General features: G+C 43.8%; 4 protein-coding genes across 5 annotated transcripts in view; 1 reads left to right on the top strand and 3 right to left on the bottom strand.

The window, feature by feature from the left end:
• Nucleotides 1–3,420: 3,420 nt before the first annotated feature.
• Nucleotides 3,421–70,167, bottom strand: FOXO1 (forkhead box O1). The gene is made up of 3 exons (XM_055702974.1): nucleotides 69,326–70,167; nucleotides 7,415–8,771; nucleotides 3,421–7,026 (listed from the first exon to the last, which is right to left on the bottom strand). The coding sequence occupies exons 1-2, from the start codon at nucleotides 69,929–69,931 to the stop codon at nucleotides 7,428–7,430; spliced, it is 1,950 nt and encodes a 649-aa protein (XP_055558949.1). The 5' UTR covers nucleotides 69,932–70,167; the 3' UTR covers nucleotides 3,421–7,026; nucleotides 7,415–7,427.
• A 27,677-nt stretch (nucleotides 70,168–97,844) lies between these two features.
• On the bottom strand, nucleotides 97,845–119,522 carry MRPS31 (mitochondrial ribosomal protein S31). Its single transcript, XM_055702975.1, has 7 exons — nucleotides 119,341–119,522; nucleotides 116,962–117,252; nucleotides 116,135–116,293; nucleotides 111,123–111,269; nucleotides 108,023–108,096; nucleotides 103,586–103,729; nucleotides 97,845–98,548 (listed from the first exon to the last, which is right to left on the bottom strand). Exons 1-7 carry the CDS (start codon nucleotides 119,466–119,468, stop codon nucleotides 98,337–98,339), a joined length of 1,155 nt encoding a protein of 384 aa, XP_055558950.1. The 5' UTR covers nucleotides 119,469–119,522; the 3' UTR covers nucleotides 97,845–98,336.
• A 4,077-nt stretch (nucleotides 119,523–123,599) lies between these two features.
• On the top strand, nucleotides 123,600–140,427 carry SLC25A15 (solute carrier family 25 member 15). 2 transcript variants are annotated; one of them, XM_055702663.1, is made up of 8 exons: nucleotides 123,600–123,765; nucleotides 124,411–124,517; nucleotides 126,326–126,453; nucleotides 130,329–130,587; nucleotides 135,362–135,499; nucleotides 135,838–136,007; nucleotides 137,056–137,214; nucleotides 138,093–140,427. In XM_055702663.1, exons 3-8 carry the CDS (start codon nucleotides 126,399–126,401, stop codon nucleotides 138,215–138,217), a joined length of 906 nt encoding a protein of 301 aa, XP_055558638.1. In that variant the 5' UTR covers nucleotides 123,600–123,765; nucleotides 124,411–124,517; nucleotides 126,326–126,398; the 3' UTR covers nucleotides 138,218–140,427. The 2 variants fall into 2 exon arrangements, with proteins under 2 accessions (XP_055558638.1, XP_055558639.1); XM_055702664.1 differs by lacking the exons at nucleotides 123,600–123,765; nucleotides 124,411–124,517 and adding an exon at nucleotides 127,668–127,861 and having other exon boundaries at nucleotides 126,350–126,453.
• Nucleotides 140,428–142,979: 2,552 nt separating this feature from the next.
• Nucleotides 142,980–144,179, bottom strand: part of LOC102054182 (phosphatidylinositol 3,4,5-trisphosphate 3-phosphatase TPTE2) — a 20,995-nt gene continuing 19,795 nt past the window's right edge. The window contains exon 19 of the mRNA XM_055703025.1: nucleotides 142,980–143,251. Within this exon, the coding sequence (XP_055559000.1) occupies nucleotides 143,149–143,251 (103 nt within the window). The 3' untranslated portion in view covers nucleotides 142,980–143,148. The remainder of the gene's footprint in view (nucleotides 143,252–144,179) is intronic.

Here is a 144,179-nt window from a genome sequence, read left to right on the forward strand (position 1 = left end):
TACACCAGCAGAGTTTTCCTGTAGCAGAATGAGAAATCTGGCCTGCAGAAACCCTGCTCAGAAAACCCTGTGAAAGCCTTGCCTTGCAGACCAACAAGGCTCAGTGCGAGGGTTAAAGGACACCAGGGCAGGGTGGGAGAGGGCGAGTGGTGGAGCAGCTGCATGGCTCCAAGACAAACCTCTTTCCCAGGACTTCACCTGCCACCCCCAGGCTATTTTCAGTTTAGAATCCCCCTAGCAGGAGAGCCACAGGCTGATGAAACTTCCCACCTCAAAGGGCTCCTGGAGTCATCTCCTGGAGTGAATCACCTTTGGCTTTCAGGCTCATTTGGGTGTTAATTTGAGAGGCCCGTTGTATGGGCTAAGGGAGGAGGAGGCAAAAAACTTAACTTGGCACAGCTCAGAGGAGGCAAAGAGCTAACTTAGCACAGCTCAGCCACCAATGTTGGGGCTGAAAGGACACAGAGCCTTGCCTAGCCCGACTGCTCTGAGCAGGGTGGACAGATTTAAAAAAACAACCCCAACAGTAATGCTCCTGTCAAGTGCTGTATATCGATAGGGTGAAGGGGAAAGAAAGGGAGGAGCAGGAAGTGGTAACTTATTTGGGCTCCTGAGATGAAACTCCAGTTGCCACAAGGTTTCACAGCTCATCACTTGTTTTCACCTGGTCAGAAAGTCCCAAGCAACAGATCAGGCCAGGATACTGTGCTGTCTTAGCTGCTACTGGACACAACTTCAAAATCCAGCAGTAAATCTTTTTTTGCTACATTGAGCCCTTACCCCAGAGAAATCCAGCCTCCTTTACCCCTCAAAACAACGACTTGCCCTGCTTCATCATCGCAGAAATCAGCTTGTTATACCTGCAGAATTTCTCATCCCCCCCTCCCTTTCCAATGCATATACATGCACTTCTATAATGGCCTTTTCCATTAACGCCTGACTTCAGCAAAATTCAGGTCGACTGAATATTTCAGAAACTATTTAGACATTCTTGCCACAGTTCCCCACGTCCCTGGAGACCCAGCAAAGCTCTTGTGCAAGTTGTCTGCTCAGGTGGTATCATCATAGGGCACTGAAGAGGAAATGTAACCACTTAGAAAGGCCTCTTCATTTAAAGATGGCATGAGCAACTATAGATGAGTACCTATCAAGGATATAAAATGTTGAGGCTCTAAGTTATGAATGAGTTCTTTGTCCAGTTCTCCACTCCAAAGCCCTATTATACCCACCAGAAGTTTCCTGCAGTGCTCCTCCAGTTGTAGTGCATGAAGACCTCATCCCTTTTCCCACCAACTCAGTGATAAACACCCACGCAAGAAGTTTACTTGCAAAAAATACATGCAAAATGTCTGATTGCCCGAGGGTCCGACGGCAAGCAGGAAAACATAAAATAAAATAAGATGGGGCGCTGTCCCTGCCTCCTCATTTTGGCTATCATTTTGGCACATGCCAGAACATTACCCCAAGGAAAACAACACCAGGTAATGAACAGGGATTTGCATACAGTTCCAGCAGCGGGCATGACCACAGGCACTGATCAGTGCAAGTTATTCCTTCTCAGGATCTTCACAAAACCCATCTTTGCACACCAGCTGCACAATAAATGGTCGCAACATCTAACACTATTTGTATTTTTAATTGGATTATCAACTGACATGACATAATACCTGATGCTATTTCTGCACAAAAACATGTTTATTACATCGATGCAGAACTGAGTCAGAGCACAAGGATGCTTTGAGGTTTCTGTGCTTGATCAGCAGATTCAAATCCCTTGTTGCCAGATTGGCATAAATTGCTAGCCGGCCCCTTCCCAAGAGACAAGCTTTGACTACCTCTCCTGACAGCAGTAACTAGCCATGTACCAGTTTGATGTACAACCTTTCCAACAATGGCTTCGCGAACACCCAAAAGGAGTATCTTTTGATCTTACAACCCTCCCATTCCAGAAGTCAGGCTTTTCAAAATGCCAGTGAAGATATCCTCAGCTTCCCCTAATGTGCAAAACCCCTTCCAAAATGTACACTGTAGAGAAAAGGGTAAAGCTAAAATAAAGATGCAACTGCAAAGGACAAGGGGAAATTAATTTTTAAATATCTGTAAATGTTTCTGGGTTTATGTGCAACGCGTTCTTCCATGCTCTTTAGTTCTACCTCTGATCACTTTAAAATCAAACTGGCAATTTTGCCAGCAATTCATTTAAAGCCTGCACTCTGCCACCCCCCTCCCTCCCCACCTGCAGGCAAGCAGGGATCCGGGCCTCACAAACTACTGTGGCGTGGGTGTTATTGGCTGTCTGCTTTGGCAGCCTCTCCTTCTTTCTTCCAGCTCTGTTTTGAAACACAATCTAAATTTAAAAAGAAACAACCCTTAAGACATTCCGGCTCTCTCTACTCCCATCAGCACTCCTGCCGCCACGGTGCAAAGCACGGCTGCGAGAGGAGCAGCACCATGCAGGTTGGCCTATAGCACCTAAACGTTGGGCAACGAAAAAACTCTTACCCTGAGGAAAAAGTATGTACTTCAGGAAGGCAGGAGGGGCAGAGGCAGGCAAGAGGCAAAAATGAAGGTAAAAAGGGCCAAGAGGACTTTGTCATTTCGACAGGGGGAGTGGAAGGAAGAGAAAAATGTCCTTCCAGAGCCGGCTCTCTCCCACATTTAATAGCATTAGGAGCTAACATGTAATTTGGACTAAAAGACTAATTCTTTCCTGCGGTTTGATGGATGTTAACGTCCTTTTTTTTTTTTCCTTCTTTAACAATGCATTACATAACATTCTGATACACTAATTACCATCTCATGTCATAGCAATTTTATTAAGAGCTTATACTTACAAATCCCCATTCTGAATGGATTTCAGGACTTTTTTTTTTGTAATTTTCTCTGAACTAGGCTTGTTTGAAGCACTGGCAACACGGTCCGATGCTGCCTAATGCAGCTTCCAGTAACAAAGCGTCTCTACACAAAGATCTCTCATGAGCCCTAAGAGTCAGGCATGGATTCTTCTTGCGTTTAGTCCCAAAGACTTGTAAACAAGTTACTTTTAGCACACACTGTTGTGACAAAACACTGGTAACACAGCCCTATTAGGTTCCTGTACCTGCCACAGTTCCAATTCCAGAAGCAATGCCAAGAGAGAGAAATCCCTTTATACCCAGTAATGGAAAATTTGTTGAGTATTCTGCAGTTAGTGTTTGCTCATTCATATGGTATCATCTTGCCAGGCAAGACTTGGTACCATGAGGTATTTTTCTGTATAAAATTGCTAATGCCATCAGGATTGTCCAAATGGGATCATCATCATTAAAAAGATTACGCGGTAAGGAAAGTGATTACGACAACGTCTGAGTAGAAGGATTACTAATCACAAGTAGAATCCTGGTACAAATCTCATTTTCTGTATACAAGAAAGGACACAAAACCTTTTAAACATTATTTATATACATTTATGGCTTTATACAACAAACTGTCAGGGATTGTTCTCGTGTGTCTGTAGAAGTACATCAGGCACTTTTTCTGAAAATATCCACGTATGAATTTTAATTCTGCAATGTGACTAAGTCAGAGCAGTGAAGCGTTGAAGAGCTGTCACACCACTCGCAAATAGAACTAGCAGTATGTACATGCCAATCTCTCACGATATTGCTGGTTTGTGGAACACTCTCAAAAAGGAGGCCAGTTTTAATGCAGAGTAATTTGCTTTTTGCTTGCATAAACCATGATGCATTTTACATTATGATTACCAAAATAATAATGAGAATACCTTATTTAAAATCAGTCATAAATTAAGGATCCTAGCAATTTCATAATGAAAATAGGAATTTCAAATCAGTAAAAAAATAAAAAAGTACTAACATATATCCAGTGGTTTAACAAGTGCAAATTTTAGACTGTTTTATAATTGGTCCAATTTTAACTTCTCTTCTTAGGGATGCTCTGTTGACTTAAGCCAATAATAAGCAATATGACTTTTGCTTATAGGTGTAGGCAAATTGTCAGTTTATCAAAGCAGAGCTTTCCAATTAATGCATCTACTACCTAAACATATATCATATAGCTATATTATGGAAACAATACATCTTTATATTTAAAATATCTGAACAGCTCTATAATACAATAAACTTTTAATAACAGTACAAACCAGAGAAAGGTCAAAAACAAGGCTGCATAGGTAAGATCATCTGCACAATTCACAAACCAATCATTTACAACAATTCTGACAAACTAAGTTACTCCAGAAACTTGGTACTTTTACTGAAAAAGGATTTATTACTAGAGGTCACATAATGTTTGCTTTCAAGGCAGACAGCATTCCCCTTCACCGGACTTCACAGTATTCCAGAATTACAATTTCAAAATATTAGAATGGCACCACAAAAACAAAAACAAAAAAAAAAAAACCAAAAAAAGAAGAAAATGAATGTGACCACACAGCCCAAACCTCTGATTATCTACAACTGCCTTCTCATAATAATTATAAGGGGCTTCCTACAGACTGTTGTAATTAAGGAACGGCTACATTTATGTCATTCATAGTTATAAAAGGAAATGAAGAAAATATCTGTATACCGGAAGTTATACAGTAGCAGTAAATAATAAACAGGAGGTATATTATTAAATGTAGCATGTTCAGCTGCAACCCCGTGGAGTATAGCATTAAGTACTGTTTTCTTTGCATGCAGAGGTGAATTTTACAACTGCTTTGGTCTATGCATATAAGTGCTTGTTTGGGAGCAAACATTTTTGCACATGCAACAGAAAGAAAAAAAACCTGTATGTGAGCCCTCCACTTGCTCCACTGCCAGGATTTACCATCACGTTCCAGAGACTATGAATTTGATGGTAAAGATGCTACTAGAGAGATTTGCCTGTAAAAGCAGGTGGCTTCACTGAGATTTCAGCACTAAGAACATTTCATTTTACTCAACAGAATTTCAAAGACTGATTTTACGCTGGAGGAGATTCCATATCACAGGATAGCTTAACATCAGCCTCTGGAACTGCTGACAACCATAACAGGACAAAAGTAGGACCAGCTGCAATTAGTAGTGATTTAAGCCCAACAGGGAGCTACATGCTAGCACACCAATAAATATGTTGCAGAGCCTTAAGAAAGTCACAACAGGATCATTAAATATATGGCTTGTTACTAAACTTCGTTTTCTTGGCACATCCCATTTCTTTCTCCACCACATGCCATCACTACAGGGAAGATAATTTTCAATTAGAACGTTTTCCAGTTGTGGGCTATGTAGACAAAAGAAAATTCAGTGGAAAAATACTTATTTCTCCCCTTCTTCACAACACCAGCCCTAGCACAAAAGCTGTTCATCCTGTCAGTGCATAAAAGAGCTCCACGGATTTCTATAGCACAAATGATGTGTGAAAGTGAAAAGACAGGTGGGACCTGTTATCCATACATCCATGAAAACTGCATCGTGCGATTATGAAAAATCAGAAATCATTTATCCAAGACCCAATCTGAAAATGCTCAGTCATGGCATTAGTTGTCAGTGTACTTACTCCAACAACAGCAAGTTTTTCCACAGGAACAAGCCCTCTGTTGATAATGTTCTCCCCTACTGTAAAGCTGATGTATTTGTATAACTTTGTCACTTACTTTATCTTTCTTAATTAAAAAAAAAAAAGTAATGTTTTGTCCTGCAATAAGGTGTCACAGAAGTTTTAGCCACCCACCCTAGAAGAAGCACTTCTGCCTCGTCAAACGTACTGCGTTACAAAAGAAACACTGACAAACCCCAGAACTAGTGCTACTTAGGACAAATGGCAATTTTTTCATTAATTTTAGTAAGATTATCAACATCCTCCAAAGGTCTTGCTCTTGAGTGCACAAACATTATGAGACCTCCATGAAATAAATATAAATGTGAAGCATTGTACAAGCATCTAACAATGAATACTTAACACTTTGTGGTAGTCAGAGTTAAAATGATAGTAGAAGCAGATGACATTTCTAAAAATGCATATATAAAACTGATTAAATATTTCCTAAACATAAAGTTGTCTATATTTATACATCACACAACAAAAAAAGGGACAGAAATGTTTTGTATTCAAGATCCTTATTAAGCTTTTTCTTTATTAGCACTCCCAAGTGCTAGGGAAATTTATAAAAACATGTACTTAATCCAGTTAAAATACTGTACAAAATGAAGAGTTTATGAATGCTGCCAGATCTCAGATATTTTTTTTTTTTTAAAGTTGACTATGTAACAAAAGTAGACTTTAATTATAAGAAAAATAGCTTGGAAAGTATTCCAAAAATTTTCTTAAGTCCAACAATAAAGTCATTAGTCTGACAATGAAATCCAGATATATTCTTGCATAAATTTACAGGAATACAGGTAACTTATCAAATGACATTTAATCTACTGTTTGCTTTGAATAGTCAGTGAGTTTAGTAGGATCGTATTTAACAGGCTATTCTGTTCCCATATGAAATGTGTGGCAATTTTGAGTAAAATAATGCAGTTCGTACTGCTGCAAGGCAAGTCCACAGTTATCTCAATTCATCAAAACACAGGTAACATCAACAAAGGTTAAACTTACTTAGGGCATGAGATCATCACAGTATTCTTACAAAAGTTTATAAACTTTTCTTGGACCAAAACAGATAGTCTTAAAAAACAATTATTCTTCTACAGATCATACTGTACAAAACCAAAAGCACAATATGATGTAAGTAAGAGTCTTTGCTGTGATTATATGGTGTAGTGAATTTGGCACTTCAGAGTAATGAAATTTCCAATGGCACAGTTCTTATCTACAGCAGCACATAACCTGCAAACCTTGGGCAAACATCCTGTACAGGAAAATACTCTGTCTGCTGCCAACTCTGACGAAAGGAAGAAAAAAGAAAAAAAAAAAAAAAAAAAAAAGACCCAAAAAAAAGCTAGTGCATGCGCATAGCTTTGTCAAGAAAATTAAAAAGGAAGGTGAAGGACATCTTTGTACTGCTTTTCTCAGTTCCTGCTGTCAGACAAGTCTGGAGAATATAACCGTAGCCTAGGAAGGGAAGAAAAAACAACAAAAAGAACAAATTAACATTCACACCAAAAGATTAAACCTATTAAAATATGCTCAAACTAGCTTTAAGATACCTTAAATGAGGAAAAAAAATGTATTCATTAATTGCTAGTTACCAGCAAGTTTTTTGTTTAAAATAACAATGGCAAAACATCAGTGCTCCACATGAAGTAACAGAAGTTGGTACGTGGCAATCCTAATGCACTGGTGCAAACCTGATTTTCAGACTAACTAAGGACTGGAAAGTGACTGAGTGTAATAGAGGCACTTCACATGCCAACACAGAAGACCACCCAGATTTTAAGCATCTCGACATCTCTTTTCCATTTAGCTGTTTCTCAGATTTATCATAAAAAGCACAGCTTACCTCCTACTACATCCTAGCCTGACACCCAACTGTGTGTGGTTGTCTTTACGCTGTGCTGAAAACTTTGGTTAGGTAATACACTGTCAAAGTTAAAATCTAATGTTTCTCCATCCATAAGGTCATTACGGATAATCGACTCCATGTCACAGTCCAACCGTTCAATTAACATGTCATCTAAGTCACTTGGAAGCTTCTCCTGGTGGAGGGAAACAATTCCCACCCTTCCGTAGCCATTGCAACTGTTAACAGGGCCGTACGGATTCATAGCATTCATCTGCATCGGGTGACTCATAGGCACTTGTAAAGAAGTCTTCACTGTCGACAAGCGATTTAGACCTGATGTATGTGACATGGTGTTCACTGTGTGTGACAAGGCACGACCATTAACTGCAGGTGTTGGCTGGTTATGTCCTTGGTGAGAGCGGGTGTTAGGGTTCATCATTTTGTTGTGGGACGGTTGACTGCCATAAGTTGGCATCACCGAGTTAGCAACCATCAGCACACTTTGGCCCAGTGCCCTGCCACCAGCCTGGGAAACACCACCGTCTACTGATGCCAAGATGTCATTGTGCGGCGGAGAATCAGAAGTCAGTAATTCCTTCAGAAGTCCTGCAGGACAGTTATATTGGCTCATCGATCCATAGCTTGATTTATTGTCTTGAAGAGTCTGCATAGGAATCTGTGGCAAAGAGTTCATGCTAGCCTGAGCATACGTAAATTTCCTGTAGTCTGGACTTGGTGAACCTATACTTGTGGTCGAGGATGCGAACGAGTAACCTGGTGTTTGCTGCATCAGGGTAGCAGATGAAGACTGGGTTGACACAGTCATTGACGTATTAGGTGACAAGAGATTAAGGTTATCCAAAAGATTTTCCATGTTCTCAGAATTACTCATCTCTGAAAGGCTAGGTAGAGTAGACGTCATTTTGGTGGCTGATGATGGGTATACCATGGAGTGCACGTCCCCATCTCCAAGATCATCTTGCTCTGGCAAAATAGGAGAAAGTCTTCCGCTAATTGTACTAGCATTAGAGCTAGTTCTAGGTCGAAATGTACTCCAGTTATCAAAGTCATCATTACTGTGAGAGCTGGGGCTTGCAGGCCACTTCGAGAACTGCGAACCGGGGCTGTCACCATTTCCCTCTTGACCAGACTGAAGGGATGCTTTTTTCTTGGCAGCTCTGCCTCTGCTTTTAGCAAACTTGCTGTTGTTATCCATGGATGCTGCTCGCCTCCTAGGAGATTTGCCACTCTTTCCTCCTTCAGGATTGAGCATCCACCAGGAACTCTTCCCTGTTCCCTCATTCTGCACTCTGATGAACTTGCTGTGCAGAGACAGGTTGTGACGGATTGAATTCTGAAAAACAAAATAAGGTGTAAGAAATGGAGAAAACACGCCATCTTTTATGGCATACTAATATTTGTGTTTCCAAACACACTCTCCTTTTGTTACAAAACATAAAGGTAATCATGATATGGGAAAACATGCCAGCATGGAAACATCTTTTATCAGCTCACCGCTCAAAATTGGCTGAAATGAGCTTACAAGGAGCTGCCACGTCAATTTGTCTGTCATGTGGCCCAATCACATCTGACTTAAAAAGTTAAATAGAATACCGAAGGAGCTGTTCCAAAATACAAATCCCTCATAAAGGAGACAAAATATACTAGAAGACCAAGAAGATGACTGAAGATCTCATTATCAGCTTCACTCTAATGAGTTGAACCTGATTACATGCAGGGTTTTTTTATTCTTATTATTTTATGCAAACTTCAGGAATACTAGATCCTGTTCGATGGTCCTTGTAATGGTTTCTCATCCTGCACATCCCTAAACCCCGCAAACATGCCAACCTGTGAGTATTGCCACTGAGCATCAGTGAGGTTTGTATTACTTGTTATCTGAGAAAACACATATGGAAAACCAGTTGAGGATTAAGTTCTAATTTTTATAAGTAAACATCACAAATTGCCTAAGAAATCATAAGGGAGAAAGTAATGCAAACAGCACAGACAAAATTGCATTTAAAACCTCAGTCATAAAACCATCTTTCTCTTTCAAAATCAACATTTTAATATGCAAAAATGAGTCTTCTAATACCCGAGGGCACAAGATAACTTGTGCCAAGACTGACCAGAGGTACTGAAGCTTTTCATTATCTCCTCAGCCACTCAGTTCTTAACTACAAAAAATAAAAAAGAAGAAGAAAAAAAATTCCAAAAATCCAAAATCCAAGCCCACAGGCTGACCTGTTCACAAGAGACTACCCTTTGCATTACGAAGCTGTAGATAAACGTTTTTTTCCTCATGTAATTTTCTGCTGAGCACATGTAAAGAACTTTGTATCAACAGAAGAGCTGTCCTATATTTTGACGTAATTGCTAACAAAAGGCCACAAGTTCAAAGAACACTGAAATTGGCAGCCATAGGTGGTAGTAGGAGAGTGGGACAGTAGCACAGTCTACATGGGGACCCACGGTCTGTGCTAGGACAGCAATTCATGCAGAACGAGTGGGAGGGAACCCCAAAGCAACACATGAAATGGGTAAACCAGAAATTAGACCTCAGTAACAGAGAAACCAGCAAACCAGTAGCTGCCTTCCATTCCTAGTTGTTTTTAGCAAGTTGTTTTTCTAAAAAACAAAAAATCGGGGGAGCAAAAATGGAAAGACTGTTTCCAGAAAGCAGTAGGTAAGGCTGATCTTGACCAGCAGGTCAGTACGCCAATTATCTCAAAACACTAAATGGCTGCCAGACCTACAAAAACCCTGTCTGTCTTTCCTGTCTTCCTACCTTTTCCCCTAATCTACCTTGAGTTTTTAACCTGACACCCAAGACCCACTACAGCACCAAACCATGAGGATGATACAGGTTGTGGAGCTTCGCTTGCCTTGCGAGGCAAACCACAGGACGAGGGACACAGCCACTGCTCTGGTCTCTGGCTGCTTTTGCTGTATTTCCTAACCTAGGGTGCTGCCTGTGACAGCAACATCTCCAGAAATGTCTTCCTTCACTCCTCTACCCTACCCATCCTCCTGCGCAGACCGGCTTTCTCAAAGATGCACGTCTTTCCCCACTGCCTATACATTCAGCTGACGGAAGAAAAGGAGCCAAGACCATAAGGAGGGCCTGTCAGGTGAAAACAGTCATCTCACAGGGCCTGACTCAAACCTGAGACAATGGTCTCAAATTCCGTGCAAGGGCCATGACACGTTGTGGACCACAGCAAGCCAACCAGCCAAAGCAGGCCCAGCCACCGGCAGAGCTCAACAGGGATAGCTATTCTGGGGCTGCAGAGACCTCCAGCAGATGAGGGCAGCAAGGAGGTGTGACAGGACTGTAACAACTCACAGGCAGCAGCGTCCTGAGACTACCCCCACGGGGGTCCAGCTTCAGCAGCAGAAGATGGCAGGACATGGCCTCACAGCAGCTCGCTGCTCAGGCAGCACAGCGAGGAGCCAAACCATGTGCCTCACCTCAGAAGCCTTTCCAACCTCTCCTTCCCCTCCAAAGAACCATCTAACAAATTATCCCAGTTAAACAAAACACCAGCAACAACTTGAGCATTTCCTTACTCAATTTTGAAAGAAAGCCATTCTCATACTAACTCAGTAACGCAGGACTGTATCTCTTCACTGCAGGTAACCCTGCAAACAAAATCTCAGCCTCTATCTATAGGGTGCTGGGGAAGGCCCTGACATTTTATTTTCACCGGGTGCAGGCAGCATGACAGACGGGCAAGCCTGGGATCCACCTCCGGAGTGGCCCACAGCCACTGGGGCTGGCTGAGAAGTCCCACCAGGCTGGCTGGGCCCAGCCCCCTGTTGTCACCCCGGGGCCACCACTGGACGCCCCGGCTGACACAAGTCCAGCTCCAGAAATGTCGCAAGAAAATCATTCTGCGCCTCTGTTGATTAGAAAACCTCCTGCGCCAGTCCATTTCTTTACTGTATTTTGTAAACATACCCAGCTGGCTCGGGCTTACTGCTTACTATCAAAATAGGCATATCAGACACACAAAAACATCAGGCAAGGAAAATATCGTGCTAAGGCTCAGTTCCCTCTTCTCTGCAACAGAAGTGTTAAATATTTAAGAAAATGCTGCTATTCCTTAGTCATCAAAAATGTTATAATCTGGTATTTTTGTACTGAGGACATCTGAGGTCGCTCTTTGAGTAACAGAGCTGTCTCCTAACTCTGCCAGTAATGAAAAAAAAATTTTCCTAACAGGAAAAGGTTTGTGGCCCAGAGCTTGTTACATAAATTCCTGTTTTTCACGCAGCCAGCAGGACATTAAAGAAGCTATGATTTACTAACTTGGAAAAAGTGTTGAAGAGGTAAATCTTGTGAAAATATGCACTGCTGTTAATGATGTTGTGTCTACAAATCTTTGCCAGACGCAAACATGACCTGATAAAAAAGTATAGTTTCAGCAGTGGATCTTGGCAGCCGGAGGAGCAGCGCGGCTGTCAGCGGCCGGAGTGCTCAGTGGCACCGCCGGCACCGGCACGCTGCAAGACACCGTTGGCCGCAGCTTTCAGCAAGACTTCAAAGCAAAGCTTCCCAAAACCTGGCCCGAATGATGTGAAAAGCGAGCGTCTGACTTTTGAGGCAAGTTTCCATGCAGCGGCGACGCATGCCAGATCGCTCTGGAATTTTATCAAAACCTGGCCAGGACGGCAGCAGGGCTGCTGCCACCTGTGGGGTGTTTCCTGGGATTGAGTTTCCGCCTTTGAGATAAAGTGCTGGGAGCCTCCGCTCCTGTTGGTCTGCAAGCCGACTTCATGTCATACTTCGGTGTGTGGACCAGGACCTGTGGATATGCTTATCGCTGCTTGCTGATTTAAGAGCCAAAATACGCAAACTCAGTGTCTCCTAAGCACAACATGATGAACACATACCAGCTAATAAAACCCGTGAAGCCAAGAAAATTATTCCTGTCAATCTACACGTTTATATCATTCAGCTGCATTTCCAACATTTCCTACAGCCGAATCACACTGCTGCGACAGCACCCTGCTTGCTGCTCTTCTAAGCAACAAAAAAAACCCTCAAACTGCTTTATGTTTTAAAACAATTACAGAAATAAATGGCTCAGCCATTTAATCCCTGGGTGTGAGTAGCTCTGCTAATATCTAATACTGCACTTAAAGCCCAGACATTCATACTAAAACATGCAACTTAATTTTAACCTCATAGCTGAAAAAACTCATGCCCCTATTACAATTAAAGTTGAGGTATATAATTATTTTTTCAGTACATTTTTTTGGTGTTTTACTGAAGAAAAGCACCCAAAACCACAGTTGATTCGTCAAACTTGAGAACGTTGTAGGCCTGTACTTCCTGAAGCAAGACCATGCAGCTGGCCACCCTTCCTCCCCCCCAGTGCCTTGGTGTATGCAAGGGAGAGGGAAGCAGAGCAGAGCTCCTATTGCAGAGCTCCTGTTTAACTCCGCAGCAAACCTCCTCAAGCAGGATTTAACTGTGAATCTGTGAGTATCTGGGGAGCTGCAAGACCAAAACTTTGTAAAAGCACCTGTGAGTGCCCACGATATCTCCCACCCTTCATACCCTCACAGGCAGGCACAGGCAGCACCCATTCAGCCACAGTGCTGTGTTAGCCACTGAAAGGGAGAGCAAGGAATGGATGCAACAGCTGATACATTTTATAAAAATGTGTGGATTTGCTATCAAGGTGCACACACAGAGTGTACTGCAATACAAGACACCATGGCACCTTGGGAAAGAAATTCACCAGTAACTAGTAACAAAGGCAGAAGGAGTTGGCCCCTAGAGGCAGATGCAGCTGTAACAATGTGGGAGGCCCTAAGAGCAAGACTGCTTCCATAATACACAGATCAAGCATTTCTCTTAACAGCTTAATGACTGCCCATCAATTTTTCATTCAGAAGACATCTCAGCAGTCCACTGCTTCCTACACCTAATTCAACCGCATGGGCTGCACGTGGCTATTCAGCTTGCACTACCATCAGCTGAAATGGCTGCAAACACAGATTGGGGCACAGTATCTGACTGTAGTTCTCAGGTCTCTCCAAACAGTATCTGAAACTGATTTGGAAGCTGGAGAGAAACCTTCAGGGAATACAACACTCAAGACTTCTTCTGCCGTAACCCTCTAAGATAATCACAACTCAAACAAAGAAAATAATTTAAAAAAAAAAAAAAGAGAGAGAGAGAAAGGGGGCTGATTGCTTATTTATTTATTTGGACTCATAGTTGGAGAATATTGCAATAGGAACGTGCTTGGCAAAAAAGTCAGGGTTGAGGGCTCATAGGAGAGAAGTTCATCTGCTAACATCATCGCTGTTGAGAGGTGTCTGCTGTGATCAGTGGTGGCTGGCACACAAGCCAGCTGTGTTAGCATGTCCTGTTACTGACAGATTACAGCAGGATTCAGAACCAGCGCAGTCCCTCTGTGGAGACACCACCAAAGAAAAAGCTTTGCAGCAGAGAAAGGAAGACCCCAGGATTTCCATATGTTGTTACAGAGGACATCAGACCTGTCTCTCAGGGTCTATGTAGGGGGACTCTACAGCAGGTTCAGATGTTCAAATCACCCTTCTCTTGGAGCCTCCGTGGCAAGCACCACTTTAAAAAGAAGTCATTAAAAACACTCCTAGGGAAGTATGCAAAGGCCAGGAAGTTCACCCGCACAGTTGCTCAGGGCTCCTTCAGCATTAACAGCCAGACAGCAGCAGCATGGGCTAACCATGGCAAGGGACACCACATAGCACCTATCCAAGACCAAGCAGACCATACTTTGTGAAACAGGCAGGTCTCCTTGGAATACTCACACTGCCTGCACCAGCTTTGCTGTGGTTTCCAACCATCCTGCCAAGTTGGCAGAGGCAGGGTGAGGAGGCTAAGGAGGAAAGAGAACATTGTTAACTCCAGATGTACCAAAATTGCCATTGGTACAACAGTCTGGTGTAAGGCAGTCCTGTTTGTCTCATCTAATGACTATGAGATACAGGAAGTTCAGATGCAGATGCTGCACATGGAGCTTGGGTTTGCCTCAGAACTACTGTTGGACACTCAAAAGTATTTGATTAGCAGATAGCATGCTTGTTCATAAAACAGCCTTAGCTGCATTCAAAAGCATGTGGTTCCTGATACCACAAATGTTCACCAATACAACCACACATCTATCTGCAGTGTCAGAAGGTCCAAATGCTAATGAAATAGCTATTTTTGTGACCCAGTTGTAGCATTCTTTGGTTACAGCTCAGAAACCTTCTCCATTGTCGGATAAGAGCATGGACAGAAAGTATGTCATTTAGCCTCAGGTCGAAGAGTTGTATTTAGAAGATGCTGGCAATTTGCCACCAGCAGCTGCATGAAGGTGGAAGGGCAGGATTTCCTCCCTCATGCTTTTTTGGGTTCTTTGTTCTTGGGGGGGGGTGCTCTTTTTTGACTTCGTTTTTGTCCTGCACTGTTATACGGTTAAGAAGTTTGGCTGGGAGAAGTGCAGAAACAATTCAGTCTTACTAGAGGGACCCTGCACTGTTTCGCTGTGCTTTTCATTACAGATGGTGGCATAACAAGAGTCTATCCCGGAGCACCACCCATGAAACACCATCTCTAAACATGGAGATTCTTTCATAGGCTGTTCCATTTGATAAAATTTGAGCAAATGTACAAGAATGGGACAGACCGTATATTATCACAATACAACACTGTACACGTCTCTCCTGCACAGAGGGGGGTCTACTGTGACCACATGTCAGTGGTATTAATTTAAGTCCTGCACATTCTGCAGTTAAGTCCGCAGATTTATACTTTCCTACGCTTCCTTCTCATAGCTGTAGAAGACTAAAAAAACTTTGGACACCAAAGGGGCTTGGCCATCCTCCAGGTTGCATCCTGCTGCCACACATGGCACTAGGGACTGGATGGAATTTCACAACCACTGGAGCTTTCTCCTCTGGAACATGGTATGTAGTAACCGAAAACACACGCACAGCTCCAGACATTGATATTTAAGGGACTTGGCTACGCATACTTACATGTCAGAACTGGCAACTCTACTGGCACGTATCTGAGTAATTCCCAATCACTATCCCCAGATACCCTCCTCTTTATTCTAGGTGGAGTCCTTTGAAGTACTTTTCCTTAATGACAGTTTGGACATTTCTAATGAGATGGTAACACCTGCCTACTATCCCTACACAGGCATTTAGAAAGAATGAGTGTAAAAACCATCAACAAGGTAAAGCATAGTATGAGAAGTATACACACAGGGCAAGCACACACCTGGATATTGTTCCACACATGGTAACTCCAACCAAAGCTTCTTATGACCACCCTTACACTTTCTGTACCTCCAAAAGAGAGGCAGAGCCACAACCATGTTAACAATCACCTGCATCAGTGCCAATATTCTGTTTTACAACCACACTTATTCCTATAACCACAATACAGGCATGATAGAATATCAACACAGCATACACCAAATATATAAACATTTGCTAGCGTTTCAAAGCCAAGGAAACTAAGTGACACTGATTAGGAAAAACAACAGACGAAGATGCATATGAAAACTGTGAGATTTTTAAAAGGGATTTGTAAAATGGAACTTCATCCCTCCCCGGTAAAATCATCTGGAAAGCCAAGACAGCCAACAGGTTTGTCTAAAATCTATTAGTTTTCAGAAGTGAAAGAAAGAAAACAACAAGAACTAAAGAAAAAATTAAAAAAGCAGCAAATAGCCATCAGGATAGAACAGAAGTTGTGGAGTGTAGAAAATAAGGGACTAAATAAACATCAGGTGGAAAAAAAATCAAAGCTAGCAGGGATTACTATGTATTTGGTGATCCAGACAATCCTAATACTGCTTTTACAAAACTGATGCTGTAAGCTTTCTATTCCAGCATATGGAAAACAAGTGTTTGACAAGTATAATGGCTCCTTATTTGTAAATAAGCATTTTTTTTCCACACTATCGAACATATATATATGTGTGTGTATATATATGTGTGCATATGTACATATATCGCTTATGATGAAGAAGCATTTCCCAAGACCACTACCGACACAGGAGGCCAATACTAAGGCCTCACTGAAGAGGAACATTTCAACAAGATCCAGTTATAAGTGGGGCCCCTTCTCACCCTTTAAGTGCTCTCAGACCTCTGGCCTTCACACACAGCCTGTGCTGCAATTACATCAGTAACCAGAAACAGCAAAGCAGGAGGACGCATGCATAACCTGGGTGCCCTGACATCAGTCCCAGGTGCTAGCATACAAAAGCTGGTAAAAGATTCAATTAATAAACAAACAGATGTCAGTGATGCAATTAATGTCTTTCAAAACAGTCCCGCAGAATATAGGCCATCACACGTACATATCTTTTGTTCAAGAAAGGTAAGTGAGAGAACACTTGCAGATACTCCCATGCCACACTGAATGACAGCACAGCCAAGATCAGCACCACTGCTAATATGCGCTCATCACACGGATCAAAACCACTAAAGTTATCTGCAGGGCAGTAAGCTGTGGGGAAGGTTGCTGCGATTTGTGACAGGCAGGCAGCCCTCTTAGAACATTCACCGCAGGCTCTAACACAGCAACCAGGAATGCAACTGAATAGGGGACGCAGGCACCGCAGCAGAGGTGACAGCTGAATGCAGAGGACAAGCAGGTTATTGCAAAGGAAACAAGAATTACAATTATAAGCAAAGTTTCTTAAAATAAATAAATACAGTTTTGGAGTAATCAAGTAGCAGTTCATCCATACAATGCCAGAATGACTAATAGTTTAAAGTTTTATTCTGCAGCTAAAGAGAGACTCAGGGGTGTTTATTTTTTTTCAGCCAGTGGGAATAATTATGATCAGTAAGACAAAAAATGTTAATCACTCGTTTCCTGTTTAACAGACAGCCTATTTCACCTCTGCCACTCTCCACGGTTACACCCAATTCATCACAAAGAGTACAGCACTGTTTATAGAAAGCTTCCCCCTTTTTTTCTTTCCAAAACTAAGCTGCCCTTTATTGACATTTGTGAGATCTAATGAAGAGGTACAAATGTGTATGCATGCTAAATATATCAATACTAATTAGACCAGCAGATCTTCTTAAAAGGAGCACTAGAAACACTTTCTCACCAATAAGCAGCAGTAAGGTGAGAAATAGGCCAAAGCCTCTGTGTAAACCACAGGGGTGAGAAACATCACAGTCCAAAAATAGGTCTCATTTTTTTTTCCATTGGCCTTTGTGGACATGCACAGAACTTCCAAGAATGTATTTAAAAAAAAAAAAAAAGCGGGGGGGGCACAAACAGATATGATTACTCCAAAAGCTTTAACAGGATAAGTGAAACAACTGGAAAGATCCCTGCCTGAGAAGTCAACGTAAGTGTTAAATGCTAAAAGCCCTGCATTATGACCGAAGCAGAAGGCACAAGCAGAACTAACCCTAAATGTTTGGTTTCAGATGGATCCTTTACTAGGGAGCCACACCTCTTCATCCTCATGTATCAAGACTCTTGGCTTTCACAAAATCACTGATAACCCAAAGGGTTGGAAAGATTGTCAGGACCCAATGGGCTACCCTCAACAGTGGAAAATAAACAATGGTGGAAACTAAGTTAAAACTGAGGCTGGTGAAGCAAAACAGGATGCACTGGACACTTGCCCCATTTGCTGTGCTGCCCATGGGCTAGCTGTGGCTGGAGAGGCTTGAGGACTTATTTAACCTGCAACAGTGTCCATTGGCTGACCACAGACCTATCCCTGGGGACACGGAGAAGGAGCAGCTGTCAGTTTGTACCCATGGATCTACAGATGGAGCCAAGCATACCTGCAGCACTGCACCTACGATGCACAAACTGATGTGACGAGGACAGCAGAGAGATGTTTGCTTGTTTGCAGGAAAGGCACCAAGCCGGTCTGTATTTCTTACTTTGGGAACCAACATACCAAGTGGGGTATACAGATGCAATAATAGAAAAAAGTTGGGTTGGCTGAGTCTTTGTCTAGATTGGGGGGGGGGGGGGGGGGGGGGGGGGGGCGGGAATAATAATAATAATAAAAAATACATCTCCTTATTACACTTGTACTAGCATAGCAAAGGGAGTCTTTTCCTTTAGCAAGCAAAGGACTCAAATTCTCCGGACATGGGTGTCACTGAATACTAGTTTTTCAGAAACAAAGAGTCAATGAAAGCAGCAAGCTTCCTTTGCAGCAGGGTTAGCTGTGCCCCACAGGAAATCCCTGGCTGAAGGAAACAGCAAGTCTTGTAAAAAGAAGGGCAAAGCCTTCCATTTACAGGCTGAATGATATCTTATGCTACATCTCACTATGCATTTGATCCTTATTTTGACTACAGCAAGTGCAAGGATAGGCTAGCAAAATTTTAGTATAGTACCCAAAGCTACACAAAGGAAAATAAAGCAGAGTTGAGCCAAATTTTGTTGTTTAGTGCATCTTTGGAGACTCTTTACTGCATCTAGTGATAAAGATGCTGAAGGTTTCACGTTTTTAAGGGAGCAGTGTCAGCTTAAAAAGTAACAACCACCCTCTGGATTTCACCTAATGTTGTAAACATCTGGTGCTGCTGTAGTAACCAAGAGAAACTGAGGAAAGAAGACAGGGACATCTCTCTTTGCGTTAGGTTTTTTTGTATGTGAGTATTCTCCAGTGTATAAAGCCACTGGTTTTACTATTTCTTTTTCCTCTAGCCAATTCTCCCTTTAGCTGTCTCATATATTAAAAGAAAATAAAATACAATTTTCTTGTTAACAAAATATTAGCAGAAAAAATAGACTTCCTCAGTTTTTATTAAAATACTTTGAATGGGATCAGATTTAAGTTCTCTTCAAACTACTGCATCATCTGCAAATATGTAGATGAAGGATACTGCCTTATGCAGTTCAGTATTTGTTCGTTTTTTCTTTGTGTCCTGTTTTTCATTCTTGTTCTTTACCTCAAATTTTGCAGAAGCAAGCAGTGATTTCCAGTTACTCCTCTTCGTACATCCTAAAGAGGCAGTACACTAGGTATTGTGTTTCTACTCAGCTTCTCTGAACACAGTTTGCCTTGGTACTTTTTTCCCCCACCACAGAAGCATGGCAGACCACCAGCATACTCTCTTTGGGAGAGCTCTTTCCAACTCAAGCTTGCTCCCACAGCCTAGTAGATTTTATATAACATGATTTAGTACTACAATGCCCAGAAAAAAAAAAAAATCCTCCAAACTTCATTGTACCCTTGAGCTATATTCCAGTATGCAATGCCCCTCTCAACTGTCCGGCCAGTTGCAACCAGCCTCTTTCATATAAGGTGGCATTTGTACTTAAAGGGTTTTTAGTTGATTTTCTCACAAGAGGGTCTCAGGACCTGGAGGACTCCTAACGGGTGGTTGCACTGTTGATGCCAGCATCTCCCTCTTGAACACTGCTTTCCGTGACATTCTCCAGGCTGCAGTTTCAAGAAATGCTGGTGCTCATCGCTGGTTTTTATAACATCTGTTCAGCATTATAAAGCCACAGTCACCCAATCTTGCAAAACGTTTAGCACCAGCTCTGAACCAAGTTACCCCCAGACATTGCTTACAACTTTCAGTAGGCTACGAGAGGCAGAGTCCTACTTCTCAGAGCAAGCTGGGCACACAGAGGAGGGAAACTAAAGGGTAATTTCTTCCCTCACACCCATTTTGGAAGCATTCCTATTCCCTCACCACTGTAGGCTGTACTCTGCACTTAACAGACCCTTATTAAATCAAAGGACTATTTACAATCTACATACTGGCAAGTCCACATTCCCATAGAATATCATCTGGCAACAGTGACTTAAACCGTCAGCCTTTTATTTACTTGCTTTCTTCCTCCCCAAACAAGAAAAGTAAAAAGGACAAGAAAAAGTCATGATTTTAATGACAAGAATGGAATTAACGGAGTAAAATGCCAGAGCTCCAGTGCATCAGCATTCATCACAATACCCAAACATCCGTTTTTTTTAAAAAACAGTAAAATATTACAATGAGGACAATAAAAAGGAAGATAAACCACACCATTGTGGCTTAAGACCTTTTACATACACACCTGCTGCTAAACAGGTACAGGACCACACTGGACAAAAACGAAGACAGCTCCCAGACTGGGATGCTGTTATGCAAAAATGAGCTTTGCTAGGCATTTTTGATATTATTTTTCTCCTGCTAACTAGTCCTGATTAATCTTTCCCCATTCCTATTTCTCTCCATTTGCTATAAGCAAGGAGGCTGGCCTCACTGTAGCTGCTCAGAGAAGACCTCGCTCATTCTCCCATTCCCCTGGACAAAGCCTCACACAAGGAGGCTCTGGGCACACTGGGGACTGCCAGGTGCAACAGGAGGTGTCCCAGGAGGGACACTGCCATCACCCTTATCAGTTCAGAGAAGAAAACACTGTTTCTGAAAAGTCTAAAGTCTTCCACTCCCCTTCACTAATCCCACAAACTCAAAAAGCTCTTATCAACTTTCCAGTTAGGCTCCCTTCTCCTGGAGGTCACAATCTTCACTTGGTGCAAACTTCACCGTCATTGCTCCCACTCCCCTGCAATGAGAAGCCCATGGGTACCCAGGCAGCCTAAGCCTGCCTGGCTAATTATTTAGATTTAAGGACTGCAACATCCAACCTCGCAATCACAAGGGCTGCCATGAGCCTCCCATCCCTCCCATGCCTTTGCCCAAAGATGAAGGAGGAGGAGGAGCTCTCCTCCAGCTTTCCCCAGAGGTCCACTAAAGTGCTATGGCAAAAGCACAGCTGGGACAGGGAGCTAAAATGCCCTAATCAATTCAAAGGGCTGCAACAAGGAAGTCTTAAGACACTCTACAGGGACTTGCTCAGTATTTGTCTCCTCCTGACAGCTTTTGCTTCTTTTAAGTACCGCAGTTTAGTTTTCCCTCTTGCAGATGTTCAGAGAGAAACAACACAGCTCCCTGTGCAACTCCGAAGATGCACAAGCTCTTTTCCTGAGTGAACTGGCTTGCTAGGTCAGAATGCTCATTTCAAAAAATAATTTTAAAAAATAATTTACAGGACACAAACTTACAGCAGACTAAAACCAGCAGTAATGTCAGCAGTAGGGGTTGTCATTTGCAATAGCTGTCAAGACACAAGAAGTTATTTATTCTGTGGATCACATAAGGGTCTCTAAAAACAAGGATGAAACAGAAAAAAGCAAGTGTGTTTACTGAGGTATGTTTTCCAATATTATTTACCTAGCCAAGTTTGTTTATGAAGTTTTATAATAATTGTCATTGATACATCTATGGGTTTACGTCCACAGATTCATTAAACTGCTGACAAACTCCAGCAGACACCGTAGCCCTTGCTACTCTTGTTTAATTTTTTTATTATTTTCAGTTTTGAAGATATTACAGGGAATGTTTTCACATTTTCATTTTGTTGTAAAAAGAAACTGAAGTATTCTCCTGGAAAGTCAGGTGTTTTCAAGTATTTTCTTTGTTGATTATTCATGTAGTCATAAATTACGCAGAGTATTTGGCAGGCCATGCCTTTCCCTGTTAAACCATTTGTTTTTACTTTTTCAGTTATTGTTTAGATCCTGGTCATAACATGCTTCAGCTTGTTTTGAACAGCAAAGAGGAAATAAGCGATATTTTAACTTATATCACACTGTAACAACATTAAGTGCCTACGCAGCAATATGCTGCCTAGTCAGTATTTCCAACTTTCTTCCTGTCCGCTGCTGACTTACAACAGCAAGAAGATAATTCATCATTTTACACAGCCTTGCAACCTGTAAACACAGCTATGGTTTGGCTCACAAGCATGCTCAGAACAAAACACAAACAAAAAGTAGCAAGAAACAGGACACGAAAAAAAAAAAGAGCAGAACATAAAGTAACCATATTTGCTGAAGGTTTGTTTTGAAATCATAGGAAAACCAAAGCAGCTCTTCTGGAGTCAGCTCACATGCACCCAGGTACTGCAGGTAACACAGCTGGAAGAGGCAGAGCCCCAGTAAGGCACTGTTAGCCTACGCTCACCCTGACACTAAGGCAGAGAGTTAACAAAGAGCCTTTGAACTATATGCCATCCCTGCTGCTGATCAGGATCACGATCTGCTGTGGACATGATTACTAACCCATTGTGACTCCTAAGAGTATGCCCTGTGGATTAGACAAAACAGAGACATCGTTCCAAAAGTCACACAATTCATACAAAACTGTCTACGTGCCAAAGCAGAAATTACAGAACTACATTTCAGGAATTTCTCAAGGATGTTTTCTATAGGGTTAAAGTTGGACATTATCTTTCAAGCACCCAATTCTCTTGCAGCAGGATTTCCGCCTTTCCTCTGTTAGAGAAGTCTTAGGAATCCCAATAAATAAGAGGGAAGAAACATGACTGTTCAACTACGTGTTTCCTTTGGCCACCTTTGTGAAAAATACTTCTTCAAAATCTAAAAGTTTGAGCTTTGACATAACGTCATATTCATGCCTCAAGTCCTCCAAGCACACAGGCTCCAAAAAACAACTCAAAAAAGGCAAAAGATAGAATGAATGACCACAGCTGAAGAAGTCTTATTTTGGATCCCCCTAAAATGAACTTTGAAAGATCTCATTTTCTAGGAAAATACAGACTCCTGACCCAAAAATAAAGTTATCTTGCTTGGCAAGGTAACTCTCTCTCCCCACAGACATCTACAGTCTACCCAAGCAAACCTCAGTGTGCTACAGCCATCCAAAAATAACCTTCTTTTGGAGGCAGAACACATTTACCAACTTACCTGCAGAACGTTTCTGGCAAAACAGCAACAACAGAACTCCCTCCCCCATCCCCAAATTTCAAGTGTGTAACTAAATAGAAGTACAAGGAGACATGCATGAAAGAGAAGATCATCTGTAAATCAGAAGAGCTCATGGAACTTTTCAAGCTGTAAACTTCCCAAGTTGCTATGTCAGCCCCTAAAACATAACAACTGGGGATTGGGCTAAGCCAAATTATTGGCAACTGGGCAATAATAGTTTGGGGAAAAAACAGTTTTCCTAAAGATAAGACTGTGTGCATTAATGCTTCTTCCCTTTATCTCCCACCACCAGTTGTATGTATGCCAGGCTTGACACAGTCATCACCATTATCTACTTTATTTTAAATCAAAGTATGCCAGCTTGACAAAGCAACAAAGGACCCTCTCCAACAGAGCAATATTGTAATGGAGCCTCTGTCTGATAAAGTTGGTATCTGAAGCTTGAAGAAAGCAGTGGTAGAAGTTGAGAGTAAACATAAATAATTCCAGTTTATCTGCTTTTACACTGAAGCCTATTGAATATATCTACTTCACAGTGCTTGGCCTTAAATAAAAATAGGAAAGCTTACCTACCCTACCCTTTCTCCATCCTTTCCTCTTCCCTTACTCCCTATTTCCCCCCATAATAAAAGTAATAAAATTAGAGAAGATAACAACACAATAATTATCTGCTCAGAGGGCAGAGTCTTGACCTCAACATTTACAAGCTAGTTGTTGTTTGCCGCAAGATCAAGTCTGTATCTCTTAAAAGGACTACAATTAACAACTGCTCTGATTTAACTACATCTTTCTCATTTACCTAGGAAAGAGCTGAAGGAAAGAAGAACATTTCTTCCAAGACTGGCTTTGTAAAAAAGGTACTTCCAAAACTCAGCTTTGAAGCAATGACTGAAGGATCTGGACCTCATACCTTGAAGGTATCTAGGCACCAATTACTGTTTTAACAAAGTCTAGTACGCCCTTAGACACACCTTTTAATGAAATTCTCAAGGTATCAGCTGAGTTCAGGACCTACCACTTAACACATTGCACACATCAGGATCAAATAATGGAAACTGGCAAAACTACCATGGGCTCAATCCTCCTTCTTCCTCTTCCGTCAATTATTCAAGGACCCCTCATTCACTCCTCCACTGCTGCCTACTTCCTTCAACACCAGCCATCTCTAGGGCATCTGATAAGGAAGCTCAAAATTATCTTGCTCATTTGCCTAAGAACAGCAGCCATCCCCCACACACATATACATCCAACACATTTGACTGACTTTCCAGGGAGAGTAGCAGCTGAGCAATTTTGACAACAAAAATACAAATCGCTATGCTCTACAGCTCTTAAAAATAAATTAATTGGTATTTTAAACAGGAAAAAGATTTTTTTAGCAATTCTCACCTATTTCCATCTATGTTTCTGTTAAGTATTCAAATGTGAAAACATTCAAGACTGAGTGTGACCAATCAAAGCATTAAGATACACACTGGAGAACCATAGAGGAGTCTGTGATTTGTACAATCCCACAGCTGCAGTGATTTCTACGCAGTATAGCTGGCTAATAAAAGCCACAGAAACACATTTAAAGCAGGCTTAAAGGCCTTTTACCCTAAGAAAGAACTTGCCAGACAGCAGCAGTGACAAGGCAATTGTTTCCTGGCACAGCTAAGGGCCCGCTGCAACTTTTGCAGCAGCTTGCACGACTCCTCTACATTGCCGCAGAGGCTGCCCACTTCTCAAATAGCCTTAACCACATAGATTTTTATTTTTTTTAATCAAGTCTATTCGCAAGTTAAGATCCTTTCTACTGTAGCTCTTCTCAGCTTAAAGCCCATAAACTCTTGGGGCCTTAAAAATACTTTTAAAATCCTTCAGAAGGCAGCTAGGGAAGGTAGTGGCAGTCAAATGTCCTCCCTCTGATTGCACAGGCTTTCCTGTAATCCTGGCTTAAATACACCTGCATCACAAGAAGAAAATAGACAGTTTTAAGTTGCTGACTCTAGAAAAAGAGCAAGAACCACCTAAGATTAAACCCAGCCCCCAGACTTTGTTAAAAGGCTGATTTAAAGGATAAGGCCAAAGGAGATTAACTCAAGTACGATGTCAAAGTACACTCAAACAGCAACAGCTTCTTGACAAACACCGCAGGGCCATAAAGCCAAGAACATTTGAGACACCGATACTGCAGAGGAGAATTCATAACCCTGCAGTCTGTGCATGAAGGAAAGCTCTCCCAGACCAGGTTCTGGCACCTGGTAGACTCCAGCAAATAGCTTTGGTTGTAGTGATGCAGCACAACTCCCTGAGCCCGCAACCAGAAATGCAGACAACCCAGATGACTTCAGAGTAAGAAAAGCCTCCAAGAGACATACTGTCCAATGGAGAAGACAACATTGCCATTCTTCCATGCATTTGGGGACCTGGTGGTTCTCCTTTCAGATGCCAGAAGCCAGGGAGAGATGCAGTAGCGAAGTGCACAGTTTCAAAGGGGACATCCACAAAACATCAGCAATGTTAGCAAGGGACAGGGAAAGAGGTGGACTTGTCAGCTGCCTCCTCTCATTCCTGCTATGAGGGGCAAGAGGCTTTTGAGATCATCCTTACAGAAAGACTGGTCAGCCCCTCACATGAAGGGAACAAAGAAAAGCAAAGTCCAGGTTAGGAAGCTCTGCCAGTTTGTGGTCATCTTCCCACAAGAGTGAAAAGACATGGGGGAATAACCCCCACTAACAGTATTAACAGAGAAAGATTTAAAGACCATGGCTCATACTGTACAGCAGTTTCATCATAGCTGCTTGATAAGCCACAGTAGATACCAGTCACTCGGCGACACTGAGGGAAGGAATGTCAGCCACTAAACCAGGCAACGCTTCCCTGAACATTTTGGGTTTTCTGGCTCCTCGGAGGGAGTCGTGGGCTTACAGGGTGGTAGCAGCAGAGGCTGCCACTCAAGCAGTTTCTGCTTCAAATGAATTCAGGAACCTGCAGCCTCAGCAGCAGCTTCAAAATAGAAAGGCTGCTTCTTCAAATAGACACCCAGAGAGCATCCCTACGAGAGCTTCAGCTGAATACAATCCTGATTTCCAAGCACTGCTCATTAAGAAATGTGGCCAATGCCAGAGTTTCCCCATAGAGAAGCTACTCTTCCACACCACAGCTGCCATCCCCTGAATCTGCATGTAACTGGACTCGTGCTCATTGCTGACAAAATTTTCCTCCTCCTCTTTCTCCTCCTGCCCACACCAAGTTTACTTCTTCTGGAATGATGACATCCCCAACACCGGGACTGAACACTGGCACTTTCCCCAATGAAGAAACCAATTCACCCACACCAATTCCCAGCAGCAAAAGCTGCCAGTAAGCAGGTTACAAGAATTCAATACATGGATAAAACTTAGGCTACTCAGGTCAACAGAAACTTATCACTTCTCTGTCAAACACTCATTTTCTATGGAGGGCATCAAAATACTACAATTAACTTTGCTACTTCTGCTGTATGAAGACCTGGTGCTATTTTTCCTTTGCCTGCATTTTGATACAATATGCTTGAATCTTTTTGGGGTTTTTTTGGGTTTTGGGGTTTTTTTTTGAAGATTAATTTATTATCCATCCTATGAGCCCCAAGATAAGAGAAAAGATAGTAAAGGACATATAAAGAGCACTTGTGAAGATTAAAGACCATAATGATGATCACAGGTCAAACACAGAGAAGGCTGACACCCTCACCGGTATTTTGGTTGTTGACCAAAAGGTTTGGTCAACAAAGTGGTTGTTAAGCACTTTGCGGAAATCTAGCAGAGAAAAAACAAATAGCTGCAAAGAGTTAACTTTCTCTCCCAGATGCTGCTCTCCCCAGTGAGTCAAGACATAAAGACCTGCAACAGGCAGTAAGCTGCCCTGCCTTATCTACAGCACTACTGCCAACAGGCGCTCCCGCCAGCCCCTGTGCCTACTGGCACATGGAAAGACAGAGGAGAAGAGAAGGGAGAGGAAAAGGTGCCTGGCACCTTTGTCAGACACTCAGAAAACACCATTTTCTCTAGCGCACAGAAGGAAGCAAACAGCAAGTGTTGCAAGTGCCATCCCTCAGCCGTGGCAGCACGCACGCACATGCACACGCATTTCCTCCGGCTTCGTGAAAACAATGAAGTGTGGGGAGGCCGGCTCTTATATAAAGTACATACCAGCTATATATAAAATTAGGAAAGCAGCTGCTTCAAAAGCTCAGTCACCCTTTTATCATCAACAGGGCTTTAATTAGCACCCATCTGCTTCCTGTTTTATACTACAGAACTAACTTTCACCTGTTTCAGCAAAACACCCCTTCCCCCAAATGCAAGTGTGTGCATACACATGAACACACACAAAAAGTTAAACACCATTACGCTAAAGTAATTAACATCAGAAATCTTTGTTCTGAGTATCTGGAATATTTATCTGTTTGGTTTTTTTAAATAAGCTTTACCAGATTTATCAAATTTCACAGCCTACACCTTTAAATCATGCACATCATATGCTTCACCATTAATACTAACTCACTGGCACTCAGGGACCCCAAAAAAGGACTGGAGCCCTGCTGTACTGGCACCGTACTACACAGAGCCTGCCCAGAGGGCTCATAATGGAAGTGTGGGTTTTTCCTGAGGTCCGTCACACACATGAAAGGATTTATGAATAAACAATGGCAAGGCTGATGGTCAAGAATGGATTAAACTCACCCCATTGTTTGAAGAGAAGAAACAACACACAGAAGAAAAATATTACTGAGGGAGGAAATAGCTTCACCTTTGAATTTCCTGACATTTTTCCTCCCACGCTTTTCCCCTTCACGCGTCAATTATTTATTTATTTTGCAGGGAGAAGACAAGTGAAAGTTAAGTACGCCAGCAAAGCTACGTGCTGTCAGACCTGCCCACCTCTCTCGCACAGAGGAGCTACCAGCGCTTGAAAGCTTGCCAGGCGCATGGTATCCAGAGAGCAAAACAAGCATTAGTGAAGCACCAAGAGAAAGAACTGCCTGGCAGTGGCCAAGGAAAGAGCACTGCTTGCCTGCTCCTAGGCCCAGCTATAGGAACGGGAAGAGGGGCAAGTGCAAAACGAGCAGTATTCGTAAGGACCTTACGTGAATTTTGTGAGTACGCGAAGCTTCCTCAAACTCAAAGCCACTCACTGCAGAAAGGAGCTTTTCTTAGCACACCTTGAGCATCAGCTACCACCTCCAATGCTGCTTCTGCCAAAATAAACCTGGCAACCACTCGACTCATGCTCCAGTTTTGGAGTTCTCTTTACGGTTAGAAACCTCATCTGTAACAGCTTTCCCAAACACATAAAGCTGACCTAACTCTTAATTAAGTTTTCTTCCATAGCGTCTTGGAGCTGCTTCCTGAGGTTTTGGACCTTTCTGTCTGCAGGTTCCATGAGATTCACCTCCAGGAGGCTATTTTGGAAGACTGAGAATTTTTTTCCATTCATTTGAAATCTTAAGCCATTTGCTAGGTTGGGCAATTAACTTTTCAGAGACTGCCAATTAAATAGGAGAGCCACGAGAACAGGTAAACATATACACTCCAGTATCAACCATGGCAAGTGCATTTATTCCCCTTTCCCACTTGGTGACAAAAAACAGTTTTCCTGACATCTTCCTTATCAGCGGACTTTTTCATTTTATTCTTTGGGGCTGGAAGAAAAAGACAAGGATAATACAAACACCTGAAGATTGAGAAGTTTTTTTCAAAAAAAAATAATCATCCCAGTAAACAGAATTTCAGCAGTTACCCCTTGCTACTCACAGTGTTATCATGAGCAACCACCCTACAGCATCTTCCTGTGCCCCTTAAGTGATCACACAACAGAAGGTAACACTGTTGGCAACACTGGAAAGGCCAACACTAACAACCCAACACTGTTGGTTGTAAGACTCTGAGTATTCAGTATTTCCCTAATAAATTTATTTGTAGCATACTGCCATTTGTTATTAAAACAACACACTGAACTACCATCCGTCTCTGTACGCACACATACAGGGGAAACAAAGATTTGTCGAGCATCACACAAGTCTGATAAAGAGTAAGAATTGTCATTCAGAAGTAAAGATTGAGCCTTGTTTTCAAACCTCCAACTTCTAAAAGCTCTCAGCAACTCTTCTGCTATATCACTGTCTAGCAAAGGCAGGATTTTGTACGTACACCAAGGGAGGTACTAGTGAAAAGAATGACCTGTCTCCAGAGGAAAAAAAATAAAATTGAAACAAATGGGCTTCCAGGCACAACGAATGCTCTGAGCATGTGAAATTGGTGAGAAAGGATGGAGCAAAATGAGCACCAAATGTGAGAAGTCCACAATATTCCTTGGAAAAGAAAAGGTGGCTGACTTTTAACCCAACTGATGCAATCAGATATGGAAGGAATAGGCGCACTAGAATCTTGGGGTTTTCTATAAAATATTTTATAGGTTTTGTTCATTGATAAAACCAAGTAATTTTCTATTTAAAAAAATATGTATAACCTTGTGTTTTCACCTAGATTACACCACCACTTAGATATTTTGCATGATGTCTCAAGCAACATACTACAGAACTTCATCCAGGACTGAAACAACAGATTGTCTCAAGAGCAAATGACAAAATATTTGTAGCAGAAATCCTGGCAACGTTGCATGCAGATGGGTTTCTGAAAAACGGGGTTCCAAGAATGAGTCACCCATGGTTCCAAAAATAAGAGGTAAATTCAAACAAAACCTGGATGCTCACTTAGCAGGGCACTGCAGTCCTTCCCCAGGGTCCCACCCTCGCCACACATGAGACACTTGCTAACCACAAGCCTCTGAAGTCTAAGCTTCAGCTAAATACACAAGACTGGGGAAACACACCAAGTCCAACGTCCTGGCCGTGTAACCCAGAAAATGGCACACTGCAGAGTGACCAGCCATTTTACTGCCAATGGACTCAAACCTGAGCATCAGCGCACCCCCAAAACTGCATGGCCACTATCTACAGGGACTCTGAGCTGCAGCAAGAGAGGGACCATCCTATCAAGCAGGGCCAGGGACATCTCTGCCTGTCGTTGGGGATGTGGGGATGCTGGTCAGGTCTCTCAGCCTGCCGAGGCACAACTGGGACAACCTCAAAGACACTCACCCTCCCCAAAGCACCGGGGCAGGTGTCACGCGAACTGAGGCACAGGGACATGTCACGCTTTAGCAGGGGGAGCACCGGAGCATGACTGCACCATGGCAGAAACAGATGTCTGAGACTTATAAACAGGGATGGAGAAATTTAAAACCTACTGGCTATTTCTCTTCCTCCCCCTTTTTAAGGGAAATCAGAAGCAAAGTTCATTGGACAGTACTGACCTTGTTCTTAATTCCTGGGGTTTCGGATGCACTAATTTCACAGCTCTGTTTGGTTTTGAGAATCTTACTCAGCCAGACAACCATGTTTACTGTGTTACTTTGTTTTTACTGTCAACAGCTACTGACCTGATAGGGAATTCCAGGATATTTTGAAACAAGTTTGAAACAAAACAATGTTTTAAAAGACATATTTAGTCAATATGTTTCCAATCCCTAAAATCTAGAGCCTTCAACAACACTTTCACTGTTAGCTTGCCTTCCTTGGCAATGGACAGCTTGACACATATATATATATATATATATTTAAATACTGTTCACAAAGGCTATGCAAAGCTAGTGATGTTTGGTAGGAGACAGGCACTCATTAACAGTTCTAGCCTGAGATGAAAAAGCTAATACACATTTTTTGAAATTCAGCACTCAACCGAGACCAAACTTTTCCGTTGAGATGATTAAATAACTGGCTTGACATATTTTGCATAAAAGACTTAAAAATGTAATATGGATATTACATAGGAAGGAGAAGTGAAACAAGAATGGGATAATGACATTTAATGGTCAGAGAGCATTACAGTCTGGTGCACGTAAGCAAACAGTGCCCCCCCTTTCCTTTCTTTCCCTCCACTTTTCCCTCTATATATGAAGTTAATAAATTATTTAATTTTTTTAAGCTTAAGAGAGGACATAAAAATCAGGGCTCAAACTAAAAGCTTGGTCATAATAGAGTCCAAAGGAATGTGAAAAGAGGAACAGACAACAAACTCGACACCTTGTAACAGCAGAAGATACAGTACACACCTGTATTTTTTGTTATAATAATTACAAAGCCACACTGAAGTTTATTCATTCTCTGGCATAGTGTAAACTTCCAGCTTACGATCCTGAGTTTTCAAGAAAACACAAAGCTGTTGATGTTACCACAGTAGTCATCTAGAGTATACACTATTCTCAACATATAATTAATATAAATAGCAATTAGACAAAAACTTAGTTTCTGCCCCCCAGTCAACAATAATGCATCAAGCTGATGACTCCAGTAACTCAATCACTTTCCAGCACTTTACTGGTTCTCCATCATATTCATCTTATTTTGACCAAATACATCTATTCACCTTGGATAGTCATGTGCAATTTTTTGTTGCTTCAACACATATAAGTAAATTTCTCTCAAAAAAATACACACACACACACACATACACAAAGGCATGAATTAACGTTCATCCAATGTAACTTTGTTTTGAGCAGGTCAAATCACCAGACAGAATCTGCAGATGACCGTACAAATTACTGGCTCTTTGCCACAAATACTTACTGTATCTTAAGTGTTCATTGGATCTACTACATCACCTGCTTACTCACAACAAGGTGTATTATATGTCAATTCAAAGTTTTTTCAAACACATTTTTTCTATCACAGTTAAAAAAATATTTTTTCTTTGAAGATCTCTTTTCTTTCTTGAAAACTTAGGCTAAATGAGAAAAACAAAACCTGCAGCTTTGCACAGTTCAAATAAGGAATAAGGGAACTACCTACATGAGCACAAGAAAACTCGCAGGGACTCAAAGGCAAGTGATGAACAAACAGCTCAACTCCACCCAATATTTTTTTCTTCAGAAGACAAGCATGGGAAGGGCCATTCAGTGACAAACTAATATGAAATTTCAAGTCTGCAGTCCTGCTGGACCCCATAGAAACGCAAACTCTGTTTCAGAAGCTCTGGGTTTCAAGTGAAGTGGGAATAAGGTTCCCTGCTAAACAGGAGAGATGGGAACATGATCAGGTAAGACCTTACTGCATACTGCTCCCTTTCCTATCTCCACTGGGGCCAAAGTTCAGCAAAACTGGATGAGGTTAAAAACTGGTAAACTGAAGATGACTTTATTTGGGACAGGGACAGAGGACAGATCCCTGAAACATGCACGTGCATGCAACTACCACCTGCAGGAGCACACCAGCAGCTTCATGCTCATCCTGAAACCCCCTGTCCATGGAGCAGCTAAAAACGAGCAAGTGAGCTCCTGCATATCTAACTTGTAAGAACAAAAGAATCACCTTCTACCAAGTTTCTTAATTTTGCATCTGGGCGCTGCAATAAGAACAAAAAATAACAAGAACAAATATATTTCTCAGAAATTCCAACCTTTTATTAATACTAAGTACATTAAAATTAGCATTTTAGAGCCACCAGTGTAACACTACACTTAATGATAAAGCACAAAGTTACTTCGTAATGCAGAGCAATCCTTAAAAAGAACTCAGATATTCAAAGCCAACACGTAAGTGTTGCTCTGTGTGTATGACTACTAACATATCCCAAAGTCTGATTTACTGCGATGAGACATCTTTTTGCATCCAACTATAAAGGTGACCTTACTTTTAAATTGATTCTCTTGACTTCAGTGTCATTTACTTCTGTAGTACCTCAATCACAGCAAGAACAAAGTTCTGCTTTAGGCCACAGATAGATGGCACGTTACAAGAACAAAGAAAGAAAATTTTCTTTTTTTATATTAATGCAACAAGATCACTCACTTTATATGGTGATGTTACCTATATTACACCTCTTGAAAGGGGGAGAAGTATCTTCTAGAAACTTTATTACAGCAGTCACTGGACTCACAGCCACCTAATCTTGCCAAGTGGTGGGTGCTTTGCATTACAAACACAACCACAGACAAGACAGGGTACACCAATGGTCCCCAAATTCAGCTGGTCATGACACCAAGGCCAACAGCACTGCATCAACCCATCAGCAACTTCATTACTCTTCCCTGCCTCCAGCCCAACCACAGGCAACTCTATGCCACCACAAGCACAAGGATGATTTGGGCAGCATACTGCCCAAAAGCCAGGGACAGAGTACGCTGGAGTACAGACACGTGGAGTTACTTTAAAAATCCCAGCAACCAGCCTTGCTCTATTTTATTTTCTGTGGCCTTCACCCAGCTGATCTCCCTCAATAATCCTGCCCAAACTGATGCAGACCAGCTTTGCAGAGACCACATCACCTCACAGCTGTTCCCCTCCTACCCAAACCAAGGTCAGGCTGTAGCATTTTTAAGAGTTCAGACCTCTTCATCTAACAGAGGTCACCTTACAAGACTTCTTAACATTTTCCCATTGTCCCCTTTTACATGTTTTCACTTTAATTCTTAAACCTGGTTGTACCCTTTGGACCACAGGGCTTTCTACACAAGGGAGCTGTTCATGCAGGTCCACCTGGGTAACACATCAGGTCTCTACCTCATAGAGACCTACCATCATTTTCTTGTGTTATGTATTATCCCGTCAACACAGGGATTGCATCCCATTCCACAGGGCCTTCTGCAGAGGGGGAAAAAACAGTGGCTTCTCAGGCAGGGGGTTACCACCTCAGGTTGGAGAATACAGCAAGGCAACCAGTGATACAGGAGCAGCATAACACTGAATCGATGAGGGAACATACATCTGCAAGGGAGGAGCAGGAGCAAACCAGAAGCCCAGCCTACTAGCAAGGTCTTTAAAACACTACAAAGACTTGAAACAGGCTTTAGAATGAGGATAATGAAGCGGTTTTGTGGAAGGTTTCTCTCCAACAAGAGCCCACCAAAACAGGTTTTGTACAGATGCATTAAGTAGGCCGTAGAGACAGATAATGCAGGCAAACTAGAAGCTGGCGTGAACATCACAGGAGTGAGTAAAAGTGGAAAGGAAAAAAACAGTAGGTTAAATGAGGCCCTGAAAGTGAAGACGAGACATTCAGATCTGATGAGATAGAGAGGGGACGGGGGCGGAGGTGGTTAGGCAGGATGCGGCATGGCCCAGTAAGGGATATGAGGTGACATCTTTGCAACCACACTGTGAATGGACATGAGCATGGTGTTGTCCCCATGATTAGAGCTGCCGTGCAAACACAGAGCAGCTTCTGGCTTCTCAACAATGATCTCAAATCTGTTTGAAATGTATTTCAGATCCTTTAGCAAAATTGAAAGCAGTCATTTGCTTTCATAATACCATCTCATCAGGTCCCTGGCACTATCTACCCTTTTCCCTAGTAGATCACTATTTCCCTGTTTTAAGAAAAAACACCTTAGACGTCTTGGTTTCAGCTGAGACAGAGTTATTTTTCTTCCTAGTAGCTGGTACAGTGCTGTGCCTTGGATTTAGGATGAGAATAATTTTAATAATGCACTAGATGTTTTAGTTAGTACAAACACTACTTAGCAACAAGTCAAAGACTTTTCAGCTTCTCACCTCACCCCACCCCACCAGCAAGTAAGCTGGGGGGCACAAGAAGCTGGGAGGGGACACAGCCAGGACAGCTGGCCCCAGCTGACCCCAGGGCTATTCCATACCATACGGTGCCATGCTCAGCATATAAACCAGGGGCAGAGCTGGCCGGGGGCTGCTGCTCGGGAACTGGCTGGGCATCGGTCAGCAAGTGGTGAGCAATTGCATTGCACATTGCTTGTTTTGTACCTTCTAATTCCTTCATTATTATCATCATCATCACCATCATCATTTTCACTTCCGTTTGCGTCCTACTAAAACTGCCTTTACTCAACCTATGAATTTTACTTTTTCTTTCCCAATACTCTTCCCATCCCACTGAGGGAGGAGAGCCAGTGACCAGCTGTGTGGTGTTTAGCTGCCTGCTGGGTTAAACCACAACACTGTGACAGTGGTCAAACAGCGGCAGAAGTTGCCCAGGCAGGCTGTGGAGTCTGTGCCCTTGGAGATACTCAAAACCCAACTGGACCTGCTCCCGAGCACAGCCCTAGCAGATCCAGCTGTGAGCAAGGGGCTGGACTAGACAATCTCCCAGAGGTACCTCCCTGCCGCAACTGCCCTGTGATTCTGTGATCGCTCCCTTAGCCTGTCTCCACTGATGGTGTTCTTGGACACCCTGCAGACTCTAGCACTGCCATGGGAGGGATGGCCACATATCCCGTCTTAAACAGCACTTTGATCCATGCTGCCTCTGTGCTCTTTTGACAGCTTGGCCCATGGCAATTCCAAAGGAATCGGACTCTCTGTATTTTATGAAAAGCCTAAAGTCTTTCAGATACTTAAATGGAAAATTACAAAGGGCCTCATGTTCCCAAACCATCTTGGACACTGACTCATCACTGTTTGAGCCTTTCAAAACTATGTCACTGCAACTCCAATGTACTCTATCCACCCCTTGAAACAGAGCTGGCCCAGCACAGCTTTGGTTTACGCTGCTCCGGAGCAGGTTTCGGGGAGACCATGGACTTTCCCTGTAGAATACAGTTACCAAACAACTACTTCTCCATAAAGCACAGGATGAATTGACAAGCAGATGGGTTGAGGAGATGTTACCATCTCTCTACTTCAGAAAACAGCATTCAGACACAGTCACTGCAAGCTGTATTTCAGCTAGTGCATGGATAAAGTTTAGATCACCCTTAACAGGCCCAGACAGCTATGGGCATGTGTCTGAGAAGTTCTGCTCCAAACAGCAGCAAGCCTCTCCTTGCTCCCTCTATGTCCTAAGGGACACCCATCAGCCACAAGGCTCCTCTGAGAGGAGAGTTGCATTGCCGGTGGGGGTGTCCAGCTCTTCTAGCTTCAGCTTGCAAGGAAGGTGTTAGCAGGCATCTGGGGGCTGGGGGACATTGTTCCTGGTACTTTGGAGCTGCAGGACAGCTTTATGTCACGGGCTCTCATCCCAGCAAAAGAACGACTGCAGAGACAGTAACACACAGGTCAAAAAGATAATGTAGACACTGGCAAAGCAATAGTGCTTTGAGTAAGGGAAGTTCACCTAAAACAGCATGAAAGATTGCAAGTATTAATGTTCTTGATGTTTATACTTACAAAAGGGGGGGGGGGGGGGGGGTTGCATGTGAACTTCTCTCTCCCAAAGAAATGACACAGGTAGAAAAAGTAGAATTATTACAAAGTAATATCCATCAATAAAGACAGATCAGCAACTACCTTCAAATTAATTTGCAGTAAGCATTCTGAAAGCATTTCTGTTTCTGAAGAAAATGTTCAGTATAAATTGTAATTCATTTTCAGTTTATTATCTCCCAGTGTATTTAAATGCCACCAATAAATAAAGACAAGAAAGAAGGAATATCATCTCCATCTTCTCTCTTCACCATTACGGAAGTTTGGTGCAGTCTATCCTTGGGGAGAAAAAAAAAAAAAGAAAGAAAAAAAAAAAAAAGGGGAAGGGGAATCAAATCCCACAAGCTGTAGCAGGTCCCCAGAATAGAATAAATTTCTTAATGAAAGGAACGCAAATTGCTGTCATAGTAGATAGCTTCCACAAGGACTAATTTATTAATTTATTTTTAAAGCAAGACCATAGGAGAGAAAACAAAAATCAACACTTAAATGAATAAATATATCATTTTGATTAACCATAGCTAAGACTGCGCAGTATTACTACAGATTTCTGAAAGAAAATTCCAAGCATTTTCACAAAAATCAGACTATTTTGATTTTTTGCCAGACAGGCTACCTTCCAAGAACAAAAGTGTGGGAAAAAATGCTAGTACAGTGACAGAACAACATCCCCACTTCTCACTCCTAAAAAAAGAGACAAAGTGAAGATAGAATGAAAGAGCTGACAATTATTTGGTGGATTTTAAAGCTCATGTATTCCAAGAACCAAGGTGTGATAATAAGTGATGTCATCTGGCGAGAGCAGACAAAAAGGGAACAGTGTCTAAAAAGGCACCAGGATTTTCCTGAGCATTTATCAATGGCAAGTACAAGAACTAATGACATTTATAGATGAAGGTTTCTTCTGTTAATTACTCTGAAAGAAAAAATACTATTAAACTTCAAACCATACTTACATTGCCAAGGGTGGTGGTTTTTTTTGTGGGGAGGTTCTGATAAACCTACTTCTCCTATTTCTTTTTCATGGGCAATGCAGAGACATCTTTAATACACAAACTATGTAAGTTCCACCAACCTACAATTAACATTTTAAGTGTAATCAAATTAACATTGTCTCAAGCGTATCAAGCCCATAAATTTTTAATCTGCTATAAAGCAAGAGTCACTTAATGCAACTTTTTGTTTGTAAGGAACCGGGCAGTACTCAATGGTGTAAACACGGCCACCTGTCTCTCTCCAAGTCTTCATGTATTGCACAAGAGCCAGCGTGAACATTTGTTCGCCTAAAATGCTCGGCATATGGTTGAACTGACAATTTAATAATATCTCGATAAGGATGTTGCCAGATTTTTGGCGGGAGATAAGCATGTTTTATCATTAAATATTTGTACTGCAGTAGCACCCAGAGACCTTGAGCAGAAAGGGCCTCACTGTGCCAGGCACAGAAGCTCACCAAGTCAGTGACCCAAAGAGCTACCAGCCCAGGCTACAAAAAGAGACTGAGGAGGGTACGTAACACATGTACTACACTGGGAACCAGTCTTCCTCCCAAATACACTTACACCTACCTACCCATTAAGCCTTTTCCTACAAGCCATAATTGGTCTGGAGACAGAAATTGGATCTACTCTGCACCAACTGCCCACCGTGCAGAGAAAGAATTGTGACTTTCATGGAGGACTGGTTTATCTTCAAGATGTTTTCCTCTTTATGCATCAGAAAACCACAATTCAAAGGCAAAAATCAAAGTGGGCATTCATTTTCTGGACGTAACAGCTAGCAGCTTCATTAGCAGCACCACACACTGAAGCTTTGTTTCCTACAGTTTTCTTAAAACACTGCATGTGAACATTGCTCTGGCACTGCAGGTAGTTCTACTTCCAAAACTTACAGTGTACCCCTATTTACAGCCCATGATCCAGTGAAAATCCCTCTTCCTCCCTACAATTCCATGAATATGATTTTTTTTTTTTGTTTCCAGAATATCTTATATCCTTAACAACCAAGTGAAAAGTGAATAGAGGAAATGGATTAAGCATGAAATCGGGTCTTGGGATATCTTTGTTCCATCCACACTGCTAAAGCCAAGTTAGTTACGTAGGCATTACTCAAAGCAGATCTCCCAGGCTGTGCATTAAATCTAGGAGCAGAAAACAACCCCTGTACAGCACAGCTAAGTCTTTCCCTTCAAAGGGGCAGGCTCAGGTAACTTACTTTCATTTAAGGTTCACACCAACACACAAATTCTAGAATATTTTTGCCTGACACGTGTTTTCAATTGCTTTTTGTGTATCACATTTGTTGCAGCTTTGTCTTTAACTGAAGTTTTAACTTAAGTAACCCACAGTATTTTAATTTGCCTTTACAAGCCCTGTTCACAGCTGATGAGTGAACTCTGTCCTCGCTGCTATTTGCAGACATGTCTGCACATGCAAGTCAGCCTTGTTCTGCCTTCTTGCTTCTAGGACTTGGGGTAGTATATACAAGCCATCATTTCTAAGAAAAATATAATGGTCCTAATGAAAGTTACTTTAAAAGACTGGAGACCTTTACTGCTTTTTTTTTTTTTAAGATAGCCAATGGGATTAACTTTTTTATTCAGTATTTTCATCATTTCTTCTTCTTAACAAGAAATATGACTGAAAGCTTCAACAGCAGCAAGTGCCTTCTTGATAAAGACTCTCAGCTTGTAAAATTTAACAAGTACTTTATGCACAATGACAGTAATACTACATCATACTTTAGGAGCCCAATATGACACCGTCAGCATTATTTGCTACTCACTTAACCTAACAGGACAAACTAAGAAAATCAAAACATAGTATGTATAAAGATACGTTTAACTTGAAAATTCAGTGTTCCAGCTTTCCATCTACTTTAAATTACAATTACATGCTTTCCACAAAATAAATTCAAAGCCTTTGCTTGAATGTGAAGGTGTTTCACAGGACAGATACATGCCTTGATCTGGAACTCCAAATACAACAGGTCCCAGGCAGAGAAAAGACTCGAGCAGAAGGATCTTAGGCCTAATCCACCAAAGGTCACGTTTATATTCTGAAATTCACTTTTAAAACATCATTTGGCAATGGCCTGGTAGCAAACAGAGCCTGCAGGCAGGCAGTGATAAGTGCACACCCAGATGAATTGGTTTTAAATCTGACATGAGACCTGATGGGTCAAATGTCTCCAGGTCTCACCAGCTTCACCTCACAGATGCCCCGCCATGGGGTACCGCCTGCCTCCTCCCCCTACATCAGTCCTTCCCCAGGGGGTGAGAACGCCAGGCACAGCTTTCCCCAGACAGACAGCAATACTCGGGGGGAGAAATCCTTTTACAACCGGAGCTCCTCCCCACTCCTTCCTCCTTGTGTTCGCTATCATTGTGCTGTAAAACAAACTGGAGGGGAGATGTCGGGATAACAATTGCAGGAAGAGAGCTTCTGACAGCCTGGCCACAGAGTTATGGTGCCCCGAGATGGGAGGGCAGAGGTTCACGCAGGAAACCATGCTGAGACCAGAACCCTGCCCTGGCTGGCAATCAGCCTCTCGGGGCTACAAGTTTCAGGAGGCAGGGGGAAGAGTTGGAAGAAGTGTATTTTGCTCTTCACCACTTCAAAGGAATCAAAGTACACGGTGACGTAAAGCTGCTGTACAGCACGGGCTGCAGGACATTTGCATTTACAAAAGATCTCAAGGATTCGCACTCAGAGAAGTCCACTCCGCTGGGCGCTGCGCTGCTGCAGAGCTCACAGCAGGCTCTGCTCTGCTGCGTTTTAGCACCATGCAAGGAATTAGAGTGTCTCTCTCGCTGGAGTCAGGAAAAATTTCAGCACCACCTCCTCCTGCAGAGGAAGGACTTCTCTGGCTCCCAAGATTATTTCCAACAGTGGCAACAAGTTAGTCCTTTAAAGAAAAGCATCTGCCAAGTCAAAACACAGATGTGCAGCTTCCAAGGGACCAGGGTGCATTTGAGAGCTGCTGCAGTCTCCAACCATTAAACACCGACTACAACTGAAATCGTGCAATAAGTAATGAACTAAAAAGGATCTTTGAAAAATAAATACTTTTATTTTAGATGATTCAGAGTACTCTGTGCTCTAAAATAAAAACATCCTTGTGAAAGGATTTCAGATTGTGCTAAAGCAAGTTATGCTCACTCCTTTCTGGTGACCGCGCTCTCTCCCCCCTTACCTTCTGCTGGAGGAGAAACAACAACATCACACACTGTGCTGTGTGGGACAGGATAGATGTTTATAAACACTTGGTCATGTGTCTATCCTGTTTTCCACATTTCTAACTTCATGCCATTTATTTATACATTTTGAAATTCCAAGATAAACATGAGTTTAAAACCCTCTAAAAGCTGTCATGCTGGCCATAGCAGAGTTTCTGATTTGTTTTACCTATATATAATCGAATAAAAATACAAGTTTCACTTCTGTTTCTCTACCCATTTCAGTGGAAACTCCCACTTGCCCAGGCCATTCACAGCAGAAACACTGGGCTTTGGCCATGCATGTTCTCATACTTCTGCTAACAGCTTCCCTTATATTTTACAGCCCCTCTAGCATGTTACTGCAGCCAGTGACTCCAAGCGTGGTTTTGAACTTGGCCTCCTCACATAAATGCCTCTTTGAGAAGCTCTAGCCTGGCACCACTTTCATGCTGATGCATGTGATAGAGGGCAAAGTCTCAAAGCCTTAAAACCCGGCAAGTTCAATCACCCGCAGGAGCAGGAGTCACAGCATTCTGCCCACACACTGCTGTAGAAAAAAGCATACCCAGACTTCCTGATCCGATTAGCAGTTCTGGCATCAAAGACAAAGTACGTGTGACTGATACTTGCCTAGGACCAGCTTAAGGTTTCTCAACAACGCAGGCAAAATTGAATCTGGTGGCATTACCAGGTTGGTAAGTGGGAAGCTGAAAACAGCCCCGACAAGGTGTTTTCCATTCCCTGCAGCATGACATCCTCCATCCAGCTACCTCATACACATTCCAACCACAGCTTGCCCATCCTCTATCTTCTCAAACCCAGACTCAACTAACCACACCTGTCCAAGCCTCATTCCTTCTACAAAAGCTATTGATCCTCCACCTTTTCCTGCTGTGATCCTTAATCATGGTCAGGCAGCTTTCAGGCTACTGTGGCAGCGAAGGAAGCGCCATGCTGGGATTCCCTTGCCTTGGGGAAAGGAGGCAGTGGGATGAGGCAAAAGCACTAGGAGAGCAGGGCTTTCTCCTTTTACTGCAGTCTTACAAAGCTGGAGTGATGACTGATGCTGCTGAAGAGGGCTTTCCTCCCACGAAAATGCAGGCTGCTCCTCCCAATGCGGCAGAGGGCTGTATGGAGGAGAAGCAAAATAAGCCCTCTGGGCACCAGGTCAGTCCTCACAGCCTCTGGTTCAAACAACGCTCGCAGCCATCGCAGCTTCACCCATGCCACAGCATGCCCCTATGTCCCCACATGACTTGCACAAAGGCCAGTGTTCAAGGCCACAGGGAGGTGTTTTCACCCCAGCTCTGTAGAAAACATCATTAGAAGGTCCACTTCTCGATATATGTAAAGAAAAAGCCACTAGCTGCAATGCAGAACCTCCTTCTGGGAGCAACTTTTGCAGGGTGTGTATTATATAACAGAGGGAAGGTAACAGGAATGCTGTAGCAAGTAAGAACAAAACATTTTTAAGATTAAAATCAAAAAAGGGGATGGAGCACAGTTGCACAAAGCAACTATGTTCTCCATCCCAAGAAAAGAACCGTGTGCAGGTGATACACTTTAAAAAAAGGATTTTTTTCCATGCCCCAGAAAGAAAGAAGACTCAAAACCACACCTAAATACTTCCTACGGTACAACTGCTTAAGACTTGTTTCCTGCCTTCTCTGCTTTTCCATGGATATCACCTTGCAGGGCAGAGGCTTCTTAGCTGGATATATTTAGTGGTGGGTTCACAGAGCAAGCAATGGCTCAAAGGAATGAGGTGAGTGGTGACCCAGGGGCAATAAAGATCACACTATCATTACTGACACATTATAGTTTGGGTTTCCTCTGCACTATGAGCTCTGTGCTCTCACTCTAGTCTTTTTAATGTAATAATATGCTTCTTAGAAAGACCCTTCCTATTAAATATTTGGAATGACTACCATAATTAGACTCTACCAAAATACTGCTCACAGAACTTTTTCAGTCTCCCTGTAGGACAAATCCAGAAGTGGTCCAATTATATATACTTGTTCTTAAGAGAAAAAATTCAAATTTTTATTAATGAATGCTCCCAAGTTTTCCCCAGAAATGTATGGTAAAATACAGAATCACAGAATCATTTAGGCTGGCAAGCACCTTTAAGATCATATCAAGTCCAACTGATAACCTAGCACTGCCAAGTCCACCACATATACTCAGCTACAGTTTCTCAACAAAAATTCTTATCATAAAGCAAATGGCTTGAGAAAGGCCCACATACTTGAGCTTAATACAGATTTAGCTTGACAAATTGAGTGAATATGAGGCTGGTAGAATTTAATTCATTCCTAGCCTTAAACCAGTCTTTCGTAGTAAGTCTAAAGCTAATAATATGAAATAACTGTAGTAGAAAGATGCTTAGCACATGTAGAGTTACATCGTCAGCACATTCCTGCTTTATGATTATTAATCTGCTCATTATCCAGCACTGTGCATCTAAGGGAATATGTAACCCCTACACATTTCTTTACTAACCTGGATTTAAGTACCTAGAGTTTAGTCCTGCAACTCTCATTTTTGTCACAACACTTTTTCTCCCAAAACATGTACAGTAACATCTTTGCTATTGCATAAATAATTATTTGCATCAGTCTTTTGAAGTTTAAAGGAACGTATCAAGCAGAATATTCTCTTAGCTGGATAGGTGGCTTGCCTAGGAAGGGATTTGTGGTGACAAGCCAGCAATGCAGTCCTACAGCTTAACTAGCAACAGCAGATAAAATCCAAAGTATTTGACAACACAACCACCTTACTAAAAAGCCACTTTGTTAACTCCCAAGGAACACCTACTTATACATTCTTTGTTAATACACACACAAGGATAATTTCTTACTCTAAATTTAAATCAGACAGCTCTTCCTACTTACACATCCACATGACCCCAAAGAAAGCACCTACTAACTACAACTCTAGCTCCAAATCTGCTACCAGAAGCTCACTCTGGTTCTGCAAGCACCACAAAGTCCATTCAAAACCTGTGCCTTCCAGTTTTCCCTTCAAGACATGTTCAGGTAATAAATAAATAAATGAACAAATGATTCAATCATTAAAGTAAACGTCAGATTACCAGCAAGATTCATATGATAAATAATAAAGGGTTCATAACAGAAATTCTCACTTGTGCCCACACTGCCTTTCAACTTGCATATTTTGTACAATCTCTTCCTATACTGAGATTTTTCAGATTAGATATGGTTTTTAGCCTAGAATCCAGTATCTCCCCTTCATCTTGGAAGATCCATAGCACTGGGAGCTGACAAGCCTACAGAAAACCAGGTAAAATTTTGGACCTTTGGACAATTTAAGGAGAACTACACTGGTTACATACTTTAGTTTCTCCTACGTGCAAACATGCAGAAATTATGCATTACGAAGAAGCATCTTAAAAGACAGACTTCATACACCGAGCTGCCCTGCCTCCAAAAAGAAGAAAAAAAAAAAAAAAAAAAGCAAGGCAACCAGTAACTTTGTCTGCCTCTTAACATACCAGTTATGAAACCTGACATTAACATTTACTTATTAAGAAAACTGCATGTTCACCATTAGATTTTTTTTTTCTCAGAAAGTCAGCTGTCACACACCCTTAACACACACCAGAGCTTCAACAGAGCTAGTGAAAGTTCCTGGGCTGCTATGATGAACCTTCAAGTTTGCCATTTCCAAACAGCCTGAAGCTATCAGACCCTTCCTGCTTAAGTTTTAATCCATATACCTTCTTGCATCCAGATTTTGACAACATATTCACTACCACATACTCCCTAAAGATGATTTAAAAACAAAACACCAAGCAGAACTCACTATGGAAACCTACCAAGCAGTCTTTTCGGTGCTCAAATTTTGATGCACAGTGAAGTGGGCAATCTGCATTGGTTAAGCAACGAATTATTTTGACTCCCATCAAATCCAAGAGTGCCTATATCCAATATTGCGAGATGACAGAAATGCTGCAACACTAGTGTACTTTCTGAGCACCCAGGGAGGGAAGAGACAAAACAGTAAAGTATGTATTGAATATAGGATTTGATGATTAACTACAGAACACTGTTAAGTATCAGTCTTCGAGAAGACATGAGTAGTCTCCTCATCAAGAAGAGACAGGATGAAGCAATTAAAGGGCAGTTTAAGAAAAGAATATACAAAGCCTAACTTCTTCAGGAGAATAAATGACAAAAAGGTAGCTCTTAAATGCATAGAAAATCTCACTGAATCTTGATTTAGTATTTGCACTCAAACACGTACTCCGTATCTGGCAAGCAAAAGATTACACAGTCTCCATCGGATGAACTCAACAGCAAATCACAGCATAAGCCTAACTCTGGGGTTAACTTCTCCATCTTCCTCTTAAGAAAGCAATTCAAGTTTCTGTGCGTGTGAGCCCACACACAAAATCAAGCAACTAAGATCTTCAGCCATGTCAACCAGTTCTTCCATGCACAGTTTGTCTCTTGCAAGTAACTTTTGCATGTGTTAAATGTGTAAGGGCACATATGAATCACACTCCATTTGTCACACACTGACAAAAATCAAGTTGACACGAGAGTCTTTCAGCTGTGCAGCTCAGGGAACACATCAGCCAGATACCAGATTAAACCAACTGACAAGCAAAGAACAACTGTCCTGGTTTCAGCTGGGATAGAGTTAATTTTCTTCCTAGTAGCTGGTACAGTGCTGTGTTTTGGATATAGTATGAAAATAATGTTGATAACAAACTGATGTTTTAGTTGTTGCTAAGTAGCGCTTACCCTAAATGAAGGACTTTTCAGTTTCCCATGCTCTGCCCATGAGCAGGTGCACAGGAGCCGGGAGGGAGCAGGGCCAGGACAGCTGACCCGAACTAGCCAAAGGGACAGTCCATACCATAGAACAGCATGCCCAGTATATAACCTGGGGGAGTTGACCGGGGGCTGCCGATCACTGCTCGGGGACTGGCTGGGCATCGGTCAACAGGTGGTGAGCAACGCTGTTGTGCATCACTTGAGTTTTTTCTTTGGGTTTTATTCCTCTCTCCTCCTCATTACATCGTCATCATCGTTGTTGTTGTTATTATTATAACATTCATTTTTATGTCAATTATTATTTTTTTCTTATCTCAACCCACAAGTATTACCTTTTTTCCTAATTCTCCACCCCAACCCACTGGGGCAGGGGTGGGGGTGAGCAAGCGGCTGTGTGGTACTTAATTTGCTGGCTGGGGTTAAACCACAACACCAATCTCTTGAATCACCAGCCACCCCCTCTCTCAGAGACATCAAGTCTCTGCTGTTAGAGGAAAAAGCAATAAAATACTGGCAGAGCCCCCATACGTGGAAGGAGGTACAGTACCCATCCACATGCAGGACTGGTCCCTCCCATCGAGCAAGCCAGCCTTCCTCCCACCGTGGTGGAATGGGGCTGTCTGAACACCATGGCCCAGAGCAGAGCACTGGCTACACTCTTTATTTTTGAAGACACTCTCAAAGTAGACGTAACTTTCTGACATACCTTCCTACTTCTCTGATTCACTACATATGTAGAGCTGTGGGTTCGAGTAGACTAGAGACATCCAGTTACAGGTTGCCCACTGTGATGCTTATCAAAGAGTAAGACATCACCTACTATGCTTAAATAGCTACGTGGAAAGAGTCTAAGCTCATTCACTAATAAGGATCTCTGTATTCCTTTCCCAGCCGTCTTCCAACATTATCTATCAATAGGCCATGAATTTCAAAGATGCCCTTATATATCAGTAAATGTGATAGTATCCACAGGCTGTTACTGAAAAAGTAGAATGCAAGATGATATCACACATGTCATAGTAAAAGGAGCATTTTAGGAGTTGGCTTAGCCAGTCAAACACTCAAATTCTGGTTATTTTTATTCCCGGGCCATATATTTTAAAGCTATTTATACAAGCACCAAACATGATGGGACAGATGCTTTCACGAATGCAAAGAATGAAAGCCAGGACTTAGCCAAAAATCCACCAGAGCATTTCTCGGGCTACACACAAGTGCGAGGGTGAAGTCACCCACCTGACATCAAAGCACAGTTACCTCCAAGGTGTGATGAAGCAGCCACTCCACTTGAACACTACGGGATTGTTTATAAGAAGGAAAACGAAGCTCAACTGCTCCAGCTGAAGCTGCTGAGGAATTCGAGGCAGGCAGAAAGTAATTATTCAGCTGGAGTTTGGCCAGGACACTGGAGTTAGAGCTGCTGTTCTTGCAGACTGTGTCAGGGGACTGTACAATGACCACCAGCGCTGTCTACTGAGTCATCAGCGCCGCTTCCTGCAGAACCCCAGGTTCTCCTCGGAAATCTCCCATTTCTGGATGGAGCCAGCCCAGCCCCGATCGGTTTGGGAACAACGTAAGACAAAAGAGGAAGGGCAAGAAGTATAACTATTAGTGTCACTTTCAAGAGCAGTAAAATTTACATGGATTAAAGGGATTAAATCTTTATATATAGTAAAAACAGTAATTATAATGAAGGCATCTGTCTAGCTGGCACCACCTACAGCAAAACCTGCAAGCAGTAATTGTACAATAACAACATGGTGTTTGGTGTGAGGTTTAGGACATTCTGCCAGAAAACCTAAAGCATCTAGGTTGTAAAACACTGTAATAAGTAGGTAATCCCCAGCCTGGCGTCCAAGTTACTGCCCTAACCTGTTCCTTATGATTATAAAAATGTCTCAGTGTCAGCAGGTTCACTGTGAGTCAGAGCTGAAATAATAAATGGCTTATTTTCCATCCTGATGGAGGAAATACATCACGGCTCATTGTGGCTCACTTACTGAGGCTTTTTTTTTTTTTTAAACAGGAAAATGTAAAAATAACCAAGTCATTCTGCCTTAGTGCACTTATTTTTGATTAACAAAGCCCTTATTACAATCAAATTAGAAAAGAAAAAGAAGCATGTTTTCAATATGGTCTGCAAAAACAATACCTTAGGAAAAAATACAGAAGAAAAAATACTGCAGAAACTGCCAAAGAATATGAAATTTGTGACAAATAGCCTCTTTGCCAAAGTGATTCCACCACTCTGCTCCTGTAAACAACGGGTTGCCTGAGCTGAGGTAAAGGTCTAGGCTCTCACCTCCCCTGCACTTTTGCTCCCCAGGAGCTGTCTTTAACCAGGTTCCAGTGCTCACAACATGCTCACAACCGCTCAGTCGTGCGTTTGCACACTCGGGACCTCTGGCTGTGAACTCTAGAGTAAAGGTGCTATCTCTTGCTTTGTGCATTGCACTAAGAAAACAGTGACCTACTTCTGGCAGGCCTACCCAAACGCTACATACAAACCACACAAGATGTCCCACCGAAAAGTATTAGGAGACAGATGAAACCCCAGCATCCCCAAAATACTCATCCTTTACCTAACACAGAAATACATAATAGCAGGAGCATTGCAAGCAAGGTGCAATCAGTCCTTACACAATTTGCAAGCTAAAAGAACTGTAACAAGTAGAAGAAAATAAGCACCATTATTTTACGGACTTAGAATAAAAGCACAGACCAATTAAGATGGCTATTTCAAGCTCAGATTTGGAGCGCATATATTTTTATAAGCACACACTGAGTGGCCTACATACCTAGAACACTTAAAACAACAGAATAATAAAGCAAAAAAGTAGAATAGAAAAACGCATAAGAAAATTTTATATAAAAGTCCTAAGTAGCATATATTTTTTAAAAAGAAATAAAAATACCTGAAATAGCAGAAAACACAAATAGACTGTATTTGACCAAACTGCAAAAGGAAAAATCTGGGGTGAACATCACAAAGACAGCCCTGAGTGTTTCCAGGGGAAGTATCTGTCTGAAAGAATTGCAAGCTCCATGACTCCGCATATTTGACACATACAGTAATTGACATAGACATACAAAGAATGCAGAATTATTTGAATTAAAATAACACGTACTGAGAATAGGAAATTTCTCCAATATTTCGCTGTAGTAAAAAACCCAGACATTTTTCTGCATTGTATGTAGAATAACAAACTGTAAACTAGTACTTTAGACTGGAGTATGAAAAGCAAATGCTAATTCCCAGGGTTCTACTCCTAATAAACCGGCAATCAATAACTACCAAGTCATTTGTGACCAAAAGTCTAATACTGTACCAAACATGCAGATAAAAGTACTAAGTTGCGTTTTAAAGTGGTGTCTCTTGACTGCAAGCTTTTTAAACCCACAGTTTAAATGTACAAATGAACAATTTCTATTTCTTGCATATCCTTTCTGCAGCTTCTTACGCACGCTTTGGTAACTCATATTCATCATGACCTTTAAAGCCTCAAGATCCTTTCGGTAACAGTGGCCAGGACTCAAAAGCTACAATTGCAGCCAGCCAGATTTTTTCTTCCCGTGCATGTTTGACGGTGCCAAAGTTTGCCTGTGAAACACACTGCAGTGTTGGTTTCCACCCCATGCTGCTTTCTAGCTGAAAAACCCCAAATAATTTGAGTTCTGTTCTGGTGCTATCCATCAGCCCTAATTCTTGGCAGCTACTTAAAAGGACTAATGGTCTTGCAATGGAGTCATGGGACTTTGACTCATGGTCCCAGATTCAGCTCCAGGTTCCACCACCAGCCCCCACGCAGCGCCAGTCCTCTCCTTTGCCCCATGCTCCTTCTCAGCTGTCCCACCACCGCCAGCGAGGACACTGAAACCCTGCTCCTCTGGGGCCGCCCTAGGCTATAGGCTGGAACTAGGCTATAGAAGGAACCACCTTCTGTGGAGTTTCCTGATACAGTCAGGGTTGCCTTTACTTGCAGTTGCTCCTGTCAGCTGTCCTCAATAAAAATACATGTCAAAATAAGTGAAAATACTGGCACGTGGAAGGTTGACACACTAAAGCTATGCAAGCACAACAAGCCTTGCCATGGCTTCCTGCAGATTTACCCACCCCACACCTGCTGTGTCCCACACAGCTTCCCATTGGCATAACCCCAACGCCATGATCTGCACCCCCTTTTCAACTTAGCTACCTTCAGTCCTTTGTATTTCGCAGCCCCCAAATACTGCAAGCCCCCAGTACACAGCCCCCAAACTCCACAGCACCCTTCAGCCCCTCCTAAGCAACGTCCTTCAGGGAGACCACCAGGTCCGCAACAGACCTTAGACCTGTCAGCAAGTTGCTACCCACCAGGAGCAAAACAGGAGATCCCAAGCAGGGCTACTTAACTCTTGAACTAAACCTTCTCTTTTTTTTTTTTCTTTTTTTTCTTTTTTTTTTTGTGTTGTTTTACGACAGTTAGCCATAATAATGAATATTACAGTGATGAGCACAGAAGCTGGATTCATTACTGCCTTGTGACTCATTAAAGGTTTTTTCTAAACTGAGTAAAGTTTCCATAATTTGGGGGCCACATTTCACATCAGGGCTACACTTCAAAAAGCATTACAAATCAAAACAATTTTGATGACAACACTACAGGGAAGCACAAGCACCCAGCATTTGGAATGGTAAAAAAATGGGATTTATAAATATCCCACAGAAACATTCAGAATTTTTTAATCCCTTTCACACTCTGGATTTCAACCCTTAAAAATGCAGGAAGAATAGTTCATTTTAAGCTTCTGGATTGTTATTTTAAGCTTATGGATTGTTTTTTTAATTATTATTTATTTCCATTTTGGCTTGTGATGCAAACAGATCTGCTCAATGACATTGCACAACACTGCTTCAGAAAGCAAAAGTCTGCTCTTTCCTGTCATATACCAGTAAGAGCAAAAAAAGCTCTTCCCTCTGACCCAAAGATCATGGAAAATCATACATGTGTCTGAAGACAAGACTTGCAGACAGACATTATACCTCATACTGGACAACAAATTTGGAAAAAGCACACAAGCTTTGAATTGCACAAGGCCTTCTTTTAAATCTCTTTATTATTTTAATTTTCTGCATGGGAATAGCCATTTTCTTAAATACAATTCATAGCAAGTTACCTTCCTTATTAATTGCAGCTTGTTTACAACACTCATTTAATTCTGTATCTTTTTCTTTAATTCTCACCCGTATTAACAATGCTGTTGAAGAGTTCATGCTTCCAGGTGAAGACTTTTTTTAAATAGGAAAAACCTATACAGTCTTACTTTTGCAGGTTTTCTCCATAACAAATCCTTCCGTTACATAGCAGATTACATACCTTTAAGACATTCCTTCTCTTTTATGACACAATTTATCTTCTCTTTAGAAAGTAAAACTTTCCTTACTAAGCCTCAGCAAGAGAAAGCAGTAATTTACAAAGCAAAAACAGAGAAAAACACAACTCATGGCACTCACAATTTAACTCACATTTCAAAGTCTTCTCATTTCCTCTCTCACCTTTTCTTATAAACACCACAACCAAAACACATTTGTTTGCTTTGATTTTCAAAACCCTACTGCTCCCAGATATGAGGAAATTTCTCTGCAACCCGCTGAGGTTACCGGCATGTTATAGCCTTTGTCCCTGTATCTAAATCATCCAGCCTTTGCAGACTTTCTAGGAAGCACAAAACAACTTGCAATTCAGATATTTCTTAGGTCTGTCCTGAGAGTGGGCAAGCCTGAGGACTGACGGGCGTCACAGCCACCTCTGGCTCCAAGACCATATTTCATCATACGCAAGCAGGACGCGCAGCATACTGCCCTGTGTCCCTGCTCCTGCTTACAAAATGGAAAAGGGAGAGAACCCTCTCCGACTGCATATGGATGGAAGTTACACTATTTGACTGAAAAAAACCACCTATACTATGCATGAATTGTGTGGTTCTGCTCAGACTTTCAAGAGACCAGAGTTAAGAATTCCCAGTCAGGCACTGGTTAAACCCCATGTTAGGACCGTCACCCTTCCACCTCCTTGGAGGAACAGACTGTTGCTACTGCGTGTGACGCCTGTGACTTCTCTACAGACTAGGAGATTCTTTCTTTTTTTAGCCTTCTTAGAGAACCTTCTTCCTAGTCCTTCAGTGGCCACTGTGGTATGGACAAGAAGATGCCCAGAGCCTGGTTTCCAAATCAGTTTGCCAAAATACAGCCAATACAGAGAAAAACCTGGAAGTTCCTGAACTCTCAAGATCAGCACAACAGGGTAAATCCGGCCAGTTCCCCAAGGAGCCAAAATACACAGTCTTCACTTGAGCTGGAAACAACGTGGTCTGAGATACCATCTTAGCCTCACACACTCAGCACTACAACCTTGAATTTGATGAGGTTATTTTGTCAACATTTGAAACAGTCCCTTGGCCTTTTCCCTAAACTGATGGGTGCACCAATTTGAGCCAAAAAAAAGACCTCTGGGGATGTTCACAAGGGCTGCCTCCTTTCTAGGGAGTCATTCACCATGCTTGATGAAGTTTCTGCTTGCAAACAGTTAGGGCAGGAACCTACTGTCCTTTACTGACTACCAATCCCAAACAGACCAGCCTCCCAAGCTAAAAGTGGACTACGTAACTCTCTTCATATCTAGCAGTCTTCTTTCCCTTCTCCTGTTACCCAAGGGCTTTCCTTGCAACACCAAGAGGCACTTTGAATCACAAAAGTCAAAGCACAGAGAGGAACGAACCACTAGGCTTAACTAAAGGCAACTATTAGGCTTTCTAACTTCAGGCAACTGTCATACAGAGTTCAGAAGAGGACTGTGGTCTACACACCAGCTAATTGGTCAGGGACAAAGAAGAAACCTCTATTTCCTTCTTTGAAGCTTCGACGCTACAGAGGAACCTCAGAACCTCACTGGGACCGGTTCCCATCAGCAGTTAAACACATGATCTTTAGGTTGCCAGCACAAGATGAAAACTCCAATTTTAAATGGTAATCAAGGTCAACTTTTCTTACTGGTGCTACCTATGTGAACATTAACCCAAGATTTACACTGCAGAGGGAAAAAGGTGTTAATGGGGAGAGGGAATATGCAGGGCAGTACTGATAGGTTTTGCTGCTCTATCTCTATTCCTCATGCAATAAAACTCGGTGTTAAGCGGTACTTTAGCAAATCAGCAGCACAAGCAGGAAACCCAGTCTGAAGCTTCTGACAATAAAAGCGTATTCTGCCCTCTGATTATCTTTTTCCCTTAAATTTGGAAGGGAAATTCATATTTCAGTATAATTCAGACTGTGTTAAAGATGTTTCTAGGAAAAGGCACATTTCCTACAGCAAAGCTCATTTAACAGTCACTTAACAGCAACAAACTTAAAGCCTTGGTTGGCAATTTCAATTTCTCCTCCGCATGATTCATTTATCCCTGGGATAGGCCTGAGCAAGGGATTCTCCCAGCAAAAGACAGACTAATCAAATTATTTCAAGTCAGTCAGGTATTTGCTTTTTGCCATCCGGCCCCAATGGCAAAATCTCTTGTAATAGCACATCTCCCAGCGTTAAAAGAAAAAAAAAGTTCATGGCCTAAACACTGGCTTAATCAGAGCCAAGAGGCAAAGCTCCTACACTCAGAAAGACATAAATGTTATAGCTGTCTCATTCTCGTTCTTCATCTTTCACGCTGTGTTAGAAAGCAGCTTATATCCATATATATGCACCTCCATTTCAGACACACACTTGACAGCACAAAATTAACCCCACATGCAAGGCAGCATTGCATCCCAGCGGCTGGCATGGAGAGGGCAGATATTCGAAAGATGCTGAAAGGTCCCAGCACAGTGGTCAGAACTGAGCAACAAACCTGCAAAGGCTTGAGGCTCTCCACCCCTCTTTCTGAGCAGGTGGGACATCCACACGTATCCAAACATACACAGGCCGGAAGAGCAAAATTCTGATTCCCAGTTTCCTTGACCTCCAGCGAGGAAAAGAGACAGTTAGTCATCCCAAAAGTTTAGAGGACAGCACAGCAAAGCCCGCATCCCCAGCCTTGCACACTGCTATCGGGCAGGGACATCGGCTGCTGGGCCACCGCAGCAATGCCGCCCCGAGAACTGGCTCGCGAAAATGAAACGCCTCCCTGAGCCACAGCTGCACATTCAGCTGGTGTGTTACTAAACCCTGTTGTTCAGCAGAACAACTGGAGCAGCTTGGAAACTTCTACCTCAGAAGAAATCTCCACAGCCACAGCACTCCCTTGGGTCACAGATGGGCTAACATAAAAAGCTTGAAGACCTTGGTGTGAGCAGTATTTTGTGCATGCATCATTTGCTCCTACCTTTGCACAATGTGCCTCACTAAAGACACCTAACCTGGCAAGTGATTTTTGGCGCAAACATTTCTTATCTCTGTCTCAACTTGGATTGTAACTTGAAAATTAAGGTATTTGGTGCATTTTTGCTTTAGCCTGGTTTCCAAAGGACAGGCTGCAGCACCAGTTTGTCTCTTGGGTATCTGTGCTGCGTGGTGCAGCAGTTGGCTGGCAGTGAAAAAAACAGCAAATACCAGCTCTCGCCCCAGGAGCAGATAGGAAACACGGGGAAAAGATCAAGCAATGATGCCAAAAACTATGGTGGATTATTCTTTTCCTCCCCTCCCACTGACCTCTCCAGCTCCAACAGCTTCCATCTCCCTCTCACTTGGGAGAGCTACTCAGCCCTCCACCTCCCCTGGTGCCCATTCTCTACACCCGCCAATGATGCTCTTGCATTCAAAAAAGATTGAAAGGGGAAGCCATTATAGAGATGGAAAGAGCAAAATTTAATTTCCATCCCCAACTAGATGACTTAGCAAGACACTGCTGTTAGATTTAGATTCTTGGGGGTTTTTTACCTCAGATTTCACATAGGAATGCTAAATGGAAAGGAGTGCAGAAGTGACCACAGACCTATATTACAGGCAGTGAGTTCTAACACAAAGCTACTTGGTAATACCACCCGCCGAGGGAGCCAGCCCCAGCCCCCCAGCTCACTCACAGGTCCACGGAGGACACAGATAGCCAGTAGATACTTCTTTAAAAGTTCTTCTTTAAAAGATTCTTTAAAATTTAAAAATCTTCTTTAAAAGTTCAAGTATTTCTTCTCAGCTATATAGTTTTGAAGTTGACAGCTTTGATTTCACACACAAAGAACCTCCTGCTTGCCAGCCTTCCCCCCACAGTACCCTTGGCTCTAAGAAAGCACTGCCTCCTTTAAGAGCATCATGACGCCACTGATGCCACCACTGTTTCCTACATCCTCAAATCCAACGCAGAGGGCAATCACATGCTCGTGGTTATACATCCCATAATACAAGGCCCTTATTTATCAATAAATGCCTTGAGGTGCAGAGCAAAGCCCAAGCTAATAAATATCCACTAGGATTACCCCGCTGGTGCTTCACATCAGCAACGGCAGCAGCCAGCAAAAAGTGAAGAGAAATGAAGATGCAGCAGATGGAGCCCAAAGAGTAAACAGCAAAAAGAAGGGGCTGCGACAGGTATTTGAAGAGTTGGGGAATGAAAAGGGAGGAGAAGGCAGCAACGAAGGAAGAGGCGCAAGTCTGGGTTTTTTCCTCCTTTTCTTTTAGCTTCTAAACTCCAATCCAAAGCATTAAAGAATGACTTATACACAGACAGACAAATGCTATGTATTACTCAGTAAATAACTAACCATTGGAACCCATGGCTGCAGGATAACTACTGGAAAATAACTTGCAGTGATTAAAAAGGGATTAAATGGGGTTTATAAACAACAGTATCTGTTGTTAAACATGCTAAAATAAAATTACAACAGTTAATAACCCATTTGCTTCAGGGCATAAACTAACCCTCGTCTAAGGGTAGCAGAAATCTGCCTGCATGTCAGCTCGATATCTGGTGCAACAACTCCTCTCCATAGGCAAGCAATCTTTGTTTTTAATTCCTGGCATTTAAAAATCATTTGTCTTGTGTGAAAAAGAGAGCATGCTATTGCTCAGGCCTTCAACTGACCTCATGTAATTCTGGAGTTTACCAAATATATCATTCCCTTGAGGGGCGCGGGTGAAATGCACGCACAGGGAGGCAAACACTTTCATTGCTCCGCACTTCAATATTCTGCTCTCAATTTCTTCAAATATGATTTGTCAGGGCACTAAAACCAAGCACGTGAGATAAAATTCTTGTAAAAAGCTTAAAGACATGAACAAAGCACAAAATCTATTAGTACTTTCTCGTACAACAGTTCACCAGCCAAATCAGTTTATAAGAAAATTAGATCCTTTGGACAGGCAGCAAGGGAAGATTTTTAATATATTAGAACAGAAGAATTCACTCTGCCTGGTAATAATTAAAGCACTATCTAATATCATAGCCTGTTCTCAAAGATGGGATAGGGTTGAAGTACAAACTCCTTGAAATTATGATTCCAGCCCTCTCCAAACCCATGAACCTTACTAACAGATTGGCTGGCCTCCCAAATAATTGCTTCTGGACAAAACACAAGATGGGAAACGACACATCCAACGCTCCACTGTGATTATGCATTTTTGGTTTCAAATGCCAGTTTGCTCTTTCCCATACGTAAGACAGCTGGAGGACACTCCTCCCCTGGCTCAGGAAAGCTCCTGGAAGAGCAAGTCTTGAACATCAGCCCTACAGAACCCATTCCACAAGTGACCTTTCCCTCTATACTGCCAGACTGCCTGCTCCAGTTTCATTTGTCTACAACTTTTTAATTACTTTTTTATATATATTTTTAGGGGGGGTGTGGGTGCAAATAACAGCTGGCTCAGTTTGGCAGTCCCAAAGGTCAACTTTGAACTGTGTTTTCAAAAAAGGACTTTGCAGTGGTCCGCTTCCACTCACTAGCGGGCCAGATCAAGCATGCCCTGTGCCTTGTGAGTCTCTGCAAAGTTTGGCACTGATCATCCAACGGAGCAGTATCAGTGCTGGAGCCGCATGTTAAACTAATAACCAAAGCAAGAAACATAAAATGCTTGCTGGGGAGGGGGAGGCAGCAGCTCTGAAACTTAAATTAGTATTACAGTGAATGCAAACATACTGTTTCAGACCACTGTATGTATATATATTCCCTCTCCTCCCCTACTGCTGAAACAGCAAAGCACGCATGGCAGATGGCATGATTCATCTGAAAATTACTCTAGCAGCACTCTATTAGCCTCTAAGGAGAAGACTAGGATAAAAATATTCTGAACGTTAACTTAAACGAGGCAGTTGTCATGAGGAGTTGTCAGGTCAGTCTACTTGCTTAGTTTGCAGAATCCTTCTTTCAATCGGCAGTAAGCATTATGTGTGAAGGTACCATAGTTTCTTTGTTCTACCTACCAGGAATTAATACAGAAGCAAGAAGGGAAGCAACTGAGGGACAAAAAGGTTTATTTTCCCACACAGAAGTGAAAAAGTACCAGCCAAAGCCAGGCCAAGAGCCGCAGCACATCACACTAACACCGCCACCTGCCATTTCTGGCAAGATGGGATAGAGTCAAGTTTCTAGACACTGCACATCTTAGCTGGGAGAACAACTTCCCACAAGGCCAGTAGCTGAATGTGAATCCGCTGAGTTGAAGACACAGAAGGGACCTCAGGAAGCCTATTCTCTGCCCCAAGGCATCAGCAATTACCTCCAAGACATCTGCAAGAAGCTACTTGCTACCGCCCACTATGGGAGCCAACCCCAGCCCCAGCTGCAGCCCCACAGCTCCCTCACAGCTCCACGGAGGACACAGGTAGCCAGCAGACACCCCTGAGGGGGTGAATGAATGTGGTGAGGGGTATCCCACCTCTGCTCAGCTGCGGTCCTGCTCCAGGCTCCCAGGGCAGAGCTGCCCACCAGCCCGTGTGACACACAGGGTAACTCGCCAGCGAAGCAATGGAACAAATGCCTCCGTCTCATTCGGTGTCAAGGCAGCCTTGCAAACCAGCCCACTCCAAAAACACAGTTAGAGCACCATGCCATCAGTATCCCCCTTCACACAAAAGACAGGAGTTGGCAGTGCTGCGCATCTTCTTCTAGAGAAATTAAAACCCGCAGGAAGTAAAAAATGGGGCTCCCCGCTGCAAGGAACTGCCTCTAACTGAAACTCCACCACTCATTTGAAAAAAAGAAACAAAACACACATTTAGAAGGCTCAGATGATGCTGACAGTACAAAAACTCACTACAGTGTGGGACACTGCCCCAAGACTGACTACTGTAATGTTAATTACCTGGACTCTGGGCCTCAAGCTAAAAAACTCCTTCCTAAATAAACAGTCCACAGGAACCAATTTATTTTTTTGCTCCATCGACAATAATCCTCAGTCAACAGAAGCCGAGTATTTGGTGCGCTTTAATATGCAGCTTAACCATCCAGGGGGTGAAGCCAGAAATGCAGTTGCCCTCATCTTTGGGGAGAAGGTGGTGAAACTGCGCTTAATGTCACCTCTTCAAAAAGGCGTTTTCTACATATGTATACGCTACCACGTCAGCCTCGTTGCATAATCAGGTTGTGCAATCATTGCAAATCCATTTACATCTTCATTTTTGTTCCAGAGCTCCAGAAGGGGGAAGGAGGGATCACTGTCAAAGAATGGGGTGGACTTTGCAGAACCGGTCCCCTCAGCAACAAGACGATGGTCTGAAGAGGGGTCAGCGGCAGCGGGAGGGCACCAGGAATCCCCCACTAATGCCACTACTGCTCACCCAGAGCAGACATTTGGAGCAAAGTCTTAGTTAGAAACCTCAAAGCAACGGATGACTTCATAGCATCAGGGAATGACTAGTGTTGGCTTGGACTGCAAGCAGAGAAGATTATGGTTGCTCCTTTTAATACCTACTACTATGTCATTGCCACAGAACTGTAAAGAAGAAATAGGCAAGAGTGCAGTATCAGGTTTTCAAAGACTGAACAAACTGGATTATTCAAGAGTGACTCAAGTTTCCTAACGAGCATGGAAAACTCTGCATCAAGATAGCATCTTTTTATTTTCCCAAAATCAATTGCAACAGGCTGCATTTTAAAACACTGCTTTAAACTCCCGTCCTCCTTTTTATTTCAAGAAGGCATTTACTGGACTTACTACATTTGTGGATAAGGGCCCAATAAACCAACACCACCAGGGACCAGACCCTAGACCAGCATCAGTACCCCACCGGCTAGAATATATATGCTCACACAATGTTGGGAGAGACTCTCAGCTCTTGTAGCAAAGGCAAACCCTCAGCCGTAAAGATCTGACACGCAGTTTTACTTGGAGGCTGTGTATATTTGTCAAGGAAAAAGGGAAAGTAAGGCAAAAAAAATTAATCCCTCAACTTGAGCTGAAAGAGAAGGCTCCTGGTTCAGCCCACTCCATCCGTCTCTGAGGTTTCCAAGCATGGTGCCACCTGCATTTAAAATGCAGAAGTGCCTTCCAGCTCTGCCTATTTAATGCCATCCCAAGGATGGCAGGGCCAAGATACTGTAACAAGTATGAAAAAGTGAAGCTGCTCTGAGTTAAACATGCAGTCACACTCTGGGGTTTCACATCTTAAAAAAAAATAATACACCATCTTCTGGTTTTGCTTCCTCCACTATGGATTTCTAAATATTAATCAAGATCCAAATATATCTAGCTAGATAAAAATATGTAGTGCATTTTCCTTTACGTTTGCATTATGTAACATAATTTGATCAGATCACACGTGTGGCTGTATCCTCACCCTTAATTTCAAGCAGCTTCTGGTTTGAGCTGCAGATCCGTCAGCTGCGCAGAACTCAGCTCAGAGAGGCAGGGCTGAAGTAGGACAAGCGGAGCAGCGGCGACAGGCAAACAGCAACTGCAAACCCTGGGCCAGAGCTGGCTCTGTCAACTTAACCTACCTTAACATCACCACAAAGCTCATTTAAAAAACAAAAAGAATAGTAGTAGTAGTAGTAATGAACCTAATCAATAAACATTTCTCTTAGAACACTTACATCACGAATCTTTCATTTTAGCACAAGCATTGCTTTCCTCACCTGAACCTCCAGAGACATTGGAAGACCTTACTGAGGAGTAACAGCACAGCACGGCATCCTCCGGAGAGGCCAAGGGATGTACCGTAAGTCGTGAGGAACCTGTGTGGTGAATCACTACAGACTTCTCCCTGTAACTGCTGAGAGGAAATGCGATTCCCTTCCCTGACCTCCTCTTCACACCCGAGCAGAAAACAGAGAGGTACCCAAGAGCAGCCCAACAGACCGCGGCACTTCAGCGGGCTCAGCGCCAGGTCACGGCTCTAACACCCAGGGACCTCTGCACAGCAGCACCTTGCCAGTGCAGGGGCAGAAGCCAGGCTCCAGGCTTCCCCCAAAAGCCTTCTGCTCACACCTCCGCACCTCTTCTTCGTGCCTTCCCATGTTTGCATCTGAGGGGACTGCTGTGAAGGGCAGCCAGGAGCCGCCCCTGGACCTGGCCTGGCGGCACTCTGGAGCCGCACAGGGCAGTCCTGCTGGGGACGGTGCAAAGGGGCAAGGAAAGAAGAGGGGGACTAACCAAACGATTACAAATGATACCTACTAATTCCGTATTTCCAGAGGGGGGACAACATCAGGAATAATCCCTCTTCCCTCAGTGCACCACCAGAGTGCCTTCAAGAGCCAGGTTTTCTGGGAGAAGGTGTTGTGGGGGTTGCAAATAATTACATTTAATTTGAAGTTTCACATTTAAAAGAGAGTATTTTTGGAAAGAAAAATCAACACGTTAACAGCAAGCGGGAGCACAGAGCCCATAATCCTTTCACATCCTGACAGGGGAGAACTGCGGAGGCCTCCTATGAAGCATCTCTGAATAACAGCATCTTCATTTTTTGAATATCTAATTAGGAGGTTTTATGTACCGCAAAGCATCACTGTAAGATATAATTTAGTGGGCAAACACTAAAGATCTCTCAGTCTGTAAGTATGCTTTTGGCAATCAAAATTTAAATCCAGATATATATCCAAGATACGTATGGCACAGGTACTTTTTTATTATTATTATTCTAACAACTACATTCAAATTAGCATATTAACTTGAATCAGTTTTAAGCAAATGCAAGCTACAAGCAAATCAGCCTCCACCACCACAGTGTATTTTTGGATTGTTGGTATCCTTACTCCTGTTAGCAGCTTCAAATACATTTAACATGTATTAAAGGGCAGCAGCAGAAGTGAAACAAGTTTAGTCTGAATCTGAGAAGGCTACAGATGCCAGAACTTAGCAATGGCTCGGACTTGAAACTCACATATGCCAAAACACATTTGCAATTGCACTAATTCCCACTGTGGGAACCAAAAGGCTGCTTCATATAACACAACGGACAACAAACCCATTCCTTTAATTTCAGTCGCCAAATTTTAATTAATTTCCATCGAGGCAAACATTAAGCATTTCTGCTGATCTTGCAGGATGTAAGCTCATTTGCACAATAAATGCGGTCTAACAAGTCACCACATTTACAGCAAGTTGCCTCAGTCTTATCTAACTGCGTAGTTTGAAAAGTCAGTGACGGGTAAGTGAAACTCCACCCACGTCACAGTTTCTGGAGTTAAGCATAAGAAAACTGAAGAAGTTGCTACCTTCTCATTGCAAGTGACACTGCCAACAGTATTCTGACAACTGGGTCCATATTCTGAACTATGCGTATAGCACTTACTCAGGAAAGAGAAAAAAGCATGCACTTTGCACTTTGTTTTTCTCCTGCAAAATATATGTCCATATTCCAACGCCCTGGAGCTCCCCTTCCCAATAAAAGCAAAATCAAAGACCCTCTGCTGCCTGCTCGCGGTAACTGCCAAAAAAGAAAAATAAGAGGAGGAAAACCAAAACAAAACAGGAAAACAAATAAAACTTGAGATAAATTGTATAGATTTAAATAGGTCAGCATATAGACAAAAGAGCCACAAGTTCTGCCTATGCCAGGAGGCACATATCACTGCAGCATTAAAGCAGAGACCATCAGCAACAACAGGGATTCCCCAGGTGGACCTGCCAGCAAGAAGGGCAGCAGGGCAGCCAGGGACACAGCCTGCTCATCGCAGCCGCTGCCCATCTACACACCGCCAGCTCCAGCGCAGGGAGCCAAGACCAGCTCCAGGTGGCCATCAGTGGTGTAGGGCCCTCCCAGATACAGCGGTTTTGCTCGCTTGCTACCCTTCTGCTCTGCAACACGGACAGCAGAGCAAGGCAGCACTGCCCCGGCTGCTCAGGTACCCAGCCACAGATCAGCCTCACCAGCAAGTGGCCCCCCTTTTGCCCCGCATCTTCTGCCTTTATGGACCTTCAACTTTCCCCAAAACTACAGTTTCCAAGGACAGCACAAAGGCTGCTCACACGTATGGCTCCTTCATGTACACACACTGTTCGTTTCGTTAGAAGTTTTTAATTTCCTGATTTCTGCGCATGGTAAAAATTTCGTTCTGGCACTAACTAAATTAAAAGAGGGGTGTCTCTAACATTTTTAGAGGGAGGCACCCACATGCAAGAAGCAGAGAGCAGCATATTTCATCATTTCACATCCTGGCGCAGGAGAACATGGACACCAGGTAGGAAGTGGCCTCTGAGTAATAAATATTAAAAAAAAAAGTTAATTAAATAAGAGGTCTTACATATTACAAAGCATGGTTAGGAGATATAATTTACTCAGCAAATACTATGGGTTAAGGGCACCTCTGTTTGCAAGCGTTTTTTTGGCCATCACTCCAAACTTAAATCTGAATATGTACTATTTAGAGACCATGCCCCACGCATACCCAGTACGTACGTGCCAGGCCCCAGAATTTACACCCCTTAGACTTAGGCAACAAGAACAGCCTTGACAAAACTAAAAAGGAGCCCTGCACACTCACACCAACACGAGCCTGGGCTGCACACAGCAGCGAAGCACATGGGGAAACATGGGCTGCTCAGAAATGCAATCACAGCCATCCCTGGCGCACTGGCTTGAAGCAGCGACAGGACTGAATGAGCTTCCAGCTGCATAGATTCCTAGCATTCCCAAAAATTAGGTTTCTAAGACTAGAACAAGAGAAGACTTGTACCTTTAAGTTTAATTAGCTCTAGAATAAGACGTATTTTCAAACAGAACTATAGCGTCATTGATACCGTGCAGCGATGCAAGATGCCTTTAACAACAGAAAGTTGTCTGAGCAAATGGAGCACTGCCCTCTGCTCCTCCAGCAAACTTCACATCTCTGACTGATGCAGCAGCTTGCAGAGTCACAGGAGGTTTTCAGTGGCTACCTTTTTAAACCTAGCCACTTCTGGTCCCATGTACTACAAAACAAAGCATTGCTAAACCTTTAGCATTTCCTGCAGAAGTGCTTCAAAACTAAATACATTTGCCTCCTGAAGTATTATTTTAAGTGATCTGGTAAAGATCAGTATCCACTATCGAAATCCAGCACGAGGTCTAAAGAAGTTCTTAACAGATAATCATCAATCCAGCAAAAGCAGCTGGCTTTGTTCTTTTTACTCCTCCACCTCCTCCATTAGGAGTGGAGACCTACCAAGAAACCCCACGATACAGCTGCTGCACAACTAACTTAAGACATCTGCATATCACAAACTACAGTACAGGAAAGAAGTACCTTTGTCTGATGAACACACGTGAATAACTTTTACTAAGTATATTTAGAAATAATACCTAAATGTGAATAGCGCTTGTCCTCAGGAGATTGATTTAATTCATGCTGAAGCTCTTTATGGAGCAGCAGAGATGCTGCTCTTCAAAACGTGACTCTTCCCAGTGCACTTCATTTCTGAAATACAGCCCATCACCGCGAACAGAAATGTTTCCCCAATATTTAAAACCCTTCTTGGCAACCAGACTTACAAACAAAATGCTACAAAATTCATTAAAATATTAGTATGCACTACCATATGCTTAACTACGACTATCTGCAGACAGTGTCAGTGAATCTGAAGTTCCTTCTTCATGGTAATTGACAATTAAGTAAATATCTCCATCTTTCATGTATTTCTGAAAGAGGAAAACAATAAACTATTAACCAAGTGCCTTCACTATGTCTTACTTCAGTATTCATTACTCAAGGTTATAAAACCCGTGCCATTTGAAATCTTTGCTTCATACGCAAACTTTCTCCCAAAACAGAAAGGGCTGAATGCTGAATCTCTGTAGCCGCAGCCCTACATATTTCACAAATCTGTGGCTACAAAATGTATCAGCATTTTTGTTCCAAAAGCCAAGCACTCATTTCACAAAATACTCACCAGTTGTGTAAACAGAGGAGCATATATTTAGGTAGTAGTATGCTTTGGAAACAGAAAAAAAGTCTAAACAGACATCTCAGAAGTACATAATTTCTGGAGTCTTACAAAAAACCTAAAACACCAAAAACTGTGCCTATTTTACTGTTGATCATTGTACTAAAAAAAACCCAAACCCTTCACATACCTTACCTAAACACCTTTATTGCCTTGTACCACACTGCTTCCCCCTTCCATCCCAGGCAGCAAAAGCCCCAATTCCCTAAACCACTAATTTCACTGGCAACTTGTGAAACCGTGTGATACAAAAATCAAGATGTTAAGGAAGTGACTGAGGCCGTCATAAGGAATATGGTGGCAAAGACAGCAGTTACCTCAGTTTTGTATTGAAGTTCTTTAAAGTCAGCCACTTCAGGAAAATTTAGTTCATTACATCAGCATACAAAGCCACTCAGGTGTTTAGTTTCAGTGTTTAATCTTACCTATAATCATAGGAGTAACTGAATAGACGTCACAGCAAATAGGAAACGGGCAAAGAAAATGAAGAGTATTTCCAACACATACTTCAAGGCCCTGGTGGGAAGCTCGAACCCACTGATGAATGCTGGGACACGTTGCACCAGACAGCACAAGGTACTGGCAGCAGGTGCATCTTGAGCATCCCTCCTGGCCACAGCCTGCCTGTCGGACAGGGCCAGGGAAGCCCACACACCACCCCAAAAACAGGGCAGCAACGCACAGGTTTGAGGTCAGAATGGGCTTTTTCCTTCAAGCAAGGGCTGAGGGCAAAAGGGCAAACATAAAAGGAGAAGCAAAAATAAGTTTAAAAGGAACAAAGAATTAAGGGCTGGCATTGCGATACAGCTTTGCTGTGAGTTACTCGGGCACAGGCGAGGAGAGCACCTTGCACCTGCAAAGGTTCAACTGAACTTTCGTGCCCGAAACTAAGCAAAACGCAAGCTGGTAAAAATCACAGACAGACAACGAAGGCTGCTACGAATGACTTTCTAGTGGCAGCAAGCAGGTACGCAAGCCATGAAACAGCAAAGCTCACCACAGGGTGGGCAGAGGCTGGAACTGCTCCGGCTGTTTCTCCAAGTGTGCCCCAGCTGAAAGCAGGCATCTCTGCAGAGCGGAGCTTCCAGCTGTTGAGTCTATTACTAATGTCACACATAAAAAGGTATGACTGCAATAGCATTTAACTTGGTATAATCCATAAATAGGAAACCAAACATACATACTTACATATGCATATGCACGTGTGTGATGTATGTATGTATGACACGATGCATGATGCTAGGGGGTCCGCAAATCACCTAGGGAAGCATCTAAAACGACAGAGGTAAATGCCTACAGGTATGTTACCAGCACTGAGGGAATACAAAGCAATTCTTCAATGCAATCTTCAGCTGTGCTGTGTCCATGTAGGAAAAAAATGTGCACTAAAAACCTCAAAAGATGTACTCACTTCACTTCAAATAAATTGTATAAATTGTCACAATTTAAACTGGTCACTGACGTAAAATCAAAAAATTTGGACAACTTATGTGAAGATTAATCTTAATTTCTCAGTCTTTCAAACATGTCATACTACATGTAGCTTTTGAATCAAAGACACCACAACCCAGAATTTATTTTGCACGAAGACCAACCCACTACAGAGTAAGAGTCATGACCAGAGAGTATTCCTATGGGAAGGCCACCCAAAGCACCCTGCCCACACCCGTTTCATCCTCAGGCCTTCAGGCTTACACCCATTCATCCTTCTGCAGTTAGGTATCACCTATTCTCATTCCTTTGGCAACGGTAACAAATAAATTCAAGGGATCAGGTTTCCTTGAGACTGGAAGCTGAGGAGGTGTAAATACCCTTGTGACCTTAACACCTGCCACTGTGAAAAATAAACACCACATCCACCCCAAGAGGAGTGCCACCAAAACTCTTTGTTTTCTGTTTAAGAAAAATCACAGGGTTTGATTTGGACCCATTTTCAAAAGCAGGCTAAAGGGATGAGACCATTCAAGGAAGCTTAACTGGTAGCTCCTTTACGATAAATCTCAACAATCTTGCCATAAAGCAGAGGCATCATGAAATACGCGCACTGCAGGAGATGTTTTATATTTTATCCATGATGATTAGCCAAAAAGCTATCAGATTTGAGTAAAGGAAGAGTTACCTACAGCTGTGGCAGAGCTCTTGGAGGACTGTAGACTGTCTTAAGCCCTATGTCCCGCACTAGCACAGGTAAGGGAAAATGTTGCTTTCACTTGACTACTACTAGGAGAAAGGTTTTGTTCTTCCATGCAGCTTCCACAACGATTTCTTTGTTATCTCTGAAACAGATCTTGTTCTTGCTTCAGCTTTCTCTGAGTCACTCCATTTTCGCTGAGTTTCTCTGCTGGCCGCTCGGCACCCGTTCACAACCAACACCATGACCGGTCTGGCAAAGCGTATCTCGAGTGCCTCATTCAAGATAGCCGCTGCATCCTGGGGGGTCATGTGGACTTTGCTCCCCTAGAGTTCAACAGGGCTTTTGTTCATAAAGCAGAGTTTGGGCTAAGAAAGTCTGGAATAAACTTTGTATGTAGAACTGAGCACAATTTTACCTCCTTTAATAAGCCACCACTGACAATTTCATGCTACTACCTTTGGCTTCTACCCTTATTTAAAAAGCCTCTTTTATGTGAATGTTTTTATTCAGAAGAACCTGGATGCTATTTTGAGCCCCTAACAGATAACGCTGACACCGCTGAACTTCTTTATTCAGTGAAAAACTAAAAAGCAGCTCAGCATCAGACACTAGATCCAGGCAGTACATACCCACAAGCATTAGAGCAGTCAGCCCTCATCTTCTGGGTGAGAAACACAGCCTTGCCGCTATGCGGAAAGTGCACGTTCTTTTTAATTCCTTGTGTACTTCATAGATTTTGTGTATCGTTTCAAAAAGGTGCCTTGCTGCACTTACAAACATGCAAACTCCACCAAGATGAAGTGTCTCGAAGCTCTGTTTAAAGGGGGGGTGGATGTGGGGGGGGGGGTAGGGGATGGGGGGGGGGGGGGGGCGGAAAAAACAACACCCCCTCCTTCCTCAGCCTGCAGAACACACACGCACGATGTGCTCCCAGCCCTAAGTCGGTACCAGGCTCTAAGGCAAACCCACGCTCCCTCTCTGTCGGCAGGAAAGTCCACCACTCATCTGTGCTCATCGCTGGAGTGATGCTTCTCCTGTGCCAGGGCCCGTGGCTGACTCCAGGCTGCGCTCCCAGCCCTCCACCTGCACCCACGACAGCTTCCCGGCCCCCAGACCACAAGCAAACCAACAGCTCCCAAATCGAAAAATAAAAACGATCCCTGCTCAAGCCGAGCCATGGAGAAATGCTGACGAGCGAGCAAACGGGCTGCGTGCCTCAACCAGATCAGTTATAGCATCGACACCCTGTGGCTGCCAGTAACTAAACTTGTGTGTTTAAGGAACACTGCACTTACCTGGCTAAATCGGTAAAACCTGTAAGCGTGTAACTTTCTGAGCAGCCTGGCAGTGACGCAGCCAAAGGAAGGGATTTGGGCAACATGTGCCTGATGCAGAACACAGCAACTATTAACTATGGTAGGAGAGCACGTGTATTTACCCGCCAGCAGTGGCAGGGTACATACTGCACCCTACCAGAGGGTACTACAGCCAAAAAACATATTGGTAACTGCTGTCCCCGTCATAACGGAGGTATGTGGGCACAGAAGAGCTCAGCCTGTCAGAGGGAGGTGTGCGAGGCTTCTGTATTTGCTGAAGCACCACAGGAAGAGCAGCAATAAAATAGGAAGCACCTAGTAAGTCACACGGCTAGCAAAGCTTCTTTGCTTGCTTGAATTTGGGAGGTCTTTGATTTTACTTTGGTTGGTTTGTGTTTTTTAGGTCACTTCTACTCATTCTGAAAAAAGCACTTGATGTATCTTGCTTTTTTCAAGGAGACTAACATATCACTGGAGGAAAAAAAAAAGAACCAGCATCTTCAAGTGACAAGTTACCGTATTTAAAAGTTGTCAGCTATCAATTATTTCACTATTAAAGGTTTTAATGAAAGATGTCTTCAGGCAAATACCCTTTAAATTTTTCAGACCAACACAATGATAAAAACTAACAAATTACTTTAAAAAACCTCAAAAGCCTTTGGTTAAAAATGAGTTCAAGATTGATCTGCATTTCCTTACCAGGACATCGCTTACCTCCAAAAAATAAATGAAGTAGATTTACAAACATTTAAAGGTAACAAACATTCCTAACTAGATGCGATTAAAAATACATAAACACAGGGTTTGACGACGCTTTCTTGTTTGGGAAAGGCAAATAACACCGATATTAGAAAGCGAAGCGAGGAGCCCAGTCGGCCGGCGCTGAACCGCGGTCAGACGCAGCGCAGACAGGGTGACAGTCCCCTACCACCGCCGACCCCCGGCGGGGCGGCCAGGCTCTGCCTGACGCAGGCGGCCGAAGCTCATTCCGCCGACGCTGTCACGCAACAGTGCCACGGCGCCAGGCGCCCTGCCTCCGCCGCAAGCAGGGGCACAGGTGGGTGACACCTTCCCGGAGGCCGAGGAGGAGCGTTTGTCCCCAGCACAGCGAAGCGTTCGCCACCCGACGGGGCCACGGAGGCGACGGGGCCACGGGCCCCGCGCTGTCCCCACCACGCTGGGCGACAGCCAGCGCGGCCGCCCGGCCCCGCGCCAAGCGACGCCGGGCCCAGGGCCACCCGGTGCCCACGGGGCCCCCCGGGAGCCGGCGCGCAGCCCCCCCCGGGCGGGGCGCGGCAGCTGGCCCCACGGCCTGGCTCCGGCTGTGAGCGGCACCGGGCGCTCGGCTCCAGCCTGCGCGGGGCTGGGCGCTGCCCCCGCCGCCTGCGGGCTGCCGCTGCCCCCGCTACGGCTGCGGGAGGCAGCGCTGTCCCAGCACTTTGCAGCAGAAAGGCGCTCCCGCAACCCAAGTTTAACCAAGCCATCGAGCCAAGTACAGCGGCTTACTCATTAAACACACGCCGTTTCTGCAACCCTTGTCCTGCCCCCGCTCTTTCCCCATCCCTGTTTGCTTCTGTCCCCTCTCCGCCGCCCGACGGCAAACCCCGCCGCGCCGGCTGCCGGCACGCCCCCGCCCCAACCCGCCCCGGGGCTGGGAAGCCCCCGGGGACCAGCGCCCGACAGCCACCCTCACGACGCGGGTGTTGGACCCCGAGCCCGGCCGGCCGCCCCGGGGGGCGCAGGAGGCGGCGGCGCTCTCGCCGCGTTTTCCCGGGGACGGCGCCGTGACACGGCGTGAACTTTTCCTTTCGGCGGGGCGGGGGGGGGGGGGGGGGGAGGCGGAGAGCCGCCCTGGCCCCTCCTGCGCCCCACCGGGGGGAGGGCGAAAACGCTTTTTTCCCTTAGGATTTTTCCCCGAGGAAGGGTGAAAAAAAGTACAATTTCCAGGAAGAAAAAAAAAAAAAAAAGAAAACAAGGCAGGGAGCTGGAGCGCTGCAGACGGCGCGGCGGGCAGCGAGCAGCCCGGGGGACGGAGCGGGCCCGGCCGCCCGCAGCACCGCGGCTCCCGGCCCGGACGGCAGCGTGTGCGGCGCCCGCAGCCGAGCCTCCCAGGACCCCCGACCGACGGGGGACCCCGCCACCCCCCACTCACCTTCCAACCGGCCGAGCTGTTGCTGTCGCCCTTATCCTTGAAGTAGGGGACGCTCTTGACCATCCACTCGTAGATCTGGGAGAGGGTGAGCCGCTTCTCGGGGGAGCTCTCGATGGCCTTGGTGATGAGGTCCGCGTAGGACAGGTTGCCCCAGGCGTTGCGGCGCGACGAGCTGCTCTTACGGGGCTGCCCGGCCACGGGGCCCGGCGACAGACCGGCCACTGGCGGCGGCACCGGCGGCACCGGCGGCGGTCCCGGCGGGTGGAGGCGGCAGCCGGCCTCGGGCGCCGGGAAATCCCCGCAGCGGCAGGCGGCCGCCTCTGGGGGGGCGGCGGCGGGGGGCAGCGGCGCGAAGTCCTCGCTCTCCTCCAGCAGGCTGAGGTTGCTGATGAAGTCGGCGCTGAGCGCTCCCGAGGCGGCGGCACCGGCACCGGCCGCGGCACCGGCCGCCCCCTCGGGCTGCCCGCCGCACGACGGCGCCGGGCTGGAGGTGGCCGAGCTGGGGGGGTTGAACTCCGGCCGCGGCAGGGGCCAGGTGCAGGAGCGGGGCCGCGGCAGCGGCTCGAAGTCGGGGTCGATGTCCACCAGCTGAGGTGCCTCGGCCATGGCGGGGCCGGGGCGGGAGCGCGGCGGCGGCGGCGGCGGGGCGGCTGGGCTCAGCGCCGCCGCCCCATGCAGGCTCCGGCCGCTGACCGGCGCGGCCTCGACGGCGCGGCCGCCAACTCCCCTGGCGGCTCCGGCCCCGCCGCCCTGCCCCTACCCGGCTGGCGGCTCCCTGCCCTCCGCGGCGGCAGCAACGGCAGCGACCCGGCCGCCCGGCGCGCACCGACTGGAGCGACCGCCCCGCGCGGGCCCGCCTCCAGCCTTCCTCCTCCTCCTCCTCCTCCTCCTCCCGGCGGGGAGGGACGGCCCGCGCCGCGCCAATGGTAGCGCCGCGCCGCCCGCCCGCCTCCCGCCGCGGGGCCGGTTTGGCAGGAGGGTGCCGGTGCCCCCGTGCTGTTTCTGGGTGGTTTTGTTTTCCGGCGGCGGAGGAGGGCGAGCAGCGGCGGGCGGGCGGCCGTGCCCCCCGCCGCCCCGGGCCCGGCGCCGCCGAGGGGCTGGGCGGGGCCGGAGCTCCCCCGCCTCGCCGGGGGGTGAGCGCCCGTCGGCCGCGGGCTGCGCGGGGAGCAGCCGGGGCAGGGGAGCTGCGGGGCACCGCCACGGAACGTGCCCCCAGGAGGATCTCCGCCCCGGTCGCTGCCTGCCGACCCGGGGGGCGTCGGGCGCCTGGGTTGGGGTTAGGGGGCGGCTAGGAGAGCGTGCACGGTGGGGCTGCGGGCGGCTCCCCGCTCCCAGCAGAGCCCGGCGGCGCCGGCTCTGTGCGCTGCCGCCCGCCTGCCCGCCGCGGGGGGGACCGGGCAGCCCCCGCGCCCGGGGGGACGGCACCGGCGGCTGCGACAGCCTCCCTGCCTCCATCCCTGCCTCCCAAGCCGGCTCCTCGCCAGAAAGTGGCTGCGCCTCCCGAAGTGATAAACCTCCCCTTTGGCTGAGCGTGTTTTCATACCGTGAGCTGGTGCTTTATTCCGTGGGCAGGCACGGGAGCTCGGGATAATTTCATTTTAAGTCGACTAGTAAACAAACCTTATATTTTTCCAGGCAAACCCCAAGGCCACACAATTTAGTAAGGCTTGTATTCCCCCCTTCCAAAGAGGCGGCAGTTAAAGAACACGCCACCTCTGCCACCCGAGCGCATAAACATACAAAGAGATGTATGTTCGAGGCAACACAGGAGTGTTACTCCGTTTAAAATTACAAGGGAGACGTTTGCTTAAGCTAGGGAAACGATCCCAGGGATGAGGCACGACTCGACACCTTGTTCAAACTGGCAAGCCCAACTTCTTAGAAAATCTGTTTTGTTTTCAGTAGGAGGAGTGCTTTTAAAAAACATTCTTTAGACGTGCCTTCGTAAGTCACAGAATTCACAGCCAGCCACGGCATTTGATGTTGCCCATCAAAGAACCGCTGGAGCTGGGTAACTGTCACCCTTGAGCCAGCAAACCTGTTACTTTTCCCTCCTCTGTACCCAGGCACAGAGCGGTAATGTTATTTAAATGCCGTTCATTGTTCCTATAAAAATATTTCCTGAAAATGAGTAACAATAATGAAGGAGAGAGAGTATAAAACTGGATTTAGGCCCACAGCATATAATTTAGTGACAGATCATACATCTACATATACATAACGTCTATTATGAAAACACTTTTTAAGACATGTGATGACACCTAACCATATAGTTAGTCCAACATATGCATAAGTGCATAGTAACTGATCAAATTTTAAAGCACTGGTTTTGTCATGTTTATTTTCCCAAACGCCAAAGGTGATTATACCTTATTATAGGTTGGCTGCTTGTCAGATTTCGGAGTCGCTTTGCCTTTAAGTCATTTCTGTGTTTTCTAAATTCTTTAAAAGATTTAACCCACAAATTTATATTGTTTAGCCTATGCATTTTAGAAACCCCCCTTTTTTTTCCAGTTTTTTTAAAAAAAAAAAGGCAAATAGTCCAAGTCCAGCCTAATAACTTGCATGCCACATTTCAGCTTGGAACAGCTTTATCCAGCAGCATTACACAACTCGGTGTAGTAGTTGCCCTGCAATAAGGGAAAGAGCCCCGTCTTGAAGAAGCAGAGATTATATAATGGTGAGAAGCAGCCAGGGATGCACAGCGAATTGACGTGTTTAAATGGAAGCCAGAACAAAAGAAGTGCCCAAGAACACTGAAACATTTTCTTTTTCTTTCCTTGGTGTCTGGGGGGGAAAAAACCAACAAAAAACCTAAGAGCCAGACTGGCACCCATCCTGCTAAATGAAATGGATTTATTACCCAGGCTTTCTTCTAAGGATTTTTTTAAAATCTTGCACTCCTTGCTTTTTTATTTTGTCAAAAGTAGAGATGTTATTCCCTGACCTCAAAGAAAGCTACTGCTGGGGAATTTTAGGAAGCCCTGGTGTGTTCATCACTCAGCCCGGCTCTTTCTGCAGGATAAGGGTTGTAGTGCCCTTTCTTGGCCCTACGTGGTGTTGCCGTTGCTTACCTCACCTTCTTGGCAGGGCTCTGCCACATTTGTGCCCCGCGTTACTGATGTTCTTGCAGCTTAAAACTTAGCAGTGGGTACAGACAGCAGATTGCAGTGAGGAGTGAGGACGTGGAAGTAGAGACTGATTAAACCAGAGCCTTCAAAATGCTGCATTTGCTTGGCAAGTGGGGCCCCGTGACTCACAACGCAACAGGCAGCGCTTATCTCTGCCATGGGGATTTTGACTATTGCAGGCTCTCGGCTGGGCCCAGGTCTGCTGAGGCCTGGAGGAAGGATGAAGGCCGATGAGATGATGCCGTGCACTTTCCTGGGATGAGTAATCCAGGCAGTCTGCTCCGACTTTGGCAGAACCGCCTGAGTGAGTGAGTCCTTCTGCAATGTCCCAGTCCACATGTACATCATCCTCTGCTTTCCTCATAGGATCTCTCTCCATCAAGTATTTGGGGGCGGAATCCTTTCACATCAACCAATTTTAGAGTCAAAGCAACGAAGTGGCATGCATGCCATACACAGTATGAGGGTCACACGAGCTGCAGGCTCTAACCCGCCTGCACCGCTCTCCCAGTGCACCCCAAACGCCGTCGACCACGCTTAGGACACACTGCAGTGAACAAACCATCCATTTGGCTGTTGGAGGGGGGCTTCCTCCTCCTAAAACAGCTCAGCACAGCAATGGCTCCGTACAAGAAATTTTACTGCATCTACAAATGACAGCATTAAGTTTATCTCATCTCCCACGATGCCAAAATGCTGATGGATGCACCACAATTCATTTTCTACTCCCACGGCCCTCCTCCTACACTCCACCTTTTTATTTCTCTACTCCTACTCCTGCTCCCATTTTCCACTCCTCTACAATGCAGTATCTCCTATCATCCTTAGCATCGACTTGTATTTTTATTTTATTTTTTTTTTCAAATTAAAGACCTGAAGATTGCCTTTTATCATCACTGGAATAAAGCAGAGCTTCTATTCATATTCTGGGTTTGAGGCAGCCAAAATAAAGGATCTGCACTGTCTTTTTACTACTGTCTGTATAATTCACTTTCTGAGGTTTTGATCAAATCAAGCAGGAGATTACATGAAGTTGAAAGCATTTGTAGTATATGTACAGCTCTTTTTTTTTTTTACAGATATGTGCATGGTGAGAGAGTACAAAGGTTTTAACAGAACAAAAAGCAACGATAAAATACCAATTTGCACCTGGTATCATTAAGAGCTGGGGCAAACCTTATTTTCTGAGGAAGGATGAGGGAGTTCAGCACCTCCAGTTTTCTCCCACATCCCTCAGAAGGCATTGACTTTGTCTGCAGTCCACGTTTCCAAGGAGCCTGGGTCTCAGAACGGTGGCATGGCACCTCAGTCACATCCCCTCCCAGCCGAGGGTAACTGAGGGCTTCCCTACACGGCAGGGTTTGAACAGTTCCCGGGTGCACAGGGCATTGGCACTGCCTAGCTAAGAGAGTTCAGGGTGTCTGAAGCTCTCCCAAACAGCTGGGGACTTCTACACAGCCGCTGGAGAAAGGCAGTCCCTCCACAGCACGTTTCAGAGCAGGAGCTTAACTTCACTCCTGGGAGTGCGCATCTCTCCCCACCAACCACAGAACCACAGAGGGAATTTAAGGATCTGCTAATCCCTCACCACAATTAGGTGGTGCTAATGCCCCCGCTCCCCTGCTCTCCTTCCATCTCGCCCTTCGCCTCCCGCCTGGCAGGTCAGGGTCTGGCTGGCTCGGGGAGAGGCCGGTGTCACATTTACGGTCACTCCATGGTTAATGGAGGGAATCAAATCCCTCCCACGGGTGATTTACCACCCCAGGTGGTGGAGCTGACCAGCCACGGGGATGCCAGGCTCTTGCTCCCAGTAGTTCACACTTACCTTCAGCCAGCTGCCTTCTGGCCAGCAGATCCCACCCATCTTGTTTTATAGCGCATGGAAAATGTGTAATCTCCAATTCCCATGCCATAGCATCCCCAGGATTTTCAGGGCTCCAGAAGTGTCCGCTGGCTCTGTGCAAGCCAGAAGTAACAGTCAGGACGCCGATAATCTCAAGGGATCACTTCCTTGAGCAAAACACGCGGCACTCAGCCTTGCCTGGCACAAACTTTTATAATATTTCTTGTTACCCGCTGTATGCTAGCACCTATACACCCCAGCAGGGCTGCAGCCCTCCGGAGCTCAACAGTAAGAAACAGGCCATACCACAAGGCTAACAGGCTGGCCAGGCACTGCGGAGAGATGGCAAAAGAAAGGCAAAATGATCAGTCCTGCTTTGCAGGGGGGGAACTGGACCACCGTGAACCCACATAATGTGCAGAGGACCTCACAGAGGATGCCTGGGCAGAGAAGCCAAGCCTACCAAGACCCAGTCCTTCGGTTTACCAAAATTCATGCCATCAAAGTGTTGTCAGGGTACTTGCTGGTGAGGGATTTGAAGTTACCTTGTCTCAGGTCTGTCTCCCGCTACACACAGTACAAAGTCCTGAACATTCCCCGTAGAGGCAGGAAGGCCCTTCTGGACTTACACCTGGACAGCTGAAATCAGGGCCACATGTGTCCATGCTGGCTGCCCACCTCACTGGACATCTTTTAGAGTCGAGAACTGCCAGATCCTCGCACAAAGTGGTGCAGCTCCGGCCTCCAGAAAGCCTCCAGGCAGCCCACCCCTTCTTCTCAGAGGAGATGGAGAACCTTGGATGCTGGTGGGAGAGCTGCCCAAATGCAGCCAAGTGCCGTTTCCTTCACCTCCTCACTGCATGCTGTAGGGAGCTGGGCTGCTGCGACCGGGGCTCTCACAGCAGCTGCTGCATCCTCCTCCTTCTCCTCCTCCTCCTCCTCTTCTTCACCATCAGCAATCAGCAGTAAGTCTTCAAACTGGACAACCACAGCCTGCAGCCAACGCCCTCCTCCTTCCCCAATTTGTCTACAGCAGCTTTGGTGGCAGAGAGCAGCCGGAGGGCTCAGTGGGTGCTGCTGCCAGGAGAAAGGTTAAAAGGGAGACATCAAGAGGGGCGACGGTGGGGTTGTGCTCCCCAGACTGGGAGATGGAGCTGCTGGGCGTTGGGCTGCCAAGATGTCACTGCAGACTTAGCGGCTGCTGAAGCTGGACCACCCTGGCTTGAAAGAAGTACCACAACAAATATTTAGTTACGTAAATGAAGAAAGAATTTAATATTAAAACATATTTTTTTATTAAAAATAGCTAGTAAAAATTTTTACTATGTATTTTTGGACAATTTCCCTTGATGTTGTTCATACCTCATTTGTTCTCAGCATCTGCAAAAATGTAAACAATTAAGATTTGAGAACAAGGTTTCATGGAAACCATTTCCAAGTTGCACTATTTGAAGGAATCAGAATTTAATTTTAAATTTCCTTGTGCAAGAGCTCACGTCAGAAGCATTCATAAGTTTTTTCCAGGCCAAGAAAAATAATAATACAACTTCACTGGTTGGTGCGATTAATGCAGCTCAAATTCCTGCTCAGTCTGGCTCTTACTTAGCATTTGGACAAAACCATATTCACTGAACAAGCTCAAATGAGGCATCCCGTGTTACTGGGAACAACAGTCTGCTGCCACATTTTGTAAAAAGAAAAAGAAGGCAAACTGAAGAAAATACTTGACACAAACTCATCTCTCAACTCTTACAATCTAGGCTCAAGATCTCCCATTTAAACATACATCCCCCATCACCCACGTATAGACATCCGTAAGTGAAAGACTGAAGTACAATATGCACAAGAAATGATCCTTACCAGGATTGATATGATAAATACCAAAGGTAGTGTCCACGTAGCGATATCTGTTTTTAGTGTGTCATGTGCAATCACTGGCTGTGATGTAAAAACAGAAGGCAAGAGTTTATCAGGTTTCAGATTCAGCTGAATCACCCGGCCCACCCCTATGCAAAGGCCAACGTGCCTCGAAGTAAACACAGTTCAAGTGGTGTGTATGTTTTTCAGGGTGTTGAGTTTCTGTTTTGTCGTAAATATGATCTATTACAATATTCTCCCACATCCTACTGTCAATGTTTCAACATTTTCAGGTGCGTTTCTCATTTCTTGTTTTCCTTGATATATTGCTGGAGGAAAAACTGACTGGCTTCGCATGATAGCTTTTGTATATTAAATAATTTTATTGTGTTTGAGCAACAAACTAAAAACAGGACGCTTGACAGTTACAGTATAATTCAGTGGTTTCTCTTCAGCCTGTAGGAAGGAAAATTCATGGCATGGTACAATGCAATGCTTGAAAACTATTTCATCTTCTTTTCCTTTGTTTCACTGGAAAACTGATAGCTACCTGTCATCAACGAGAAAAATAATTTATAGCCAGAATCAGCATGGAGGCTGTGCCATAACAGAAGCTTACTTTTAAGAAAAAGTGGTTTTTTCCATTGTTAAAGTCATGCTTGAAAAGCATATTTATATACATATACAACTGTATTTGCATACAAATGAGTGCATTATGTATATGCTGCACAAATGCGTATGCATGGTATCATTATATGCATTTTACGCTCGATTTATATAGATGCAAACGTGGTTAGACAACAATAGTAACACAGTATTTTGACATATATGCATATATTCCTGTGCTGCTGGTGACTGATCCATTACAGAAGTCAGTGTTCGAGCCGGATGCTCAACAGGTAAGGTCTGTAGCATACAAATACTGTTCCACGGTATAAACGTCCACAGCAGGACAACCACCCCAGGCAGCTACACTCTCCTTCTTCTCACGAAACACAGTAGTAATTCCATGCTTTTTTTTTTTTTTTACCTTTCTGTAAAATAGGTATAAAAAGTGTCTGCAACCCTGTTAGTTAACAGTTTAAATGCTTTGAGATCCAGCACTGCAAATGCAAACCTTCTTACACCTGGCCTGCGAGGAGAATATACTGATGAAACTGAAACCAGCCAGGTCCCAGCATCAGGTTCTGCCTCAAGGCAGAGGCACACCACGTACCGGCCTGAAAACAGATAAAATGAGCAACGAGTAGTTTCAATTTTACATTCGTATCTGCCAAGCCCCGAATAGCAAACCCCAACCAGGATCAGATGAGCTTGTGCCACATGATCAGTAATAGGAAGGCACATGGCGGGCAGCAGCTTGGTGGCTTCTCTTTGTATCCAAGAAGGAGATGGGGAATGGCGAGATTCAGGAGGGGGCTCGAGGCAGAGAAAAGCCCTGGGTGCGAAGGGGTAAATGGTGGGGCTGTCGGATCTGTCCACCCACACGTTACAGAAATGCTGCTGCTGCAAAGAAATCAGCAGTGGCTCCCCGAAAGCCACCCACTTTCACTCTTTGCTCCAGTTGTGGCTACCAACCTCACGGGCTGATGAAGCATCTTGCAACAAAAAAAAAAAAAAAAACACAAAAAATCCCAAGCAAACAAAAACCAAAGCAGAATCTTAGCCAGCAGCTGGACTCTCTGGTACCCCCACTTTGCTGGGGTGAGGATCGGTTCATTGAGACACAGACTCACAGGGATGCCTTGTCCTCTCTGATGGGTGCCAGAGCTGCTGGGGAATGGGAAACACAACGAAGGGGCAGAAGGGAAAGAGTGAGTGGAGAGAAAAAAAAAAGGAAGAAAAGGTGCGGGGAAATAAGAAAATCACAAAAAGAAGTCACAACAAGGGAAAAAACAACAAGAAAGGAAAGCAAAAAGTAGAAAGGAGGAAAACGAGCGTGAAACGAGAAATGAGACTTGTCCATTATATGAAGAAAGAGGTCATGTATCAAAGCACCCTAAATCAGAGCTTTTGCAAAACAAAGAATCCACACGAATACCTAAAAGGCACTGAAAGGCTGTCATCCCAGAGTTGTGCCTTCAAGGGACAACAGGCGACCTCCGCAGGCGTCCAGGGCAGGTCTGCATGGGTGTCTCCCAGAGAGCTCACTCCAGCCACATTCACATCCCCGCCACAGTGCGCCTTGCAGAGATTTAATGGGCGAACAGATCCAGAGCTCCTGCCCCTGTTGCAGTCAGAAGTAATTTTGCATTTCCAAAGTCTACACCGCAGCAAAGTTCACCTGGTCAAGCGTGTGCTGCAGAGCTGGTCCTGCGCCTCACTTTCTGCGTGCATCAGCCATTCAGCATTTCTTTTCCTGGTGCACAGCTGACGTTGCCCTGCAGCACCACAAGTCTAGAGCAAGCACCCCTGGGCTGTGCTTCCCTGAGGTGTTTCCAGCAAAGCCAGGCAGTGCTGCAAAAAGACACGAGATCTGGAGTTGGCAAAGGAGCCCTCACCCAGTGGTGCTCCGTTCCAAATAGCCGGGCACAACACATCGACTCAGTCCCTGGCTCAGGGATGCCAGGGACTGACAGCTCTTGATGAAACGGTGTCCCAAGCAGCCACCTGCTCTCTTCTTGACCCACCTGAATAAATGCCAAGGTATCCTCAACATTTCTTGCTAGCGTTCTGGCCAGGAGGATCCAGCACTGATGGCCACTGAGTGTTTGGATACACTCTTGAAGAAGAACTTGGCAGTCAAAATAAAATGGACCAGGGCCAAAAATAAATTTTAAAGAAAACCCTAACATATATGACTTTGTTAAAAACTTGAGCCTTTTATAGTTTTGTTACAAAACTGCATTTTCACATTACGGGAAATTCAGTGCAGAAAAGCAGGACTGCTTGTTCCTTTTCCAGACCTGCCAGAGTTTCCTTTCAGCTGATATCTACCTATAACTCTTTTTTAGTGAAATCTTTTCTTATGGCTTTTTTCTATTTTCTACTTAAACACCTCATTTTACTCCTTGTAAAATCTCTATGGTGTGCTTGAAAAATCACTTTGCAAACAAGACTCAGAAAGCATTACCCTCCCTGTACATCAAACTTCCTGCAAAAGATTTCTGTAAAAAAAACCCCAAGAAATGCAATTCTAGATGCTGAAAGCATTGCATGAGGGCTTTAAGGCATCCAGGCAGAGCTGCCTTCTCCGTTGTTCCTAAGCAAGCCTTTCCAGCCACTCGTGATGTCAGGAGGTGCCATCCAGACAAATAACAGCAACCCACATCTCTGTGGATTTCTCCTCAGCCTCCATAAATAGGCACTTTCTTTGCTGCTCCATCATGTGAATCTAACGAGTTGGGTGTTTTCAATATTGGAACTACATCAGGAGTGCAAATACAGCACCGGTTTGACCCTGTGTGACACTCCCCGCTGTTAGCAGAGGGGCACTTACGGCGTGAAGCAGATGTACAGCCTCCTCCAGGGCAACACCCAAAACGCAGCACAGCAGCGTGTGACCCATCCAAAGTCAGTTCCCCAAAGCAGGCAGGCTCTATGCCTCAGCCTGCTGAAAAGCACAGAGGCAAGGGCATGGCTTACCCTCTCCAGAGCCCCAAGGCTGTGGAGAAGGAAGCTACAGAGGCAGGAGCCCAAGGCTGGGAGATGACTTGGTTTGTCACCAGCAGCCTGCAGGTTTGTCACCCTGGAGGCTGACTGATGGACAACAACTGTGTTTCACACTTCTTGTCTTATTCAGATCCCTCCAGGGCACCAATTTTAACCAGTGCTGAACATCTGGCAGCTTGAGGAGAGGAAGAAAGAGTTAAAAGGGCAGTATTCTGTCATCTTGTGGAGGTCTTTGTGAAGGGTGGGAAAGATAAGAAAAGGAGAAGACAACAAAGAGAGACGACAAGGGCAAAGAAGCCCAAAGAGATGTCATAATTTCCTAAAAAGCTATCAAAATCTGGTAGCTAAGAGGGGAGATTGTAAACCTTACCCTTGAGTACACTGAATTTCTCAGCAGCTGAGTGGTTATCAAGTGTTGTAGTTTGCAAAGTGCCAAATATTTCTGACTCACCAGAACAGCTCTCAGTTTTATTTGTTTTTCTGACAGGTCTTCACGAATATCTCTTTGTCCTCCTGCAGTTTTGCAGCATTACAAACATGCATTATAATCCTTCCCCTCGATCCTTGTTTCTCCAGGGACATGACAGTACCCTGTGGCCCAACACAGCCCAGAAGGTCCCTGCAGAAGCTGTCACCCAGATCTCTTTCATCCCCTCTTTGGTTTTCAGCTTGATCCAGCTGCAGGTGACAAAGGAGACTCAACGGTTGCTGGTGCTGTGAAAGTAGCAGCCAGGGTAGCTCAGCAGCCAGATGGAGGGTATGCAAAACATTAGCTGTGGGTCACTGGCACATGGATTACACAACTCTTCATCCCAACCACCGCTGTTACAGCATGGGTGGTGACTCTTCCTCCATGATCAAACCCAAGGTTTCCTTATGGTGGTCAGAAAAACCATCTATTTGAGCAACGTCTGTGAAATCGTGCAAATGGGTCTACAAAAACACCTGCGTCAATGGATTCTTTCTTTGATATTTTCATCAGATTCATGTGCCAATGTCAGATGAAATCAGCACATCTCTTCCTCAGTGGAGTTACTGTCTAGCTGACAGATTGCTGCGTGTGCAGCAATGTCTGAGCCAGCCAACGAGATCTGCAGCTGAGCAAGGAAGTGGGTAAGTGCCATGGAGGCAAATGCAAGGTCAAGAAAATGGCTATAGCAAGTGCAAAGGTAAATGCTAAGCAGAGCAGTGACAGGCATCCAGAAGGGATTTTTCACAAGCATGCTGGCATGCTGTGTTGCACAGCTTGCTCTGCTCCTGTAAGTTTTGAGCAAAAGCAGTCTGTGACAAATATTTTGAGAGTGCTTCACGGGAATCGAAGCTGGGAGATGTTGAATCTGCACTGGCAGAGCCAAGCACAAAAAGTGGCAAGTGAACTTTTCCCTACACAGATTGCACCGCAGAATAAGTTTCCTGATTTGCAGAGGGTTTTAACACTTCTTGTCATCGGCAACCCTGCTATCAAAAAGTATCTGGAAACCTCTTTTGCAAAACCTTGGTGGCATAACTTGTTTTAATCAACAGGGAGGGGGGAAAAAAGGCCAAAAATTTTGAAAGTCGCATGAACAACTTGTGAAAGCTGTTGAATGCTCATGTTGGGCATCGTCTTGCAGCAGACGAGGAGAGCAGCCTGGCAGCTGCTGCGCTCAGCACGGTAGCGGCACCGTGTTGTTCCCTGGTGGATGATTCACAAGGGCTTGGTGAGGGAAGCAGGCAATTCGCAACAGGGATTTCTTCTAATGCAGCGAGTTTAGTTAGAAACCAAAAGAGCAACCCAGGCCGTTGGAAACAATTCAGAAGCATGATTTTCCTTTTGAGAAGACAACAGCATTTGTTAGCCATATCACTGTGGGCACAGCAAGAACGAGGGAGAAAAGCCCTGTTTCTCACTATAGCACATGTGGCTTGCACAAAACTTTTGCTCAGCTTAGTTGGGGGAAAATGGAGTTAATTAACTTGTTATGGCGGTAAAACGGGCCTCTGCTGCCTTCTAACAATATCTCCAGGCAAAGGGGAAAGTACCTGCAATCTTCCCAGTCATAAGCTGGAAGAGCGGCTTTCGAACCGTTTTTGTGCTGGCCAAGGCTTCTGGGGAGACAGGCGTTTGAGAGCCTGTGTGGCTTCCTTTAGCAGTTCAGCGTGTGGGTTAGATTCACCTGCCACGACTTGGGCATCTAGAACATAATGTTTAGGTCCCTGCCAACCATCTTCAGCTCCATTTGTAGTTGAGGAAGAAAACCAGGCAGAGAAAATTCATTTATCCAAAGCCTGGCCTGAAAGCCAGGAGAGCTGAGCCATCCTCTGTTCTGACTTGATGGGAACAGCGCAGAGGAGCTGGTGCTGACCTGGAGACCTTCGCACCTCTACAGCTGGGTGCAAATCCCATCCTTCCTGCAGGCTGCTAGAGGTAGGCGAGCTGCTTCAACAGCCTGTGCTCAATCTCTGAGGGTAATCCCAGCCCTCGCAAAATTAGACATCAAAGCATGCCAACAAGCGAAAGAGTTGGTAAGCTTTGGCTCTGGCTCAAACTTTACAGTCACACCATGACAGGACATTGACCAAGCAAGCCCTCCCTCAAAGCAGTATTAAAAAAAAGCATCTGCTTTCACAGTTGTCAATCAGCTGCCTTTTTGTTGTGGGTTTTTTTTTTTTTTTTTTTTTAAGGCCTGTCAAATGCTTGAGCCAATTTACATCAAATATCAGCTGATACTTTTGAGGCAAATTCTGTGTTTGAAGACAATGTGTTGGCTAGCGCCGTCGCTCCAATTCTGCATGGAAAGCCTTCACATATTGCTAAGTTTGGAGATGACTTACAGGTGTCCAACAGCAGTGAAGACTGAGAGTGCGCACATTTTATTTATACAAAGGTGAATCACATCACTCCAGACAAGAAATCAAAGGCAGCAGCCATGCTATATACAACAGATCTTCAGCTGGAAGTGCAAACCATCTTCTTTTCTGTAAAATAAATTCACAGCTAAATGTAAAATTATATGTTTGCTAGTACTGCGTAATAATAGTATTGATGGTATTAATAAAAGACTATTCTTTAAAAGCATCTTTGTCCTTTGTTTTGATAGAAGTTACATAAATTAATAATCTGTGAGCATTGTTCAACCTCTGCTATTGAATTTACTTTGAAATGCCATGTCAGTGTTGTAGACTTAATAGCAACTTATAAATGAATATGTTGACCTGAAAATGGGCTGGTGTCAGTGGAAAGGGAGAGAAGATTGACAAGGACTTCAAGTCTGATTCCCCTGCATGGATTATAGTCAGAATTACCAATGGCCTTTAGGAGACCAGAATATTCTTGTTTGGAAGAGCTGCAGATGGAGTCAGCCAGTACTGTTACTGTGGGGTAAAGTAGATTTCTCCCTCTCAAATCGCTCCCTTCGTCTGTTAACCTGTTATTATAACAAAGACTCATCTTCGTTAGCTGCTTTGCCGCGGGGCTCACCTTATCTACCAGCAGAGAACGCTGATTTCGTATCAGAAGTGGAGGCAGGGCAAAGAGCGATGGGGAGGCAGGGCGACCAGCGGAGCAGGAACCTCACTGCAGCAACCTGGGATTCCAGGCCATCAAAGCATCCCGGGAATGCACTGACCACGGCAAGAGGGGTTTTTTGTCCTTTCATGAAGGTAGAAAGAACTACTTTAAAGCAATGCGTGCAGAAAGGGGATACAAACTGAGGGTCCACAGAGACACCGGCAAGAAGCACTGAGAATGAACTTACAGAAAACAGCACTGATGACCATCTAAAGCATGGGAAGAACCACACACTAGCAGTGGTGGCTCTCCAAAGATTTGTTTCACTTAAAAGAAGCAAAACCTTTTTGCAAGAGTCTTCAGACAAAGGTTTCTAGTACCTACTGAAGCAGGTTTTTGATGCACAACCCGCACAATTAAAAAGTGAAAGATTAGACAGGAGCAGGAGAGACTTTTCAGAAGATGGCTATGTCCAGTGCCAGAAATATCATCTTGACTATGAATAGGGCTCTTCACCATTAGAAGTGAGACACTGATTCACAAAGTGATGCTGCACTAAGAGGCAGCAGGAAAGGTTTTGAAGAGCAAAAAACCTGCTTTTGCTGGACACAGCACCGTGCAGTCAGGTCTGCTAGAGGATCATTTCAGCAGTGAGTATTTGTGAACTAGATAGACAGAAAAGCAGAACACAGCCTCGAACATGCAAACCACAAAACTGTTCACAGAAATGGAGGAGCAATGCTAGGGTCAGATGCCAGGTTTCTCCAAGAGAAGCTATGCTGCGGGAGAAGGGCTCACAAAGGTAAGAACAAACGTGAAGGATCTCTGGCAGCTGTCCAGGTAACCTGGATGAACGCCAGGGATGAATATCCCTGCAAGTGCATCCGTTTACTCAGTAAGTAATGGCTGAAGGTAAAAACAGGGAATTCTTACAAAGACTATGGAAAAAAAAATGAAGCAGAAAATGCTCTGTTACTGGCTCATGCAGAACCACGTCCATGTGCGTAGGGATGAACCGTAGGCTCACAGAAGCACTAGGTGCTTGCAGAGGCACTCCTGATTCCTTTCAGGTGAGTATTAAATCAGAGCAGACACACTGGAGAAACAGCCCTTTAGCTTCTACAGAAGGGGGAAGGTGATCAGCCCCCAAGACCAGTTGGCCCTTTTGCCGTGTTAGAATATTTTGGCTTGAAACAGCCACAGCTCACATCCAACTGTGAGCCAAGCACTGGTGTCCTGATACCATGAGAAATACAGGTTCTTTTTCTCCCCTCACTAGGTTCTTCCTCCTCAAATGTTTGCTTATCTGTTGTTGCTGTGAAGACACAATTATCAGCCCAGCTCATCACCTCCTTCACCAAAACCAGCACCACCAGCAAGGAGAGATTTCAGGTGACTTTTGCCCAGAGCCAGAGGGGTGATCCCCCAGCGCCTGGGGCCAGCGGCCGTGCAGAGAAGTGGGGTGAGCCCCCCCACGGCAAAGCAATCCTCCCACACAGGGACTTGTGGTGAAGCTAAAGCCACTCTTCATTAAAACACGCCTACGTCATTCCTGTCACTAAGAAGCACTTGCATCAACAAGCACCGCTTCGCAGCAACACCCTTTGGGGAGATACAATGCGCTGGATCTGGGTCACCTCTCCCAGCCTTTGAGGGATATCTGTGCTGTCCTGGGATATGGGAGCACCCTAAAGCAGGAGTTGACATCTCTTCCCAGCAGTGCCTCTTCCAGTGGCTGCGAAACCCACCGAGAGCTGACGGCGCTCTCGGTGCCGCAGGCGCGGTGTGGACATGGGTTACTGCAGCACAGCAGCTGGAGGAGATGGCCTCAAAAGGGCAGTCAGCAGCAGGGCAGCCCGGAGGACAGGTCCTGTGGTGCACAGGTTTCCTTACGTCGGGCATCCTCACCACCACTTCTGCCACACGGAGGAGAGCTGCACAAAGCTAACTCGCTACAGGAGTGTTTGCAGGCTGAGATAATCTCCCCTCTAAACAGGAAAGCAGTACATAAAGTGGGTGTACATGGGGAAGGATCCCAGGACACGATAAATGTTGTTCACCACTCAGCAATTACACTGCTGCTCTCCCAGGCGCGTGCACCGATGTCTGTAGACATACCTTCTAGCTCCCAGCTGAAGCAGGTGGTGGACATTCATGTCTGTCTCCCAGGGGGCATGGAAACGTGGGCGCTGGATAATCTCGGACTTTTTTTTTTCTTCTGGGTGATTTGGATGAGGATAAAACACAGGGACATTATAAAAGGTTTCTGTAACGCAGACCAAGTTCACACCAGTACAGTAAGCACGGAGGAAGGATCATCCTGTTCCATCTTTCAAAGGCTCAGATTCACGCACATCCCACCAACTACAACAGCCTTTCTGGGCTGCTGAGGAGATGGATTAAGGAGAACTAGACTTTATGGGGCCTTCCTCAGATGCTGTCAGCCACAAACATACCCGGGGGCACCCATTGCACTCTGCTCCCAGCCAGCGCTGGTGACAGTGGACTTCTGGCACAGCTGCATTTTGTCACCTTGTTGTGCAGCCTGAGGAGTGCAAGCTCCATCCTCTGTCCAGAAAGCATCCTCTGGGGTGTGATTCCTCATTTTCTCCCAGCAAAGAGAGCAAGTGGCCTCTGGAAATGATGCACTTCAGTGCAATGTTTTTATGGCCCTTATAATCGGCATGAAACAAACATTGAGTTGGAGGAGTACGTAAATCATCGCGGACCAGAAAGAAGAATAATCCTTTGTGAGTATTTTCACAGGAGGTTATTGAAACACTGAACAAACATAATCCCAGAGACTTCTTAAGCTTCAAAATCTTTCTGTGAAGTATGCAAAAAAAGATAAATATATGCTGGAGCTCTCTGTTCACATCTGGGGTGGGAAAGCGTAGCTTCTTGGCCATATACTATAGCAACCATAGCACCAGCAGTTAGGCACAGGAAGTTAAGACGAATACCACAGACATTTTACACGTGAAGAGATAAGTTAGCTAGTCTGAAAATGTTTTACCTGAGTGAGGGTGTGACTAGTCTATAGGAGTTAACATCTTTCTAGGGTGTAACAAGCTACAGCGTTGCTTCTTTCTCTGGGATAAATGTCCCCAGTCCTCCCATGAAAATTTCACCCAGCATGAAAAAGCCATTTATCGGGACATCAGCTCAAGGGAAAAATCTTCCGACCTGCTGGGTGAGAGGGGAGATGATAGGCACAACGGCTGGCTGGGAAGAAGAAACGCAGTGCCACTTGTGTGCAGTTTCTCATTCATTAATGCAACTTCAGGACAGATTTCAGAGCTTTAATCACTCCAATTGATTGTGATTAGTAATGATTTGTTGCAGTGGTTTGCAGGGTATTTCCTTATAATCCAGTTTAAGTCTGCCTTGGCCGTTTCTAGATAATTCAGACAGCCTGTAAGAATTGTTCCTGTGGGAGCAAAAACCTGGATATTGTAATGCCAATTTTCATCATAAGACGCTTTTTTTAATAAATCAAAACGACTGTTTTCACTCAGGTCTTTGCACTGAAGTGGGAAATGTTTCTTCCCAGCTGCTGCAAAACTCTGACCCCATTTTTTAGAAAGCCTATTGTGACAATAAAATTGCTACATAAGCTCTAAAGGAATGAGTGTCGACCAGCTTGTCATACCACAACATTTGTAACACCTTCAGGGAGCAGAACAAACGGTTAAAAGGAAAGTTAGCTGACTCATTTCATGAGTAGCTGGTGTTAGTCGTAGCAGCTTGGAAGTTAACAGATAAAAATGTTATCAGAGCCAGCAGCAATATAGCCCTAACGATGACAGACAGACTTATGTGTAAGTAAGTCCAATTAACTGTCTTAAACATGGGTGCAATTTGGATTTGGTATTAATATTCCAGTAGTACACTGGAGACCGACTGACTGCTGAGCACGCTTTAGAGGAAAAGTCTTGCATTTCTGCATCCTCTGCTGGAGAATAATTTTATTTAAAGACATACAGCGACTTCAAAGTGCTGCTCCTTTTGGGTAACTAGGCCAAATTTTGTATTCAGTCACACTGGTATAACTTGAGTTTACAGTAACTCCATTGCATAATTAACCGCTGCAACAACTTACCCAGTGATGCTGTGGACTCTCTATTGCTGGAAATTATTAAGTCCCAAATGTTTGTTTGCTTGGTTTTTCTGAAAAAAAGACGCCTTAGTTGAAATTAATAAGCTGCCTGGCTTGCACTGCACATGATATCGGATTTGAAGGTTACATTGCCTCACTTTGACTTCATGATCCATGAATGATGGGTCTTGTTCACACAGGGGATTCAGGAGCTCTAGGGTGGCATGGGACGGTGTGGACAGCCTTACACACCAGCAAAAGCACCCTGGTGCACCACAGCTATCTCCACGTAGGACCACTTTAATGGGGTGTGAAGCACATTCTTCCCAGAGACAAACCCTTGTCAGGAACCTTTGAACTGACTTAGCCCTAGATGTCCTGGACTCAGATCTTTATCTCCATTCCTGCAAAAAGCCAAACCATGCAAGCTGATACTCACAGTTTGTTTGACACCACCAAAAAAACCCAGCACTCAAGCATCTTCCTGTAAGTTTCTAGGCAATTATTCACCTACGTCACCTGGATTATCAGATACCATGAGTTATTTGTTGATTTGTTATGTTTGGCTTCTGTGCAGTAAAATCATGTGTCAGTATTTGTGGGGGTGAGCAGGTCTAGCAAATGGTTCAGAAAAGGGTAATGTCTTTCCATAGCCCAATTAAATCAGGGACTGCTGCTGCAAAGACTGTCTGAGGGGAGCCACAGAAACTATTCAAATTAGTAGCTGCTCTATCTGGCCTAATTATGAGAATCTGAGTGAGGAGAGGTGTGTTAACACACACATTTAATTTTCGTTACTTGACAGCTGCTGCAGTCATTTACTTCTGGGTAGCATCACACTGCTGAGGCAGAGAAGGCACTGCTCGTCCCACACAACACTGTTACACCAGCCCACAGCAAAGTAGGAAGTTTGTGCTCAAGGAAGGGTAGGTTTGGAGCTGGCAGCCCAAGATAAATGCTTGTGGAAGGCCCCAAACCTCTCAGCTTCTCTTTTTTAAGTATATAAAGAGCAGAAAAAGTAAGAGAAACTTGCCACAGGATTATAAGTTCTTCCCATGTATCACATTTTACACCTGATTCTGCCTCCTCTTGCAGCAGTAACAGCTCCTTCTGACTGAGGTACATGATGCCAGCAACGTCAAGCCACACACCAGCTGGACACGTGGGGTGCTCTTTCAGCACCCCTGACCATTGCCACACACCACAAAGGCAACCCACAGCCATAACCCCGGAGCTGCTTCCAGACCTGCTGCCACAGTGACCTTCTCCAGGACCAGCATGTGCTGTCTGGTGCATAGACCCATCCCATCTGCGTGGAAGGCCTGTTTGCCCTTCTCCAAGAGGCTCCCACCCACTCCAGGCATCACACAGAAACAGCCAGGGCCAGGCAGGGGCTGCACTCCCTCTGCCAGCTTCCCCCTCGCCCAGCGCCCACCACACTGGCACATACCCCTTGTGCTTGTGGCCAAGACTTTTTTTTTTTTTTGGTCGGTTTGGGTTTTTTTGGGTTTTTTCGGCAAGCCTTAACCCAGACACCTCCATATCTCTGTGCTGCTCTGCCCTTATCTTTGTAACTGCCACGCTCAGCCCTCATTCAGGTGAGGCGTGCAGGAAATCTCAGCACCCGCCAAAGTGAAAATGGCAAAATTATGAAAAGGAGAAAAAACCAAACCCACAGGAGTTCACTTTTTTTACCAGCTTAACATCATTTTCTTTGCTGAGCAATGGCTTGAATGACCTTCTCTGTCTGGGAAGAACTGGAACAACTAAAAATAATGATTAAATATTACAAATAACATCCAGCAACGCCCCTGACACAACCGCAGATGTGACAGATTTTTCTCTGGGTTGCCTTCCCAGTTTGCTCCATGCTGTTACCATACAACTCGGTAAAGGTTTGCTCTGAGGGTGAGGGTGCCACACCGCGGACTGCTCACCTTGTATGCCCATTTCAGGTTTCGGCAGACCCCAGTGTGGTCATTGATGGGGATCCCCATGCCTCAAACCTCTCCTTTCTCCCTTTCCACATCCTCTTTTCTCCTCCTCCTTCCAGCTACGAGGCAATGGAAAGTAAAATAACAGCTTCTCTCTCCCATCCCGGCCAGGAGAGGAGGGGAGCCGGTTTTTCCTTCCCCATTTCCACGTGGTGGGAGGAAGGAGAAGGTCTGATTAACAGGTCTCAGTGCTTTTCCCGGGGCTGGGTGAAAGGCAAAACTGCAGCACTTACCCCTCAGCTCTGGCTGATGTCCAGAAGCAATGCTGCTGGATCTCAAGGCACTGGAGATCCTGGAGAGGAGCAGGGACATCCCCCATAGCCCCCTGACCAGGCACTAGCTCCAGCTTTGGCCTCCTTGGCCATGCCCAAGCCTGCTCCTGTTAAGAACACAGCGCTTTGGCAACAGAAGGAGACCCAGGGACAGCTCAGAGAAGGATGCAGAATCCCCTCCACACTGCAGTACAGCTGAAATACTTCAGCAGTGGTGATAAGGCAGGTGAAAGCTGCCTGCTTCCTACACTGGCATCTGGTTAAACGCCCATTTGGGGGATGTGCTGCAGAAGAAGAGACAAAGGACAAGTTATGCCAGTGACTGTGGAGAATGAAGAACGAGCCTTGCACAGCCCGTTCCAACCACCAAACAATGCCACTGCCAAGACAGAAAGCCAGGTGTTTTTTTTAAAATGTTCAGAAAACTGGGGCTCAAGGCACCCCGGGAGCTACAGCCCTGAGCCAGTGGGCATGTAGCCAGGTATGCTGTGGCTTGGGGACAGCAGGGCTGCGGGCCAGGCATCGGCCGACCCAAGCCCACCTCACTTGCTCCCTATTGCCAAACTGAAATGTGACCCTTCAAAAGTGCAAGGACTGCTTTCCTCCCCTCTTTACCATCACTTTTCCATGCAGAAAATGAACTACCACGCAACTAGCACAGGGTGAAGCTTTGGAAAGGCGGCCATTCCCAGCTCCTTGGTTTGCAGCAGCAAAATGTTAGGTTGGGTGTTTTAGCTACAGTTTTTGTCAGTCCTATTATCATCACGCTGCAGAAAAACTGCCTCGGGTGGCAGTTAGGCTCGAACCAAACCTACATACTATATGGAACGCATGTACCCGGGGAGTCGATGCAGCCTGGAAGAAGGAACATCCCCTCCAACATCTCTCCTTGGCAGATGCACAACCACAAAGTCTCCTCCAGCAGGAACCCAACAGCGAGGGGCCCCAGCCTGACATCCCAGATGAGGGCACCGGTCTTGTCTCGCATGGGGGATTGATGCTGGGAGCAATAACAGTAACAACAAAGCTCCTGTGGAAGCCAACACGCAGGGTCAGGCCCCCACGGCTCCCATAAGTGAGTGACAACCAGCAGCACTGGGCAAGCAGGAGAGGCATGGCAGGCACCTGGGAAGACCGCCAAGCTTGCTTCACCGTATCTTTAATAATTGTTAGATAGCAAAAAGAACCTTAGCTACATTTTTCACGCTTGCAAACACCCCTCAGATGAGAGTCTTTTTCTCTGTGGAGGGGGAAGACAGAAACCGAGCGGCCCCCGCAGCAGGGAAGCTTGTCAGTCTCTTTTAAAACATCTGCAGAAAGCGCCTACAAAGGAGCAGGAGGTGCTTCAGGTCTGGGAGAGAGGGAAGTGCAGAATTATTAGCAGGTGGGATGGCTGGCCTCTGCAAAGCACCAGGAAGCCCCTCTCCTCCCTGCTGCATCCCGACAGGACCCGGGGCAGCCATGCTGGCTGCAGGGGTGCCTTGAGTGGCTTTAGGCAGCCTTCATCCCTCTCCACCACTCTGGTTAGTAAATCACACGGCTTGCAATGACAGAGGAATCAATGGGACTGCAGCCCTGAATTCAGGCAACCAACCTTTCCCGTGCCTGGCAGCTGCTTCCGATTTGGGGGCAATTGGAAACTCAAATTTACACCCTCAGGATACCGGCACAACCTGGGCCTGGATACCGCCGCTCAGCATCACTGACAACCTGATAGAGCACTGCCACACTGAGGCCTGTGTATCTCGTGGCTGTCCTAAAACGACACTTTTCAAAAGGGGGGGGAGGGGGGGGAAAGTAAATTCCAATAATTTCATTAGAGCAATGTTTCCCAGGGTTTTACAATCCGTGATCACAGAGCCTTTTTGAGCAAAACACAGCCACTGATCACATTGAGAGCAACACTGCTGAAATGTTCATTTTCAGCTTAAAATGTGGCTAAACTTGAAGTATTATTTGTATTATTTTCCCTCTTTTCCTTTCCTTTCCCTTTCTGTCTTATAGCTTGTGGGCTTATAAATCCAGGTTTACAAAACCATTTTACATTTGCTGCTATGTTACAGATATTGTATCCTACATGTACGTAATGGAATAAACCCTGATCTAAGGGACTGGGAGGTTTTTACGAGCAGCTGTTGGTATGCGCCTCCCGTTCCATTTCTCCCCTCAGAAAGCACTAAGCAAACATCCCCTCACCGGGGAGGCTTAGGGCGAGTTCACCATAAAGTTTTCTTATATCCAAAATGGTAATTTGCTTGAGCAACCCCATTGATTTCAGTGGGTAATCACTAACCTGAGGAACAAGCTCACAGCTTTGCTCTTCAATCCGGGCAGCTGTTTTGTTTGCACCTTTTCTCTTATCCAACGTGGCTGCAGCGTGCTGAGCATCAGGATTTGTTCTATTTAAAATCAGCTCTAAAGATAAGATTATTCCTTATCTTTGAAAACTGCCCAGCTTTGCAGAGCATCCCCTGTCCCAGGCAGCCCAGGAGCACATTCCAGCCACTGGCTTGTGCCAGTGGCAAGCATGGGGGCAGAGTCCTGGCCCTTCAACAGGCAAAACCCCTCTGCCAGCAGAAAACCAAGAATAACTCTCCACTGTGGCTGCCAGTCAAGTGGAACCCTGTGGCTGCTGTGGCATGGAGGGCAGGAAAACACAAATACCTCCTCGGGAATCCCTGGACCGCTGGAAGTCATCTCAGCTGTCCCCCAGGTGAGCTGGTACATAACGCACAAAGGGAAGAGAGAGTTTCCATCCTTGTCTCTAGCTGACGGGCACAACGCAAACACTGGGGAACTGCTAGGATCCTCTCAGACAAACTTCAGTGGGCGAATCCTTGCCCATAAGGAAAACTGGGCACTGCTTTTCCCTCCCAGCTGAGGCAGGCCCGGAAACGGGGCTGAGCACTGCATTTGTCTTGACCTCCCTCCCTGCCTCCCCACTTCCCCGGTGAAACATGGCTATTTCTGCCACCGCTGACAAATACCGTCACCTTTCGCTCCCTCCCCTCCCTCGCGGGTGACAGGGTGCAGCGTCGGGGACCATAAATGAATCATCCTGCTGCAGCTCCTGTGGCTTTCGAGCACGGTGGTGGGAGTGGGGCCACCCACGTCAGCCCAGCAGCACCGCAGGGTCGGGGGGGGGGGGGGCGGTGCAGCCCCAGCCGCACGGAGAGCCAGGGGGTCTGCATTGCATTTGGCTTGTATCGGGAAAACAGGAATAAATACCAGGAGATGCAAGGCAGGAGAGAGGGAAGCTGGCTCTGAAACATCCCTACTGCTGCTGGCCACGCTGCCTCTTTTCCTCACCGCAGCCACAGGAGCTAGCAGCCCAGGGGTGCATCAGCTAGCCCGGCAATGCCCAGGGCAGGGCAGTTCAGTGGCACGGAGAAGCCCAGCCTGGCTGGGGAAGCTCCCTCCTTCACGGGGCCGGACCTGGGGGTTTGGGCCAGCCTCCCCATCACCACTGCCAGCCCTTCAGACAATCTTCCATGGAAAAACTCCTCTCTTGCTGACATCCATCTGAATTCACCTCAACAGGCACTAAAAAGTTTGTCTGACAGGCAGGGACTGCTATGCAAAAGAGCTAAAAGGTGAAGGGGAACTCCCTTGGGTTGGATGCTACATCCTGGTTTCTTTGCAGGGTCACAACTCATTGTTCCACGTTGCAAGACTACTCTTTGTACGTAAAGAAACAAAGCAAGCTGTGGATGCCATGTGCCAGCGTTAAGCTTCTCCAGTATATGACTTGACCCAATAGCCCTCAGATCTTTCCTGCCACCTAGACTGGCCCTTGCAGTATTTCTTCAGGCTTCCAGCTTTTCTTCGAGTAAAATATAGAGCACTTTATTACGCAAGTGCAATATGGCATAATACACATACACAACTTGTCCCCAGGGGAGTAAAGGCACCTTGATATGAGCAAAGCATTGCCTTTTTTTACCAGGAGCTCTGCTCCCATTTCAGGGTGTCACTCGCACACCTCCCAGGACAGCAGCGGGGTGGTCCCAGGCCACCACATGGCTCCTCCACGGGTGACACACCGCAAGAGCACAATCAAACCTATTGTGCAGCTCTAGAACAGTTGTGGATTTAATCAGCCAGAGGGGGAACGGTAGGGGTGGGGAGGGGGGACGGGACCAGATGGACATGGCATAAAGATTTTATATCTAATCAAATAAATCTACACTGACATCTTGTGGAGATCATGAGACCAGAATGGTGCAGCCACTTGGTGGGGTGGGATTTACACCCTCACTGTGCCCTGCCAGACACCATTGCAGTGGCAGCCAGACTTGCCACAGAACCTTCAGGTGTGTCCACAGTGAAAACCAGGTCCTGCAATCTCAGAAGCCATCCTTCTCTGTCCACAAAGATCGTTTTGCTAAGTGATCTTCACAAACCCAACTAAAATGTGACTATTTACTTTTAAATCCTCACTGAAAGTAATACCATGGCCCCTCTTGCATAAATGCCGTGATGCTTCAGGCTTCTAATCAAAGCACAAGCTTCCGATGAGAAGCTATTTTCATGCTGAAATTTTACTGTCTCTGTAAGCACTGAAAGAAAATGGACTTGAGTAGCACTTCAGAACTCCTTTAATGCTCCTCTTCATCTAAAAATACATGCTTTAAGCAAAAACTGCCTGCAGTTCGGAAATATGCAAGATTTTCCTCCCTATTCACCCCATTCGTTTTAGCTCCTCTGCAGGTCAGAAGGGTTAAATTAAGCCGCTGCCGTCTTTCTTCTAGTGTTCTCTTTCTTCCAGTGCGCGGGTAAATGTTCCAAGTACCACCCCTCTGTCAGGCACAGGCCACATCAATGCCACGGTGTAATTGCTTGGTAGGGGTTAACCAAGAGTTGAAATCCCAGCACAGATAATCTTGCAACCAAACCATACAATCATTCCTCCAGCTTCTTCCTAATACCACACTGGGGAGCAAATGCTCACGCTTGCTCCACAGCGGGGCAAAAAGTGCTTCATCAAGCCTGATTTCTAGCAAACCATTCCTATCAAACAGGTTTGAGAAGACCAAGGGTGCCATCAGATGTCCAGCCCAAGAGGCTGGCATTTACACCTCACTGAGGTCCTCTGCGTGTAACACAACAAATCATTCAGTCCTTTATGGGGTTTTCACCCTACTCGCTCCTATCCTTCCCCTTGGGCAAGGGACCACCCCCAAGAAGTTTGGATTTTTTCCAGCCCAGTTTCTGACCTGTCCAGTTAGCAGAGGGGAGACATGGAGCTGGGTTCAAACCAGGTGGTAGGCAAGTGCTTTTAACTGTGATAATCAGTTTGGCCATTGGCAGGGCAAGACCAGCCCTTGGGAAACAGAAATAAAGAATTTACAGGGACACGGACAGCCAGGTAATCAATGTTGTGCCTTAAACTTCTCCATTACACCTTTAGAAACCATATGGGCCCCTTTCGTTTCCCCCTTTCTTCCCTCGCTCTGTCAACTCTGTCACTGCCCTCTGCCAGGTCTTCTACCTGTGCCAGTGCCTGTCTCCTCCGAGATGGCCAGAGACCCTCTGGAACCACTGCGGTAGCACCAGGCGGGTGGAAATAGACACTACCCAGCTATGATGGAATGGGGGGAAAAAAGAGCCTGGACTTCTTCATGGTGTAGCAGCCAACCTGGGGACGCCATGACCACCATTCACAATGCTACCAACAGCTACCACCATCATCAACAGCGAGTCTGTATGCCTTTGCATGCAACTTTGCAGTAGCTCAGCCATCTCCACTCAACAAGACCTTCTCCTCCTGCTACGTACCCATTGTATCCACACCAGATAAAAAAAAAAAAAAAAAAAAAATCACACATGGACAACATCAACCCCCCCTCCCAGTTATGGCCCCGGGTCAGTCAGCTCCATCTTTTTGCTCTTCTCAGGGCAGCATTAACAGCCCCCCTCAAAGCCAGACAACTGTCCAAAGCGGGTGTCATGGAGGTACAGCATTAGCAGCACATTTAACAAGACCTCAGCTTTATGCACGAAGAAGGAAATGCAAGACCACAGAGCATAAAAAACACTATTTTGCCTTGGAGAGATCCTAATGCTGAGTCCATTAAGTTACATGTAATACCACCCAACCAGTTACAAGAGGGAACAAACCAACCCTCAGAAGAAAAGTCTGAATGACTCCAACATGGGAATCACTAGCTGCAGCACTAGCTCCTCCCTGAACAACGGCTGACAGCTTTTATCCTTTGAGCTGCAAAAGAAAAGGAGCAATTTTTATGCTTCTAAGTGACTAACGTGCAAGCAATGCTTTACATTCCTGCAACTCTCCTCCTTTGGGACTGCCAGGAAGTGTACAACTCAAAAACCCACACACAAAAGCCCTGCCATTTCAGCTCTCAATGTGCCTTGAGCAGTCCCCGTAAGCATCCTTACATATGTGCAGCTACATCTGATCAATCAAATCTTGTTGCCCAGTATTAACTCTCAAATCTATATTTAAGCACCTAAGTAGGAATTACTACAGCTTTCCAAAGATCCTAAGCACCAACTCTGTTAAGAGCTTGTCGAAGTACTGACCTCCTAATGAATCTGTTCAAATGATAACATTCACCTCTCTCCCAATGCTGGGAAATTCAGTACTGTCATCCACAGCTAATGCTCCCGAACCTCCTCCAGTAAGGGCCGAGCTTGTGAGTGTCCTGCCTTTCTTATAGAAACAGAGGTCAGATGCAAATACACAGAGGAGACTTTTCTTAAAAGTCTGTGGTGAATTCAAAGTCACTGTACCTTGTTTTAGAAAAGGCTCATTCAGATACAGCAGAATGCAGGCATCATAGTTTGGTAGAAATTTGGGAAGATGGTATCTTTGAAGTACAACGTATTTGGGCATTGAACCAAAAATTAAAACTATCCAAGTACTAAATGGAGATACTTTGATACAATTCTTACTTGTGCCATTTCAAAGCCAGGAAGCCTCTGAAAATCTCTGCATTTGAACCTTGCTGTTCTTACAGCTAGAAAGTCAAAAAGCTGCTTTTCCTTTCCACAGCCCGAGTCCTGCCCTTTGCCAGACAGGCAAACCCACATCCTGCAGATGAGCAGAACACAGCAACAATATTCCAACTCACAGAAGAAAGCCAACTCTTTTAATTTTCTTTTCCTTTCTTGTAATTCTCATTTTAAAAATCAGTTTGCATATGAAGCCAGTGTTTTACCTTCATTCTGTAACTTTCCCCTTCCTGCCTCAGTTACGAGGAAATGCGAGAAAAAGATAGGATCATATTTATAGGGCCAACAGCTGTTAAAGAGGTTGGAGTAAATGTGAGAGAACAAGGAAGAACACAAAATCTGAGGCTGGAAATGCTCTGGAAAGTTAGGCAGCGAGACTTAATCCAGGATTCTGAACGAGTGAGTAACTCTGGATGAAAATTTAGCAAAAGGTAACTGAAGTAAAATATACTGCGATTGCTTAATAGATACGACAGAACATTTGCCTTTAGTTAGAATAAAGGACCATCTAGAAAATATAGATACTTCACCAGCATCATCAGAGGACCAAACACAAAACAGCGATGGCATTATGCGACAGCAATCTGTAGCCGACAACTCTCCTTGCCAGCAATGTCAAGACCCCCGTCTAGACCTACAGATGCAGGAGACAAGGCCTCAGCTCCAAACACTGCAGTAATCATAGAATCATTTATGTTGGAAAAGAACTTTAATATCAAGTTCAACTGTTAACCCAGGACTGCCAAGCCCACCACTAAACCATGTCCCTAAGCACCAGATGTACACATTTTTTGAACCTTTCCAGGGATGGCAATTCCACCGTGTCCCTGGGCAGCCTGTTCCAATGCTTGACCACCCTTCCAGTGAATAAATTTTTCCTAATATCCAATCTAAACCTCCCCTAGCACAATTTGAGGCCATTTCCTCATCATAAAACTGCTTGCTCTAACACACAACTTCATGGATTACTTGACAACGAGATCCATTTTCAAACAACAAATACCGATGGGAAGTTGGTCAAAAGCTTCAGAATGGATGTATGGACGGTAGGAGAGACTTCCCATATTATTTTATGTAACTCACCAGTGTTATGCTGTGCACACATCTCATGAATACAATACCTCTTCACTGAGCAGATAAACAAGCATTCAATTCCAGTGACTTAGTCATTACAAAAAATTTTAAAATGAACCAATGAAGATAACTACTGAAAGGAGGAAAGAAAGGATTAACACCATCCAAATACCAATACCAAATTAATTGTATTTAATGAATTAGCAAAGTGAACTGTTCATATCTCAGTAACAGCTCTTCAACATTACAGCTGTTTCTGGAGTTTTCAAAAACAAAAGCATTTCAAGTTTTCCAGAATGGGAAAGATGATCAAACCTGTCAAGATATACACCAAGTGTAAAGGGTGTAGGAAGTGGCATTACTCCTAGTATTTTGTATGGTCAAAAGATTAGTTTCAAATTTAAAAGACGACAATTTTGTTAAACTAAATTTTAAATGTACATTCTACAGAAGCCATACTTTTCAGTTCCTTCTTTTGTTGTCAAAAATTATCCACATATACATGGACATACACACATGAAAGTATGACCTTTGAGTTTATTATTTAAACTACAATTTTCAGGTCACATGATTACTATGCACTGACAGTACTTCCATTGTAAGAAATCATCAATTTTGATGCAATGATTCCTCATTTCAAGGTTAAGCACTTTCCCAAGTCTCAAATCTCTTGAAGAAATTCCTTCTTTTCCTCAAAATACTTCTGAAACCACTCAATATGTTCAATCTTCTGTTTAACACTGAGGTATGGGTTTTTTGAAAGCCCACAAATGACCAGCTCCATGAAGTGACGAATAGGTCCTTGCTTAGGAAAACCTTCGAGGTGTTTCTCCAGAAAGATATGTTCATGAAATTCAGCACCATCATCCATCCCTAACAGAAGGGATCCAAGAAAACGACAGTTATTATCATAACAGCAAATTTAAAGTAAAAAAGGATATAGTTCGCAAATAATCTTAAATTTGTGAAATTAATGGTTCTGTGCCCTTGAATTCTTTTGCACAGTTAAGCCAACCACACAGAAGTGGAAGAAACTGTAGAATTTTAACACATTAATTTCTCCCTCTACACAAAAAATGTCAGCACATATCATACTCCTGACTACCCTATTACTTCAGTTTTGTACTCTCATTTATAAGAATATCTAATATTTAAATCAACTTTCTGGCTGGTAACCTGGCTGAAAGCTGATGCCAGGGTGGAAGCAGGGGGAGTAATAAAAAAAAAAAAATAAATCTTCTTGCTAAAAAAAAAAAAAAATGTTAAGTATGTGAAAATTTTGATTTACCATGGGTACCATCTTTTAGACTGGGGACACTCTCTTCATAAATTCTTTAAGAAAACACTTGATTGCCTAAATTCTGCAGAGGATTAGAGAACACAAGCTAGTCCTGAACAAATGAGGCAACCTCATAAAGTACGTCATATGAACAGCTAACATACACTCGCATGTTCATTCCAAGTCATGGTTTTAACATCCTATTGCTATCAAATGGGCATAGAAAAGCAGTTTTCCAATGCTTTCTGAATCTGGGAGTGTATGCCAACATAAAAATGTTGTGTATCTCACCAGTTGCTACTTTTAAGTTGTAACCAGTACAAAAGATGATTCAAAAGCATTTAAAAGCATCCACAGGAACACGGGACAAGGAATTATTATTATAGATCATATAATCACGCACAGCTCAGATCCTATGGTAAGTTTTTGATCTCTGCCCTGTGGATTTTCTTTGCTGTTCATGTTATGATGCTAGTGCACGCAAGAGACTCAGAACACAAATTCCTACATGCAGAAAAGAGGCTGCTTTTGCAGTTTCCAATTCTCAGATAAAAAAAAACAAGGCAAGCTGGGATTTGCAATTGAAAGATTATTCTTCAGTTAGGGATATGTGAAAAATTTTATTTATCCGATCTGCTATAGTTTTGTAAATGACATTTGCACCTTTAAGTAAAAATATATCATTACAGAACAATACTGTATATTATATTTCCAGACAACAAAAACAGGAAGTCTACTCTGTAGACTAAGTGTAAATGTTTCTCTACACGAGCTAGGGTATATTATTTGACAACATTAAATCAGGAGTATTAAAATCGAGGCAATTAAGCCATGTCAGTCCTAGGCTTCCTCCTGTGTAGAGCTTCTACAGTTTCAGAAGAAATGATGCACAGCTCTGGGATGGAGAAGTCTCTCAGCTTGTATTCGCTAAGTTCTTTCTTTCTTGTTCTAAACTTTAGGAACTGCAAAATCTGAACAGGCTGGGAAATACGCTTATTTTTCCCACAAATGTGAGAAAATGTTTGTCCTTGAAAAAGCAAGCATGTTTCCTTCTTCAGAAACTCTTTTTTCCTTTATGTTAAAAGTTTAAAAAAAAAATCACGTCAGCTTCAGAAGGTATATTTCTGCTGTGCTTGGAGACCAATGTCCATTTACAGATTACCATGTCACCCACACTGACTTTCCTCCACCAAGGGAAGGTGGAATCTTGCTGTACCTGGATGCTACTGGTTGCTTTCACAAGCTAACATCCTTTCCAGATTTCCAGACTTTTGCTGGTCACAAAAATCCAGGAGAACTATACCAAATGAGCCTACCAAAAGAATCTGAATAATGCTGACAGTAAAATTTGGCCTTCTTGATGCTCTTCTTTTGGGGACAGATACAGGGTATCAGGAGAGATTACATCTAATTAATAATTTCACCGATTTCATCTCTAACCCAAGAGAAATGAAAAAATTTATAGCCTCACAAAAACACAAGTCAGAAGGAAATATTACACCGTGTATTTTGATCTCCCATTTGTCAAAGACTATCATACATAGTTTGGGGATGAAGTGTTAGCCCAAACATTTCAGTTAGACCACATATTTCAGTCCTCAAAGAAGTAAAGCATGCATCACAAAAAGAGACCACAATTGCCCAAAGCATCAGAGGCCGAGACTTCTGGTGGGAACTGATTAGATGAGATATGCTTGCATGATTCCCCTCACCCCCAGCAAGCCGTAACTTCCTACATGGGAAGAACAAGCTTGTCCCTTAGCCTCTCTTGCACTGTCCTCAGAAACCTAGTTTGAAAGAATATGCATGGTGGGAGGATTTTCTTCATCGACCTCAAAGCACCAAGTCACCCACTCTCAATATCCTATTTCCAATACCCTACATACAGCAAAACAGAAAGTCTAGGGAATTTCTCTAGCTAAAACACTAACCCTCCCAAGACATGGCCAATGTTGCCTTAAAGATGACATCTCAAACGCAGATGTCCATTCCTGTAGGGAGTGTTGCTGACATGCTATAAAGATGACCAAGTATCCTGATCTAGTGAAAGATGTCCCCGCCCATGGACTAGATGATTCTTAAAGGTACCTTCCAACCCAAACCATTATATGATTCTAGGATTTTTAGAATGAGATAAGTAATGCTTTTACAGTAGGTGCCTAGAACAGACCCAGAATTTACAGTAAAGCAATCCCCCCCGAAAATGACTGTGTAACATTTGCCACCTCTCTTAGCAAACCGACTCAATGCTTCTCTGTTGGGAAAAGCATCTTAGCAAAACAGCCAAAACAGGATTTGGTGAACGTTTGCCTACAAAAGTCAACAAGGGGCAACTGAGGCATTACTTTTCCGAGACTTCCATTAAGCCTATCACTTCTGCCCTAACAGTCTCTGGCCCACCAGAAGCATTTACTCCTCAGAATGAGGTGCTAAAACAATGTATCATCAAGAATCTGCACTGTCCTTTCTAACCACTGTGCTCCTCAGGATGTGAGTCTTAAATATAAATGCACAGAAATAATTTTTAGAAGGGAAAAAAATCAACGTTTTTCCCAACTTTTTGCCATGCCAAATCATGGAGCAAAACTAAAGCTACTAGAAGCAGAAGAGGCAAGCAGAAAGGAGGAGTGAGAATGATGTTACGCAAGGTATACTGATGGTTTGCTAACCTGGTAAAAATTAATCAGAGGTCAGAGAGATGGAGAAAAAAAAAGGTAGTTTTCTGCCTAACAGTGACTTCAACTGCATCAGATAAGGGAAAGGACACGCAGGCAAGAGCAGACAACAGGACAGCAGGGTTGGGGGGCAAGACCACTACTGGCCACTGCAGCAAGCCAGCACTTCCAGCCACACCTTCAGATGTTCACACCAAGGCCAGAGGTTTTAAAAATCATGACCTTGCCCTGATGCCTCAAAGCACAGCACAGTGCCTCGTTAAAGCACTAACAACAACACTGCAGATGCTCTGGAGACAAGAAAACAGTTACAAGCTGTCTTCTTTCTTTTTCATATTTCATTTAAAACTTTAAAGGCTTTCATAATACTAAATGTTGAGCATACATCCTTCCTCAACAGTAAATTTCATTACACTTATGTTTTTAAAGCCATGTGCTTGTGGCATAGAAGAAAAATCACACATTTCTTAATACAGAACAAGCTGAGGTAATGTCCTCCTATTGAGACAACTGTTACAAAACTGCAAATTAATAGCAGGAACGGGCATCTTTCTTTTGAAGAGCCACTGCAATTACACTATGTTGGTATAATTGGAGAGAGGTTTGCAAGCTTTTAACTGTGCTTTGACATACCTGATCTGATTAACAGTCTGTGGCCAGCAGTTTGACAGGATGGAATTTACTGATTTGATATTTCAACCTGAGAGGTGATAGATTTTGGAACACTCCACTGGAATTTTCCACATGACTAGTCTTTGTGGACAAATCAATAAAGGTTCTTGTTTAATTACATGTAAAGATGTATGTAATGCTGTCCATTCACCACCCCATCCCAGACAGCACTGTTCCAGCTACATTGCTTCAACAGAAAAACCACTGGCCACCAAAGACGCCTGGTCCACTTACAACCCCAGACAGCAAGATTCCAGCCACATTACAACAACAGAAAAACCATTGGCCGCAATGGTTTTCAGCTTGCAAAAACATGACTAGAGTATACTCGGATTTCTACATGATAGAACAGATCAATTCTGGGAGCAGTGATTATATTCTGTGAAAAAACTGCCAAAATAGGATGAGAATAAACATTAAGAAACAATGAACCACATTATGCAATTTGCAGCTCGGTATAGGACAGATTTTCAAAGACTCCCTGCTTCAGATACTAACCTGTTCTGCTTTCACTGACTGAATCATTCTAAAAGTAGTCCTGTTTGATGTCTTTAAAGTCTTAAAAAAAACCCCAAAACACACCAACCCACAGCCAAGCTCTCCCTGAAGTTATGAAGTTCCCTTCCCTAAAGTGTACACCTGCTTTGTGTAGTTGTTCTTCCCTTCCTTAACATTCGTTCCCTTTCTGCTGGCTTAACTTCACAAAATGCTTTTTTTTTTTTTTTCCAACAGTAATAAAAGTAAATAGCATGCACAAAGATGTCTAGTTAAGATAGATGCCCAGAGTGAGTGAACACTGACTGCTTATTCTTATGAAACAGATAGAACAAAGGGAGCAAACAACTGTTTAACATTCAGCCAACACAGATATGGAACTGGCAGATAGCTGATTAGGATCCTGCTAGCCGCTTGGTCTGAGAGCCACACCAAAGAACAGAATCAGCATTATAAAACACACATGGCAGTTTTAAGATTTCCTATCCTCTGCTAGAAGCTTCTTTAAAGAAGCTGCATAGTAAAAGGTATTATGTAATAGACCTGAATGGCCTTTTGGTGCTGAAAGCATCAGGGCTGAGGGGGGGAGGGAGTTCTCCCCTTTTTTGGCAGAATCTTGTCTGAAGAGTGCCAGAATGAGTTCATCTGAAGCATCTCTGATTTTGGACGCTATTACTATCAAATACATGACTCATAGCTGAAACATGATGTTACGAGAGTCAAAGGTCATAATATGCTCTAATTCTCAGAAAAGATACAAAGAGACAAATAATAAAATAGTGCACGTACCAATTTCATTGTCAATTGGGAACTCCCACAGTATTCCTTCTTTTGTCCACTGGATCATCTCCTCAAAACCATTTCGAGGAGGCTGTGCAGTTACTGCTGCAATCTCCTTTGCAAATTCCAGATCCCAAATTGTTGGTGAAGATACTAAAAAAGAAATTTTGTAAAGATCTATCAGCATGCCAAAGACTTCTCACTAACTAAAACAAAGTCCTTTAACCTTTACAGAGACTAATACTTTCAGCTGTGCTAATTTTTCTGCCTTAGATGCCAGCATCACCTTTCTCAAATGAGAAGCCTCTTGTTGACATGAAAGTCCATTAAATTCTCAAATATCTGGTGAAAACCTATTCTGAACTCCTAGGGGATAATTTATTTTTAAGCCTTTCACACAGAGCGGGAATTTAATTTTTCCACAATCTTTTTTTTCCTTTTTCTCTTTCACAAATCGTACATACTACAAACTCTGAACTTGACTGGTACACTCTGCCAAAGGAATCTTGCTTACTAGAAGAGATTTCAGGTACTTCAAAACTATACTTTCCTCCTTCAGGGAAACAACTCAGTCTCCAAATGATGGCAATTTCTTCCCCGCCACTCATAAGTGTCCCAGTTTTTGTCTCTTGGGCTTGAGAAATCCTGATTTCCTATTCTTCTTCCAAAATCAAACAGTCCCTTTAAAGACGCATCTTTCCTGATACATATAAGTACACTTTGATTAAAAAAAAAATAAAATAAAAGATTTATCTGGCAGCAGCGTTACTCTTAAGGAGTTCTTGCCTCTCCACCCAGGAGAACTGGTCATGAACCCAGACTGAACCACACTGCTGAAGTGAAGGGAACAAGCTGTTGCCACAGGACAGGGAGGAGCCACTGGGAGTGCCTTTGGCTGCTGCCTCATGACAGTTGTGCTCCCCTTTATTTTCGTGTCTCCCCCTGTTACCAATTCACCCTAAGCTCCTTGGAACAGAGATCTTGAATACAAATGCTACAGTCCATTTGAAGTGGATCATGGCCAATCAGCTATTATTTTACTAATAATAGACTTTACTAATAAGTCTAAGTATTTGAAACCAAGATATTATAATTTCATCTTCAACTCACTGGCTTACAACTCCACTGGATTAAAAATAAAGAAAAAACCTCCTCCCTCCCTTAAGAAAAAAACCAAAATGAAAGGGCAAACAGTATTTCTACATACTGAAAAGCATTTTCACGTTTTGTGTTAAATCAGAAGACACTTTTCCAAATTAGGTCTTACTTAGCAGGGAAATTGCTGAAACTATATTCCCTAGCTGCCTACCTTGATTTGAGGGCTGGAAGCAGGAATAAAATACAGATAAAAGACCACACAAGAAATCATAACAGAATGAAATTATTACCCACATCTTAATACCTTTTAATAATGTGCTACTAATAAATCTTCTAGTAGAACAGAGCAGAAACTCATTTTTCAAGCTTACAGTAAAGGTGGTAAACATTATATTTTCACCTCTGTGAAACAAAATAAAATTACAGTGGTGTTTTTTAACAGGTACTGATCTTTTATGTTAACAGTTAAAAATATTTTTTTCAGGATGCCAGTTTACTTTCCCATTTACATTTCACAATAAATGCTCAATACATAACACAGAAATTTATTTTCTGTCATGTATAAACAATACTTTAACTCGTTATCTCCACTAATATAAGCCCAGACAGTGAAGGCAAATCAATCAAGTATCACAGTGGTACTTCCCGAGAGTAACACAAAAAAATTTTTTGTCATCAGGCTTAGTCAGTAAGCCAAGTAAGAAGCTTCCTGGTTTAGAATATGTTGTGCATTTCCTCAAGGCTACCTGGAATAAAACAAGGAAACACCACATAAAAAGCTGAAAGAAGCTTACTTTTTAGTATCTCATTACAAATCCAGTAAGTCCACTTGCTCTTTTACAAAATTTGTGTACATTACAGTTTTGCGTTTATTAAAAAAAGTGTATCTCAACTTTCTATCTAGGGTGACTACTAAGTGCCGTTGTGCCTGTATTGTGCTCGTGCCAAAAAGAAAGGTTAAATTCTCACCCTCTTACCTGAGTAAACCTGATTCAACTCAAATGCCAGTTACTTGAACATCACATTTGTCAAGATAGCTAAAAATAAATGCTGCATCATTCATTATGTAAAATGGACCAATTTTAAGGAAACTGGCAACCTTAAAAACAGTAAATTGAATTCCATTCTAATAAGCAACCTTCATTGTCCACCACAGAGGTGGCTGCATCCAGAAAGCTCACAGCAGTATACTTGAAAATACGCAAATTGCACTGACATCTTACTAAAGAAACTCAGTAAACACGTTAATTTCTCCCTGCAGTTTCAAGTGTAAAAAAAGGAGAAAACTACTCAGCAAGAAACTGGCAAAAACTAACAGTCTTGCTCTTGAAAAGGAAACAAATACATGTCATCTTCTGAGATATCAGAGAGGAATACTATTTCTTCTGCAGCTGCTGGTTTTATACATAGTTGTAAGTCACTACACTGAAATAAAGTCTTTTCTCCAAAGGGCCTCAGAATAGCTTAGGGAAATCAGCATATTAAAGGTCAGTGCTAAGAATGCACAATTTCATTGTTCAGGAAGAAAAGTGAAGTAGGGAGTTTTTACATGACTTGCCCATATTCACACACTCTTAGCCAAAATCCCGTTCGCAGTACAGCCAAGCCTTCCTGTGCGAAAGCTATGCCCCTTACACGGCATTACAACTGCTCCTGCAGAGCTGTGACGTTCAGTGAATAGCCAGGTATCACACACGTTTTGCTGTTGCTTTTGGGGTTTAATTTAGATGGGTTTCGGCATATGTACATGGTGGATAAGGAATTGGCTGGACGGTCACATCCAGAGAGTAGTGGTCAACAGCTCGACATCTGGATGGAGATCAGTGATGAGTGGCATCCTTCAGGGGTTTGTACTGGGACCAGTACTGTTTAGTATCTTCACCAACACCACCGACAGTGGCACTCAGTGCATCCTCCACGTATTTGCACATGACACCAAGCTGAATGGTGCAGTTGACACACCTGAGGGACAGGATGCCATCCAAAGGGATCCGGACAAGCTCAAGAAGCGGGCCCGTGTGAACCTCATGAGGTTCAACAAGGTCAAGTGCAAGATCCTGCACATGGGTTGGGGCAACCCCTGGTATCAATACAGGCTGGGGGATGAAGGGACTGAGAGCAGCCCTGCTGAGAGGGACTTACAGGTGTTGGTGGATGTAAAACTGGACATGGCCCAGCAACGTAAATTTGCAGCCCTGGCCAACTGGCTTCATAGAAAGAAGTGTGGCCAGCAGGTCAAGGGAGGTAATTCTGCCCCTCCACTCTCTCTGGTGAGACCCCCACCTGCAGTACTGTGTCCAGCTCTGGGTTCCTCAGCACAGGAAAGACATGGACCTGTGAATCAGGTCCAGAGGAGGGCCACAAAAATAATCAGAGGGATGGAACACCTCTCCTGTGGGTAAAAGCTGAGAGATTTGGAGTTGTTCAGCCTGGAGAACGGAAGGCTTAAGGGAGATCTTATTGCAGCCTTTCAATACTTAAAAGAGGCTTATAAGAAAGATGACAACAGACATTTTAGTAGGGACTGTCGTCACAGGACAAGGGGTAATGGTTTTAAACTAAAAGAGGGCAGATTCAGACTAGATAAGGAAGAAATTTTTTATGATCAAGGGTGGTGAAACACTGGAACAGGCTGCCCAGAAAGGCTGTAGATGTCCCATCCCTGGAAACATTTAAGGTCAGGCTGGACAGGGCTCTGAGCAACCTGTTCTAGTTGAAGATGTTCCTGCTTATTGCAGGAGGGTTGGACCACCTGTCCTTTAAAGGTCCCTTCCAAGTCAAACCATTCCATGCTTCTAAACATACATGAAGAGCTTTACAGTAGGTAAAACAAGGCATCATTTGTCAGTCACTTACAGGATCTTTCAAGCTACATAGACAACACTAAACAAGAGAAGGCTACAAAGCAACTGAATGCATAGTCTTGGGTTCTTTCTACCTTGCTTATGCTTAGCCCCCTGTAGAGCAAGCTCATTTCCCTGGGATCACAGCCTTGTGATGAATGCAGCAAGTTTGCAACTTGACCAAATAAGCTACTGGAGCCAACATACCCATTCTCCAGGCTAGTTTTCCACTCACAGAAGACAGACAAGCCTCAGTGACAAAAAGTCAGTTTTACCCCTTCAAGTTCAGTAACAGAATGTCCTGATTAGTACAGAAAATCTACTATGCCACATGGAAGTTTTGCTTAGTAAAAATCAGAGTTACATTAAAGTATTCACTTTTTCATAGGTCTGAAAGCAGGAAGCTAACAGGTCACAAGTCTGACCCACAAAAATGAATCTCTTGATGTTCTAAAAATTCAGAATTTGGCCTCACTGGGTTTTTCATTATTGAATTTCCACTAACCTGTTTTCAGTGCATTTTCTGGTTCTGTAGAAGCCTTAGTGAATATATTAAGCCTTCTTCCTCCTTTGAGACTTCTGTAACAAAAAAGACAAATGATATTTAGCATTTCACAACGCTTCACAACACTGCCAGATAACAAATTCAAAAGCACAAAATATTCTCATGAACTAACATATCTCTGGAGAAAAAAAAAACACGAGATAGTGACTCTCACTAAATCCTCAGGCATTTAACCAGAGAAAGTGTTCATGACTTTATTATTCATCTGTAACAGAGCTTCCCAAAACATTTCCATGTGAAAGAATGAGCATAAATCAAACACTGTGTTTGCAGTCATTTTTTAACTGAAATAGTTAGGAATCTGAACAAAGCTAAACAGTACCAAACTACAGTACTCGAACAGTTTTACAAAGTTGCAATTTAAAAGTGAATCTGGTGATCTGGAGATTTTTTCCCCCATAAAAAATATGGCACAATTCAGGAAGAGAAAAGGCACCAGCTAAATCAAACAATTCCTGCTTTATGACATAAATAGCCTTTTTGGAAGAGTACACAGCTACCTTCTCTGCCATATGGCAAACACTCAAAGTATATCTGCACGATATATTTCAAACAGCATCACCTTGATGCTCTCTCTTCTGAATATAAAAATATTTCACTCTGACCATCTATTCTTAATCATATTTATCTTCAGCGTAAGTGTATACCGAAAAAATTTAATAATCCAAGAGTTCAACAAGTAATCAAAATAAATTTTCTTATAAACAGGAAAAAAGTACAGTAAAGGCATTGTTTTTCCAACACACTGAAGTTCAGAACAAATGATTCTTTTAATCGTACAATCTTCTGGGTTTCCACTGAAATCCTAATATTTCCTACTTTATATATTACATACTCACTGCTACTCTGGCAATAGTTGCCCTTCCTGACCTTAAAATTTCACCTGTCTGGGTTTACTGTGGATTTCTGATAACCACAACTACTTCTGCATACCTGTTCTTCATATTACATTTTACTGATGTAACTACCCTGGATCTCTTTCAGCACAGAGCCCTAAAAAAATGTTGGTTTAGGATTATATTTTCCTATTTGTGTGTAACTCTCAATATCATCAGATACAGGCATGACTTGGAAGAACATTTATTTTAAAATTACTAGTTCAAATTACTATAAAGCACCATCACCCATTTCATTGAAATCTACTAACTCCATTTAAACTTAGATACTCTTCCTAACCCATTCTTTTCATATTATCAATAGGTAAGTATATGCATTAGATTTTCAGGAACGTGGAAGGAAACTCAGGACTAAAACTGGAGACAGTTTGCTCATTAAAGGGATTTTTAAAAATATTTTAAGGTACTGTTCCTGAAGTTATATCCCAAGTGCACTTTCATCACACAAAGAGGGCAAGACAGCTTCACAGATATCATAAATGTAATAAACGTTCTCAAACATAAGTGAAATTCACTTTACTTTGCAGTATGTTAATAAATGAAAATTTCAGCAAAGATATAAAATAATATACACCGTACCAGCATGTAATACCTCAGGTTTTCAGTTCAGATTTCATCATATTACTTCTAGTCTCTCAAACTTTGAAAAACTTTTAATCCAACATCTTAAATAAAGTATTTCTCACAGTCAGTCAAGAATCACAGCATAACAAAATTACTTTCATGTGACTACCAACTCTGTCTGACAATTACCCCCAGATTAAAGCTACCTATAGAGCTATTCAGCAGCTGATGACGACATCAGCTCCCTTACTCCTCAAACCAGCTGAATGAAAACCCCGGGACAGAAACATCTAAGTCAGGACAGCTTGGTCAAGAACCTTGTTCCACTTCTTCCTTTCTACTTCCACCACAGGAAGCCCCTCTTGCACATTCTACAAGCTCTGCATCAGGAATCAAGAAAACACTGCTTGCTGGCCTTATAACATCGAAGATGCCCAAGAGATATTTCCCTAGTACACCTTAACAGTTTGGTAGCTCAAGAACAAGGAAGTTACTCAGAAACATTTCAGCAAGCAGGTTAAATTCTTCTAATGACTGGCTATAAACTGCTGCTTTGAGGTTTTTGCATTATCTACATGGCTCAATGCATATGTTCCAACCTGTTCCTTATGGGAAGTCACAGTTCTGTTTATGATACACCGAAATAGATGTGTCTGCCAAAGAGGGCAGAATATAGTACATCTACTCACCCATAAATTTATGCTTTTTTTTTTCTTAGTTATCCAAATTTTGTCTTCAGTATTATCTATCTAAACACAAATGAATCCCTCAAATTCCAGCCACAAACACAAAGACAAGGGGATTTATTTGCAAAATAAATTAATGATTAGAGAAGATAATTCTACTAAAAACAGAACTGCCAGAGAAAGGATATACTGAGAAGAAATGTGATGATGAGTTGCCATGGGCAAATGAAAAGACTGCAGGCAAGAAAGCATAACTTACAGGAGTAAACCAAAAATTTAAGACCACTCCTGAATTCATTAAGTAGTAGAATGGCCACATACACCAGCAGCAAGATAAAATTTAAGAGGTACCCTGAAATAATCATGTAAATTACGTTCATTCCATAGACAATTACAAAGTCACAGACAATAGAAAAATCAATTACAGAATGATTTATCAGTTGCAACAAGGTGGTAAAAACCAAAACAACTTCAAAATCTCTTTAAAACGCCAACAGAATGTATGAATCTTTCCTAAATGTAGAGCATTTATCTGTTTTCCACTACATGAAAGTAAGCCTTCAAAACCTCCATTTCCCAAAAAGTTGTGATATCAAATTGTATTGTGTAAGTCAGAATAATTTAAGTACTTAAATACAACTGTGTTTCAACACCTAGTATTTTAATAATCTAAAATTTAATATTAAAAAAGTGCACATTATTTCAATAGCTAGTTAACATTAGTGTGTTTTCACAGCGTATTTCAACATGAGCAGTACTTTTCTTGAAAAACACAACTAATTTCTTTAAGCTCTGAAGTATCATGGTAACATGAAAATGTACAACTACATTTAAAATATTAGCCATTAGTAATTGATTGCACACTCCTATTGGAAGGGAACGTAACAGAAGTACCTTCTAGAGTCAGAAGACTGAGGTGACAATCTTTCAGGCTTGGTTCCTTGACCATCCTCATCGAACTCCAAGGAAATGCGACGAGATAGCATCACACCTCTCTGAGCTGGGGACTGCCTTTTAATTGCCATTTCTGAAATAACGTTGCTGAAATTAAAAACATGAATGTAAAAACTCAAAAAATTTGTCAAAAAATTGACAAATCAAGACATTTGTCATATGTCTTAACCAGAAACGCTACATAAGCTTGTATGAATCAGAATTATATATTACTCCACAACATACACTCAACTTTTAAGTCATCAACCATTCAAGCCTTATTTAAAACGCCTCAGCTGTTACATGCTATATAGATTGAATGAAAAGTGCCATTCTAGCCTACTAAATCAACAGTAGATGTCGTCTTTGAAATTATTTAGTTCCCAACTAAAAGAATTTCATATATCTGCATACCAATACTGAGTGCACCTGGTATGTTTCCCTTAAGTAAATGAGGAATTTCTCTGGATACAAGGAATATGCTGAAATAGGGAGGTAAAAAAAAAAAAACACACCAGTTTTTTGGACACGGACCAACACTGCCCAGGGACAGAGCTGTGCTGCTGCAGACCAAAAGAAAGCTTGCCCTCACATATCAGCTGACATGGGTCAATCATGCCACCCTAATAAGTAGGTCACCTTTCCTGATCCACTGCAATCTGTTGCATCGTGTAATCATATTACAGCATTAACAGGCCAAATCTTCCTTCATAACTCTGTAGTCAAAATCATATGCAAAGAGCAAAGGCTCTGATCTCTTCCAGCACTGTATGCTACTCATTCTGAATGCAAAGGGCAAAACACACCGCTTTTCTGCCTCTGCCAGTTAGCTCCCTTAACCGATAAGTCTGTTGGTTGTTAAAGACCAAGCTGGTAGTTCTTCCTCACAGCTGTCCTCTCCATCCAACTGCTTCCAGTAACATGCAGTCCTCCAAAATTGCAGCACTCAAGTTTTAACCATGAATATCGTCTCAAAAAATACAAATAGGCCAGGCTGAAAACACTGCATATCCATTTTATGAAAATCTGCATGAAATTCAAACAATGGTTTTGGCAATTTAAGTCAAAAGAGATTTTACTGACAAGAAATACTTCTGGAAAATTATAATTTAATTGCCACAGCAACACAGTAGGATTTATCTTTGGTGTTAGATGTGGTTTCAAATGGCAGAATAAGAATAGCACAGCTCTTCAAGTACTACTCTGAAAGAAAGGCACCTGAGAACAAGTTTTAAATAATTTCATTTTAATCTTGAAGAAAAAACAATCTCAGATTAGTTGCGTATCTTACACTAGAATTTACCCTGTGAAGTGCCTACTGGCATCAGTGAGCTGGTGTTGGGCTTGACACACTTCTGAGGGTTAAGGGGACATAATTCCTAAGGTCAGCCACACACAGCCCAGCCCAACTGCTTGACCTGGCTGCAACCTAAAAGGCTGGAGTGTTCCCATGCTTCAGGGGGATCAGGCTTGCTCAGATAAGCTCTCCTCTCAGCTGACCTTGATTTATTTGTGGTTTTACACAGTAGATTTGGACAGACTATGCTACCAAGCTCTCAGAACACAGAGTCAATGGTATCCTATTTCTCACTGGGAAGTCCTAATGTCACTCTGTCATTGGTATATGAACATTTCTGGCAGCAACATTCATCACTCCCAAGATTGAAAGTGCCCCTGTATTAACTAAAAATAAAACTACAAAGATGATTTAAATGCCTTTTGTAATGAAAAACATCAGATTACGAAGTCATTCTCCAACCCCAGTGTACCTACAGTGGTTAGACATTACCTCACGTCCCAGCACGAGGTTAAAAACCTAAGTTCCTAGATACTTCTGCCTTCCAGAGGTGGGAAGCAGTAGAGCTTTTGTAACAACCACATATTCTCTCTCTTTCCTGATTAGTAACTAATAATTATAATACTAAAAACGGACACCCAAGGAGCTCTGGATGTACTTCAGCCTTAGCTTTGAATTACTTTTCTTCTTTACCCAAAACAGGAGCTGAAATTTCAACCTGTAGTGCTGCAGATTTTATTTTGGTACAGTGCCGTTGTAATTTCCACTGAGTGAAACTTCATCCCACACTGAGAAAAATAAACTCCTCTATCGTTAATATTTTCCTCTCCTAGTGAACACACTGTCCTGGCGCTGTCTACAAAACAAGGCAGTGAGACGACTGCATACAACAGTGACCTCTGGAGGTCATGCCACAATCCTGGGGAAAAAAATAAATTGGTACAAACCAAAAGACCTGGACAACATACATTGTATTGTACATCATAAATCCCAATAGCAGTATCCCAATCTTTTGCAGGTGAGCATTATATGGCTCTACTGTTTGTGAAGGGGTCTCATTTTTAAATAGTGTTAAATAATGGAGGAATATATACTGGCTTCTAAAATGTGCCAGTATATCGAATATAAAATCTTTATAGAAAAAAATTAAAGCTAAATTGCCCATATTCTCTTGTTGTCAAAAAAAATTCAATACAAAATAATCACGTATGAATAAAAGTAATTGGTTTCTAATATAGTAGAAGCATTTTAGTGCCTTGTGTGGACTGAGAAATTCTGGAATATAAAGTCATGGCCAAGCAAGTCTGAGGGCTGCTGGGCTCTTCAAAATCAACATTTTTAAACACTTATCAAGAAGCTGAAAGTACCACATTTATCTCAGAGTCTGACTGTGAAAGGTTACTATTAACCAAGTTTTCAGTCATGAAAATCAGCAGGAGCTGCTGATCTTTCCTGAAAACTCATGTACTGATAAGAGCTTCAAACTGTTTCCTAACTATTAAGGAAGAAAACAGAACTTTTCAGCATATAGTGGGGGAAAGATGGAGCGGGGGGGGGGAAGGCATATTCCCAGGGGAAACAAGCTAGTTCACAAAGCTGCCTCAGAGAACAGAACTTGCCAACTCAAAGCGTAGCAAGCCAGCCATGACATTCCTAACCAACCAAAAAGGCTCATTTTGGTTGAGGAAAATGGATGTTTCTAACCATTTTTCTAACTATAGTAACTCACCCACAAAGATGTTATAAAATATTGTAATAGCACATCTTAACCCATCAATCAACTATAGAGAGCCACTATATAGCTGCAGGTGCTTTTAAATGTCTGAAGAATTTAAACTCTCCCAACAAAAACACCCTTTTTGCTTAGACTAGAACTTCCTTAAGACACCTTCTTTCTTCCACAGCAGTTACAGCTGGGTAAGTGCTTCAGGGGAGGGGGAGATGCAATGGGTGGCAAGGACAGGGAGCCCTCGATGCCAGTAGGCAGACCAACGATATTCAGAGCAGACGTACCTTAAGGAACAGATGCAGGTGCATATGAGGTTAGCCACCGCACATATTAGCTCAGTCAGTATCAGTACAGTCATCCAACATGTTATCAGCTATTAAGTAGCTTCTAATTTTGTTTAAGTTGCAAGATGTTTGTGTACTCTGCTCTTCTGAAAACCCCAGTGACAGAGATGGAACAACCTCACTGGAAATTAATAGCTTAATGAACACATGCTTTATATGAAACAGTCCTTATCTATTCTCCTTACATTAGGAAGCATCTCTAAGTTTTTGGTAATACTGCACACACACACACACACACACAAAATGCAGAAATACATCAATTTTACATAAAGCAGCCAGACCTCTAAGCTTTAAGGCTACTCATTTCAGCTCCAAGAGCCTGTGGAGAGATAAGCTTCTGTCAAGTTCTTGAGATTTCCTATATTCAGGCTGAAAGGACATGAAAACAGAGTGCACATACAGCCTTTGGAGATGCTTGCATATGCTACCTAAAACCATACTTCCTCCTCAAATAGCACAAACCTCACATGTTTAGAGAGAATTTCATTCTGCCCTCCACAACCACCACTAGCACTCTCAGTAGAGAATGACAAATACAGGCCAAAAGTGAAATGCAGTTTCTTCCTCCTCCCTTCACAACCTCTGAAGAATATGCATTCTGTTTAACAGTTATTCATTGAGCACTGTATATCTTTGCAAACACCCAACTCAACCTATTTGCAAGCATCTGTCACGTTCTTAAGTTTTCACTTACTTAAAAGGCAGACATCAGCCACAAACATCATTAGCTTGCTGGCTGTTCTGTTTGCAGTACATTGATAAAGGTGATCATTTACCAATCCCCATAGCAATCTACAAATAATAACATATGGGTCAAACTTAAATCCTGGTTTGGGACAAATTCAGTTTCACAGAATAAACTGAAACTAAGATAAGTAGTTTGCAGTTTACACCACAAACTGCCATAAATAAAGGTTTCACATTCCTATTTTGCTGAAGATCCAATTTTCTGTTTAGTTCAGCATTTCACCTGGATTTAATGCCTTAATTTTCTGAGCAGTTATCCAAATACTAGCTGAAAATAAGCAAAGAGAATGAAAAAATCTGTCTCTAGCCATCATCCAAAAAGCAGTATGCACAACTGTTTCAGTTTCCACACAAATGTTTCTCATCTCTTTGAAAGCCACATTGGAAACTGAGTTAAGCCAAGAGATGAGTTTCTTGGGTTGACTGGAAAGTTTTGAAAGGAAGGGTGGGGCTATAAATAGAGCTAGTCTTGTTCAGTTCTGCAGAGCTGTCATGAAAATTCACCAGTCCAGACAGAACGTCTGAAACATCTACAAATCCATCCATTATGTGAGAATTTTGGAAGCTTGGGGAAAAAAAAGTATCTGTTATTATGCTAGCCTGTCCAAAAAAGTAATGATCCTGGGCAGGAAAACAATTCCATTTCTGCAAAACCATTTTATAATGAGGATGGCAAAATTTAGGGAGTTTGGTATAACCAGACTAATAATGTTCCTAATATTCACTAATTCCAAGGATAAGCTGTCCAAATGTATCTCTCAGGGCCATCTTTCCAACACAGAACCCAGTCACCTTCATGATGACATTGCAAAATCAGAATTTCAACACTAATGAAAATAACACTCAATAAACAGACCGTAAGTTAATAGTTCCCCCCCTTTTCTGTTTATCTGTGGTTTCTTCATGTCTTCTTAGCTGTGCAAGTAGTTCCGATTCCGTCTGTTTCTTGTTGAGTGGGAGGGAAGATGCAACTGCAGAAACAGCCTCCACCAGTTCTGGATTTAAAGGCTTGCCTCTGTAAGAGACACAACAGATAAGGAAATAGAAAAAATTAAAAGCCTTAATATTTTTCAGTTGTCATTTCTATACTGTCATTTTATGTCTTAACACAGAAGTTACAGTTACCTATTATCCCAAATGGGGGTGGCCGGGGATGGCCAGGTTTGCCCTATGTTGCACAAACCATCTCACTGACACTGACAAGCTCGTGTTCTCAAACCTGGGAAAATGGCAGCCCTATGCCACTGCATAGCCCCTCAGACATGAAGCTTGAAGACCACAGGCAGTATAGATCTGCGTGTTTATAAAAATTATAAACACACCATGGAGGAGAGCCACTTGCAAGACTTGACAATCATTATTTTTTTCCTTTTTCCTCAGTTTTATTGTATTTTACCTGAACAGTATTTCCCCCCTCACATTCAAATCACTTTATACATGCAGACGGTAGTGTTACCTTTCAAAAGTCTCAGTGCAGAAAGTTAGCACATAGTAGAAAGCCTACAACATCTTTTGTCCATATTCTCCCGTGATTTACTGTAATCTATATCTGTACACCATATATCCTTACAAGATTCTTTTCCATACTCGGAAACAGCATTTGATGCTTTATTTTGTCCCAGATCATAAAAAAAAAAATATGCAAGAAAGGAGAAAACAAGTTAAGAAAAATATATACTTAACCGCTGGATGTCTTCTGTAGTTCTCCGAGGCACAGCGCCTTCACTGTCCGGGCCTTCCAGCTTGTTTGTGGCTTGCTTTTTGATTTCACGTGTTTTTAACTGTTGGAGTTTTGTCCTGTAGCTCACTTCTACTTTCATATGACCAATAATGTCTAGTAACTTCTGCTTTGGTGTTTCTGCTGTACCTTCCTGACTCTTTGATGACACTTCAGCGCTGCTGTCTTTGGAAGTAGTAGATTTATCTTTCTCAGTAGAAAGTATGCTGCTTGTGCTGAAGAGTTTCTGTATTTTGCTAGAAGTTTAAAAAAATAAATAAAAAACAGAAGCTACAAATAGGGTCCAAGGCTTTATTATTTAAGTCTACAAAAACACCATCAGTTACAACTGTCTAGGCCTAACTGAGTATGTTAAGCACATGTCCAATATGCACATTTTGACTTTTGAGAAGGACTAAGGCAGCATTTAGGTGCCTTATCATTTATGGGTTTGTCATCACAAAAATCAAATAAATTTATTTCCTCCGTAAATAAACAGCGTTTAATCTACTAACTTAAAACTTCTCAAGTATTTCTGCATTAGGTAGCAGACAGAGTTTGAATCTACTGGTAGCTGATACTTAAATTCATTAGTACTATAGAAAACTCAACAGAACTCTTAAAATGAGGCAAAGAGATCACTCCTAGCTGCCTGAAAAAAAGACTGCACCCACACATTCAGCTTCACATCATTTTACACTTGTAGCACTACTACAGATCGCATTCCCCCACCCTATGCCCTGCAATATAGCACCCAAGCATTTCTGCAGCCATGTGGGAAAATGGATCCTGCTGCAAGACAACCCAGTAACAAACAAAAAAGTTATTTTGGTTATTCTTCCCTCTGGAACAGCTCTTCTACCTAGTTTAACACATCACTAGTTTAACACAAAGAAGCTAAAACTGCCATGGTGCCAATGAGGATGCAAAGCCAGGGACAGCAGGGAGCTGCTCAGGGTATTACTGCAACACAGACACAACAAATACTCTGTAAAAACTACTGTAAAATTCAAAGAATTTTAAACATTCTAAACTCTTTAACATACTAAAATGAAATGTTTAAGTCTTTAAATTCACAAATACTTTTTTTGTTTAAAAATCACCTTAAAGTTACTAAAATAAAGAAAAAACCCTTACAATTAAGTATGTGTTTTGATTCAAAATAAAACATTTCAGTAGATCTTAAAACACTTCAACAAATCTGAAGGAATCTTGATATACTTTCCCCTCTCACACACACCCCTCCAGCTAAAAAAGAAAAATCTGCTAGGCAGGCACCACATTACTGCCTCAGTCACTCCATACTTAATAGATTGTCAGCATTAACCCTAAGTTTCAATGTTGAGAAGCAACAGGAAAATTTAAGGAAAGCTTCATCTGCATTATTGAGAAGATGGTAGGAATCCTGTGGGGAACCATTCAGTGTAAAACAGCAGATCTTTTTCAAACACGTTCTTCATTAATTCAAGCTGCATGCTCCTTAAACTATTTATCCATTCAGAGATCTTTCCTTGCAGAAAAACACAGCAAGGCTGCAAGTCCTAAACATGTAAAGCCAGTGGCACACTGCAGTTTGCACTACTGTTAGCTCATCTACCATCAGGTTTCTCTTCTGCTCAGAAGCCTATCCTTAGAAAGCAAACACAGCCACGAAAGAAACCTAGCTGCTTTATTTATCAGGCTATCACAGTATTGGAACTTGTTCAAAAACGTCGAGGAGCTTTGAAATAAAAAAAGCAAAGGTACAACAGACTTATTAGAAGTAGTTAAAAGCTTATAGTAAAAATAATAATGAACTTCCAAACGCTATTTTCAGCCAGTGCTTTGGGCATGTACTGCTCTCCTGATACACACGCGGTAAAATGACGCCCGGGTCACAGCTGCACATCCTTCCCTGCGCCCAGAGATGAGAAGGACTGCAAGGAGAGCCACGCAAGAAACACAACCCACACCCCTCGGCTTGGCCTCACCCTCCCGATGCCCTCTGCCCGCGGGTGTCACCAGGGCCCAGCCCCGGCAGGACGGGCCTGGCCTGCCTGCCGCCAAGCGGGCTTAAACCCCGAGACCCCGGGGGCGGGCAGGGCGGCGGGCCGCGGCAGGGCACAGCGCAGCACCACGGGCACCGGGCAGGCCTCGCGGTCACGGGAGACTGTCGCTAAAACAAACCCCCCCCGTGTAACATGAAGGCAAATGGCGGCAACCCGCTGCCGAGGCGCAGGCCGCGGCGCCCCGGCCTGGACCGGCCCCACCCGCGGCGCACAGGAGCAGCCTTTCCCAGGGAGCCCCGTCCCGCCAAAGGCCGCGCCCTCTCCACCGGGGAAGGGATTTGCGCGAGGCGACGGTACCTGTGAGGCCTCCCCTCCCGCCGCGCCGCCCCCGCCGCCTCCCGGCCGCTGGCTGGCCCGGCGAGCAGCCGCATGGCGAGGCGACAGGGGCCGCCGGCCGCATCCCAGCCACGGACGCGGCTCCACATCGTGGGAGCGGCGCGGCAGGCGGCGCGGTCCGGCAGAGCGGTCCGTCCCCCGCTTGGTCCCGCCGGCGCGGCCGGAAGCTGCGCCAAGCGTTCCGCGCACCAGCGTTCCGGTACCTGGCAGTGCTGCGTTAACCGTTGTGCTTGATGATCTTAAAGGTCTTTTCCAGCCTTTTCTATGATTCTGTAACTTCATAGCAACTGGTAGTTACCAAGACTATTAAGCAAACTAAGAACAATGATTTATTGTGCAGTTGAAGTATAGAAAACAGAACCTGGATGTGCAGATCTTACACTGCAAAGAAACATTCCTCCGAAGACCTGTCTCTGCAGGTGGTTTGCTCTGCTGTAGATCAGACCATGTCAATGCAATCATTGAACACATTTGAACACCTCTGATGTTTTCACTCCTATTGGAATCAGTAGTCACAGTAATGGTGGTGTCATCAGATCTGCTCCAAATTATTTTCTCCAGCTGCCTTTTCAAACAACAGTGCATCCTGCACTGCCCAGCTGCACCATTTACCTGCACATTCTCCACTGTTTTAGAGTCACAACAAACAAATACCAACTGATGGTGGCAGCTAGTCTCTTCTGTCTCTCAGAATGACCTTTTGTTGGTTTTTTTCCAACTTGAACTATCCCTCATCCCCATGCATCCAGACAGATTTGTAGTAAGGTCTTCAATCTCTATGCTTACTCAGAAGATGCCACAGTCCAGGAAGTTCTGGAATTCCCAAGGTGATGTGACCATCTACAACAACAGAAACAGACCAGCAGACTGAAATGTCTAGTGCTGAGACTCCTCATCTCTGACTTAGGGAGGCTATCTTGCATTAGGTTAGGGCCAAACATCTTTCTGAAATATGTGGTTAAAAGCTGTCCCCCAAAACCTTCACTTCACTGAGTGCAACCTACTTTGGAAGGCCAACACTGTCCTCTCACTTGCAGTTGACAGCAGTACATCAGTACCCAAATCACTATCACCTGTGTAAGGCCTTGCGTGCAGAAGCCATCTTACTTTTCCTCCATGTACAGCCCCCATGTGGTACTGTACTGCTTGACACAGTTCTCCAAACAGTGGGAACAACATCCACGGCAAGATGCTGGGCAAGTTTTGATGGTGTCATTTCTGCAGCTCTGGCTGCTATTCTGGGACAGTACTTGCAAAGAACTGATGTTCACCCTCCTGGCAGTGAGGCTTTCCCTAAGAATTAGGAAAGGCAGACTGGCTTACAGGGAGCAAATGGTTTGCCTCTGGGTGGCTGGAGATGGTGGGCCAGGAGATCGGCTTGGACTGCTGGTATCCTGCAGGATAGAAAGGAATACATGTTGCAAGGAAACCCTTTCCTCTCCTGGGTCACACAAGTTTTCATGTCATTCCCTTACCAGCTTTTCAACTCCCAAAAGTTACCCATCCCTCCAGTGCTGAAACACTCTGCTCAAGAGGGGTTGTGCCCCTCCCATCACACAATGGGCCATCATGTCCCAAAGCCAATCACCCATACCCCTTTGGTGCAAGAAAGCACCTCCATGTTCCTGCAAAGCACTTGCAAGCCACGGTCTCTGTACACATGTCCCATTTCTGTCCTACCTAAAAGCCCTGAGAGGAAGCCTGAAGTTAAGCTCCAAATTGTCCATTAGGACCTCTATGCCAGCACGGTGCAGGGACATGCAGGGACACGGCGTGCAGTCTTAGTAGGCGTGGGTGCAGGAAGCAGGAATAGCCATGTGGTGGCAATATGCTCATTGTATGCTGCATTTCACGCCTATAAAATCTCCCAGGCAACGTTTCAAGCACTCACCAGTTCCCTCTTTTGTACAGGGTCCAATCGAGCAGATCAGGCCTAGTGGTCTGCCTGAGGAACATGGTTATGAAGAAGCATCCTGAAACACTCAAGGTCTGATGTTTCAGCTGGCAAATGCCGAAGGCAGGCAGCATGTGGTTTAATGGCATATTAGTCACAATTTTTACCAAATTAGGGGTTAGATGTTTTTCACCAACTGGATCTTCCAACACTGCTGCAGTCCTGCTAAAAAAGAAGTCAGCACTCAGGTCAAAATTCTTTGCGACTAAATAGTAATCTCTAAGTATCTCAGGTCATTTGATATGCACAACTAACAGTCACTAACTGGTTACTGCAGACTCAGCAATTATTTCTATGTTAAAGCAATAAAGTAACTTACAGTCCGATGTATTGTTTCTAGAATATTTTTAACCTAGCCTGCTTTTCCTTAGCAATTGCCATATTTTGAAGAATAGCCCCAATTAAAAAAGGATTTTTCTTTTCTTTACCAATTTAAAAGGATTTTCCTTTTCCTTTACCATTTAAAAGGAACGTTTCAAGAAAATAACCATATAGAAAAATCATATCTGAACCCTTCAATTACTTAAAAGTGATGGGGGGAAAAGTACATTTAACTTTCTGGTATTTATAATGCTTTTTCCTGGGTTTGGGCTTTGAAAGTATGAGCTGTCCATTTTATCTAGGGGAAAACACCATGGATCTAAGCTCCGATATGTAGGTCTGTGTGTCTCAATCCATGCAAACACATGTGCAACTCAGCAGGGATTGCAGGTGTACAGCACTTCCCAGGAACACTGCCTGGTCTGGCAGAGCATCTGTGGCAGTACTGATCACTGATATATATTGTAGCTACTGCTCATCTACCTTTCCACAGTCTGTACGGTGTCCTACTGCTTTCAACTGGGCATTGCTTCTGATGAGCCTTATCGTGAGCACTTCAGTTAATTGTTAATCAAAAGAGAAAAAAAAAAAGAAAGAATGTAGAGGAATTATAGAGGAATGAAGCCGGGTTAATTAACATTGATAATATACAGCTGTGGGCTGGCTTGGGGTGGTGGGTTGGCTGATGTGGATAAGGTGCAGCTGTGGCTGGTTCCTGCTAAGTAGTTAAATAGCTCTAAGGGGTATGGAAGAAGAGTTGATGAAGGGAGGTGTGGAAGAAGCAGAGGGAGAAGAGAGAGTGTCCTGAGTGTAGGAAAGATGAGGAGAAGGATGCAGCAGAGGCAAGAAGCAGGGTGGGCTGGCCTGAAGAGGATGAAGAAACAGCACAGGCAGTAGATGACCTGTTGAAACCCTGTGGGGGATTGGTGGCTGTGCCAGGGCGAGGTGTGGGAATTACTTATTGAAGTTAACCTGGTACATGGTGGTAAAAGCCTTGTTGCAGCTGGCTAGTTTTGATAGTGCTGTGACAAAAGAGTTTTGTGCAGTTGCAGCTGAGGAAAGTGGTATTAGGCCTCATCACAGTGGTTTAAGCCACTATATGCCGCTTCCTATTCCCAAAAAGCAAAGAGCATAAAAGGGACATCTCTGCTTAGGAGAACTTGTCTATGTGCCATCAAAGCTAGAGGTTTTAGCAGATGTCAGAACAGGAACACCTTTTTTTATTTGTATTGCCACAATTATTTGACTATTCAATCCAACTAAAGAGGCACAAGAAAATCCCTTTTGTGTTAGTCAGTATCCAAGACATGAGGTATAGCTTCATAATTTTAGATACAGCAGTCTACAATCTTCTATCTTTTACATATAAGCTCCAGATTTGTACAGTTTAGTTCTCTAACACATGTGTTAAATTTAATGGGAATTTTGTATTTTGGGAAAAGAGGAATAGTAATTTTTGTTTTGCATTACTGTTATTCAGTAACATAGTACAAAAAAAGAAATGGCCACCGGTTAATTTTCCTTCTCTGTCATTGCTGGAATGACATTTTTAAAATGTCCTGTGGCTGCTTTCCCCCCACCCACAAACGCTGTTTATTTCAGGGTGCATAATTCCTAAATTAATCCTTCTTTACAAACAGACCACCCAACCGACCAAAACAAAAGGATGTTGTGGTTCTAATTCATCAGTTCAGTGAAATCCCGCTCAGCAAGCTTGAACACCGCTCGCCCATCCGGGGTTTTCCAGGGAGAAACTGCCATCGAGCCCGGGCAGCAGCGGCCTGACCTTCACGGCGCCTCCGCCCCCCCCCCCCACGCCGCCCCGGCCGCCCGCGGCGCGCAGGCCCCCGAGGGGGTGGGTGCGGGGGGCGCCGGCACTTGTGGGGACCCCGCACCCTGTCCCCGACCCCACGCTGCGCAGCCCCGCCGGGCGTGTCCCCGCCCGCCCGGAACCGCCTCTCGCCGCCGGGGTCATCGCAGGCCGCCGCCCGGCCCGGCCCAGCCCCGCCGCCCGCCCAGCACCTCCCCGGGCCGCGGCGGGGCCGCGCCGCCTCCCCTCGGCCGCCTATATAGGGGCAGCGGCCGTGGCGGGACCGCCCGGGCGGGCTGCGGTGAGTGGCGGCGCCGGGCGCGGGGCAGCGGCTTTGCCCTCTCGGCGGGCGGAGCGGGCCGGGCCGGGCTGGGCGCGGAGCGGCGGGGTCCCCGGGCGGGAGCCGGGCTGGCCTGTGGGCCTGGCGCGCCTGCCGGCCCGGGGTGCGCCGCGGGGCTCAGCGGCCCCTCGGGAAGCTGCGGGGTGGGGCCGGGCGCGGTGCGGGGGTCGGCGGGCCCTGCCCCGGCGGGGCCTCCGCCATCGCCGAACGCGGCCGGGGCTTTCCCGCTCGGGGCGGGTGGGCCTGTTGGCGGCGGGGGGCAGCGCGGCGGCGGCCCGAGCCTTCCCCTCCCGAGGCGGCCTGCCCTCGGCTTCGGCCGCCCTGCAGCCGGGCCGGCCAGGGGTGCCCGGCCGTGGGGTCCCGCCGTGGCCCGGCCGTGCGCACGTGTGAGCGCTGCCCGCTGCCCTGCCCGCCCGGCGCCTCAGCTGCGGATGCCGGCCTGCTGCCGCCTGCCCGTGCGGGGTCTTGCGAGCAGCAGGGCTGCCTGCTGGGCTCATCGGCTTTGGAGAATGTTTGCGGAATGAATCGGCAGAGAATAACACCTGGGGCTGCGGGCGAAGGGCTCTGTGGGACCTGCTATGCTAACTGATGCACCTTTGTTTCTAGGTTTGAGGCTTGGATGTGGTTTGGAAGTAATAGAGCAGATGTTGCTTCGTGTATCTACAGTTTTTAATCTGCTAGTGTGATCACAAGTAAGAAAAAAATCGGGGAAGGTATGTACATATATAATACTGCTGTAGTTTGGACTAAGTCTTAAATATTCTGAAAGTGGCGATGTGCTCTTATTGATCAGGGAACTAAACTTTCTTGGCTCTTAAATCTTCCATATTTTTATAGGCATCTCTGTTTTTCCTTCTGCTGCCGAGCTTTCCATTGGTGTCTGTGGGTGATTTGGCATGTCCCTTTGGGGATCAGCACAAGTTGCTAAGCTCTCAGCATGATGCAAGCAGTGTACATTTTAGTGAGTGCAGGCCACTGTTGCTCTCTAGTAATTCCCTTCATTCAGAGGCTGCCTCACTGGCCTGTTGTTCTTTTCTTCCCCTAAATGAGAAGCAAAACTCTGCAGTGCTGTGTGAACACTAATGAGGTATATAGGCTAATGAAGCATCACTTGGTCTTGGAGCCTCTGATTTGAAACAACACCTAGTGTACTATGTTGTCAGTAGTGAAACTGTTCAGATCTGAAACCACAACTCAGAAACTGCTTGTGTTAGTGCCATTTATTACAAGAGTAGTGATATTTTTTTAAAAATCCATTATGTTCAAATTCGATCAACACATCTTAAACAGATCGGACATAAGTTACTGAGTGACAGTATTTGGCCTACTGGATAGGTTTTATTAAGCTTCAGGAATAATAAATCTGTTTAGAGACAGGCTTTCTTAAAGCCTTGCTTGTAAGCAAGCATCTGTGCTTTTAATGTAAAAGCTGCACAAAGGATGTGGTTCATGCAGTGTGGGTTTTTTTAATTATTCTTTCAATGTAGCCTACTGGAAATCATGTTTCCCATTCATATTACTCCAAAATATATTTTGGGAGTCAGAAAGCTTCAAAAGAAGCACTACAGTAGGTAGAAGAGTGAAAAATGTTCTTTTTACTGATGTACTTTGCTTGAAGCCAGGCTTAAAAGTCAATGAGGGACTGATTCATGTGTGTGTTTGTGTGTTTTCTAAGACTCATGCAACTTCTTGACAGTATTCCCAGCCAAATGTCTCGCTCAGCAATGTGGTTCTGAACCAGTGGGAGCTCATCAACTCGGTGATTTTACTCTAGATAAGCAAGCTTGTTTTAACTGCTTGCCCAGCGGAAGTATTATGCTGCAAACTTGAGAACTGAATTAATTTGAATATTTTATTTGAAGGTATTGCCTTTGTATTTCTGCTTTCCAGCTGCCTTCCTGAGAGATGAGCTGTATTTCTTATTTATAGTGTGCTAGTCTGTGGAGGATTTACACTGGAAACATGACAGCCAGACACCATTCTAGATTCATATTCATTCCCTTTCTACTCATATTTTCTGAGAACCATGTAGAAATACCTAATGTGCCTGTATCATCATGCATACAGCTTTCTTAGCTGCTGTTTACCATGAGAGAGAGAGAGCAATTCTCTGTTTTGCTTTATAGGCAGGGAGCTGAGGTGGGGAGTAATATTCCTGCCAGCTAGCCTTGGAAGCCTGATGGAGGCTATGCTTCTACAATCAATCGAAAAATAATGCTCGACACTGTTCCTGGATGTCCTCTTTGCATTCATTTGAGAGATCCAGGGAGACTAGAAGCTAGAAAGCCCAAGTGATCTGAAGCTAGGAAGCAATACTTCCAGAGAACTTGCGTAACACATAAAACTGGTCAGTCAAAATACAAATATGCGATGTCTCAGTTCTGGGGACAAGCATTTTCTGTCTCTAAATGGTTTAGAACAAGCTAACTGGAAGAGTGGAAGTAGAAGCATTCATGTGACGCTTTTGCCTGTCAGAGTTACTGTTGTAAATCAGGTATGCTTCATCTTTCTCTTCCCTCAGGAGACCAGTATCACTATACCTGCCAGGAAACGGGAGACTTCACTCTGAAGTAACTGATAAACAAGCGTGAAGCATGAGGATCAACTCTGCTATTCAGGCTGCTATTGATCTCACAGCAGGAGCTGCAGGTAATGCTGGAGAGAATTTAATTGCACAAAACTTCTGAGGGACAGTTTTAATACCTTTGACAAATGTAGAAGCAGTTTCCCATTGCTATAAAAAGCCTCGCCTTCTGTATTTTAAGGATACGGAGTTGAAGCAGCTGACCTCAGCGAGTGTTGTAACTACATCACTCTCACTCCTCCCTGCTGAAACCCCTGCCGTACAGGGAAGGTGTAACCCTTATTTCAGACTAATAATCTTCCAGAAGGAGGTTTAAGTTAGTGTTGGTTCTCATGCTTATAGGAGTTTAAGAATCATTCACAATTAAAGCATTGGAATGAACTCCAACAATGCGCAAGTAATTGAGGTGCTGCTTTTCTCACAGGAATCCTCTGTAATTGAAATGGGCAAGAGGCTAGCCGAAAGGTTATTGACTCCAACAACATCCCAGTGTGAATCTTTAAAAGCTGGGAAGCTCAGCAGTGCGACTGATGATGATGAATTCACTTAACTAACTTCCACTTTGGTCTAGTCTGTGCTATAGTTTTGCTGGACCAGTTGTGACAGTTGCAAATGTGGAAACAGTGGCATTGTCTTGCGGGTGTTACCACATTGGAAGTGTCTGTGGCTGAGGGATGAATTTGTTTTTAGCTCTACCACGGAAAAGGGATCTTTTTGACATTGCTAAGGTGGCAATGTTTATATAGAAAAGATGGAAGGAAAGATTTTTCTAATGTACTGTTGTAACCAATTTAGATAGTTTCATGGGTTTTCTTTCCCATACAATAGCTATTGCAGTCAGTCCTTTTATGATGGTTATGTTAATGCTGTATGACAGTATTCATGGTGTTAAGTGCATTCAAAGGTAGTTGTTTGAGGTCATTTGTCAGAACGGAGTTAACCTTACTGCAGTGAGAAGGCAAGTGGTGACAAGTCACATGAGACCAGTGTGGCACCTTCATAAAGCATTTCTCCTGCTGCCACATTTTTTCCTGGTGAATACCTGCTTTGTTAGCCTTTGCAAAATACGTAAGTGACCAGGTAAGACCCTCTTTTCCTGCAAGGGAAGAGAAATGTTTCTGCTATTACTCCTTCATTGCTTTAAAAAAAAAAAAAAAAGTTTCTGTTAGCCTGTGCACTCACCTTGGTTTTGGGCTCCTCAGTAAAGAAAAGCTATTGTATCTGCTCTGTTTCCCAAAGTAGCAACTTAATATCTGTGCGGTTCTTGATGGTTTTGCAGGTGTTCCCAAGTGCTCAAATGGGAGGTGTGATTGCTTTCCTTCCTGGTGCTTCATCCTAGGAATGCTACTGTTAACTTTATGAGTTGAAGCCTGGTATGTCTCATCTTGGCTACTACAAGGGCTGGAAACTGGCATTAGCCTAGAAGCCCATTGCTTGGTGATACTGTTCCATGCCCGCCTTCAGGCTGACAGGGTATGCACTTGAGGTTTGCCTGGGTTTTAGCAGTAGAGCTTAGAGGACCTTAGAATTTATTATGGTGTTTTCTTCTCTGGTATAGTTCTCCTGCCTTCAGATGAAGAAATTTAGACCTCTTTCAATATAACTTCAGTAATCCTAAATCACTGTTTCTTGTTTTTTTTCTTTGATACTTCTGTTGTAGTAGATAGTTTTACTGTTCCTCTAGTATTTATTTTCCACATTTTTTCCACATACTTGCTTTATATTGCCTGTGTTCATTGGCAGTGCTTTTTTCTGTGTTACATTATGTTTCTACACCCTTTAGAAAGTGTGCTTAACTAGGCAAATGACTAGTTCCTCCAGCAAATGCATAACCTGATTTTACCTTCCTCTCCAGATATAGTCTTGGCTAGCTGATAAGTAATGACATTTCGGGGCAAGTAAGTTCTGGACAAAGAATAAACAAGTCATTTAGCTGCCTGTGGGTCATAGTCCTTTGCCTAGGAATTGATCAACCTCTGCTCACATCTTTGATTAAGTAGGACTCTTTTTTTTTTTTTTCTTTTTCTTTTTTTTTTTTTTTTTTTTCCCCACTATTCCCATGTTATTATTAGGACCACATTTGTCTAAATGTTATTATTAGGACCACATTTGTCTAAATGTTCAAGCAGGGTTGACTTTTTTTTGCTTTTCTGGTTTGTTTTGGTTTTGTTGTGTATTTTTTCAGACCCATTACTGCTGACTGGAATTATTATGTTTTTCTTTAATATTTTAGATATTAACTGGGACTCTTGGTCTCTACCTTGAGGCTTACAAAGTTCCTTGCTGTAGTTTACTGGGCTTCTTGTGCCACCTTCAATGACAGTGTAAGGAGAGCCCTTTCTCTTTTTGGAACATCTGTTCACAGTCCACTCCCCATTTTTCAGCTTTACATTTCCAAGACCATTCCTGGTTTTCTTGGGCTTCTTCCAACAGCCATTATTTTATTATATATGGATGTGTTAGGCTCCTGTGTAAAGGAAGTCCTAGCACTTGTCCTGTAGATTAATATCTACCTGGCTTGCCTGCAGGTAGCATTGGCTGAGCCTTTCCAGCTCTGCTTTTCATCTGAGGTTTACATGGATGTTACTGGCCTGAGCCAGCTACTTCTCTCCTTGGTTATCACTCCCAGAGCAAGAAGCTCATCATGCTTCCTTGCATGTCTTACTCTGAAGCTTTTCATAATCCATCTGGTTGAGCATGAGGTTTTATGGCAGCTAGATCTCCAGTTCCTGAAGTAGCTCTTTGCAGAGGAGCAACAACAATGTAACACAAATGTGTTTGCAAAGAGTAAAATTAATTGAAAATAACCGGGGTTAAACAAATGCTTGCTCACTTTTCTTCTTTCACTTAGAAGAAAAATAACTAACCTTAATTCTATTTCAGTTTCTCTACATTATCTGCATTTACAGATAATTATTTCTGTTTCATAGCTGAAAAAACATCTTGTTAACTTGACCCTCTTTAAGATATTTCCGGGTTAACTGTGCTTTGGTTAAAGATCAGCTTCTGTTTTAGGGTGGTTCTTCTCTCTTGCTGGAAAAGCAAAACCGTAAAGCCTATATAAGGTACACCTATCATATGCGTCCTGTTAGGTATTGGCATCTAATAGATTGCTGTCAACATACGCTGGTGGTTTTTACTGAAAAAGTGTAACGTCAGCTCTTTCTGCAGACTACTTAATTGAGTTAGATCTTGTGGAAGAACACTGCACTATGGGCAAAGTGGTTATTGATGACAATGATGGAAATACCTCACAAGTTTTCAGGGTATTGACCTTGCAGTTCTCTTTGGAAAAGATAACATGTTGAGAAACTTTGCCCTTTTGCCCTTTTTCAGCTTATACTGGACACTTTCTTCCAGTATGTGGGAATAAATGTACGTAACAATCATCTAGATTTTTGAAGTAAAGAGCTTGAGTCTTTGATTATCAACTTACAATGTATCATCAGTTTTAGCACTCTCTCAGCAGTGTTCCTCTTGTGCTGGAGGAATCTTTGTCTTGCTTGATTACAAATATTTCAGGTTTTATTATTACTGGAACATAAAATCAGCTTCAGAACCACTGCATTAATGAGCAAGGGAAAATGTTGCTTAACTCATTAACACAAGTGACTTGATTGCAGAACAATACTTCTAATTTAATACCTGTTTATGTAAGATGAACAAATTCATTTATACTTGCTTTTAGTAAGGTAAAGAAATGTTTAATGAGAATAAAACTGTTACTGCTGTTATGCCTGATTTTTTTTTTCTTCAGTAACTAAATTCACCACTGACAATTGATGCTATTGTTCTAAAATCAGCACAGTTGTCTTTTCCTGTGGAGAATTAATTCCATCTTTGCTTTCTGCGTGATTTTCCTAATAGTGGTGTTTGTGTATAGGTGTTTCAGCTGTGATAATCTTCAGCCACGCTCTCTTAACTTCCACTGCTTACTTAGGTGGGACAGCATGCGTGGTGACTGGCCAGCCCTTTGACACTGCGAAGGTGAAGATGCAGACGTTCCCCAACATGTACAAAGGACTTACTGACTGTTTTGTGAAAACCTATAAGCAAGTGGGGTTTCGAGGCTTCTACAAGGGAACCACACCAGCGCTTGTAGCCAACATTGCGGAGAACTCAGTTCTGTTCATGTGCTATGGATTTTGCCAGCAAATTGTGAGAAGAATTGTTGGAGTAGACAGGAAAACAAAGCTCAGGTTAGTAATAGAAGTCTGGTTCATAATCTAAAATAAATAAATAAAAAATCATGCAGCTGCTACTTGCAAATACTGTATTGTCAGGGTGCAGCTGATGTCCTGGGCCCCCCTCAGTCAGTATGCAGTGTAATAGGTTTTGGAATATAGACCTTTGTGTTAGGATACGGTGTCTAACTAAAACAGAGCCATCTACTTGTTACTACAGGTAGCTGGTTTAGATAATCACAACTTAATGGAATATTCAAGACCTGGAACATTTTTGCCAAAGAGTCTGAGCATTGCCACAGCTGAAAGTTAGTATTCCCTTGATCTCTAGGTGGTTCTGATTTTGCAAGGGAGGTATTTGTTCTTAGAGGGAGGCATACTAAGGGGAAAGGACACTTTTCTAATATTGCCTTGCTTTTAAAAAATTGTTTCAAAAGCTTGAATATAATGGTGGTTAGACCAAAGGTCTAACACAATCTACCGCACTGGCAGTAAGTGGTTGCCTAAAGAATGAGAAAGAAGAGAAGGAAGTGTTTAATACTTTTGAGTTCTCTACCAGGCTGCTTTCTTAGTTCAGAGGATTTCTTGATCCTGGTGTGACTTTGGATCTCTTTTTGAAGCACTTGTCCAGTCTCCTCTCAAATTCTTCTAAGTTCCTTACATGTGCAGTACGCTTTGGCAGGGAGTTCTGCAGGTGATAGTCATTAGTTCTGTAATTGTTGATTCTTAGCCACTGTCTCCATGTTATCTGGGATTTTGTAGACCTGTATCCATTGCTCCATGCCCCTCTTCCCCACCTGAGTCTTTTCCTAGATGGAAGGATCCCAGTCCTCCTAGTCAATGAGCACTCTGAAGCTGTTCCTTTAGCTGTCACTGTCTTTCTCTGAAACTGTTGTAGTTCTAATGCGTTTGGGCTCTTAGCTTATGAGACCAGAGCTGTGCAGAGTATTCAGGCTATGAACAAGTCATGGATTTATGCACTGGCATAATGATCATAATCCCTTTCTAGCTAGGACGGCTCTTCTCCAGGTCTGTGTGCCTTATTGTTACGCATTTCTCAAGGCATGTCTTCTGTGCAGCACTGGGAGCAGCTGCACCTTCTCCATCCCTGTGCTGCCCCACGGTATGTAAACAACTTCTCACACTGTCTGAAGTCCATTCATTCATAGTGATGCAAGGTTTAACCCCACTTAGCTTTTTATTAATAGCTTTGTTCTGCCTCTGTCACATCTGTCTCCAAATGGAAGTATCTGGGGAGGCCATGGTTCTGCATTTGAGATCTCTGACATGGCTTGGGTAGCTACCTAAGTGCAAGACAAGTATTTAAAAGTGGCATTAAGTGAAGTGTTCTCCTGTCACGTGTTAAGGTGCTCTGTATCTTAAGACTGAGGCCTGCTATGAGTGAATACGTATCATAGAATCATGGGATGGTTTGGGTTGGAAGAGACCTTAAAGATCATCTAGTTCCACCCCCATCTGCCATGGGCAGGGACACCTTGCACCACGCCAGGTTGCTCAAAGCCCCATCCAGCCTGGCCTTGAGCACCGCCAGGGATGGGGCATCCACAGCTTCTCTGGGCAGCCTGTGCCAGTGCCTCACCACCCTCACAGGAAAGAATTTCTTCCCGAGGAGACTTCTATGACGTGATGAAGAAACGAATTATATTATTTGCTCTTTATTTGTGTTGTCTTTCACTGTGTTCTGGCAGTTCAGACCTCTCAGCTGAGACAGAACTATTTCCACCTTTTTTTATTGCTTTCTTGGATCGGGGGCTTCTGTTTGCTTGGCTTACAGATCCCTTGTCTTTTCCTACCCATTAAAATGTAGAAGGCAGGCCTACCAACAGGCCTACCTACTTAACGATCTTTTATGATCCTCCTGGGAGGTAGACCGCAGACTTGCAGAGGTCCTAGGATCATCTCTTCACATGACTGAGACAGCATGTTTACGGTGTATGTAGGGGAGGCAGCACAGGAAACTTTCAAACAGTACGTATAGGTGTTCTACTCCATATCTTTGGAGTAGGATACAGAATGGGAATGTAATTTGAATATGTAGCAATAGCGAGTGTCTCTGACAACTGACCCTTCTTTCCTCGGTCAGGTAATAGTATTTTTCAGATCCAGGATGGTTGGTTTTAATACATTGTTGATTGAAGAGCAAACAGTGTAACTGCATGGCTGTACTAGGACAGAACACTAAAGGATTTAGGTTTACTTGAAAGGCTTCTTCCTTGGTGCTGCTCCCTTGATCTCTTCATCTGGATCATTGTGGGGGCATCTGATGAGGTACATGTATGACAGAATTGTATTGATGTGGTCTGCAGTGGTACCCTGAGTACACGTGGTCTGTCCAGGACATCTCTACCCATTCTCATTGTTGAAGAGCGAAGAAGCCTTTGGCGTGTGCTCTAGGGAAGGGAAGAAACCTTGATGAGGTGGCTAACCAGCAGACATGACAAGCAAAGAACTATAATTACCTTAATTGCCTCTGCTGTTTAAAAATTGTCATACTGTCTTAGCCTGAAGAAGAATATGCATGAAGTCACAAACTGAGGTGCACCTGACCATTTTTCTTAACCATATATAAGCAATTGCTTCTCAGTTTTTCATGATTTTATAATTTTTGTGATTTCTCAAAACCAGCTAGAATAGTTTGGGTTTGCTTTAAGTTACCTTTTCAGCCTTAACTTTAAATGGCTTGGAAATAAGCTTGCCTAGCCTGCCTGGGTTTAGGGATATCCTGGTCAGTGTGTGAAGCCTTGCAAAACAGTTACCAGGTTAGTTACAAAACAACAGGTTTTCCAGTTAAAGGAATACATGCCACTGATGCACAAGTCAAAAAGAAAACAGAGGGAGAAATGCTAAATTCCATTTATTTTTTAACATCCATTTAGACCAACCAAACTGATTTCATTCAGTGCTAAAGTCTAAACTGAGACAGCAAAATGGAAAGAAGTGCTAAATTAAGTATGTCTTTAAATACCCATTTAGCCCAACCAAACTGATTCTGTTCCGTGCCAAAGACTAAATGGAGAGAACTTTATACTAGTTCACCTCAGTTTGACTTTCTCAGTATGTGACTAGTCATCTTCAGTAGGTTATTTTATTTGAAAAAAACAAGATAAATGCGTTATAGAAGTGTGAGAGTAGAGGATTCTTGCTCCTGTGATGTGTGATCAAAACCCTCCCATGCAGAAAAAAATTCTGAATTGGGCATTTTGAGTTGAGGGGGAACTTGAACAGGATTCAAGACTTATCACTTCTGCAATGAGGTTCACTATATTAAAACCCAGAGCCTAAACAGTGGGTCTATTTGAATTTCTGTATGTAGAATTAAACATCAGCAGCAAAAGTAGAAAAGATCTGAATTATGGCTAAGTCTAGTCCTTTATGTACGTGTCAGAATTCTTTTAATCTGATAGCATCTGGGGTTTATTTCTCTCCTGAAGGAGGCAGGATCTTGCGTATCCTTTAGTACATAGTTAGAAGGCACCTTTTCCATATTTTCTTATCTTAATTCTTCAGTGTGTAACCTTATTGCCTTGCTCTAGCTCATAGCTTAATGACTGCAGGGCTCAGCCACATACTGTATTTTCAGCTCTGCCTTTCTCTGTCCAGAGCTTTAGTAGGTTGCATTTCAGATCCCTGTTCTGCCAAGCTTTGTGTTCTGCAAGAGGGTTGTGCAGTCAGTGTTGCATTTCTTATTTACTGCATGTTATTCAGTTGCTGCTTGACTGGCAGTTCCTGATTTCTTCTGCTTTGACAGCTCTTGTCACTGCCCTATCTGAAGATGTCACGAGCTTTGCTTCATGTGAATTTTCACCTTACAGAAGCATCACAAAACTAAAGCTGTAGCTTTAATCTCTGATACTATAGGTGCATAAAACTGCTGGGCACAGGGCAAACATCTCCCTTGTATGGAAAGAATTTCTGTTCGGCAGCGAGGTCAGCACAGCGGAGACTGGCTCCCCAGGCTTTGAAAGAAGAGAGAAGCTCCACTTGCTCTGTGCTATTGTGCAGCTCCTGTCCAACACACCAGTGTCTGCAGGAGCCTGTTTAAAGTGTATCATCATAAAGCAGTATGAGCCTGGAGACCTGGCAGTTCAGCAGCCCAGACTTCGTGATATGTGTAAAATCACTGCAAAGTAAGCCCCAGTTTTGGAATACTGTGAGTCAGTGCAGATTACAGTGCTGTCTTATTCAGTGGTGTGGTTTGTTTGTGCTAGCTCCGAATCACTTGGTTATGTTCATAGCACCACATCCATAGAAAGATTATAGTGGTCCATCATGCTTTGCTTTCAGATTTCTAGCATCTTCCACTGAAAGAAAACCTGTATTAATACTGGTAAGATGAATTTGAGAACACTGACATCTATACGAAATTATTGTTGCTCCTTCTCTCTTTGAGGAAGTAACTAGTACCCAAAAGTTGCCCAGTAAAACAAGTCTACAGAAATCTTTTATCACAGCCAAGAAGGGGAAGATTTGATAGTGTTTATTCTGCCACATTCACTGAAGTATAGCAAAAAGGGTAAAGGTTGCAATGTATCCTCTCGGGTGTCAAAAGGGTGTGTTCAAGTTGTACACGAAGATGGGATGAGTTAGGTTTTTCATCTCTCTAGTTCAAGTAACTGCCCTTTTCCCTTAAGACTCTTCCCCCCAAGACTGTGCATCAGTTTCTCGATGATTATTTAGAGTACAGGTTTGGGAAGCTGATTGGTGGTGCAGTGGCTCAGCTGCGCTGAAGGTCAGTGCCCAAATACCTTCTGCAGTTTCTCTCTTGCAGTGATCTGCAGAATGCTGCTGCAGGCTCCTTCGCCTCTGCCTTTGCCACCCTTGTCCTCTGTCCCACAGAGCTGGTCAAGTGCCGGCTGCAGGCCATGCATGAAATGCAGTTGTCAGGAAAGATAATCCAGGGACACAAGTAAGTATACACCCTGCCCAGTATTTCTGAAACCCTTTTATTTATTATTTTTTTTTATTATTTTTAATTCTGTGTTGGCTCAGTGTCACATTTGTAGTGCACTACTAACCAGAGAAGAGTTGTGGTTGGGAGGGTCACGGCCTGGAGATCTCTCAGGTATCAGTAAAGCTGGATGCTGGTGAAGGGCTCCCAGCAGGGTCTTGTTCTAAGTCTTGCTTGAATTCTGTTGTCTGCACAACGGGTCTAACCCTTAATTGTTGTTGCCGTTGCCTACTATTCTGTAACTTTCTCATTATCTGGCTATTAGGCATCACTAACTGGATTAACGTCTCTATCAGTACAGTTTGGTCAGTAGTGAAGGGTGTTATTCAAAAGGACGGTCCCCTTGGATTTTACCGTGGCCTGTCAAGCACTTTGCTGCGGGAGATCCCAGGCTATTTCTTCTTCTTTGGAGGGTATGAACTGAGCCGGACATTTTTTGCCTCTGGGAGATCAAAAGATGAATTAGGTATGGTGCCTCTTTTTCCAGGTTGATTTTAGCATGCTGTCATGGGGGATATAAGGGGGAGGGGGCATATCTTCCCTGAAGATATACAAATTATATACAGCAGTTGTAAAATGCATGTAAAATGAAGGGAATTGGTCATACGCAAAATGCAGACCTCTGTGTTTTGTATGTATATAGTAATGAATTATTGAAGTGACCGTTTTTCAATGGAGCAGGATGTATTACAAATGGAGAATGAATACAGTGAGCTAACAGTAATGCTACAAAACTACTTGAATATCTGATCCTACAAGTGTAATGCCACTCAACTTATTTCAGCTGCCGTTTAGAGTGATGTTGAAGTCCTTAGTTGTATTCCTGAACAGTGTTTTCAAGCGTATGCTGAAAAGTATACTGACTATTAGATGTAATTACAGTGATAGTAAGAGAACACTGAGATTGAAAATTAGACATGGAAAACACGAAGAGATGCCAGAATAAAGATTGCTTGTCCCTGTTGAAAGATTGAACAGTAATACTTTGTCTTGCTGGGACTTAGGATTTCAGCTGCGTGCACTGTGGTCTCTGTTGCAAAATAAGTATATCATCATCTGATCTGAAACACGAAGTCGGGTTGCATCTTAAAAAATGATGGATCACAAAGTAACTTTACCAAATAAATAAATCTCTGTATAGGTGATTAGGGACACCATGTGATATCACTCTAAACCATTTCACAATTAGCCTTGGAAAGTGACTACAAGTGTGAAAGGAGTGGAGTTAATTTAGTTAAAGCAGTCAAAACAGATTTCAGAGTTAAGCGTTTTTAGCACATCCACTAATCTGAGGCACTCCTTTGTAACCTTTGAGCTTCTGGTTAAGCTTGCAACTTACCAGTGGCTTAAAATTAACTTAAAGGTTTTGCTGGGGTGGGGGGCAGTGCAGAAACTGCTCTTTTGTCATAAGCAGGTTTCTCTATGTTCTCTTTGACTTCTGTAGATGAAATAATGTGATATTTATGTTGGTGAATATTTTGTGGTGTGTATAAAAGCTTATTTCTTAACTTTAGGTCCTATTCCTTTGCTACTGAGTGGAGGTTTTGGAGGCAGCTGTCTGTGGATTGCTGTGTATCCTGTGGACTGTGTCAAATCTAGAATTCAGGTTCTTTCAATGGCTGGAAAACAGACAGGCTTTATGGGAACATTTGTAACTGTTGTGAGAACTGAAGGTGAGTATGCAGCACATTAACTGAATCTGTAGGGCTGCAGATTGAAGTCAGTACCCTCCAGTATTAAAAATTGCTTAAGAAGTCTAGTGCACTGATAATGTGTTGAAGACAGACAGTAACTGTTTCTAACAAATACTGATGCTTCATGTAGGCTGGAAAGCTTGGAATTTAGAAATCGAGACCTACTGCATCTGCCCTGCCTCTTGGTTCAGGAGACAATTCACATAACACTAACAGGAGCTCAGTATGCATTAAAAGCAGATAAAGGAAGGATCTCCATCACCCTGTGACCAAACCTATAGATGAAAATTGAAGGAATCAGTGAAGTTCAGTACAGAATTTTTCTTTACCTCTAGAAGTTACTATATGGCTGGCTGAGGGCTGTTTGATAAATCAGACCTATCTAGCCTGGCAGCTTGGGGCATCTACCTCTGTGTCTCATCTCTGGAAAAGGCCTGCACCAGGAACTTCAAAAGATGGTGTAAGAACGTATGTGGCAGCAGATACGAATCCTGGCCCTGGTGCTAGGGAAGATACTCCAGAGCAGGAGTCTGGCTTGGGTACAGCTTCACCATAGTCCTGCTGTTCTTTCTGTCCCCTTGCCAGCTATGGCACAGCTACTATGAAGACCCTGTCATATCTGAGATAAGCTTCTAACAGAAGCACTTAAATGGCTACGCTCGTGTTCTAACTCTAGATGCTTACCTCTGTATCACTATCCAGTAACACTGCAGTTAGCAGCTCCGCTGAGTTTAGCTCTTTGTGTGCATGCCTCTGAGCAGAAGCGTTACTTTAGTATCCTTAGAAGGTAAAAGTACAGTGGTTGATGCAGATAGCAATTTATTAAATTGCCTAACTCGCTCTTATTTCATTTCCAGGTGTACTTGCCTTGTATTCTGGACTAAAGCCAACTATGATCCGCGCATTCCTGGCTAATGGGGCACTGTTCCTTGCCTATGAGTACAGCCGGAAACTTATGATGAAACAAGTAGATTCTTACTGATACCGTCTAGCAGATGGAGAACGAAAAGGTTGTTTAATGATCATTTAAATAAATGGTCAAAAACCTGTAGATCACACCATGGTCTGAGCAGGGCTAAATCAGCGACCTAACTTTAGGAACTCAACTCCTGTTTAGGATTTGTAATCTTTGAAATTCAGGTGTGTTTTATAGATGTGTACATGCTGCTTGAGTTAGATCAGCAGAACTATCTCCATCTTGCAGATTCTGCACTAGGTACATGGCACATCATAAATGTATTTTCCTGACCGGTAATGGTGCTAAAAAAGTTTATGTTGACCTGTCAGGTTTCATGTAATATGCAGCAGTAGGCTGTGATTTGTTTACGGCAAAACACTGTCTTAAAATCTGTGCTGTGGTGGTGAGTTTTCCAAGTTGTTCCTGGCAAGTGTCTGACTTGAAATAACAGCAGTCCTGTCTGATCTTGCTGAGTATGGCTGGCTGATACATAGCCCTCAGCTAGATTCCTGCCCTTGTCTGGATCCTTTCTGCTCTGTGACTTTCCAAGGTCATGGCAGTTGGTGCCTGACTTGTGTAGTCTGTCCCAGTAAATGGGCTTATAAAAGTAGGAAGTGTTCACCCCATACCTTGTACTTACATGACCTAGAGCCTGACATATGCTGGCATTTGAGGTAAAAATACATAGTTGATGGGTTTAAGGAGTCCTTGAAAGGATTTCAGAAAATAGTGAAATGCTGGAGTATATACTAAGCACCACTGAATTAAGTACTTAACATGAGGGAGACTACTGGAAATAGCTGCTGGCTCTGAGCACAGAATTGTAACTGCAGATTCCTGTCTGGGTCACCCTGATGTGAATGAGTCCATGTGCTTGAAGGACAGGACACTGAAGAGCAGCAGAATGCCAGAACCAAGTTCTTAAAGACAACTGACACCACGGTCTCTGTGGTGTAGCGCACACTTGGGCTGGAGCTCTGCCACTTGATGTGTCCTTCCAGCTGAGTGGAAAAAGCTCACATGACTGGATAGTTTGTATCATGTCCCCTTCAGGCCTGGAGGGCATACCTGCTTGGCTGTGTTACTTGATCAAACATGCAGTTAGCATTACCCAAAATTATGCAAAACACCTGTTTCTAGATGCCACTTTAAGTAGGATGTTCTTTATACATGCGGTGTAAGCAGCTATTGCCGTATCCTGGGCGAAGGTAAAGCAGGTCTCTGAGCTCCACAGTGCCTGACTCGGGCCTGGAGTTGTATGGAAGCATGTTGACTGCATGCTGTAAGTGGCAGCTCACCTGGTGGGGGGCACAGGCAGACTCTTTGACCTACCAAGATCATCAGCGCTACACAGATTGGCAGCTTCTCCTGGCAACCACAGTTTGTCAGTGACTGACAACACTTTCAGCTGAAACAGCTCAGTTTTGCCTATTAGAGCTTCCCTTCCAAATCCCAGAAAGGGGAGAAAGCTTCAGGCATAGATCAGGATAAAGCTTCAGGAAGCATCTCAGTACCTGCTGCCTCATGCAGTGGAGCCAGGGTGCACTGAAACCAGCTACACCTCTGCATTGTTACAGCCTGTTTGAGAGGTGGCCAGGGCAGCTCCCCCAACTCTTCTGGCTTCTCCCACCTCCCTGTGCAGTGAGAACTGTTCATCTCCCTTTCATACACCCCTGCAAAAGGGCAGTTAAAGCAGGGCAGGGCAGAAGAATCTTCAGTGTCTGTTGCGCCAATTTACCTCAGCTGACTGGTAGACTAGGAGCAGTAATGCTGTGCATCATCTGGACTTTAAAAGGAGTTTATGCCAAATGTTTAAATAATCCAGGTAGGAGGGTAAGGCTTTAAGGGTTGTTACACTTCCCCTTCTTTTCAAAGGTGTCTAGCCAAGGGAATGATTATATTTGTACATGTTTCTCATAGGTATGGAAAAGCGATGACTGATTCCACATCAGTGGAATACTTCAATCTATTAAGATTTGTCTTTGCTTTCATTTTTTAAAGCTTATGGTTGCAGTTTTTAATACAAAAGTTGAAGCTTCAAGAGAAGCAGGATACTTAGCACTGAACCTACAGCAAGAAATAGACTTGTTTTGAGAGTTCACCTTCTGAAGTTGATGTAAGCAGTATTTTTGCTATTCACAGCTGCTTAAGCTGTACATATGTATCAGTTGTTCAAAGAACTTCATAATGTTGGTATAAAAATTCATGGCAATAAAGTTTGATTTGATTAACTGGGTACCTGACAGTTGTTTATGCAACAACAATTAACAAGCTTGTCTAGCTGAGGAGCAAAGAGAGGTTGAAGTCTGTGTCACTGCCCCCACAGAATTAAAGGAAAAAGGGGTTTTGCAATCACTAAGCATATAAAGCCCTCAAAATTGAAGGGAAAGTGCCAGCTATAACAAAGTGCCGTAAAACAAATGCAAATTTTACATATCCTACTATGGAAAATAAAGGCCTATAGTTTCACCCTTGGCCTGTTGCTTTGATAGTACTAGAGTCAGCTCTACTATTAAGGTTCAACTCAACTTCCAAGATCATCAATTACCGTGATATATGCTATAAGGGCAAGTTTCCTGCCACAAGAATGCCAGGGGTCTAGCACAGGTCACCTGAATTCCACATGGGAAGGGGGGAAGCATCCACTACATTGAAGCCAGAAAAAAAAAAAAAAAAAAAAAATCAATGCTACAGGGAGTTTGAGAACTATTGTTACCATCTTGTGAGCAGCGGTGCTTGGATCTCTGAAGATAAATGTAGTATCTCCCTCATACAGCTATTTTGTTACTCATTCCTGCTTACACAATAGTTTTTGCTTAGCTGCGTGCTTCAGCTAGAAAAAACCCTGACTCTCGCCATTACAGCCTTTGCTGTTGCTGCATGAGATTAGCTTAGTCCGTAAGCAGGAAGAAGGTTCACCTTAACAGCCCTGCAAGCTATGAGACAGGGCATCCCAGGAGAGTGATATCCAATTCCTGAGCTAAGACCCGAGGAACTTAGTCAATCAGCCACTTCTGGCTGCAGTAAACTGACCTCTTCCACCTCCCGGTACGCTCGGTGTGGCGGCAGAGGCCTTGCTGCTGCCTTGCTCATCGCCCTCTAGCGCTGCGGCCCCGCTCCCACCCCGTGTGAGCGTGCACTCCTTTTCTGCAGGCAGAGACGCAGGGATTGCGGTAACTTTGGCAGCACCCCTTCACCTTGCGCACTTTGCTACATTTATGCACAGTAACACATGCAGCCTCTGAAGCGACACGACAGCTTGGGGACCAGCACTGCTGAATTGTACCATTCCAGCCCTCTGCTCGCTCTGTGCGCATTCGCCAGCACAGACATGGAATACCACATCCCATTTTGTATTAGTACAAGAAAGGCAGGGACATACTTGTGCAAGCCAGAGGGCGATGAGGACAGATGGTGGAAAAAGCAGAGCTCGCCCATAACAGAAAGCTGAGAAGAGATTGTAAGATCAGGTGTGCTTTCTACAGTTACCTCATTCATGAGAAGTGGTAGGGACAGGCTCTTCTCAGAGATACAGGGACAGGACAAGATGCAACAGCTACGACTTGTAATGTTAGAAATTCCAACAAGGAAGGAAAAGTAGAAAATTAAGTCTTCTGTGAAAACCCAAGCCACAGAGAATAGAACTAGGTTGTGTGAGCCAGCTCTAGTGGGCCTGTTTTGCACAGGAGCTTGAACTACATGTATCAGGGTGATCCAGGCTCACTGTACTGCACCTAAAACTGCAAACAATTGGTGCAACACTTGGGCATTCAAGACAGATTTTAGCCTCCACACGAAGTACAGCACTGACAGAAGCAGCTCCCAACACTGTGGGAGTTTCCAACAGCCCAGCTCTGAAGTACCAGGTCATTACACAGCAACAGCAAAAGTTGAGTGTATACACGTACTGCATAGTATACCGCTACCCTCGGGTGAGCGCAGGGAAGGTAGGCGATCTCCACTTACTCCAACAACTAGGCATTAGCCATGGAAAGCTGTATCACCCCCTTTTCCACTCCTGGTTCCTAACAACAAAAAGACAAAGGAAGCAACAGAACCAAGCAGCTGACCTCGACACATTCCACATCCAGACAGGCATGAAGAGTCCCCACAGAGGAGCTGCACTGATGAGAACGGCTGGAAGCAGAACAGACATCCTGGAATTTTGTGCTTTACTAGTCTTAGTATAGCTCAGAGGGGTCAGTGAGCATATGCAGTATTAGCTCAGAGCAAGAGCACAGATCAAACCCATGACATGCAGGCATGAAGACAAGCCTGGCTTAACTGATCCCAGGCAGCTGGCATGCTCATGAGCTGATGAGATCCAGACTTAAGGAAGGGTTAGGGCACTTGGCTATGTCAGCCCTTTGGGGGAAGGTAGAGCAACAGACAAACAGCTGTGCAGTCTCCAGGCACCAGTCAGCTCCTAGGCTAGGTGTTGCTCAAAACCCTGTGTCTCTGGATTTCTGATGAAGAGGGGTTCAATACCAAGACTTCTACTCAAAAAGTGGTCTGCTGGTGCCAGATCACAATATTTCTCCCTCAAAATCCCCATTACTTTACTGACCTGTAGAAAACAGCGATGTTGAGAGAAGGTGTCTCAGATTTTTCCAGAAGTCTCCTGTAGATTGCTAATGTCCACCCACCATCAGGTTAATGCTCATTTAAGATAATTGCCTTAGATTGATAAAAATGGGGATTACCTGTATGTAGAAACATTAAACTCCAGAGGATCCAACAGCTCATTAACGTGACATGACTGTCAACTGACACTAACTCTTCAGACTATTATTGCTCTGCACAACAGAACTTCATGCAAGTTTATTTGGGAAGTTGTATCCTCACAGAAATACATTAATACATCAAAATGAGACCGCTTCACTTTACACTGAAGCAGAAAGACATTTTCCAGGAAAAGACAGATTTTTACATTTTTCCCTTCTTTCAGCTTTCCCTTATGGTTCAATAAAGTTCACCTCCACAGCAAATGTTTCACTATAGACTTTCCATGTTTTAGACTTGTGAGGGTTATCCAGCTCATTCCTGGGAAGGTAGAGTCTGAAAGACAAAATTCAGTAGCATATCTTACAGCCCAAGACACACTTTTTCTTTCAGCCAGCCAAGGGAACTTCAAATTCAGCCCTGGAATATATTAAATATAGCCCCAGACCATGAATTAAGAAAAGTGTCAGTCATGCCTGCACAGTGCTTTGACTGGATGTTTCTCAGACTAGTACAGATCCAATCTGATGGGTTTGTGGGTGTGTTAAAAAAAACCACACCCAAAACCCAAAGAGCCCTACAATGCAAGATTGTTAAAGTTTGTGTTAGTAGCGGGAATAACTGACTTTCCTAGCGAAAGGATTTGATTCAGTATTCAGTCAAGTTCAGCAGGTGTGTTCTCCATTTTTGATGCTTACCAAATTCACATCACTTAATATCACTTGCACATCAGCTGTGGCTGAATTAGAAATACAGAGATAGAAGCACTGCCTTAACAGCTGTTTTGCTTCTGATCAGACCTAGTCCACCTCAGGTCTAGCAGAATTCTCTGGGAAGGAAGAGAGACAGTCTCTACTAAATTGTGTTTCAAAGACAGTCGGGGGGGGGCATCCTCCCTAGCCCTGGAAGAAACAACACTTGGGTGAAAGTTTTGAGATGGCACTGTTGCAGGGCTGTCACACAACAGGTACATGTTTTCCCTGGCACTGGTTTGCTATAACCAGATGTCTGCACCTGGACTGCTCAGCATATTAAGTTTAGTTATGAACCTAGACTCATGGCTACCTGTCCTCATGCTCCGATGGGATCAATAGAATAAAAACTGTTTCCTTCCTATTCCACTCAAAGAATGCAGTAGTTTCCACACATCAAGTTCACTGATCCTCTGTCTAAGTCTGTCAAGTTTGGCAGACAGGAAAGAAGGATCTCCTGTCTGCGTTTCTAGACCACTCTGATCCAGCCAAACAAGGCCAGCTTTCAGTGG

Source organism: Falco cherrug, chromosome 2 (assembly GCF_023634085.1).
Source record: "Falco cherrug isolate bFalChe1 chromosome 2, bFalChe1.pri, whole genome shotgun sequence".
NCBI lineage: Eukaryota > Metazoa > Chordata > Aves > Falconiformes > Falconidae > Falco > Falco cherrug.

Bases quoted from the DNA above. Each gene is read 5' to 3' on its own strand.
- MRPS31 (XM_055702975.1), bottom strand. From the start codon at position 119,468: ATGTGGAGCCGCGTCCGTGGCTGGGATGCGGCCGGCGGCCCCTGTCGC. The intron at 116,294-116,961 runs GTTAAGTATATA...TGTCTCTTACAG, and splicing joins ACTACAGAAGACATCCAGCG to AGGCAAGCCTTTAAATCCAG. The intron at 103,730-108,022 runs GTTAGTGGAAAT...TTTCTTTTTTAG, and splicing joins AGAAAATGCACTGAAAACAG to TATCTTCACCAACAATTTGG.
- SLC25A15 (XM_055702663.1), top strand. From the start codon at position 126,399: ATGAGGATCAACTCTGCTATTCAGGCTGCTATTGATCTCACAGCAGGA. The intron at 126,454-130,328 runs GTAATGCTGGAG...CTGCTTACTTAG, and splicing joins TCTCACAGCAGGAGCTGCAG to GTGGGACAGCATGCGTGGTG. The intron at 136,008-137,055 runs GTATGGTGCCTC...TCTTAACTTTAG, and splicing joins GAGATCAAAAGATGAATTAG to GTCCTATTCCTTTGCTACTG.
- FOXO1 (XM_055702974.1), bottom strand. From the start codon at position 69,931: ATGGCCGAGGCACCTCAGCTGGTGGACATCGACCCCGACTTCGAGCCG. The intron at 8,772-69,325 runs GTGAGTGGGGGG...TTTGTTTTTCAG, and splicing joins ACAGCTCGGCCGGTTGGAAG to AATTCAATCCGTCACAACCT.